The sequence below is a fragment of the Mustelus asterias genome, chromosome 12 (genome assembly GCF_964213995.1).
Source record: "Mustelus asterias chromosome 12, sMusAst1.hap1.1, whole genome shotgun sequence".
Lineage (NCBI taxonomy): Eukaryota > Metazoa > Chordata > Chondrichthyes > Carcharhiniformes > Triakidae > Mustelus > Mustelus asterias.
Window position 1 is genome coordinate 93,772,589 of NC_135812.1, and position 144,179 is coordinate 93,916,767.

The 144,179-nt window shown below is 43.0% G+C and overlaps 1 protein-coding gene, 1 long non-coding RNA gene and 1 pseudogene across 2 annotated transcripts; 2 read left to right on the forward strand and 1 right to left on the reverse strand.

The window, feature by feature from the left end:
• Positions 1–48,631: 48,631 nt before the first annotated feature.
• Positions 48,632–53,212, reverse strand: sox9a (SRY-box transcription factor 9a). Its single transcript, XM_078225649.1, has 3 exons — positions 52,619–53,212; positions 51,281–51,534; positions 48,632–51,051 (listed from the first exon to the last, which is right to left on the reverse strand). Exons 1-3 carry the CDS (start codon positions 53,053–53,055, stop codon positions 50,318–50,320), a joined length of 1,425 nt encoding a protein of 474 aa, XP_078081775.1. The 5' UTR covers positions 53,056–53,212; the 3' UTR covers positions 48,632–50,317.
• Positions 53,213–59,772: 6,560 nt separating this feature from the next.
• On the forward strand, positions 59,773–115,758 carry LOC144501977 (uncharacterized). Its single transcript, XR_013499231.1, has 3 exons — positions 59,773–59,847; positions 97,080–97,216; positions 115,583–115,758. It is a non-coding gene; the product is annotated as an uncharacterized LOC144501977 (long non-coding RNA).
• LOC144502099 (U2 spliceosomal RNA) lies at positions 89,789–90,014 on the forward strand (annotated as a pseudogene).
• Positions 115,759–144,179: the final 28,421 nt, after the last annotated feature.

A 144,179-nucleotide genomic window follows, 5' to 3' on the forward strand; every position in this document is an offset into this window, starting at 1 on the left:
TCAATGGGTGGGGCCTATTCCCAGTGGAGAGGCTGGGAGCATAGCACTGAGTGGGCCACTGCCCATGCACCGATCTGTCAGTGCCATGATCAGCGCATGCACTGTAGCCCCGCACTGCCGGCCTCCCGATCGCCAGCCAGCTCGATTGCTAGCCAGCCCTGTGACCCCGCATCACTGCCCCTCCAACCCCCCTCCATGCCCCGATCACTGGCCTCTCTCCCCCCCCCCCCCCCTCCCCGGGCCCACCTTGATCTCCCTCCCCGCCTGCCCCGGCAGTCCAGATTTTCCCCTCCCCCCACTGCCCCCGGAGACTTCAGTCCCAGGCCCACCTATGATATTGAAATTATATTAAAAACAGCATCTCAATAATTTATTTAGCTCCATGCCGATTTCTGGCGCTGAGCTGATGACGCCGGAAACCCGGCGGTGGAAAATCGCGGAAGCCATGGCGCCCAGCGGGAAGCTCACAACGTGGCCTCTGCTTCAGTCTCCTGGCCCGGAGCTCTGCTAGAATCGCCCACCCCCCACATCTTGGAAATAATTTAGAGAAAATTTCACGATTGGAATAACTGCAAGTGGCTTTGTGCAGTTGTTCCAACTTCCTGTTCCAACCAAATGAAGCCTTGTTTACTGATTGAAGCATTGCTCAATTAAGAAGAAACTTGTGACCAAATTTCTTATTTAATAAACTAAAGCCGAGTTCCAAAGCAGTCACACTAGTCCCCTAGTCCTGCAGAGTATGAGTGCTAATTGGAAGTGTGCAGATTCAAGCTCACAGTTTTGAGTTGAACATCAATTGCAATTGTCAAATAAATTGCTCAAACATAATTCATAGGCATTAAAATACATTTTATATGTTGGTAATGCATCAAAAATTTGTTATTGGGTCGAGTATAAATGAGGCTTGCCATGTTTTGCTGCAAGATGCTTTGCTACAGTGCATTCAATCAGCTACTGAGTGTGAATCTTTTCCCAAATCTCACTAATCAGCATAGAAGTATTTCTGCTATTCTTTCCATGGATAAGTTTTAAATCAAAATGATTTTAGTATCTTGTTTTTATCATCATGGTTTCATTTTGTAAGGGCATTTATTGCATGCAGCAATGTGTTTACTGTTTTGTCCAAATGATTGTTTTATTCAGTTGAGCTGAAGACCACAGAACAGGTGAGTCCATTCAGCCCCTTCAGCAGTTGTGCCATCTTAGTATTTCATGACCAAACAATACCTCAACTCCCTTTACCTGCTTTTTATCTCATTTCTCCCGATATCTTAACCAAACAAAAGCCAGCAAATCCCAATTTTGAAAATTTCAGTTGACTATGAACTCACAGCCAGGAGGGCAAGTTCCAGATTTCAACCATTCTTTCTTTGTTCTTTATTTAATCGTGGGACATGGGCATCACTGGCTATGGCCAGCATTTATTGCCCATCCCTAGTTGCCCTTGTTCAGAGGGCAGTTGAAAGTCAACCACATTGCTGTGGCTCTAGAGTGAAAGGTAGGCCAGACTGGGTAAGGACGGCAGATTTCCTTCCCTAAAGGACATTAGTGAACCGATGGGTTTTTCCGACAATCGACAAGGGTTTCATGGTCATCATCAATTCTTAATTACAGATATTTTTTATTGAATTTAAATTCCACCATCTGCTGTGGCGGGATTCAAACCTGGGTCCCCAGAACATTAGCTGAGTTTCTGGATTAATAGTTTCGCGATAATACCACTAGGCCATCACCTTCCGTGTGTGGAAAAAATGTTTTCTGATTTCAATTATAACTTGTCTAGCTTATATTTTAAGGTTATTTGTCCTGATTCTGAATTTCATAACCTCAGCAAAGAGTTGCTCTTTATCCACCCTATTGAATTCCTTTATCATCTTGAATATTCATTCAGTAAACACAAGCTTTCCATTTGCATTTTCAAGCATTTATCACGCAGATGCAGGCATGCAGATGCAGGAAGCAAAATCTAGTGATAGGAAACTATTTGGGTCCAAAGAACTAAAGTTAAAGCTGTTTCATGTAACTGTAGAACGGATTCTTTTGTTCACTTGGAGGAGAAACAATGGGGAGTGCTGGGGTCTTTTTCATCATGTTTTGACACTGAGATGCACAAGTGAAGCATCGGAAAAGCAGCCAGCATAATCAGGGACCCCATGCGCCCCGGGCATACTCTCTTCCACCTTCTTCTGTCAGGAAAAAGATACAAAAGTCTGAGGTCACGTACTAACCAACTCAAGAACAGCTCCTTCCTTGCTGCTGTCAGACTTTTGAATAGACCTACCTCGCACTAAGTTGATCTTTCTCTACACCCTAGCTATGACTGTAACATTACATTCTGCACTCTGTCCTTTCCTTCTCTATGAACAGTATGCTTTGTCTGTATAGCGTGCAAGAAGCAATACTTTTCACTGTATACTAATACATGTGACAATAATAAATCAAATCAAATCAATACATTTGGCATGATGAATGATATTCCTGATGTGCATTTAAACAGGGTTTTTGCAGAAAAATCAATATAGGTATAAAAGATATAATTTTAGTTGCTGTTTGTTCTTCAGATGAACTCGCCGTTGCTATAGGATATGTCTTTTGCTGCTGCCACTGAGTTTCATTCCATATTGTAGTTATATCATGAATCCAGAAATCTCACTAAATTTTATGCTTGTTAGGTTAATAGTGCTGTGTGATAAAAGTGAATGAAAATATATTATTTCATGGTTATGAAAGGTTGTTGACTGGTATGATGACTTAGATCTTCCAGTGTCTGATGGTTGTACCCCAAGGTACATTGGAAGATGCACTGGAGAACCACATGGAGGTCTCAAAGGACTGAATGAGAATCACCTGGGAAGTTTCAACTTCTGTTGGACTATTGCCCTACATCTGCACCCCTCTGAAACTCTGAGTTAGGGTCGTAGACGCTAGATGGTTCTGATTCACTTAGTCAAATAGTTACGTAGGAAAGGTTACAAGGATAAAAACATTTCTAACTCCTGGGTAACTACACTCTTGATCCCTGACAATCCACTGCACCACCAAACAAACCCCGTCCCCTATCCCTCAATCAATCGCCAAACAATTCTCTTCTACCTCCCAATCCCCAACTACTCCCCACTACCCAACTAGCACCCAGTCCCCAACAGCTCCCCAATTAACCCCCTGACTACCTCCCACCCTCAATGACCACCTTGTATACCCTTCCAACCACCCACCCAACTACCACCCCAAGCCCCCCAACTCCCCACCCCCCTGACCCTCTACACCAACCCAGCCTATCCATTTGCCCACTCATTTTGCATACTTCCTTTCTCCCTGAAGTTTCTCAAAGTGACTTTGGGATACCTAACATGCCACAACACAGCAGCAAGTGCTGTAAAAAGGTGGGGTGGGGTGGGGCCATGGCTAGGCTTCCTCTGATCCTCCTGCCCTATGAAGGAAGGACTTGCAAACTGGTACACTCCACCTTTCTCAGGAGACCGGTTTGGAAGTCAAGAAACATGAAGCTTCAATGCCAATAAATAGGAGTGGGGTTTAGTAATCCAACGGTGGTTGCCACTCCTTGGAAGATTTTGCTCAATAATTCTTAGCAAAAGGAAATGTTCTGTCCCATTGCCACAAATGTTTTGTTTTAATTTGATTTATTATTGTCACATGTATTAGTATGCAATGAAAAGTACTTTTCTCTTGCACTATACAGACAAAGCATACTGTACATAGGGGAGGAAAGGGAAGGATGCAGAATGTAGTGTTACAGTCATAGCTAGGGTGTAGCGAAAGACTAACTTAACATAAGGTAGGTCCATTCAAGAGTCTGATGGCAGCAGGGAAGAAGGTGCTTTAGAGTTGATTGTCATGTTCTGAACAAAAAAGCCCTTTGATTTTTGAATTATTTCGACTTACTTGTATTGAGAAATCATTGGGAAATCAATGTTTCAGCTCAGTATAAGGTGAAACCAAATGTTTAATTTTCCCTCTTGCACTCCCAATGCAGCTGATATCGCACAAAGCCTGAGAAGGATTACTCAGAAACCTTCCAGCAATTTCTAATACAGGAAAGTAATTTGTCACACACAGGTGAACAAAAAAAAGCTTCTAAGTTTGCAGTCAAAGAAAGATAAAGGATTTATTGTTACAAAGAATTATGCTAATAACTATGCTGTATACAAAACTGAGGCTCTTGGCAAATACTAAAATCAAGCTGACAGAACCCCCAAGTTAATTTGCAAGTTCAAATACTTTGGGATGTGTTAGAAGGCAAATGCAACCATGTCATCTTAGAAACTGAATGAGAGTTACGACAGCAGGTTACAACTAATGATTAAGAAAGGGGATTGGCACAATATGGTTGGTTAATTCTAAAATCTGTTGTTATGATTCTTTCAGTATTTAACATCAGTCCAGCCCCAGTTAACGCTTTCAATCCATTTCTTCCAGTAACCCAGCTAGTTATATGATTTCTTGCTTCCGCAATGGTAATAGCTGGACTTGTGTCTATGTTTGCCGAAGCGCTGGTGCCAAGATTGTGTTGTTGGCATTATGATGTCGATGTGAACATTAGACTCGTATTCATCAACTGAAATGAGACCATAGAAGTAGACATTTCAAGTGCTGAAGGGGTAATGTGTATGTGACTAGGTGTAGGACATCACAACATCGTGGTATGCATTAAACATGAATCCTATCACAACAGCATGCTGTTGTTAGAGTTTAAAAAAAAGATCATGTTTGCATCACCAAGCACATAACCGATAAATACAAAAGTGTAAATTTTTGACTTTGGAGTTTCAGCATATCTTCAAAGGTTCTTGCCATGACCTTGCCAAGCCAATCTATGCCCCTACCTATGCCCTTATGGTCCCTCATACCCTCCAGGCCAAGCAATGCACCTCCAGCTCCAAATTGCCCTTCACACCCTCCATGTTAGGCCATGCTATTTCTATGCCCATTCGCCAACTATACACTCTGTAGAGAACAATGAACCTTATAACAAAAAAGGATTAGTTTAAAAAAGGCTTGAAAAAAATCATTCATTCACAACTTTCCACTTTCTTAAAAAGAAACTCCTTTCACTACAGAACAGTAAGTATCAATCATCCAGTCCCCTTAAAGAATCAACAGAAGAAGCTACACACACTTGAATCCCCATTATCTTGTATGAATAACCATTGTGAAATTGACAGAATAGATCAGAGAACAGGAGTTGTCAATCAAGCAATGTTTACTCTGGGACGCAGATGTTTCAACATTCTGATGGATGCCTGGGCTCTCAGCTATGAATGCATAATGAGGTCGCTCAGACTGTAGTAGGTTTTGTGATCAAATTATCCTCCTCAGCAGATGTTTCTTTCTGTGTTGCGTCCTGACAATGCTTAAAGTTAAAGGTAAAAAAATGAGACTCCACCCCAATGTTTCTTGAGCGTTAAATGCACCCCCACCCCCAGCTTCCTCACTGATTGGGGGGGGGGGGGCGGAGGAGGGATTTCCCAGATGGCCTTCCCATCACCCTCCCTAACTTGTCTGCAATTTTATGATGAGTTAGGCAAGTCCTATGCCAGATGACCATCCCCTTAAGTTGAGAACCTTACATGGGCAATTAATAGCCACTTAAGGGCCATTTTCCATCTGACCTCACTTTTGAGGTGGGCTGATGGAGTTCTGGAATAGTGGGGAACCCAAAAGGTAGCCCTGCTCAGGCCTTGGGAGCCTCCTTAAACAGCCTCCTTTACACATCAGTCACTCCCACCCCACAAGTTGTATCCCCAAGGATGTTCTGTTCTCCCCCACTGCTCTCTCCATCAATACAAGCCCCACCTGGGTCTCAGCTGCCTTTCCTGGCATAAGACCACCAACCTAGACTCCAGGACATAGCGTCTGGAGACTGCTTGTAGTTCCAGTTCTGGCCATCACACTACTGGCACTGCTGGGACTACGGAACTGCCTGCCAATCAAACTGGCTGGCGTCTTTCTGAAGTGGTACTTCCTCCCAAGTGAAGGGTGGAAGTCATGTGTCCAGCCAATTGGCAGCCAATATTGATGGGAATGCATTCCTTGCTAACTCTTCAGGTGGGCAGGGTGGGAAAACCCCATCATCAGAAAACCCCTGCTTCTGGTTTGTTAACCTCACTCTGATATGGCTTTTGTGGGAGTTCCTTCAGTCTTCCATTATAGCTTGACATGGTGGCACAATAGTTTGCATTGCTGCCTCACAGCACCAGGGACCTAGGTTGATTCTGTCCTTCGGTGACTATCTGTGTGGAGTTTGCACGTTCTCCCTGTGTCTGCGTGGGTTTCCTCCGGGTGCTCCTGTTTCCTCCCACAATCCAAAGATATGCAGGTTAGATGGATTGGCCATGTTAAATTACCCCTTAGTGTTCCAAGATGTGTAGGTTAGCTGAATTGGCCATTAAAATTGTCCCTACGTGTTCCAAGATGTGTAGGTTAGGGGGATTAGCGGGGTAAATGCATGGGGTAATGGGGATGGGGCAGGGAGTGGCCTTGGCTAAGTTGCCCTTTCGGAAAGTCGGTGCAGATCCGATGGGCCGAATGGCCTCCTTATGCACTGTAGGGATTCTATGATCTCTGATGGAATGCTATGGAAAATATCAGGGACCTTACAATATTCCTGCATGCCTTCTAAGGGTCTTTTCACGCCCATCAGAGCGAATATCATCAGGGGGCCATATCCAAGGATAGGGACTTCCTATGCCAAGAGGAACTTCCCTCTGATTGCGAGGGGCTGGAAAACTGAATGAGACGATGGGTGAAAATTCACCATCGTAGTCTGAGGAAAAAGACCCCAAATCCGTTTCCAGAAATGAACCACTTAAACATATGCTTTTTACCACCAGAAGGACCTACCCTGCATTAAGTTGATCTTTCTCTACATCCTAGCTATGACTGTAACACTACATCCTGCATTCTCTCATTTCCTTCTCTATGAACGGTATGCTTTGTCTGTATAGCGCACAAGAAACAATACTTTTCACTGTATACTACATGTGACAATAATAAATCCAAAAACAAAATTGCCCCTTGGTATCAGGGGGATTAGTAGGGTAAATATGTGGGGTTACGGGGATAGGGCCTGGATGGGATTGTTGTCGGTGCAGGTTCGATGGGCCAAAAGGCCTCCTTCTGCACTGTAGGGATTCTATGATTCTAAGTTGTTACTGCATTGTACACACTTTATCATTAACGTACCCATGTTTGCGAGTTCAGTTTGTGCGGGAAAGAGAACCGACTTGTAGCCTTTTTTGGGTTTGTCTTTCTTGGCATTGTGCCGTGACGTCAGTTGGTTAGAACGGCCAAGACTTTGCAGTGGATTCTTTCTTTATAGTTTCTTCAACATTGTTCCCGTGCAGCAAAACGTATACCTGCTATCTTTGACAGAAAATCCCAGTTTGAAATGCCTTCCTTTGTGACAGAGTCGTGAAACACTTTGCAGTTGTTTGCTTTTTATCTCGCAGACTCCAGTACACCCAGCAGCTGTACACTTCCTTTACTGTGATTCCAGCCAGCTGCATATTTTCTACTTAATATCTGAATCTATGATGCCATTGCACAGCCAGCAGCTCTCAAACAGCTGCAGGTTGCTGAATCATTAGCCACTTTTGAGGGCTTCCTGCCAAAGAATGAGCAACGCATTGTAAAAGGAAAGACTCAGTCCTGTCTGAGAAGCTGTTCAGCATTTTTGGACAGTAGCTGGTGCACATTTAATGGGATTAGGGTGTAAGGTCTCCATCTTAGCTGCTTGCTAGAGGAAGGGGTGTATGGCAAAAGCTTAGAAGCTTGGCTCCTATTCACATAGAAGTTAAGCCAAGATTTCAATCATTTTAAACCATCTCTTTTTAATGTTTTCAATGTGTTACAAACTTAGGTCATTACTTTTATTGTGTATAGCTTTTTTTTAACAAAGGTGTCTAAATCTTAACCAATATGAGATGTATTTTTCCGAAGAGTATTGAAGCTAAGTAGGGAAGAATACTCACATATATTTTCTAACTGTTCTTTCTGACTAAATAATACAGTTGTAATAGATATTATATCTAATATTGTCCTTGGAAGTCATTCAATAAGCATGTTGAAGAGACATGTTTTATATGGTTTCTATATTGATGACGTTTTTGTATTCACTCAGGGATGTGACCATTGCTGGCAGGGTGTCATTTATTACCCATCCCTAGTTGTCATTGGGAAGGTGGTGGCGAGCTGCCTCCTTGAACAGCTGTGGACCATGTGGTGTGGCTACACCCATGATGATTTCTGCTGTAGTGACACTGATACTGTGACTTGCTAGGCCTTTGCAGAGGGAAGCAAAAAGTCAACCAAATCACTGTGGATTTAGAGTCAGATAAAGGAAGGATGCCAGATTTCTTCTCATGAAAGACATGAGTGAACCAGATGGGTTTCATCCAACAATCAGGTAGTTTCATGATCATGGAGCGGCATGGTGGCACAGCGGGTAGCACTGCTGCCTCACAGCGCCAGGGACCCGGGTTCCATTCCAGCCTTGGAGTTTGCATGTTCTCCCCGTGTCTGCGTGGGTTTCCTCCGTGTGCTCCGGTTTCCTCCCACAGTCCAAAGATATGCAGGTTAGGTTCCTTGACCATGATAAATTGCCCTTTAGTGTCGGGGGACTAGCTAGGGTAAATACATGGGGTTACGGGGATAGGCCCTGGGTGAGATTGTTATCAGTGCAGGTTAAGTAAGGATAGGCAACAACACCTCACCCACGATGATCCTCAATACCGGTGCCCCACAAGACTGTGTTCTCAGTCCCCTACTATACTGTATAGTTTATACACCTATGACTATGTGGCCAAATTCCCCTCCAACACGATTTTCAAACTTGATTTGATTTGATTTGATTTGATTTATTATTGTCACATGTATTTACATTTTGTTATTGTTATATTTACATATTGTTTCTTGCCTGCTATACAGACAAAACATACCGTTCATAGAAAACGAGACAGAGTACAGGAATGAGATAGAGAATCTGGTGAACTGGTGCGGCAACAATAATCTCTCCCTCAATGTCAACAAAATGAAGAAGATTGTCATCGACTTCAGGAAGCGCAAAGGAGAACATGCCCCTGTCTACATCAACGGGGACGAAGTAGAAAGAGTTGAGAGCTTCAAGTTTTTAGGTGTCCAGATCACCAATAACCTGTCCTGGTCCCCCCATGCCGACACTATTGTTAAGAAAGTCCACCAGCGCCTCTACTTTCTCAGAAGACGCAGGAAATTTGGCACGTCAGCTACGATTCTCACCAACTTTTACAGGTACACCATAGAAAGCATTCTTTCTGGTTGTATCACAGCTTGGTATGGCTCCTGCTCTGCCCAAGACCGCAAGAAGCTACAATCCATCACACAAACCAGCCTCCCCATCCCCCACTGACTTGGACAGCGCTGGGCTCCCCATCCCCCACTGACCGGATAGCGCTGGGCTTCCAATCCCCCACTGACCAGGACAGCGCTGGGCTCCCAATCCCCCACTGACCAGGACAGCGCTGGGCTCCCAATCCCCCACTGACCAGGACAGCGCTGGGCTCCCAATCCCCCACTGACCAGGACAGCGCTGGGCTCCCAATCCCCCACTGACCGGATAGCGCTGGGCTCCCAATCCCCCACTGACCAGGACAGCGCTGGGCTCCCAATCCCCCACTGACCAGGACAGCGCTGGGCTCCCAATCCCCCACTGACCAGGACAGCGCTGGGCTCCCAATCCCCCACTGACCGGATAGCGCTGGGCTCCCAATCCCCCCCTGACCAGGACAGCGCTGGGCTCCCAATCCCCCACTGACCGGATAGCGCTGGGCTCCCAATCCCCCACTGACCAGGACAGCGCTGGGCTCCCAATCCCCACTGACCGGATAGCGCTGGGCTCCCAATCCCCACTGACCAGGATAGCGCTGGGCTCCCAATCCCCACTGACCAGGACAGCGCTGGCCTCCTGCCCACCCCATCCCCCATCTCTTCACACACAGAGCACTGTGCTACCATACACACACTCCCTTCCTGCGAGCTTTCCCTCTTCTTGTCTGAGAGCCTTGAGCATTGCACTCCCTGGACACAGTACCTTGTTATATGAGATCCAATCAGCACACTGGAGGTGGCTCACCCTCTATTGAAACCAGGTTGCCTGTACATTATTCACAATGAAATTTAACCAACGGGCCCATGACTGCCCCAAGCTGACTGGACTGGATTCCCTTAACAAGCCAGAGCTGTATAGAAGTTGCAATGATGGGTACACAGGCAGCCACCCCAGGAAGATGGCCCTAAAGAAATGTGGTCCCAGATTTTCTGAGAGTGAGCAGTCTTGCCTGCTGGACGAGGTGGAGGAGAGGTGCCAGCTGCTGTACCCCATTCAGGGCCATCGCTCAAGGGATCAGGCAACAACTGCATTAGAGAGGCAGTGGCAGCTGCTGTGAATGCCAGGACTCTGACCCACTTGGTCCGGAGACCAGTACCACAAGAAAATTAACCACCTTCTTTGGGCAGCAAGACTGAGTGTGTATCCCATTCTGAAACTGTACATGTGCTGTGCTTACAATGTCAAACCATCCCCAGACACCTTAAGGGCAGCCACCAGCCGCCCTCCTTGCAGTACTGCCTCCAACACCTGTGGCACCCCACACTGCCCCCCCCCCCTCCTTCTCCCCCTCCTCCAGCTGATCTCCCCGCTGCTGCACGGTGTTGTGCAGGATGCAGCACGCAACTATAATACGTGAGGCCTGCGCAGGGTCACACTGGAGGGCACCCCCAAAGTGGTACAGGCAATGAAATGGCTTCTTCAGCAGGCCTATGCAATGCTCCACTACAGACCGGGTGACAGCGTGGCCTCATTGTAGTGGACCTCCACACTGGCATCGTCAGCCATGACCTCAGCAGATAGTCCTTGTCCTGCACCAGCCATCCCGGCAGCCGAGGCTGGTCTTTGAAGAGACCAGGGATGTCCGACCACCTCAGCACAGAGCTGTCATGGACACTCCCTGGATGGCGTGCACAGACCTGCATGATGGTCATCAGATGGTCACATACGATTTGAACATTCAGTGAGTGGAACCTGTTCCTGTTAATGAATGGTTGCCCCTCACCTCGCAGGGACCGCAGGGCGATGTGCGTCTCATCCACTGTCCCCTGCACATGGGCCATCCCTGTAATGGTGGTGAAGCCTGCAGCCTGGGCCTCCTGCTGAGCCTGTCCAACATCAGAATGGATGGAATGGCCTGCCAGGGTGTACAAGGCATCTGTCACCTGATGAACACATCTGTGGATTGAGGCTGCATGAAAGCAGAATTAACAACCAAAACAGATTAAACTCTTGAACTTCGATCCAGTCAGAACAGCATGCAGGGTGAGATGTGCAGAACGGAAGATCAAGTCCAGACTCTAAAAGCAAAGAAGGAAAATTCTAAGAAGCAGAATGAAGGTCTAACAAATGAATTGAAAAAGTCCAAGGAGCAATCAGTGACCAGAGGAGAAAGATTCCAAAAGGAACTGAATGCCTCTGTAATGTTGTTAAACTTACATAAGACATCCACAGCTAACTCTGAAACAAAGATAACTGAATTTACCAAAGTCATTGCAAAGCTGAATGAAAAGACTCATAAGCTCGAAAAACAATTGGAAAATGAGAGGATAATCAAAGATTTAAAGTTTATTTATTAGTCACAAGTAAGGCTTACATTAACACTGCAATGAAATTACTGTGAAATTCCCCTAGTCACCACACTCCAGCACCTGCTTGGGTCAATGCACTAACAAGCACGTCTAAAGAGAGTGCACAGAGGGTTTACCAGCCTGATTCCTGAGGTGGCAGGACTGACGTATTAGGACAGATTGAATTGGTTAGGATTGTATTCGCTGGAGCTCAGAAAAATGAGAGAGGATCTCATAGAAACCTATAAAATTCTAACAGGATTAGACAGGGTAGAATGTTCCTGATGGTGGGGGTGTCCAGAGAAAACCGGAGCACCCAGGGGAAACCCACACAGCACGGGGAGAATGTACGAACTCCACACAGACAGTGACCCAAACCTGGAATCGAACCCGGGTCCCTGGCGCTGTGAGGGAGCAGTGCTAATCACTGTGCCACCATGCTGCCAAGTGGGAATGAAGTTCCAGTTTTAAAACATCAGTTTCAACATGTATCGCACTAAGCCGCTTGAAGGAAGAAAAATTAAACACACTGCATAGACAAGCTGAGAGTTTGTTCTCCCTATAAAGAAAGCTCTAGAGAGAGTGCACAGAAGGTTTACCAGACTGATTCCTGAGGTGGCAGGACTGACGTATTAGGACAGATTGAATTGGTTAGGATTGTATTCGCTGGAGCTCAGAAAAATGAGAGGGGATCTCATAGGAATCTATAAAATTCTAACAGGACTAGACAGGGTAGAATGTTCCTGATGGTGGGGGTGTCCAGAACAAGAGGTCACAGTCTGATGAAACAGGGTAGACAGTGATTAGGAGAAGTTTCTTCACCCAGAGAGTGGTCAGCATGTTGAATTCACCACAGAGAGTAGTGGAGGCCAAAACATTGCATGTTTGAAGAAGCAGTTGGATATAGCCCTTGAGGCAAAGGATACGGGGGGAAGGGGGCATAAAGCTATTGAGTTGGATGGTGAACCATGATCATAATGAATGGTAGAGAAAACTCAAAGGGCTGATTGACCTCTTCCAGCTCCTTTTTACTAAGTTTTTATGTTTCTAAACCAATAATTATCCATAACTAAAAATGGGCAATCAATAAAGAGTGATTCAATACCAAGGAACAAAAAAAGAAGCTGTAAAGACACCCAGATCCAATTCAACAAAGTTTACCTGCAGCAACTGAGCCTACCACTGCTTCAATTGTAATGAGAACCAGATATGGAAGGGCTATAAAACCTCCAGACTGCCTGAAGCTCTGAGCTCAGAGACTTGTGGGTAGTTGTGATGGTAATAATGATGCAAATACATGGGGTAAACTGGGATAACTTGGAAATACTTTGGAAAAAGACTTGGGAGGATGTGTAGTATAAGGGTCAGGCACATAAAGGGTTAATGTTAGGCTAAGTACAGTACCGCCCACACAGTGATGTAACAGAACACACGACACACATCTCAAAATCAGTGTTGTGTTGGACAATTCCCAGCTTAGACCTTTACTGTACTTACGTATGTTGTTTTGAGTGGTTAATAGATACTGTTGAACTACCTAAGAACATTAATCCTTAATAAGATCTTCTGAAATACATCCAACTACTTAATACACTGACCAAGCCAAACTCATTCATTTTTGGGGTTACAATTGCCTCCATTCATTCTACACTTTTTCCGAACAATATGTCAGAATAAGTCCAAAGATAAGAACATAAGAACATAAGAAATAGGAGCAGGAGTAGGCCATCTAGCCCCTCGAGCCTGCCCCGCCATTCAATAAGATCATGGCTGATCTGATAGTGGTTTAGTTCCACTCACCCGCCCGCTCCCCACAACCCTTAATTCCCTTATTGATCAGAAATCTATCTACCTGTGACTTAAACATATTTAACGAGGTAGCCTCCACTGCTTCAATGGGCAGAGAATTCCAGAGATTCACTACCCTCTGAGAGAAGAAGTTCCTCCTCAACTCTGTTCTAAACTGACTCCCCCTTATTTTGAGGCTGTGTCCTCTAGTTCTTGTTTCCTTTCTAAGTGGAAAGAATCTCTCTGCCTCTACCCTGTCTAGCCCCTTCATTATCTTATATGTCTCTATAAGATCTCCCCTCAGCCTTCGAAACTCCAACGAGTACAGGCCCAATCTACTCAATCTCTCCTCATAAGCTAACCCCCTCATCTCCGGTATCAACCTGGTGAACCTTCTCTGTACTCCCTCCAAGGCCAATATATCCTTCCACAAATAAGGGGACCAAAATTGCACACAGTACTCTAGTTGCGGCCTCACCAGTACCTTGTACAATTGCAGCAAGACCTCTCTGCTTTTATACTCCATCCCCTTCGCGATAAAGGCCAACATTCCATTTGCCTTCTTGATCACCTGCTGCACCTGCAAACTGAGTTTTTGTGATTCATGCACAAGGACCCCCAGGTCCCTCTGCACAGTAGCATGTTGTAATTTTTCACCATTTAAATAATAGTCCATTTTACTATTATTCCTTCCAAAGTGGATAACCTCACACTTATCAACGTTATACTCCATCTGCCAGACCCTCGCCCACTCACTTAGCCTATCCAAATCTCTCTGTAGACTTTCCGCATCCTCCACGCAATTCACTTTCCCACTCATCTTTGTGTCATCTGCAAACTTTGTTACCCTACACTCGGTCCCCTCCTCCAGATCGTCTATGTATATGGTAAACTGTTGAGGCCCCAGCACCGATTCCTGCGGCACGCCACTTGTCCCCAACTGCCAACCAGAAAAGCACCCATTTATTCCAACTCTCTGCTTCCTGTTAGATAGCCAATCCTCAATCCACGCTAACACTTTACCCCCAACTCTGTGTACCTTAATCTTAAGACCATAAGACCATAAGACATAGGAGCGGAAGTAAGGCCATTCGGCCCATCGAGTCCACTCCACCATTCAATCATGGTTGATTTCAACTCCATTTACCCGCTCTCTCCCCATAGCCCTTCTGCAGCAAACTTTTGTGAGGCACCTTATTGAACGCCTTCTGGAAATCTAAAAACACCACATCCACCGGTTCCCCTCTGTCAACTGCACTCGTCACATCTTCATAAAAATCCAGTAAATTCGTCAAACACGACTTTCCCTTCATGATTCCATGCTGCGTCTGCTTGATCGAACCATTTTTTTCCAGGTGTCCTGCTATTTCTTCTTTAATGATGGATTCTAGCAATTTCCCAACTCCGGACGTTAAGCTAACCGGCGAGTAGTTACCCGCCTTTTGTCTACCTCCTTTTTTAAACAGTGGCGTCATATTAGCTGTTTTCCAATCAGCCGGCACTTCCCCAGAGGCCAGCGAATTTTGTGTGCGTTAGGTTGATTGCCCATGCTAAATTGGCCCTTAGTATCAGGGGGAATGAGAAGGATAAATACTTGGGGTTACGGGGATAGGGCCTGGGTGGGATTGTTGTCAGTGCAGACTCGATGGGCCGATGGCTTCCTTCTTCACTGCAGGGATTCTATGATTCTATAGATTTTTAAAAGTTGCAAGACATTTTTGTATGTTATGTAGTCGAAAATTTGCTCATATTTAGAAAGCTCCAAAGACCTTTCAAAATTGCTAGTTGCTGATATAAAATGAAAACACCTCGGCTCCTATTACTGTTGCAAACATGTCACCATAGACTGAGAAATTACGTATGGCATGAGCCTGGATTTTGTGGTGGTACTGACGGTGAAATTGCCAGTGTTGGACATCATTAATCTATTGAAACTGACAGCAATTTCAGGAGTCCGCACAAGCACAAAATCATGTGGAACACCAGACATTGCTGTCAGTGATTCAATGTCCCTTCAGAGGGTGTGCTACTGAGGTATCACCATCTGAACCCGCTCCTCTCACACACACATACATATGTATGCGCACACACACAGACATACACACAAAACACTACGATCAATAGGAAACCATTGAATTGACAAGAAATTCCTCTTTTACTCTGTTTGTCTCACTGTGAAAGCCTTTGAAAAGTTTGCAGTTTGTTGAATAAGGTGTGACTGGGGCCGAAGTTTTATGGCCGTTCCTGCCGGCGGGATATTCTGGTCCCACCATGGATTTCCTGGTGGCAAAGGATGCCAACAATGGGAAAACCCATTGACAGCGGCGGGATGGAATATCCTGTGGCCATCAATGGTGGGCCACCTCTGCCACTGCGAAATCCCACCCAGTGTTTTTAATGGCATCCTAACTTCATAATTACTCCTAATTACCCTCCTGTGAATCTAATTTTGTATTAATAGAGTGACAAATTTCTCCATTTTGAAAAAATATTCCACTTATTTTAAAATATTTTAAAGTTTGCTTGTTTTTATTTTACTTTATATCTTAATCAAATCATAATTCATTTATTTTGCTTTCTGAAATTTTAAATTGAAAGTAAAGGTAATCAGTGTATTTAACTTCCAGGTTTGCTATCTTCAGCGTGATTGCTTGCTTGTCCTGCTTGCTGTTGAGGGAGATTCCCTTGGTTCTATATTTAAACTGCTGTTGGGAAAGGGGACATTTACATGAACTGAGATTGCTTGGTCTTTGTGGGCAACTTTCTTCGAGGTCAGTAGCCAGCACGGTCACTTTTGCTGACCACAAAACCTGAGCCATTAACAGTCATAATATCAAAACCCATCTTGAGAGTATTTGTGGAATCCACAAAGGAATTGTTGCATTATGAACAGTGAAGGAATTAAGGGCTATGGTGAGTGGGCGGGTAATTGGAGCTGAGTCCACAAAAAGATCAGCCATGACCTTATTGAATGGCGGAACAGGCTCGAGGGGCCAGATGGCCTATTCCTGCTCTTACTTCTTATGTTCTTATGTTCTTATTATTGGTATAGAACTGAAACAATATTCTCCAAGGATTTGTATAGTATTATCACATTCCTCTGGAGAAATCTATTATTCATTTATTTGAATAGCAGGGAAAGATAGTATCTAGTGTGATAAACAACAACTGTTTTATATATTTCCAACGCAGACAGAACAAGTCAATGATACAAGTAAATGTTGTCAAGTTTTTTAAAGGTGTTTGCACCTAATAAGGACATTGTTGAAAGGGATTGCTCAGAATCGCTATCTTTGGGTTGACATTAAGTAATCTGGTGCAGGTCAAATTTGAGTTGTTGGTTTATTTATTGAATGTTGGTCATTTGTGGGCAGGTGGTCTTCAAGCCAGAGTCCAGTGTATGATGGCACTGACATGTATGATTGGATAATCTGAGTCGAACACAATTATTCAGTGCTTTGCAGTCTGTTTCATGAATAACAACTAAGTCAAATGAAACCCTTAACGGAGGACTCTCATTAATGTGATTGAATGCCAGTTGATCTGTTGTTCAGACTAATTTATTGAACATTTATTGGGGAGGCACGGGGGCACAGTGGTTAGCACTGATGCCTCACAACTCCATGGACCCGGGGTCAATTCTGGCCTTGGATGACTGTGTGAAGTTTGCACATTCTCCCCATGTCTGCGTGGGTTTCCTCCAGGTGCTCCAGTTTCCTCCCACAGTCCAAAGACGTGCAGGTTAGGTAGATTGGCAATACTAAATTGTCCCTTAGTGTCCTAAAATGTGTAGGTTAGGTGGATTAGCCAAGGTGAGTGTGTGGGGTTACAGGGATAGGGTGGGGGAGAGGGCCTGAGTAAGATGCTCTGTCAGGGAGTTGGTGTAGACTTGTTTGGCCGAATGCCCTCTTCTGCACTATAGTTCTATAGTTCTATGATTCTATGAGTGTGAAAGCCGCCAAGTTTAAAGTGTTGTCTAAGATTTCTTCATAGATATTCCTATGTGTCCATCAGACTCTTTACTTCCTAACATTGGAGAAATAATCCTCATGCTTTAAGACAGTATCAATGGCCATGGACTTCCAGTAGATTGTCCGTGAATATGCTTGGCAAAGTACTGCAATGGTTTGCTATTGCCTTCTGCATTATGGCTGACAAGTAGACAACTTAAATATTATTGCACTTTCTGTAATGACCATTTTGAAATGTGTGGAATGTTCCTTTGATTGTATTGAAGCATCTCAGAGTGCAACATGATCTGTGTAGAAAACGTAAATATTATTGCACTTTCTGTGATGGCATTTTGAAATGTTTCTTTCAGATATTTTATGAATAAGGTATATTTTTTTCAAAAAAAGGAATGGCTGACCAGCTAACTCCCACTCTTATCACCACCCGCCATCAGGCACACTGGGAGGATTTACGGGCTGATTGTCAACCTATTTGGCTGCATTATGAATACAGCTTCTTCATCAAGTACTGGAGTGGGATGTGGGCCTAGGGCTTCTGGGCTACAGGTAGGGACACTATTACTGTGCCACATGACCCCCTTCGAGAAAAGTTATGAGTGAGGTTTATGATTAAATCCTGCGAAACAGAATGCGACCCCATTTGAGCTGCACTTAATTTTCAGGGAAAATATATTAACATAGATTAAACTATAGACCATTGGTTTACAATGATAGAATAAGTACTTTTTAACTTCAGGAATTTTTACCAAAGTTTCAGGAGTCTGTAGGTTTTATTTTTAAACTAAAATGAACGAGGCAAGAATTTGTGCTGATGTAGATTCCACTTGCTCCATCTCTGTTGGATGCAACCAACCAAAGGTAAAACTTCTTGTTAGATAAAACTGTACAAAATTACTCTTCATGCCATGAAGGTAATCAGCATATTTAGTCCAACCTTACAACTTACACAATTCAAGTTTGACCCTACCACATTTCATAGAAGATACATCCAAGGTGCCAGCAGTATAAACACTCTCATATTCTATGCAATACTTCACTATCTGGATGCAACTTTCTCATCATAACCTTTAACCTCGTTTCAAACTGATATATATCCAGTTCTCCTGACATTATTAGTCATAGCATTCATTACTTTTGATGATTAGATTAATTAGATTAGACAATTTTTAAAATCTTGCTGTAGGGTTGTCCTGATTCAATCTCATCCAAGTCAGTCTCAATCAGTAGGTTATTTCTTGATATTTGATTACTTTTCTGCATGTGTCCTTAGTTCTTTGATTACAGTACAAATTAAATAACCTGTTGACATCAACATGATCTATAGACCTCGTCATTTTGAAGGCTGTCATTGCATCTCACCACAGCTCTTTCTTTTCATGAAAACAAACTTGAGTTTCATTCATGATTTCCTGAATTAGTGCCCTCAGATCTATTGATGTTGCTATCTTTGATTTGATTTGATTTATTATTGTCACATGTATTGGGATACAGTGAAAAGTATTGTTTCTTGCGCACTATACAGACAAAACATACCATTTTGAGTGTACATGGGGAGAAGGAAAGGAAAGAATGCAAAATATAATGTTGCAGTTACGGATAGGGTGCAGAGAAAGATCAGCTTAATATATGGTAGGTCCATTCAAATGGGAGAAGCTGTTCTTGAGTCTTCATTCTTCATTCCCTAATAATTTTGACCTAATTGAGAGGCATATTCTGACATCATGGAATATTCATTTCACACCTTCAAAAAAAACCCCACCTAGTATTGGAAAAATGTCAAGAAATAACCTATTGATTGAGACTGACTTGGATGAGATTGAATCAGGACAAGCTAGTTTACATAGATCTTCTAGAGTACTTTCCACACTGCTTGTGAGCCCTGAGTATATGGCTGTCTGCAAATCAAGTGCATGTTCCCAAGCTTTAGCACTTGTCGGCCTTGGCTCATTCATAGCACTTTCTAAGTTGGAAGGTATTAGGTTGAAGCGGCTGTGATTTGAATGTGCCATCTAGGCTGACACGTCAGTGCACTACTGAGGCAGTGATACGGTGGCACAGCAGTTAGCACTGCTGCCTCACAATGCCAAGGACCTTGGTTCGATTCCCGGCTTGGTGACTGTGTGGACTTTACACGTTCTCCCCGTGTCTAGATGGGTTTCCTCCGGGTGCTCCGGTTTCCTCCCACAGTCCAACGATGTGCGGGTTAAATTGCCCCTTAGTGTCCCGGGATGCATAGGTTAGAGGGTTTAGCATGGTAAATATGTGGAGTTATGGGAATAGGGTCTGGGTGAGATTGTTGTCTGTGCAGACTCAGTGGATTGAATGGCCTCCTTCTGCACTGTCGGGTTTCTATTCGAGGTCCCAGCTTTCAGCTGAGATGTTAAATCAAGCTCTTGCCTGCCTACTGAGGTGGATATAAAACATCCCATGGTACTATTTCTCCCTTTAGCTCAAAGTGACTCATTTAATTATCTTATAAATTATATTTTAGGACCAAATTTTTGTTTTTACTTTGTTACTGATGTGCCCATGTTACTCCTGTTCAAGGATAATTCAAATTGTTTCAATGTAAAAATTGACTGAATTATCAGAAGTTGATTGTATAAAATCTAATATGATTTCTGTAATTAGTATTTAAAGTTTTCAGTTTGCAGTTAACTATTGAATGGTATCTTTAGTTTATTCTAATAATTTGCATTAATGTTTATTTATTGCCGTAAACTTCAAAATGCTATTATTTAGACATGTTCATTTTATAAATTAGATCAAAATTTTTGTTTTAGAATTAGGTAGCTAGCTTTGAATCTATCACAAAATGATGGACAAATTATGACAATAGATCTGCCCCAGTGTCTTGGTCGATAAATGCTCCTCGCAGTGTGGAACTGAAACGTGTAGTCCAGGAAAGTCCTATGACCTGATCCCTAGTCTGTGCTCAGGTTATTACTTCCCATTCCAGGAAGTGTGACAAACGGCCTTCAGCTAATGAAAGGAAATATTAGCACCAGTGTCCCATTCCTGTTTCCCATCCAATGATTCCTGCCATAAAATATGTTGTACGTGTGTGTGTGTGTTTTATGGGTGTGTCAGATGAGGAAAGGATTAAGATTGGCAGCGATATAGCTTGCTAGTAGTGACTCACTCAAGAAATTGACATGTGGGAGAACTCCTGCCTGTGGAACTGAACCACTGAGTGATTCAGATACTGAGGGAGAGGATAGGAAGAAATTGGAAGGGAAAAAATAGACCATAAAATATATCATTTCTTAAAGTTGTGTTATTGTTTATGAATCTGTGGTCCTGCATAGGGGACTAGGAGATGAACCCTTAAAATTCCTCATTACACTATTTTAGCAACCATGTTAACACATTTAAAGTAAGTGGATTAACGGGGTGGATTTTACCGGGGGGTGGCTTGGGTATTGATTACTCACATTACTGCAATCAGTCCCCATGAAGAAATGAAGATGTCTCTTCAGGTTAGGTCCGGGGACTTTGGGCAGGTAAGGCTGTAAGGTGCAGGTGGAGGGGGGTGGTTGGATGAGAGAAGCTGGGGGTGAGACAAAGGGGGAGTACTATTTTGGGATGTGGGTGGCCCCGATGGGCGCAGGGACTCACAAATGAGGTACCCGCCTTCCTGCCTGACAGAAGCTCATGCTATCAAAGCTGCCGAGCTTCTTGTCACCACAAAGTCTCTACCTCACAGAGGCAGCAGAGGCAGAATGAGGCCCTTGCATGACAGCTAATTGTCTACTTAAGGGCCACAATAAGCGCAAGGGTGCCTGACACCTTATTGCACCTGCCTATAACATGAGGGACAGGCCAGGGGCAGGTGGAAGACAGCAAGATGGCTACCGATTTTGTTCTACATGCCCTTTTGACTTCAAACACGTCAGCAAAGATCCAGAAAGTTCAGCCCAATATCTTGCTAAAGATGCAGAGAGGGGAATTTTAGGTAAATATGGTGTGTATTTTCTCACTAGCGTTCTGTAATGTTATATCAGTGTTTCAATACTTGTTTCATGTGCTGACTTAGATGTAGGTTTTCATCGTTTACCTTGGAAGATCTGGTTTTGCACTAACATCAGAGACTGACGTTAAACACGTTAACAAAAGTAATTATTCCAAACTGAAACATATCTTCTTTAGAATGAGTCTACATTGGTCTATTTTATTTTTGATTCAGAGATCTATACTTAGCAACACTCTGTTCCACCCTCAGTCCCCTCACCCACTCACTCTGTATCCACTTTACAAACAGAACTCACAAGCCATATGATAACATTTGGAAGCCATCAGAAGCTCATAAATCTGTCAAAACATCACTTGACCAGCCTCTTGCAAAAAACATAAACCTCTTCAGAATCTTATCAGTCTATCAAGATAGCAAACATTATATGAATCGACACGTAAGAAACCATGGGCAGCATTTTCAGATGGTGAAGCTTCTTGCTGTGCCACCTGAAGAGTCGACGGGGAACACATGCCTGGCAGTGCTGCCTACCCTGCAGTCAGTTCATGCAGGTGAAAGTCCCACCTCAGAACGCTGCTGGCCATCTGATTGACCAGCAGTTCTGTAGTCCCGACAGCACTATCGAGAGTGCTGGCCACTGCTGGGACTAGAGGCAGACCCACCAGTCCAAGTGCTGGAGCACATAAGCCCAGGTAGTTGCATGGCAGGAACGTGAGAGACATGGGAGCAGGGGGTGTGGGTGAGGGGGAGGGGGGGGCGAGACGGGGGGGGGGGGGAGTGTGTGAGAGGTAGGGGAGAGGTGTTGGGGTTGTGATGGCAAGAAAAGGCTGGGAGGGAGCACTTTGGGGGGTAGGGTGGGAATGGTGCCAGGAAATGACCAACTATTGGCCATTTAAAGGTCTCAGTTGAGGAAATGGAAGGTGGGCCACCCTACGCCTCTCCTGTTCCCCATAAAATTATTGGTTTGGGGCTGGGTATGAAGGTAACAGGAAGGTCACCCATAGAATATTACAAGGCTCCACCTGCCTGTAAACCTGCTGGTGGGTGGTGGTAGTATTCTGCCCCATAATTCTCTTCAGAATCTCATAAACCTGTCAAGCTAAACAAACATCACTTGAATCGGTATTGAAAGAACATAAGCCTCTTCAAGATGTCATTCAGGATCTCATAAATCTGCCAAAGTGTTCAATTACACTTTCCTCAGGTGCAACTATAAAAACAAGCAATGAACTTCAGAATGCATTAGTGCTTTTGAAGGAAGCCAAAGGTTTCTGAATCTGTCAGTGCTCACAAAGAGCTAAACAGATGACTGAGCTGATCTACTAAAAATGAATGAAAACAATGGGGAGTGATTAAACAACTAGCTCTGGATTTCACAATTGGACTAGCCTTTCAATATCATACAGTATAGAATAACAATTTATCCAATGTATTAGACATTGTTATGCATCTGAAGACTTTCCATTTTTACAAGTTTCACATGACAGCTACATTAGTTAATGGTCACTTTCATTTTCCAATCACAGCACTGTTCAGTAGCAGCAGTGTGCACTATCTACAAGATGCACTGTAGAAATTCACCAAAGATCTTTAGATAGCACCTCCCAAACCCACAACCACTTCCATCTAGAAGGACAAGAGCAGCAGGTACATGGGAACACCACCACCTGCAAGTTCCCCTCCAAGCCACTCACCATCCTGACTTGGAAATATATCGCCATTCCTTCGCAATCACTGGGTCAAAATCCTGGAATTCCCTCCCTAACGGCATTATGGGTCAACCCACAGCAGGTGGACTGCAGCGATTCAAGAAGGCAGCTCACCACCACCTTCTCAAGGGTAACTAGGGATGGGTAATAAATGTTGGCCAGCCGGCGACAGCCATGTCCCACGAATGAATAAACTCTTTAGTAAACATAGATACAACTCAGGCGACAGCATTTTGTGATGAACTGTAAAGGAGGCAGCCCCTCTTCTATTCACCTTTTGTACTCTTCCTGCTTCCAAACCTTGGTTCACACCTCCACTCTGTGGAAGTAATTTAGGAGAACTTCCAAATTATAGCCGTCTCCATGAAAATTCCAGAAGTCCTAAACACCCAATTCTACAATGGTTGTCAGCCTTCAAGTTAGAGCATGCTGGGTTCATGAGCCACTCCCATTGCCACACCATGGAAAATGGCCAGAGACGGAAACAGAGGCAGGGACTTTCCTTTTCACTTCTTGATGTCCATTTTTTTTTCCTGATCCCGCCTCCATCTAGGGATCAACAAAATCACAGCCCAGGTATCCATAGTGGAGGAAGATTTCTGATGACTTAGCAGGGTTACAAGTGTGTTCTTTAAAAACGCATTCACAATTTCAGCCGAGTTTGAAATCGGTGGAAATCCTGCTGCAGCATAGTGAAACAACAGGAATGAGCCATCATGACTTACGTGTTGTATCATCATGTTGGTATGGTGCAGGTGACTCTAGGGCAGAAACTTTAAACTTTCAGCAATGTCTCTACGTGACTGGAAATAAAATCAACTCTGATGAGGAAATAGATAATGCCAATTGGTGAACCATGCCATCAGTGAGATCATTTTGGAGTCAACCCAAAACTGTAACTGGAGGGAGAAATGAATATTGTGCTTGGGTTAGTATTGACAATAACATCAAAGTTGTTTGAAAGGATGAAGATGTGCTGAGTGGTTTTGAGTACTGGCATGCTGTGTCACAAAATGTAAAGCGGCACATTCTCTCTTACACTCCCCCATGCTGAATTGCCAGTCTTAACCATGTCGGTGGAGTGAGGCAAGGAGTGGAGTCCAAATGGAGAGTGAGCACTCTCCTGTTTTGTGTTCAGGGAGCATTGAGATGGGTCACCTCCCTATCCACCGAACCATGTAGTGCAAAGCTCTAAGCAAGAAGAAGAAATGCCTTGAAAGGGAGACTTAATTTTTTTTAAATGTAATTGGCAGAAGCATGAAGATGTGTACTGGAAGGGAAGTGTTCAATCTGGAACATAAACGTGGGTTCATGGCCAAAGCCTTGGAATTCAGAAGCCTGGTAATTAGTTAATTGATAGATAAATAAAGGTGAAGTGAATATTTTTGCTTTCAATATTCCCTATCTACATGACTCTTTTAAAAGCGGCATTATTCCATTTTGTTGGTCGATCTTGGTAATAGTTTAAACTTGTCAAGCATTCAATTGCTGTAACAAACATCCAGAATTGTACTCTTGTGGCCTAACATTTCTGATGCTGATTCACTATGCAATTAGATCAGGAAGTAATCAAAAAAAGTTCCACAGATTGCATCATAGGCCCTATCCATTTGCTGAAAATCACCATACATGCATTAATATTAAACTTTGTCTCTTAATTGAACTTCAGACATTCCACATTGTCTGAATTCATGGTGGCACAGCGGTTAGCACTTCTGCCTCAGTGCCAGGGACCCGTATTCAATTCCCGTTTGGGACACTCTCTGTGTGGAGTATGCACGTTCTCCTTGTGTCTGCATGGGTTTCCTCCTGGTGCTCCGGTTTCTTCCCACAGTCCGAAGTCATGCTGGTTAGGTGCATTGGCCATGCTAAATTCTCCCTCAGTGTGCCTGGAGTGTGGCAACTAGAGGATTTTCACAGAAGCTTCATTGCAGTGTTTATAAAAGCCTACATGTAACACTAATAGATAAACTTTAAACTTAAAAAATGTTATTGTTCTATCATGGGATGTGAGTATCGCTGGCAAGGCCATCATTTATTGCCCTTGAGAAGATGATGGTGACCCACCTACTTGAAGCGCTGCAGTCTATGTGATGTAGGTATATCCATAGTGCTGATAGAAAGGAAGTACCAGGATTTTGGTCCAGCAACATTGAAGGACGTGTGATTCAGTGCCAAGGCAGGATGATGTGCAGTTTGAAGAGGTGGTGCTCCCATGTGTCTGCTGCCCTTGTCCTTCTGTGTGATGGAGGTTATGGGGTTCAAAGGTGCTGTTGAAGGCTCCTTCATGAGTTGCTGCAGTGAATCTTGTAAGTAGTGCACACACTCCTGCCACTGTGCATTGTTGGTGAAGGGAGTGAATGTTTAAGTTGGTGGATGGGGTGCCGATCAAGTGGGTTGCTTTGCCAAGCTTCTTCAGTATTGTTGGAGCCATGCTCATTCAGGCAAGTGGAGAATATTCCATCAAACTCCTGACTTGTGCTTTGTAAGTGGTGGACAGACTTTGGGGAGTCGGGGGTGAGTTACTCGCTTCAGAACTCCCAGCCTCTGATCTGCCCTTTTTTAGCCCCATTATTTAAAGCTACAACACCCCAGGAAAGTTCACAAAATCTTAACCAAGTGCTCAAACTAAAATTAGCATTTTTTTTTGTTTGAAGAGAGGTTGTGGCTCAATTTCTATTTCCAAATTTTGATACATTTTCAAAATAACCGCACCATCTGGTCTGATCCAGTGATTCTGGCAACCCCACAATAATAAATATGACTGCACATTTACTATTTCCAACATAAGAACATTTCTCCAGTAAAAGATAAAGAATCCTTTTAATTTGGAAATGACCGTAGGTAGAAATGGAAACAGTTATCTAGCCATCTGTCTTTGAAACGGGAGGCAGACGAGTATAAAGTAAACTTACCCACAGACAATGAGTCAGTCTGGCTACTAATGACAGAGCTTCCCAATCCCTGTAATAAAATAATCCAGCAAAATTATATTGGGAATTTATTTCAGACTTACATTTTGGAGTTTATAAAGTTCATCTTCCCTTCATTGTAATGGAGAGCAGACCCAGCACATCAGTTTTAGTTTCCCTTCCCTTGGCCACCCACCTGCACGGTTCATGCAACACATTAGGGGGCAAGAGCCTCACCTCCAGCACTCCCAGCAATGTTACTCTCACTCATTTCTTAGTATGAAGCTACTCAGACAACATTCACTCTCTTGGGTCAGCCCTGATACAATCAGATAAGCCACCAGTAAAGGATACCAGTAAAGGAACAGCACCAATGCTTACTAAAAAGGAATATTGCTCTAATATTTCTCATGCATCTCCAGAGCCAGATTCTGGTATGAGTCGGAAGTTTTTGTTTATTAGTGTCACAAGTAAACACTGCCAATGAAGTTGCTGTGAAAAACCCCTAGTCGCCACACTCTGCCGCCTGTTCAGTTACACTGGAGGAGAATTTAGCATGGCCAATGCACCTAACCAGCACATCTTCCGGACTGTGAGAGGAAAACAGACCACCCAGAGGAAACATGCACAAACACGGGGGGAATGTGCAGACTCCGCGCAGTGACCCAAGTTGGGAATTGACAGTGGGTCCTTGGCGCTATGAGGCAGCAGTGCTAACCATTGTGCCACCATGCCGCCCGGGTAGGAACAGAAAGAGCTTTCTTTTTTTAAAAAAAGGTTATCTTTGAATTATCTAGGCAAGTTATTGGTATATTAAAACCTTCTTATTAACATCTCTGTGCTGTAGCTAATTCCAAATATATTTTATTAATGAGTACAGCTGTTTCAATTTTGATCAGCATACATTGATAGATTCATAGATCTTGAGGGGGTAGAACGATGCAATGTCATGCAGCTATCTGAGTAGAACAGTGTAAAGAGTTAACAGGCTTGTCATAACCAACAGAAGGTTGCAATCAAAAGTCTTGATGGCAAAGATTCAGGTCAATGCAAAGGGCAGCTCCAGCCTTGTTGCTGTGCCCTCTTGTCTCATCAGTTAGTCCTTGAACCATGCAATGCAAACACGTAAAATCCCAATCAGGAATGTGAAGTGACCTAATCCGGTCTCTGAATGCAGTGTTGATTAATATTTCCCGTGTGCAAGCAGATTCCGAGTTTTCATTTGAGCTGGTCACTGTTCAAAACACAGGAGGAGGGAAGGCCAGTGAGGCAAGAATCGAATCTAGGGTTAATGTTTAATCAGAGTTTCCGTGAAAAGCCACCTCATCCAAACCTGTGACAAATTTCCTCAACCCATCCAAAAATCCTTAACTGAATAAACTGGTGAAAAGAAAAACGGAAACTTGAATATCCTTCTTATCCGTCTTTTCTAAAACAGAAAACATGTCAATCATTTAATTATCGACACAAGTGAATTCAGTGTAAGAAAAGACATAAGGTTGTGTGTCATCTAGGGTAGCATTTTCTGGAAGTTAGAAGGTTAAGAAGTAATTTGATCAAAATATTTGAGATATTAAGGGGAACAGCTGTGGTGGACAGGGATAAATCATTTCCATTTGGGATTCTAGGATTAGGGGAAGTGGTTAAAAAATTAGAGCCAGGGTGATGAACATTTGGAACTTGCCATTGCAAAAAGACAATTGATGCTAGGTCAACTGTTAACTTTAAATCTGAGATTGATATATTTTTGTTCGCTGAAGTTATTAATGCAGATGTGGTAAAGTTAGTTGTATGTAATTAAAACGCAGATGAGCCACAATCCCATTGAAAGACAAAACCGATTTGAAGCACTAAATTTCCTAAGCCCTTTTCCTAAGTTCCTACAAGTTGCCCATAATTGAAATAACAGTTTGTCACAGGAGAGTTAGGTGTAAAAGACTTATTTAATTGATTAACCTGGTGTTTGACCAGCCTATTGTTGTACCAGTATCTTTTTATTTTTACGTTTCAGCAAGGGACTAGCGTCAATACCGACGAAAAAGAATATCACTCGAGTGTTTCTCATGTCTCAATTCTGTGAAAACATATAATTTTACTCAAACAAAAAAAAGACCTTGCGTTCATACAGCACTTTTTACGATCGTTGGAAATCTCAAAGCGCTTTGCAGCCAATGAAGTACTTTTGGAAGTGTTGTCACCTTTGTAATGTTGTAAGCGCGGCATTCACAGAAATCTCCCATGCGATAGCTTTTTTTGTGATGTTGACTGAGGGATACATATTGGCCAGGGCGCCGGGGATAATGTCTTCAAAATGGTGCCCTGGGATCTTCTGCATCCACCCAAGCAAGCAGATGGGGGCCTCAGTTTAACATCTTGTCTGAAAGGCAAACAAGTTAAATTTTGAATGAGTGAACAGAACTCCTCATTTCATCCCAAATTAAATTGTTACAGTGTGTCTCCCTGAACACTCATGGCAAGGTCAAAAACTTGGCTGAGTTCCATTTTCCTCAAAAACAAAAAAAAAGAAAATGTGGACTGAAAGAAATTCATATTTGGTACGGTCTGGAGTTGAAATGTAAACCTTAGTGATTCAAGACTTGGACATATCCTTAATACCCATCCATGTTTTATGGTCTCAGGAATGTAATAACTTTTCAGTTGACATTGCAAGAAATCTGTGCCCCTCACTGAGCAAGAGACAGCATGGGCGAGTTATACTGCTCTTTTACACAGGTTAAACAGCATTGAAATACACTGTGCCAGTGCAATAAGGTTTTGGTTTCCAGTGCTTACTAAACTGTTGAATAGAAGGTGTTGCACAGAGGCAAGACACTTCTGCATATGAAGAAATGAGAGAAAATCCAAGGATAAGTCAACGTTTATCAATCTCACTTGCACCCTTGCAGCTGGCTATGGAGCAGTTTTGCGAGTCGCCAACAGTCAGAACCTTGCGAGTCGCCAACAGTCATAGATAGACAATTATCACAGGCAAGTGCCTTTACTGATGATGTGACTGAAATTTCAGACTATGAAGCCAATTCTCTCAAAAAAATTCTCAGTGTCAAATTCGCGTAAAAACTGGAGTAACAGGCCCCGCCCCATTAGGGCCCCCCTCCCCCCCACCTTTGGCACTGCCCTATGCTAAGTGGGTAGTGCCAAAGTGTCCCCTGGGCATTGGCACTTTGCCCCTTCAGCAGTGCCAGGGGGCCCAACCTGGCACTGCCAAAGTGGCAATGCCCAGGCGCACCCTCCTGGCGCCGGACCCTCTGAGGGAGCCTCGATGGCTCCCCCTTCACTCCAACAGGGTTGGGCCGCCAGCTGCCTGAAAGTGGGGAGCTATACTAAACCCCGCTGGAGTGAACCACACCTAGCGGGGGAAGGGAGATGCTAGCGGGCCCGGAGATTTCTGTCCTGGGCCTGCTAATGAGATTTAAATTGTGTGCAAATTGGAATTTGCATGAATTATTCAGCTCTGCCCCAATTTCTGGCGCAGTGCCTGAAATCCAACTGCCAGAGAATCGCGGAGGCCGTGGCGCATAGCGGGGAGCCCGCAAAACTGCTCTGCTTGAGTCTCCAGGCCTATTGCACCCCTTATGTTCCTGTGAATGAAAAGATTTCTTAAGCATGATCAAAGGTGGGATATTTCATTTGATCTGTGCATGTTTTTCAGGGAAATCTTAAACTTCACTTCACATTAACAGTTGTACTACCATTTTCAGTTGTGACTTTTATGCTCTTTTGTATTGACAGTGAAAGTTGCAGCCTAAAGCCATGAAGAAATTGCTTTCTTTTTGGTTTTGTCCATTTTCTTCCACTTACTCTTTGAGTTGCGGGGACAGGTGCTGGGGTTTGGTATTCTCAGCCCTCCCAATACCTTAACCCAAGTGGCCATTCAGTAAACAATCTGCCAATGGTTTGCCTTGCAGCCAACTCAACATCCGTACCCATTCATTCTGCAGCATGGATGACTGCAGAATGAGTGAGCTAGTTTTACTCACTTTAACACAAGGGCAGCAGAAGCACCTTTACCATCCAAGCGGGGATGTAATTAATTCAATGCAGTGAGCAAATGTGCAGTTTTTCTAATCCACATGAGATGGTTCATTTTGCCATTGAACTTGGCTATAACAATACTCGTCTGCATCTATATTGGTTACTTTACCAACACAATGACTTAATAGTGCTATCTGATGTAAGAATAATAATTATGAAATTTGCTTTTACTTAATTTATTTCACTCTACTATGCTCATAAGGCAAATGGTTTTCATTGTTCTCTCAGTAGAAGCTGATTTACACTTAAAAGTTTATTTATTGGTCACAAGTAGGCTTACATTAACACTGCAATGAAGATACTGTGAAAATCCCCCAGTCGTTACACTCCAGCACCAGTTCGGGTACACTGAGGGAGAATTTAGCATGGCCAATCCATTTAGCCAGCACGTCTTTCAGATTGTAGGAGGAAACTGGAGCACCCAGAGGAAACCCACGCAAACACGGGGAAAACGTGCAAACTCCACACAGACAGTGACCCAAGCCGGGAATCGAACCGAGGTCCCTGGCGCTGTGAGGTACCAATGCTGACCACTGTGCCACTGTGCCGCCCTATTACTTACTAATATTGAACTGTTTACATGACATCATCACCAGATGTTGATATAAATATATGTACCTTGGAAATTAAATGTCTCACATAATTGACCTTTCCACTTTTGTTTTCAATCATGTTCACCTTTTTATTGACAAATGTTTTGAAATGCTGGTTTTCCTGCATCCTCCACAAATTTGGCATTTGCCTGGTATACATTGCTGGTAAAAATCCCTATCATGGAGCTGCTGAGATCGCTCACATACTTGAGAAGAATGCCCTACAGACATTTACTAACACAATGCCCCCTTTAGGATTCTCCAGAAATAGTTAACATCTCACAAATGCCACTAACATTTCCTTTGTGCAAAGGTTGGATTTACAAAATGTAATTAAATGTTGTTCGACTATCAGTGCATTATTACGTTTCTAGTACAGAACTTAAATAATGATTAATCTCTTGGTCAGTATATACCTTAACAGGAGAACCATCACTCTATAACATTTATCTGAAAATAATCCCATAGGGCTCATGAAGTTCACATCGGAAGACTGACTAACTGAGGTAGATCCACTCTGGTGAAGCTCCTCTTAGAACAAGTTCAGCACTAAAACCTTTACTGGTGAAATGGAGTGTATAAGACACTTCCAAATAGAATGATTGCATTCCGAAGCACGGGAGGTGGCTTTTCAGCCCACTGCCATCTGAATGAGCGAATCACTTCATCCCAATTCCCAACTGGAGCTCTTGTTGTGGAGTGGATGATGTGCCTACCTCTGAACCAGAAGCTCCAGGTTCCAGTCCTACCCCAGGATTTGATGACTTTTGTGGTTTGGCAAGAAGGTTGGTTGTCTACCTGTAAATCTTTCAGATTTGTCTAAGGTAGATAGTAAGAGTGTGAGAGTCTCCTGGTCAGCTAGAGCTATATGGTAGCTGCAGTACAACAGCCTCCCCATGTTCAAAGACTCCAAAGATGTGCGAGTTAGGTTGATAGACCATGCTAAATTGACCCTAGCATTTGGGGGATTAGCAAGGTAAATATGTGGGGATACAGGAACAGGGCCTAGGTGGGATTGTGGTCAGTACAGACTCAATGGGCCAAATGCCCTCCTTCTGCACTGTAGGGATTCTATGATTCAATGGTTCTGTGTGCAAGCTCCTGCCACAGTCCTTGCTTCCCCTTGCGTTGGAAGGAATCCAATTCTCTCATAACTTTTGTTGAATATTTCATTCTCTTCCTTTTTAAAAATTTTAACAAATTCTGCTTCAACTGCTGTTTTTCTTGGGATCTTTTGTGTCCTAACAATGCTTTACAAAAGGATAAACATTTTCCTAACCTCGCCCTTCAAATCTTTTGGCACTGGTCTTCAATTTATATTCTCTCATTCTACACGCAATAGCTAGTGAAAATAATCTGTACGTAATGGCCGGAATTTTACCACCCCACCCGTCACAGGAATGGGCAAGGGGTGGACAGTGGGAAGGTCCATTGACCTCAGGCGGGATTTTACGGTTTTGAGACGAGCAAGACCGTAAAATCCCGGACAACAAGTTCACTGGCACAGACTGGAAAGTGCTTAGAGCTGGGGGTCCGGACGGGGAGGAATTTGTAAAATGTGTACTGGAAGGTTCTTTGGAACAGTATGTAGATAGCCCGACTAGAGAGGGGGCTATACTGGACCTAGTTCTGGGAAATGAGCCCGGTCAGGTCGTCAAAGTTTCGGTAGGGGAACATGTGGCAAATAGTGACCACAACTCTGTTAACTTTAGGATAGTAATGGACAAGGATGAGTGCTGTCCTACGGGCAGGGTGCTAAATTGGGGGAAGGCTGACTATAGCCGGATTAGGCAGGAATTGGTGGATGTTGATTGGGAGAGGATGTTCGAGGGTAAGTCCGCGTCTGGCATGTGGGAGTCTTTTAAGGAACTATTGATAAGGCTGCAGGATAGGCATGTGCCTGTAAAAAGGAAAGATAGGAAAGGTAGGATTCGAGAGCCGTGGATAACCAGGGAAATTGAGGATCTGATTAAAATGAAAAGGGAGGCGTACGTTAAGTCCAGGCAACTGAAAACAGATGGAGCTCTGGAGGAATACAGAGAGAGTAGGAAAGATCTCAAACGGGGAGTTAGAAGGGCAAAAAGAGGTCACGAGATGTTCTTGGCAGGCAGGATTAAGGAGAATCCTAAGGCATTCTATTCATACGTTAGGAACAAAAGAGTTGTCAGGGAGAAAATCGGACCTCTCAGGGACAAAGGAGGGGAATTATGCTTAGAACCCAAGGGAATAGGGGAGATCCTAAATGAATACTTTGCATCGGTATTCACGAAGGAGAGGGGCGTGTTAACCGGGAGTGTCTCGGAGGGAGGTGTTGACCCGTTAGAGAAAATCTCCATTACAAGAGAGGAAGTGTTAGGTTTTTTAGGGAACATTAAAACTGACAAAGCCCCAGGGCCTGATGGCATCTATCCTCGACTGCTCAGGGAGACGAGAGGTGAAATTGCTGGGCCTCTGACGGAAATCTTTGTCGCTTCTTTGGACACGGGTGAGGTCCCTGAGGATTGGAGGATAGCGAATGTGGTCCCGTTGTTTAAGAAGGGTAGCAGGGATAACCCAGGAAATTATAGGCCGGTGAGCTTGACGTCCGTGGTAGGGAAGTTGTTGGAGAGGATTCTTAGAGACAGGATGTATGTGCATTTAGAACGAAACAATCTCATTAGTGACAGACAGCATGGTTTTGTAAGAGGGAGGTCATGCCTTACAAATTTGGTGGAGTTTTTTGAGGAAGTGACAAAAACGGTTGATGAAGGAAGGGCCGTGGATGTCGTCTATATGGATTTCAGTAAGGCATTTGACAAAGTCCCACATGGCAGGTTGGTTAAGAAGGTTAAGGCTCATGGGATACAAGGAGAAGTGGCTAGATGGGTGGAGAACTGGCTTGGCCATAGGAGACAGAGGGTAGTGGTCGAAGGGTCTTTTTCCGGCTGGAGGTCTGTGACCAGTGGTGTTCCGCAGGGCTCTGTACTGGGATCTCTGCTATTTGTGATATATATAAATGATTTGGAAGAAGGTGTAACTGGTGTAATCAGCAAGTTTGCGGATGACACGAAGATGGCTGGAATTGCGGATAGCGAAGAGCATTGTCGGGCAATACAGCAGGATATAGATAGGCTGGAAAATTGGGCGGAGAGGTGGCAGATGGAGTTTAATCCGGATAAATGCGAAGTGATGCATTTTGGAAGAAATAATGTAGGGAGGAGTTATACAATAAATGGCAGAGTCATCAGGAGTATAGAAACACAGAGGGACCTAGGTGTGCAAGTCCACAAATCCTTGAAGGTGGCAACACAGGTGGAGAAGGTGGTGAAGAAGGCATATGGTATGCTTGCCTTTATAGGATGGGGTATAGAGTATAAAAGCTGGAGTCTGATGATGCAGCTGTATAGAACGCTGGTTAGGCCACATTTGGAGTACTGCGTCCAGTTCTGGTCGCCGCACTACCAGAAGGACGTGGAGGCATTGGAGAGAGTGCAGAGAAGGTTTACCAGGATGTTGCCTGGTAAGGAGGGTCTTAGCTATGAGGAGAGATTGGGTAGACTGGGGTTGTTCTCCTTGGAAAGACGGAGAATGAGGGGAGATCTAATAGAGGTATACAAGATTATGAAGGGTATAGATAGGGTGAACAGTGGGAAGCTTTTTCCCAGGTCGGAGGTGACGATCACGAGGGGTCACGGGCTCAAGCTGAGAGGGGCGAAGTATAACTCAGACATCAGAGGGACGTTTTTTACACAGAGGGTGGTGGGGGCCTGGAATGCGCTGCCAAGTAGGGTGGTGGAGGCAGGCACGCTGACATCGTTTAAGACTTACCTGGATAGTCACATGAGCAGCCTGGGAATGGAGGGATACAAACGATTGGTCTAGTTGGACCAAGGAGCGGCACAGGCTTGGAGGGCCGAAGGGCCTGTTTCCTGTGCTGTACTGTTCTTTGTTCTTTGTTCTTTGAATGGACAGTGTACGTAATAGGTATTGACTCAGAGATTATGACATGGAGAACATCTTAGTTACAACTTCGATGGACAAAACCCATCAAGGTTTAATAGAATAAATGGGGGGGATTTCTCTGCCCCTGCCCGTGGCTGGGATTCTCCTGTCCTGCTGCAGTGGATGGAGATTTGGCTGAACGCCAAATTCCTCCTTCTCACTGGCAGCGATGGCAGGGTGTACAACATAGGAGAATTCCGGCCAAGACGTTCAGGGGAAACTTACCTTGCAAAGGAACTTCGGAGATTTGGGCATTTCTGTAATAATAAAGTAACGTTTGAAAATCCACCAATTGCTTCAGATCCACTTGCTGTCTCAGGTGTGTTCCCATGTGAAAAGAGAAGCACATTTAACCTCAGTATTCCTTCAGCCAATGTTTTCCTTCCATAGTAACAGTGAGAGCAACAAAGGCCTCCATCATCTGAAGATGCCACATAACAAGGTCAATTAGAACTGACACATTGCACAAACCATGTAGTTAACATATTTGTTCTGGTCTAGGATCCATTGTCTCTGCATCAGTCCACCGCGCTGTATTTGGTTTACATAGCTGCAGCATTTTAAAAGCATTATCAATGATTGCTAGGTCACCCTAGATACGGTGGGCCATGATTTTGTTTTAAAATGACTGAACACAAGCAAAAGAATAAAAGCATACCACATTTAACCAATGTGTACCTGATTAGTGTAATTTAACTATGTTTATGAAATGGATGCACCCGCAATCATTGCCTGCCTACATGCCGTGAATGACTTCTAATCACTGCATTTTACTTTTTAATTGAATGTTCCTTGTCCATCTATATATTTTACCTAGATTACATACTTGACCATAATTATAAGCAATTGTACAATACCCCATCCTGGCTTATGGTCTTGACTGATTGTTTGTAATTCACTCTGCAGCTTTAAGCAACTTACTGTGGAAATCAAACATGTTAAAAAGGCCCATACCAGCCTGAATGTCATTAATGTAATTAGTAGCTCGATTGCTTTCGGAGAAAGCTGCCAATTTTCACCCCTCTTCTTCCAGTTCAGTTAAGGGCTTATGGAGTTTGGGGTAATACATTAGCGTGAATGGAGATTTGGTTAACAGACGGGAAGCAGAGAATAAGGAGAAACAGGGTATTTTCAAATCAGTGGCCTGTAACTACCAGGGTTTTGCAAGGATCAATGATGGGATTTCAACTATTTATCATCTATGTTAATAATATAGATGAGGGAACCAAGAGTAATGCATCCACGTTTTCTGGTAATAGCATGTTGAATGGGAGAGTAAGCTATGGGGAGGATGGAAAGAGGCTGGAAAAGGGATGCAGACAAGTTAACTGAATGTGAAATGTGAGGTTATTCATTCTGATAGGAACAGTAGAAGCTAAGAAGGAAAGTAGAAGAGTAGAAAATAAGAACAAATTTTTAAATGGTGAGGAATGCTAGGGTTTTGAGAGATTTGGATACTCTCATATAAGAAACACAAAAAGTTAGCATGCAGCTACTTCAAGCGATACAGATTGGGATGTTGGCTTTTTTGCAAGGGGGTTAGAGTACACGAATAAGGAAGTCTTGTTCCAATTATACAGGGCTTTGGCGAGACTACACTTGGAACATTGGGCACAGTTTGACCTGAGGAAGAATACACTTGGCTTGGGGGTTGAGCAGCAAAGGCTGAGAGAGTTGTCCTCCAGTGAGAAGTTGAGTAGATTGGGCTTGTTCTGTCTGGAGTTTAGAAGAATGTGAGGAGACCTCACTGAAACATAACAGATTCTGACTGGTAAAGTAAAGTAAAAGTAAAGTTTATTTATTAATCACAAGTAAGGCTTACATTAGCACAGCAATGTGGTTACTGTGAAATTCCCCTAGTCGCCACACTCCGACGCCTGTTAGGGGCAATGGATGGATATAGAGAGGTTGGGGGCGATTCTCCCATCCCAATACACGAAAACATTAGCGCAGCGGGCTGGGAGATTCCAAAGGCACCCGATGCACAGGATCCGTGCTCGGCGTCCAGGCCCGCTAGCGCCGCCCAGCGCCGGGTTTCTGGTGGCGTCAACTCTGCACCGGAAATCGGCGGGGCAGTGCATAAATCATGGTAATTAATATTACCATATATTTTTAATCCTATTAGCAGTCCTGGACTGAAGTCGGACCATGGGAGATTGAACGGCTGGCATTGCGGAGGTCACGGGGCTGGCCAGCAATCGAGCTGGCCAGCGATCGGGGGAGGCTGTCAGTGTGGGGTCACAGTGCATGCGCTGATCTCGGCACTGACACAGTAGTGCATGCGCAATGGCCCATTCGGTGCGCTAATTTCAGCCTCTCCAGCGGGGATAGACCCCGCCCCCCAGTTTTTAATGATATTCACACTGGTGGCCTCTGCAGTGCTCAGAGTGTGGGAGATTCTCCTCTGAACTTCCACTGAAAAAACCAGTGTGAATTACTCCAGTTGTCACGCAAGTTCGACACTTAGCATTTGTTGGGGAGAATTCCGGCCGTTGTTTCCCATCTTGCCCATGCCATCTCCCTGCAAGAGTAACTTAGATAGTGCCACTCCCCTTCTGCTTCCACACATCCCTGCAATTATTTTCTCTTCAGCTCCTATCCAGTTCCCTTTGGAAAGTTGTGACTGAATCTGCCTCTGCTGCATTCTCTGTCAGTGCATTCCTCACCACTCGCTGTTTCGGGATGCAATGTGTTGTTTCTGTGCTTAACTCTCTCTCCACTCGCATTGTCTGCACCTGTGAAGACTTGATTACCTGTTAAGACTCGCACTTCAACCATTTTCTTGTAATTGAGTCTGTGTCTATATATGCACCGTTTGTGAGCCCAACTCTCCACTCACCTGGCAGCGCTCTGAAAGCTCGTGCTACCAAATAAACCTGTTGGAATTTAACCTGGTGTTGTTACTTCTTATCTATTATAAAAGATCCTCAGCATTATTTTGGGGAAGAACTGGGGTCGGGGCCGGGGGGAGGGTGGTGGTTGGTATCCCCTGAATCTGGATGGTTTCTATCCTACAATCAACATCACAAAAACAGATTATCTGATCATTATCACCATTGTTGTCTGCCAGAGCTTGCTGTGCACAAATTGGCTGCTGCATTTCCTGTATTTTAACAGTGACTACATTCAACAGTTCTTAACTATCTGTGAAGCACTGTGGTCATTTAATATGTCATAGGTGTGCTATATAAATGCAAGCCTTTATCTGTGTAAGTGTTCAAGTGTATTCTTTAGCGCCTAACTTCTGGGCACCTCTTTTGATGGTATGTAATAAAGCAGGGACGGAAATCCATGTTGTATCAACTTTGGGATGTTGGCCGGGAATTTCCACTCCCGTTCTGTTCCGGAGTAAATGACGATGGGAGCAGAAAATCTCGCGAGAGGCCCAAATCCTGATTTAGGTGGGTGTGGAGTCTCATTGCGGCTTTTAAAAATGGCAGCCTGATCTTTAAAAACTAAAATGCTGCCAGGCCTGCCTCAATCAGAGCCTACCGTGCCAACCTGATGTTGTGGAATCCACCTCTTGGCTGTTTTACTTCAATCCCCCAGGCAATATGGGGGGAGAAGTCTGTTGTTGGGACCTGCGGCATCAACATCGCTTTGCCCGCCCGCTGCCACACTCTTCATAAAAAGCGGAAAATTCTGCCTGTCATATTTGAAGACTGATTGGCACCAATCAGTTGTAAATGCGCCTAGTTTGGGGGCGTTTAAGAGATCCGTAGATAGGTTCATGGACGAAAAGAAATTGGTTTAGGTTGGAGGGTCACAGTTTTTTTTTTAACTGGTCGGTGCAACATCGTGGGCCGAAGGGCCTGTTCTGCGCTGTAATGTTCTATGTTCTATGTTCTATGGTGTCGCTCAGATATTGGCTGGAAATTTTACCGTCCCGCCCACCACAGGAATCAGGCGAGGGATGGGCATGAAAAGGTATGTTGACCTCTGGTGGGATTTTATGGTCTCGGGACGAGCGGGGCTGTAAAAACCCGCCCATTGTGTTTTAACTTCATCCACACCCTCACTTGGGAAATTCTACTGAAATTTCATTCACTTTACTGAACGTTAATTATTTGATGCAAGGAAGGTTTAAAGTAAAGTTTATTTATTAGTCACAAGTAGGCTTCCATTAACAGTGCAATGAAGTTACTGTGAAAATCTCCTAGTCGCCACTCTTCAGCACCTGTTCGGGTACACTGAGGAAAAATTTAGCATGGCCAATGCACCTAACCCACACGTCTTTTGGACTGTGGGAGGAAACCGGGGCACCCGGAGGAAACCCACGCAGACATGGGGAGAACGTGCAGACTCCACACAGAATCGAACTCGGGTCCCTGGCGTTGTGAGGTAGCAGTGCTAATCACTGTGCCACCATGCCACCCCTAACTATTTATGCATTGCATGTTGCAATATGTGAGGATTTAATTTGTTAATTTAACAAGTCAGGATTGCTGTAGAACTTGACCCAAGCCACTTCAGGCAGCATCTGAACAAAAGGTTTCTTCCTGGAATGAGCTCAATGATCAATTGCTAATATGCTGCTCTGTTATTTGGCGGGCAATACTTTATTTCTAATATTTTTATGTTAATAAACCACTTACTGGCAGGCCTGCAAGGATAGTCTCTGCCAGAGAGCTATGATTGGCTCTTTGCGTTTCTTCATTTGGTAAATGAAGCCTAAATTACAGTAATCTAATTACCTGCTGGTAATGAAATACAAGTGGAATGACAGAGTGACTTCCAGCATGATCTTTTATCACCAATAAATTCCTTCTTGGCTTTCTATGCTCTATGATTCGGGGGTGCTGTAGTTAATTACGGGACAATGACCGTGGTGTGGCGATTGCGGGCCTGTGGGTACTATGGTACTTCTATCGATCGCCACATCATGACTTCTATCGATCAACGTTCCCACAAACTGAAATCAATGTGCAGAGCAGGGCTGTGTAGCCCTGATTACAATTATTCAGACAAATAACTTAATAATGTTGATTTTCCCCCTTTTCATCATTTGACTTTAGATAGAAATCTTAAGAATATGATCTGAAGTCTCTTTTCTTTTAGTAGGTGCCTTGAGGCTGAAATACTGCACTTTCCTGTACACCACCTATTATTAATGCATACACATTTATGAAGCAAGATTACAATCTGGGAAAGGAGTCTCTATTTGTCTAAGTTTTACAGCACAGGGCAATTCCAGACCTCATAGTGGCTGTGGGCATTAAGTAATGGAAATCAGAAATCCTTTTTAAGATCAAAAGAAGTTGTTTAATATGGGTTACTTGTCATTTATCTTACCTTAACATTCCTCTGTGTTTTGGACTGCGTCCAACTAACCCTTAGCATGTTTATCTTCCTCCTTGACTTTCAATTAACAAACTTTCCATGACTTACAGTTGACCGAATTATTTTCTACATGCATCGTGAAGCAAAATTGAAGATGGAGTTTATTATTTTTAGTCAGCGTGCCGTATATATTTAAACATGCTAATATTTTTGTTGTGTTGTGTCAGTACTAAACTGGGGATTAAGGAGTTAATACCTTCTGTCTAATTAACCTTCAGAATCCTTTTAGTGCCTCTGTTTCACATTGTAGATAAGGTGCATTTAAAAGTGAATTCCTTTTCATGGGACAATATTCTTTGCAATAGAGATTTATAGGTTGTGCTGTGAATGCCTGATTACCTGTTGTTTAACTGTTTGTCAACTCCAGTGCAGTACTGAGTAAGTGGCCCATTGTTGGAATTGATGTTCTGCAATGAAATAATAAACCAAGGCTTTTCACACGTATTATATGATCCACAATTTCAAAGGGAGTTAACCCATTGGCAAGGACAAAATTGTTCTGCTAAACAATGCCACAAAAAATAAAATAATTGAATATTCCTATCTATTCCTTTTGCTGCTGTGGGATCTTGTCAAGAGTAACATGAATATAGCTGATTTCCACAAAGCAAAGATACTTGGGCTGGAATTTTACCGGCACGCCCACCCAAGGCTTGTAAGATCGCCCCCGCGGCCAACGGAGAATGCCGTTCTCCGAGCCTTGCCCGTCCCGATTTCAGGGCGGGTGTGCCAGTAAAATCAGGGCCTTGCAATTTGAAGTTGTTCATTGCACGAGAGGTACTTTGGAATGCATTTGAGGCCTAATTGTCCTTAGGTATTTACAGAGTTGGCGAGATGGCTTTTGACTTGCATGGGCATGGAAACACAAACACTACCATGGGCACATCTGCTGCGCCCACCTGCCCCACATTGCAGAACATCTGAAAGATTACCCAAGTTTTTCTGACCCCAAACATTCTGTCCCCCCCTCCGCCTGCCCCCCCATCCCTTCGTGTAAGTAGGCAGATTTTCGTATTTCAATAAATACAACCTACGCCTTTTTATCCTTAGAGATCCTGCTGCCTCAGTGGGGTCCACTTATGCCCAAACCTCCTACAGTATGCTGAGCCCTGAATGAGTCAGTAAAGTAGGAACTCTCATCGAAAAGTTACAGCACAGAAGGAAGCCATTTGGCCCATCTTGTCCATGCCAGCCCAAGGACACCCAGGTGCCCTTTCTAATTCCACCTTCCTGCACCCGGCATAGCCCTGTAGATTACAGCACTTTTGGTGCAGTTGCAGATACTTTTTAAAAGAGTTTATAGAATCATAGCATCATAGAATCTCCACAGTGCAGGAAGAGGCCCATCGAGCCTGCACTGACAACAATCCCACCCAGGCCCTATCCCCATGATGTATTTACCCTGTTAATCCCCCTGAAACCAAGGGGCAATTTAGCAAGGCCAATCCACATAACCTGCACATCTTTGGACAGTGGGAGGAAACCCTTGCAGACATGGGGAGAATGTGCAAACTCCACACAGACAGTCACTTGAGGCCAGTTTAGGCTCTCTGCATCCACCATTAACTCAGGCAGCGAATTCCAGACACCCGCCACCCTTTGGATATGGAGTCGTGCGTCGGAATTCTACCGCCTCGCCTGCCACGAGAGGCGGACAATGGAAATGTCCGTTGACCTCAGGCGGGAATTTCCGGTCCCACTCGAGCGAAGCCGTAAAATCCCACCCATGGTCTCTGGCTCTGCAGCCAGCGAGACTTTCCTTGAAATGCACATCCAGGGATTCTATCACTGACAAGGTATGTTGGAAAATCCCAACTATTGCTGAAGACAAGCTAGCACTTGTGAATTTTCTGCACCATGATAAAGTACAATGTGAATTCAAGTTTGCTTTTTGACAAGTAATTTAACTTCCCAAGAAACAACAAATTTATTTGTTCCTCAGTGAATTGAGAAGTCATAACTTAATGGCCTGAGTGTGAGCTAAACCTGAGATGATACAGATTGGAGGAAGAGATGACTTGCGAATAGCTGGAGTATTTCTAGGTCAGATTACTATAGACTTCAGCTTGGCTCTCCCTTACAGAAATGGTGAATGAGCTCATGACATGATGGAAATTGGTTCAGGACACCAGCGATCTACCTTGACACATGTGGCAATAAAAGTAAGACAGTTTTGGTAGTCTAGTCTAGTCTTTACCCAGTCCTGAACCAGGTATTAGGCCTTTTAATAATACTTGCCTAATGCCCTCATGAGATTTACAGTCCAACATTGGCTTACCCGAGGCTATCGAATGCCTGCCAAACAAGACAGTAAGTAAGTTGCCTGAATGTGAAGATGGGAGGAGCAATAATTTGTGGACTCCTAGTCCTCCTAATCTCTTTCGTGAACAGAAAATGGATCTGCCCCATAGCCCAGTGGTCGATGGATCACCACCATCATCTTACATTATATTCTATTCCAGAAATCCATTGGTGAAGGGTAGAAATGGGCACACTTTATATTTATTCACAGAGTTACACAATGCAAGCATGTGCCCCCTAACCCCAACAACCACTCTGTTAGCCTGTATCTATCTATAGAGGCTCAAGTGAATCCCCAGTTAATGTCGATCATCTCCATATAATTAAACACAATAGTATGCAATTAACATTTATTATGCTGAAAACCTCATTTCCAGCACTGAATGCCAGCAAGATGTATTGGGCAAAATGTTTTTAAAAACATATTTGGTGTGATGTGATTAGTCTCATTTTATCTTTTCAATAAGTAATTTTTTGCTAAATGGCCATTCTTCATTCTTGTTCCTGGTAGTTCCTTATTGAAAGTGTATCTATCCATTCTCCTTGCAATTGTTTCCATGTACCTTAACAGACCAGTTGCTACTTTATACATGATATTTGTGTATAATTATCATTGTGCTGAATTGACAGGAATTGTGACAGAAACCACCAAACATAACAAAATGTAACATCTTTCTGAATTCTACAATTAGCATGAGATAGTGTGATGTTATATGATGGGGAAGGTGAGTCTTAATGAATGAAAGTACTTTTAATTTTGGTGTTCATGTGATTAAGGGTGGCACGATGGCACAATGGTTGGCACTGCTGCCTCACAGCGCCAGTAAACGGGTTCGATTCCCGGCTTGGGTCACTGTCTGTGTGGAGTTTGTACATTCTCCCGCGTCTGCGTGGATTTCCTAGTTGTGTTCCAGTTTCCTCCCACATTCCAAAGATGTGTGGGTTAGGTTGATTCGCGGGGTAAATGTGTGAGGTCGTAGGGATAGGGTCTGGGAGATGGTTGTTGGCGCAGACTCGATGGGCTGAATGGCTTCCTTCTGCAATGTAGGGATTCTATGATTCTATGATCACTTTTAAAACTATTGAAATTCACAAGATAGGCTTCAGTTGCAAATGGAATCCCTTGCAAATCTTTCTCACGTACTCTTTTGGGGCTTCATTTAGGCAGCTTGTTATTTTACAGATTCTGATATAAATTTGATGTGATTGCATCAAAAGTAATTGCAAAACCGAGAGAGTGTGGAAGGGAGGGCTTCCGAGTCCGGACATTGTGAGCCAGGCCCTTTTTTCTGTACAAGTCTGCTGGTTACATGATTTATTCTCTTGAAAAAAAAATCTCTCAAACATTCTAAAACAAAATACCTGTCAATATCAAACCTGCAGCTCACTATAGCTCAGCATAATTTATTCAGTCCTATCTTTTGACTCTTTGTTCTGTTTGCTGATTTTTGCCACAGGCTTCCAATGTAACCTTGGCTCGTACATACGATTTGTTCTCTTGTGATCAGATGTATCTTGTTCCAGGCTCTATAATTAATTAATTTGTACCTGTCTATAACATTTATGTTATTTTCAGTGTGTATATGTCAGCATGCATTCTGAAACAATGATATTTCAAAATAAAATCTTGATCGGTCTCACATTTGGCCACCACCTGTTTTCGCAGAACAAAAAATTCATAGTTTTTTTGTACAATGAACATTGAGGGAAAATTATACATTTAATGTTTTGTTGGACTAAATAGAAATGGCATGGTACATAGAAAGAAAAACACAAAGTATATTGTGAGGAACATGTAAAACAAGTCATTGTCTTAAAGAATTGTGCAAATAAGCCCTCAGCTCCAAGTGCAGAAAGGCTGTATTAAATAGATCAGTTTTCATCTAAATTTGCACCTTTATTTTTTCCTGATTGGTGAAATATTGCCTCAAGAAGTTCTTTCGAAGGGATAGTGGTCATCTTGCAAAACTCTATTGATTCTGGAATGGTTCCTAAAGATTGAAAGGTAGAAAATTTAACCCCATTACTTAAGAAAGTAGGGAGAGAGAAAACAGAAAACTACAGACCTGTGAGCCTGGCATCAGTAGTAAAGTTTACTAGTGTCACAAGTAGGCTTACTGCAATGACGTTACAGTGAAAATCCCTTAGTCCCCGCACTCTGGCACCTGCTTGGGTACACTGAGGAAGAATTTAGCACGGCCAATACACCTAACCAGCGTCTTTTGGACTGTGGGAGGAATCCCACGCAGACACAGGGAGAACGTGCTGACTCTGCACAGGCAGTGATCCAAGCCGGGAATCAAACCCGGGCCCCTGGCGCTATGAGGCAGCAGTGCTAACCACTGTGTCAGTGTGCTGCCCATGTAGGAAAAAACCTGGAATGTATTATAAAGGATGTGATAACTGGATATTTAGAAAAGAACCGTAGGATTGGGCACAGGCAATATGAATTTATGAAGGGAAATCATGTTTGACAAACATGTCAGATGTAACGAGCAGAATAAATAAGGGGAACCAGTGAATGTGATGCATTTGGATTTTCAGAATGCTTTTGATAACGTTCTAAGCAAAATTAGAGCACATGGGATCAGGGGTAATGTACTGGCATGGATTGAGAATTGGCTAATGGACAGAAAATAAAGAGTAGGAATAGACAGGTCATTCTCAGGTTGGCAGGCTGTGACAAACTGGGTACTGCAAGGATCAGTGCTTGGGCCACAGCTATCCACAATCTATAACAATGATTTGGATCTGGGAGTCAAATGTAGTATTTCCAAGTTTGCTGCTGACACAAATCTACTGATTTCAAGAAGAAATGAGATATAGGTCTTGGGGCTAAAGGGATTTGTTTTGATTTGATTTATTATTGTCACATGTATTAGTATACACCGAAAAGTATTGTTTCCTGTGCTATACAGACAAAGCATACCGTTCATAGAGAAGGAAAGGAGAGGGAGCAGAATATAGTTTTACAGTCATAGCTACGGTGTAGAGAAAGATCAACTTAATATAAGGTAGGTCGATTCAAAAGCCTGATGGCAGCAGGGAAGAAGCTGTTCTTGAGTCGGTTGGTACGTGACCTCAGACTTTTGTATCTTTTTTCCAATGGAAGAAGGTGGAAGAGAGTATGCCCGAGGTGCGTGGGGTCCTTGGTTATGCTGGTTGCTTTTCTGAGACATTGGAAGTGTAGACAGAATCAATGGATGGGAGGCTGGTTTGTGTGATGCACTGGGCTTCATTCATAACCCTTTGCAGTTTCTTGTAGTCTTGGGCAGAGCAGAGCCATATGAAGCTGTGAAACAATGGTACATCTGTATCAGAGAGTCATAGTGGACATGCCAAATTTCCTTAGCTCAAGGAATATGGGGAGAAGGCAAGATCAGGATATTGAATTTGATGATCAGCCATGATCAAAATGAATGGCAGGATAGACTTGAAGGGTCGAATGGTCTACTCCTGCTTCTATTTTCTATGTTTCTAAACTACATAGCCAACCAAGTTACTGATCTAGTAGAAAAGCAAAATACGGTGGATGCTGGAAATTTGAAATAGAAAACAGAAAACATTGGAAATAGCCAGCGGATCTGGCAGCATCTGTGGAGAGAGAAAGAGACTTAACACGGTTCAGGTCAATTTACTGGAAAAAGTTAGAAATATCATTGGCTTTAGGCAAATGGAAAGGGGGAGAGTTGAAGAAGAACAAAAGGAAAGGTTTATTTGAGGATGGAAGACAGGGGAGATTAAATTGGAAAAGAGTCGATGGTGAAGGGCCAAAGGGTTTGCTGATGAGACAAATAAAGAAATAAAAGATACATATAGAGGAAATGTGAATGGCAGAATGATAAATAGCAGTTGTCCAAAAGCAGAAACAAGGGGAAAAAAAAGTAAAAACCATAACCTGTAAGGACAAGACAAAACATTGGGGACAGAAATTACAGATTTGAATTATTGAACACATTGTTGATTGAAGAAATGTGAAGGATGAGATGCTGTTCCTTAATAATACATTTGAGCTTCATTGGAAAACCCCAGTAGAGCGAGGACATAAAAAGCAGAGTGGGAGCAAGGTAGAGAATTAAAAGAACAATCAACTGGAAGCTCAGGGTCATACTCACGGGCTGAACCGAGGTGTTCCACAAAGCCATCACCCATTCTGCATTTGGCCTCCTCAACATAGAACGGTCTGCAATGTGATCAGTGAATACAAGTAAAGATATGTATAGAGGTGGTGCAAATGGCTTAGCACGATAGAAAATTGAAAGATGCGCTCACAAGACATTGTTTCACCTGGGAGGAGTGTTTGGGACCTCAGAGAGTGAGGGGGTAAAAGGGAAGCTGTTCCATCTCCTGAACTTGCATGAAAAAGTGTGTAAAACAGGGTGGGGGATAATAGAGTTGTGCAGCAGGGCGTTGCTGAAGGAACAGTCCCCTGGGCATGTTTGGTGGTAGTGTCCTGTTGGAGGTGGTCGAAACAATGGAGGACAATCTATTGAATATGAAAGCTGGTGGGGTGGAAGATGAGGTCAAGAGAAACCCTACAAGCAGGAGGGGAAGGGGTGAGGACACAACCATAGGAAATGGAATGATATAGTCGAGTATCCTGTCAATCATTGTGGGATTCTTGGTTGAGGAAAAACTTAGTTACTGACTTGTTCACTCCACTTTATGAACCAATATACCACCAAATTGGTTAGAATGCTACCAGCAAAGTGAAAGGAAAGGAAAAATGGAAAGTGAAGTAAAGCTATTCAGCACTTTGAATTCTAATAACTTAATTTGATGGAGTGCCAAATTCATAAGTTGAATATGCTTTTTAACGCAGAGATGAGACTTTTTTCTGAGGGCCGCGAGTCTTTGCAACTCTCTTTCTCAAAAGGCAGAGTCTTTAAATATTTTTAAGGCAAAGGCTGATAGATTTGTGATAAGCAAGGGAGTGAAAAGTTATTACGGGTAGGCAGAAATGTGAAGTTAAGGTTACAATTAGATCAGTTGTGACTTTATTAAATGGTGAAGCAGGCTCGAGGGGCCGAGTGGCCTACTCCTGCTTCTAGTTTGTATGCTTTGAATTACCTAGAAAGGTGAATAGCGGGTTATTAAAAGCAAATGTGTAATCGTGTAGAATGAAATGAAAATGTGTCTTTTTTAAAGTTTATTTATTAGTCACAAGTAGGCTTACATTACCACTGCAATGAAGTTACTGCTCCTCCAGTGGTCTCTGCTTATGTTTCTTCTTATCACTGGGAAAATAAGAGAATACACTGTATAATGGATTCTTCCATAGATGTTGGCAGTCCCACTCTCTGTACTTCCAATACTAAGTTCTCTTCCGTAAAGTGGTCTGACATTTTTCTCCTTGCTCCCCTCCAGCAAGAAGGAATGCTGCAATGCCCACAACTTGCTCCATCTAGCAGCCCAACTGAGAATTGGCAAAACTCGCTAAGGGATGGAATACCAAAACTGAATGCTAAATAGGGGCACAATTCAAACTCTTGGCATTGAACATGCTGATGCTGCAACTAACAGGCCACATAGTATATTTTTGTTGAACAATACAGGAATATTTAGTATTCCATATACAACACATTGTAAGTTAACACCACTTCACAAGCATTCTGCTTCAACCCCAGCATTAATTAGTTTCACTGAGGTGGATAATGCAAATAATTTTGATGCATTTTCAAAATGATTTCCTTGAACCATCGTCTATTCTAATTGTTTTAAAACGCAGCAACGTGTGAAACCTAAAAATTAAAGTTGTTGTAGTCTCGCTTTTTTTTGTTTTTGCTGACAATTGTGGGACTAAGGGTGAGCCACCAGATTTTGCATAACAACAGACCACCCAAAGAGATATATGGGGCCAAGTACTGTCACATGAGGCTGCCTAGCATATTAATGAGCACATTTACTGGGAAAAAAAACTGCCGTCCGAAACCGCCAGTGAATAGATTATGCAGTGTGCATGATTTTGTTTTAAGTTTCAGATAGTTTAATGGTTTATCCCATTGTGTTTAAGGGAATGGTCAAATTAGATAGGCATCATCCAGATCAAAGCTGTGTCCTACTGGAAGGAAATTTTTTCATCTGTGTTTGTGCAGATGTTGGTGAACATTGCTGAACAAAAGCATTTTGTTGTTACAGATTCTTATGAACATCAAAAGGAAAGGATAACGGAATCATGTGGGGAAAACAAGAACAATGTTTATAACTTGAATGTCAGAGGGAAAGGAATAGTCCCAAGTATGTATTGCATTAACATATAAAGCTTGCTTAGTTTGTTGAATTCGTTTGAGAATGTAGCTTCTTTGTATATTGAGGAGACCATAAACGATGTATATTTCAATATGTTTCTTATTTATTGCAAACAATAATATACAAAAGGTAAGTTTTTTTTAAGACACTTTCCAAACTCACCTAAAGGCAAAATATCTGATTTGATAGTTTTAAGTTACAGAAATACTTTAATGTCCAACTTTTATACAGAAATAAGAGTTTCAGCCATATTACAGAGTAATTGAATTCTGTACTACTGAATCCCTATTACATTTTTTTCCAATAAAACTGTTAACAAATATATATTTTTGAATGCCTGTTGTCTTTTTTAAAAAGCAATCTGTACAACCATGCCACAGCTTAATGAAAATAGAGAGAAAACTTTTAAAGGGTTTTTTATAAATGTCAGGTAAAAAAAGTTACAAAAAGTTTTTCATTTCCCTAGTTAGCAAAAAGTAGTAGCTGAAGCAATTAGCAAATGCTGTAAACTACATTTGCAATCTGCATATTCATGTGAAAATGATCTTCCAGTCTTTACACGTTTCTGATTAGATTAATAAAGTTGAGTTTATTTTAACATCCACACAACTGTACAGAAAAGAACTAAGTACAAGATGTAAAAAAAAATTACTTTAATAAGAAACTTTACAAGATAAATAATGTTTACAGTTTTTAAACCATGTTCTGGGAGTTGATCATTGGCGTTCTCTCCCTCTGAGCACTAAACCAGCAATGGACACCCAAAGACAAGGGTACCAGCTCCTGTTTTACTTGCATAAGAAATAACTATTGATCGTAATGCTGTCTGGTGAAACAGTTTGCAGTACCAATGAGGATTTGACAGGATTTAGACTTTGAAAGCTCTGGAAGTTGTTTTGCTGCATGCCTGTGCCTCACAATCGCTATACTCAGAGGGTTAAACACACTTCCTGTTTTCTTTAATGCGCAAGTCCTCATGCATGAAGCTGGAAGGCAGCTTGTAGATTCACTACCTTGAATGATAAGGTTTTCCGCGTAGGAATGCTCGGGAACTCAGTCCACCTCAAATATCTATTCCATTTCATAAGACAACATATGGCACCTTGTGTTGGGAAACCTGGTGAAACTATCAATACCTCTGCAGTTAGCATAAAACGGGTACAAACATTCACCTCTCCCATCCTTTTACTACATTCTGGCATTAGTCTGCTTTTTTTTCTTTTTGACAAGATTTGCAGGTTCATATTATTCAAAAAGGACACTGTAAATAGAGTGAAAAAAGATACTATTTCATATAAAAATAGGTTTATGGCAATAGCAAATGCAAACTGTTAAGTATTCTACCAAAAGTGGTTTGGCATTTGATCTTTCAAAATAAGAGCTTTTATTCTCTAAAATATGTATAAATCCCCACACTGCAAATGGCAATGACTCATACACAGTACATACTAAATTCAAAAAAATTAAAGAGAATTCTCCTCACAGAGGATTTCATACTACGAAATAATAAGTCCAAACACAGGAAATGACCAAACCAGCTGACTTGACTGCTCAGACTTTGTTCATTCAATGACTTGCTTTAACTTTCAATCATGGAATGTTTGAACATTAAAAAAAAAAATCAGTCACCAGTACTGAATGGAAACAGCAAAGCACTTTGTGGTAGGACACTTTGGCCGTTTCTCACAGCAGTTCACCTTATAGTGCAGAGAGCACCTCTCTGTGGTTCTCGTCAACCTCCTTTGCGTAAATCAAGTCTAGACCAAGTGGGTCATTAAGGTCTGGTCAGCTGTGTGTAGACTGGCTGCTCCCAGTGCTGTGGACTGTGGGTTTGGGGGATGGAAGGCACTCCTGTGGTGTCAGCAATGGGTGTGTACATGGGGCGCTGGGCTGGACTCATGTAGGCGAAGGTGGAGTACAGGCCAGTGCCCTGTCCCGCAGCGTGGCTGTAATAGGAATTGGTACTCTGGTGGTCTGAATATTCGTACTGGGTGCGAGGGATGGACGGGTACGATGAGCTGTAGTGTTGCATGTTGAAGGAGCCATAGTTGATTTGCTGGGGCGAGTGCTGCTGCTCATTGTAGTGGCTGGGGCTCAGCTGCTCCGTCTTGATGTGTGTCCTCTGCTGCTGTCCCTGCTCACTGGCGAGGCTGGTCATTGAGTGTTGCTTGGACAACCAAGGATGGGCGGCCTGGGTGACCGAGGTGCTGCAAATCCCATAGCTGCCGGTGTAGGTGGTCTGAGCGCTCTGTCCGTGGCCGGTGTGGGTGACCGGAACTCCTGGGTGCCCATTGGGTGGAAGGTACTGGTCAAACTCGTTGACGTCGAAAGTCTCCATGTTGGACATGACTTCGCTGCTGAGTTCGCCAATGTCCACATTGCTGAAATCAATGTGAGGCTGTCTCCCACCTTCCTGCAGGGGGCGACCCTCACGCTTCAGGTCAGGTTTACCAGGCTGAACTTCTGTTTTGGGAGTGGTGGGAGGTGTTGGTGGTCCTTGAGATTGTCCTAAATGCCACACAGAGAGGGAGGGGGAGAGAGAGAGAGAGAGAAAAGTAGAAATCACTTGGTTATTCTGACACGCAGCAGTCTAGAGGTGCAACAAAGCACAATTTCCAACCCCTATTTGTAGCTTTTACCAACAACACCAAAAAAGTTGCCCACTCTTTTTTATTCCCCTGTTTTATTTTGCTCTGGTCGCCTCGTCCCCACCCACTGCTCCTTTCTGCCCATTTACCTGAATGCTCTCCCGGGGAGTGTACATCGCTCATGCTGGAGGCGGAGTGTGGGGAGTCGGCCTGCAGAGCTTTGAAGAGGGCGTTGGGGGTGATGTGAGTCTGCTCGCCCCCCTCCTCGCTCTCGCCCTGTCCGTTCTTCACCGACTTTCTCCGCCGGGGCTGGTACTTGTAGTCGGGGTGGTCTTTCTTGTGCTGTACCCTCAGGCGCTCGGCTTCCTCCACGAAAGGGCGCTTCTCACCCTCGTTCAGCAGTCTGAAATGAACCCAAGAAAGCGACAAAAAAAAATTAACAACTATTCCATCTCTCCTTTCTCCTCCGCCATCTGAAGTCATTCATCAATCAGATGCTAACTTCAACACTGCATGGCCGGTGAGGAAATCAATCAAGGTCGAAATGACCCATCACTGAATTGCCAACTTGCTCCACAATTCAGAAGCAGTTGGGTGCAGCACACATTCAGAGCCCTGGCTTTCTGCCCCCCGGGGACAGAGTCAGCCAAAAGGCGGTGTGTTGGGAGATATGCTCCATGAACTAAGAGAATTCCACCACCCTCCCCTCTCACCCTAAGTGCCAGAGGCAACTTAAGCTGGGACAAACTCTGGACATATCCCCTAATCCCTCCTCTCTCACACACACACCCCAAAACCTTAAAAAAAACCCACAAGCCTAGCTCCTTCCTGAGGTCCAGGCACCAACTCTCACCGCCCCATGAGCTCCCATCCCTTGCACAGATTCGGCGCAGTCCAGATGTGGAGCTGAAGCACCATCTACAGTCAAAGTTGCACTTCCAGGATATCAATCAATCCGTCGCCAGGGTTAAAACGTTGCAGCCGACCCTTACGCACCGAAATGAGACTTTCACTCAAATACATTCATTCCCACGCGTGTTTATTTTCACCAATGAGCAAAATAGGAAATAATTCTAAATGTACACAGGGCAGTGAGAGCGGGCAAAAAAAGTCTCAATTTGGCTGGGGGGAGGGAACCTGTCTGCAACAAATCTGCTTTACTGTATGGAATAAATATTCACCATTCAAATCCTATCGCTTTGAATTAGTCCATGCATAATATTTAAGATTATTCATTAGTGTCCAAGTAGGCTTACATTAAGAGCAGGTTGGGGTGAAATGCAGTGTGCAGGGGGAAAAATGCTTTACTGTATGGAATAAGGATTCACCATTAAGTTCCTATCCTGACTTTGCGGATAGGATTTTGCATGTGTCTTATTTAAGAGCAGGTTGGGGTGAAACGCAGAGGGAAAGGAATGAGCGTGCCTACACTGTACAGTAATCCCCGCGAACCCTCCTCCTGGGGCTTGTGAAGAGAGGCAGCTTACCTCCAGAGTTTGCCGAGGGTTTTGCTCAGCTCAGCGTTGTGCAGATGTGGGTACTGGTCGGCCAGTTTCCTCCTCGCCGCTTGAGCCCACACCATGAAGGCGTTCATGGGTCTTTTGACATGAGGCTTGTTCTTGGAAGAGCCGTTGACACGGACCGGCATGGGCACCAGGGTCCAGTCATATCCCTTCAGCACCTGGGTCACCGCCTCCCGGATACATGCCGGGAACTTGTCGTCCTCCTCCTTCTTGGAGTCCAGGCTCTGGGCGCACGGGTCGTCCTGGCCGTTCTCGCCGGGCTTGGTGTTCTCGGCGTCCGAGCCGGCCCCGGATCCGCACGGGGAATCGGAGGATTCCTCGGACATGGTCGGGCTGGGCACGCCGGAGAGCGTCTTCTCGTGTTCCTCTGTCATTTTCAGGTAGGGACTGAGTAGATTCATGCAAAAGGAATGGACGGACTGCGACTTAGGGAGATATATATATATATATATTTCAGAAGAGATTATAGTTGGAAGAGAACTCTAGCTGTTTGCGGAGAAAACTTCCCAAGCCGCTCGCAGTTGTAACCCAAGTAAGTCTGTTACTGCAACTTGGTCTGTCTGGCTGAGTATATTTGACTTGCTAAATAGAGAGAGCGCAAACTTGCATGCACCAATCGCCATAAACCGTCTGGTGGTTTCCATCTGTGCAATTGGTAGAAAGTTTAAGGGGCGGGTTAAGGGTGGAGTTTCCCCCTCCTGTCCACACCTCCCCAGAAAAAAATCTCAGCTGGGAAACCGATGATTGATCAAATCTGAGCTCCAATTTTTTTTGCTCTCTCTCTCCTTTAACGTGATGTAATTAGATAAAGAGATAGGTCCCGGCAGTTTCAGCAACAGTCGTTTGTCCCTTGCTTACATGTTGTGTGTCTTGCACATGTCGCTCGCTGCTTCGTTTTTGGAAGCCGCGGATTTTGTAAACAGGAAATAGTTTGGAGGCAAATTGTTCTCCCAGCCTGGAGGGAGGCTGCAGTTATTGCAATCCATTTTCAGCAAGTGTTTTCCAACACTCCCCCCCCCCCCCCGGCTGAATTTCCTTCCCGGCCAGCAAGCAGTCTAAAAGAAGGCTTGGCGATTATAGAACTCGCCTTGACCACGATTGCCCCAAGGTGCCCAACTGCATTCGCCCAGCGAAAGAAAAAGGCCATTTCTTTTTTTTGGCTCAAATTCCTCCAGTCAGTATAAATCAGGTGATGTCCATGCTTCTTGTTTGTCACAGGCAGTCCGAACGATTCGCTCGAAAGGTGTCATTTGTGCGCGGTAGTGAGTTGACCAGAGCTGTAGGTGCACTGTATTTATACGGCGCTCCACTGTGACTGAGCAGTAAGCGAGATCCCCCTGTGAAGGAGGACAGGGTCAACAAGACTCAAATCGCCATATTGCTAGCTAATAAAACTCTGCTGCTGATTTTTCAGTCCGGAGAAGTCCAACCTCAACAAGGATGGCTGAAATGGCATTAAGAATTTAATTAGATCTAAGCCAAGACATTTTGAAATACACTATTAAGCAGATTAAAATTGCAGCCGCACAGCAGTTATGGCTACAAAAAGGCACTAGATGGAAACTTTATGTCAGGTTGCTGTTATATAACGTATCACAGTATGTATGCAATGATGGCACTTTTTTTGGGGGAGGACATGTCTCCTTCGCATGGTCACTTGATACCAAGGGAATGTTTCGATCGGGATGTGGGGTTCATCACCATGTAGGTATGTCAGAGCTGAAGACGTTTGGTGGCATGTGGGGGAATTTGTTAGAAGTGCCCTAACTCCAACCCTCCCCAATCCCTCGTACATTTTCTGAATCCTGTTAAAATGTCTGATCCACACGACTGTGTTACAGAAGCGCTCCATGAAACCGCCTTAAGTGTGCACCCTCAAGCTCGCTACTTTTGTTACTTAAAGCAACAAAAAAGATGTGATTTATAAATGTATCAGGCCCTGAAATTGAGTTTTCTTAAGTGAGAGGTAGATTGTGCTTGGCAGAAATCTGGGAAGTTCTGCTGGTGAGATGATAGGCACAGATTTGTCTCGTGATGAATCCCAAATACCTTTTTTTGCGGGGGGGGGGGGGGGGATGGATTTAGGGGAATCCTTCCGTAGGGATTTAATGAAAAATAATCGAAGCTTTCTTTGCGACCGGTGGCGCCGTGAGTTGGTGTTGGATTCTGCCGCTTTTGCTCCGTGTATGATTTTAGTATCAGTCCTGTAAATTGTAAATAGCAGTAAGTGCGTTCAAGAATATTCCAAATCAATAAACCTTCTCCTTGCAATAATATCATTGCAAATATATCCCGCCCTTGATCAAACATGCGGAGGTGTGTTTTGACCGAAATAAGTAGTTGTTGCAGACACCGAAAAAATAAATCTCGATTAACACTTCTGCTGGAACTCCATTGTTTGAGATTTTAATTGCAGTTTTTTTCACGATTAGTCCCTTGAATGAGAGCGGTTAGTATTCAAGACACGTTAATAATGACTTTCATGGGCTGTTTAGAGATTGTGATTGAAAGCTTTCTCAGCAACAGCCCCCCCTCCCCCTTTGTTCGTGATAAAAAATAGTTTAACATGTTAAATTATGCAAGAAATATTTATATATCGGAATGTTTATATTTCGGGAGCTTTCCCCAGGATTTTATTTTTTTAAAATCATCGAAACCCTAACTTTTTTTCGCATCGCTGTAATTTTCGATTTAAATCCACTTTTGGGGAGGTGTGCAAGGGCAGTGAGGGGACTTCAGTGTCCCCCCTTCCCCCGATCGGTGGCATCAACATTTGCAAATGAAACCTCCCCCCAAAATTCATTCTTCCAAGGCGATGGAGTTGATTAATTTTGCCTTCCGATAGCATCAGTTTTTGCAAAGCCAAGGAAGTTGGACAGGTTGTCCCTTCGTAATCGTTTTGCAATTTTGAACAGCGAGCGAAATACACAATAATCAAAACTTGTCGTGACTCATTTTTGTGGTTAATGCCGACCAAGGATAAGTCTCGCCAGCACGAGTTGGTGGCGGTGGCGAGTGCGTTCCCCTTCGATATGCGGCCCATGCAAAATCGCCTTCAATTATCTGATTAATGAGTGCTGTTTATCTTTGGTGGAGATAACGGCTTGTAAACAAACTCGTGCATCTAGGAGGAACTTTGGAGGCGGGGTGGTGGTGGTAGTGGCTGGGGGGGGTGGCGGTGGATGGGTAGATGCTAATACTTTATTGCAACCAGAGGTGGCGCCACCTTCCCAAAACAACCTCACCAACTTTCTCAAAGCTTTCTCAACTCATCCTTGTTAAAAGTGTGAGGGAAGCAGAGAGTGTGACCATGTCAACCACACTGACCGATACAGCATTCACAACACGAGGGCTCAAGGACCTCAAGACTTATCTCACTGGTTTGCTGGGCTGTATTTTTTTCTGTTTAATAGTGCACCTTTTTTGGATTTTCTTTTAGCAGGAATAAATGTCCATTTCCCCCTCGAAACAGCCCCCCAAATTAGTGAAATTTCCAAGAAAGGATTCGAATTTTATTTTATCTCCATTTAGTTTGGGGGGATATAATTAAATAAATTCAGAAGGAAAAGGGGTAGTGAAAGTTGCATTTTCTCCAGCATGGGACGAATGATGAAATTATATTCCGAGTATTTAGAGTTTACCAAGTGTAAACCAGCAACATGTAGCCGCTCTGTATCCCCACACGTCGCGCCTGTTAATTTCCACTTTAATTTCTTAGCACTGTTTTCCCGATGTTATTTGCCACCCCCCATTCGTATTTTGTTGCAGTTCGTTAAATCTCAAAGCTCACATCCAGCTACCCGAAATATCTGTTCAAAGGAAGAGTTATTTTAGCGCCGAGCAAAGCTATCTGGGGATGTGACAAACAGACCGAATTCTGGTTTCACGGTCGCAGATTTCAAATATAAACATTGCCAGCGTACAAAGCACATCCTTTGCCCTGTAGCACTCGCGACTAAATAGTTTAAAGATAACATTCAATAAAGTTACCACACAAACGATGTTCTTGATGGATGCAGGCTGCTTAACCAAAAAAAAAGCAATTGTGGTCCTTGCATTTTCAAATCCTGGCAGAAGTCAGTTCTACGTTTTGTTACATGCAAGTCTGGTGAAATACAACTGGCGTCTGACTGAGCAATCTTGCATGTATTGGAGTGAACTTGCTTTTTTTTCCAGATCATGTATAAAATCGCCATGGATAATGTTTTGGAGTTAATTTAAAAAAATGTTAGATGACACGGGCTAAAGATCACAGCGATTCTTATCTAAAATTAAACTGACCACAAAAGTCTGACTCGCTAACATTTTTGTCCTTGCAATTGCAATGCTGTTTTTTACAATGTTACTGCCAAACAGGATTTCTCTCTTTTTAAAATCCTATCTATTTCTACAAATGCGGATTCGGGGCATATTTTCAAAACAACCTATCTCCTATTTAATTTTTTTTCCTGCAAATATATCTCGTTTCTGCTGGAGTTTTGTGATCTATGTACACAGCACGTGTTCTTGAGTTAAGATCAAAACGGCCCCTACCAGCCTCAAACCTGAGGTGGGTGCTCCTTTTCGAACGAGATCCTTGTCTATTTTGCAGAATTGCCATCAATCAAACGGTGTTTTTTATTGTATGGCTGGATGGGAACAGAAATCCAGTAAATTCCCTGGCTGGTTGCACTGTATAAAAAGTGAGCTGGACATTCCTCAGTGCAACCCTGCAAGGACAGTTAAGTGAATGACAGGCCGGTAAAATAAATCGAAAGATCACCGCTGAACATGCTATTTTAAGAAATATGCCTGCAGGTAAACGGATACTTAGTATTTCCCAGGCATTCCATCATTATTTAACACAAACGAAATAAATGCATTTAGTGGCAAATTGACAGGCACTAGACAGCAAATAACATTAACACTAACTTTGCACAAAAGACGACGCTGTTGCAGGTATGATTCTGTCCCTCATTTGATACCTGAGATTAAGATTCACATAATTATTTAGCTTTCTAAAAACGAGCGTGCAACATTATAACATTTACAATATAGCTCGAATTTTACAGGGCAGGTAATTCGGGGTTAGAGAAAATACGATTAAAGAGTTTACATAGAACAAATGTATAATTATTACACAATGTATATATATATATATGATTAAAGAATTTACAACAATGGAATAGATTGAAAAGCAATGGGAGGAATATTGTGGCAGGCAACATGTATACAGATATTGCAATCTTTGGAAATCATTTTCACCCCCCCCCCCCCATTTAATAACTGTCAGGCCAATTTCTGACCCCCACCCCCCCCAACCCCCGGGGATAATTCAGGTTTGTGAAATGTGGATGCAGCAAACAATGTCAAGGGACCCTGCGTGGATAGCATCGTAGGTCTGTCTACAAATGGGGTCACTGTCAAAAAGTAGACATGATCAGTGCCGTTAGCTGAGAGGAAGCGCGATGCATTAAAAACAGAATTACTCCAGGTTGAGTTTTCTGTTCACTGCGAGAGAGGCCGAGCCCCTAGTTGCGCATGCCAGAGTCGTTTTTAACTAGTGACTGGGCATCTTTGCAGCAGACTGTTTGTCTTTTAAAAATCGTCCGGAGATTTGTGTATGTTCTGAGTCAGACACAACACAAACATTAGACATGTGCTTCGATGCAACATACAGAGCCGTCGACTGTGCAACATTTACGTCGTGGGCGGGGGTGAGGGGGGGATCTTCCCACTTCGATTCGGTACACTTTGATTTAATGTGAAGGGTTTTCTTAAGGTAGTCAACTACGATTTTTTTTTACAAAGTATTGTTCACCCACTCCAGTTAATTCCAATTTACTGTAGTTTAGCACACACAGCACAACTTTAGCCCGGGTTTATCCTCATGGCAATCGGTGCTGTCCCGTTCAGCTCATTTTCAAAGCCACCTTCTTCCTCAGCCCATGTTGTGTTCTCATTGCGTTGTCATCGGGTGTAAGGTTGTATTTGGAAGATTTTTTTGTTGATGCACAGTTCCCACATGGTACATTTTCCCTTTTATAGGGCGTCTACATCATCCAAGCTTTTAGAACGTCCATTTTAAATATAACAAATTGTGTAATTAGTAACGGGACAAGGTTAAATGCTCGCATTTTATTTAATTTGGCTGCACTTTGAATTCTTAACAGGATAAAACTTAGTCCAGGCATTTCAAGGCTGTGGCTCTACTTAATGTCGCTGATTTGTGTTCCATGAAATGCATTTTAAGCGAGTTCTGGAGTTCTTTTGACATTGTGCCTTTGAAATATTGTCTGAGAAACATCTGCTTCACTTGTTAGGATGTAGTTTTTTTTAAGATTGTGCACAGAGCCACCTTAAACGGCGTGGCGGTATCACCTTGTCGTCTCAGAAAGTTGTCCAGTCACTGTTAACACTCTTACAATGGCCGCATTGTTATTAGGTAGGTTTCAATCAGTGATATCGTATTAAACTGGGAGAGAACCAAACAGAAACGAGGTTTCAGCTTAACATTCAGTCCAAAGGTCACAGAATGAGAGAGAGAGAGAACTATGGAAATTAAGATATTAATAAAATCGTTGTTTCGGAAAGCAACTCATATTAAACCGATACTTAACCCACTTATTCACACCAAGCAAGATACTGAAATAACATGGGTTTAAAAAAGGTATTTATTGGGTTATTTTGGGGTTTACCTGCAACCTAAATTTGAACTGCAAGTGCTGAATGGAATTGCACTAAAGACCTATGTGTCTGCCTTACCTGCTTTTTAACGGTATGTTTGAGGATGCAATATTAACCAAGACCACCCCACAGAGGTAAATAAGTGCAGCATTTGCTATTTCGTATTAGGGTAACACCCCACGCCGTGGAAACATACACATGAAGGAAATGGGCAGGGGAAAATAAAACTGTGTTTTGTACTTTATTGTTGTTGTATTTACTTAGCGTCTCTATTCCGACGCTATCATCAGTAGAATAATGCCAAAGGGCGACATTTATTGCTCAGGAAGAATAGATTGTCGTTGCAGTCGCTGGCGCTCCACGCCGCATGAGTTTTATTTTCGAGTCCTGTCTACTACGAATGTAAAGCCCCGATCCCCTCGAAATAGCGATGGGATTTGCTCTCAGCGTCCCCTGTTTGTAACAGCGTTGACTGACCGCGGTCACAACAAGTGCCAGGACACTACAAGACTTCACAGAGACACTGGGTAAACTAGATACGAGTCTCCCGCCCGCAAACGCAAACCGTGTTAATCAGATGACATTTCGTGGCATAATTAAAGCAGGGGAGACGACAAGAATACGAGTTCCGATTTAGAACATGTAAATACGGTTCGCCCATTTCAAAACACCGCGTTTTATTCTGCTTTATAAGGGGGGTATTAAAAAAATCCCCGCGGGCTAACCCCCAAATCTGTTATGTAGCCTAGTTATTTATTTAGTTTTCTGAAGTTGTGGAAATATAACTCCTGAGTGTAATACGGGCAGCGCGTGTGGCTGCAGCTACCTGGGCTAAATGAGGGCTTCTAAATTGTAATCGTTTTCAGATGTGGCTGGGCAAATTCATTTCAAAGCACGCGTCCTGTGTTTTGTAAGGGGGGGGGGGGGGGGGAGAGAAATTTTGTCTTCTGCTGCTTGTAACACTGTTTATTTACGTTATGTCAGCGCGCCTGCCGAAATGAACCTGAAACTCTATATGCCAACACCAGCCTAAAACGAAACAGGGACTTTTCAAAATGCATACAAACCATTTTCGTTATTATTTCGGTGCCCCTGAGCCGCAAGTTTATTTACATTTGTTGCTGTTTATTCATAATCTCCATTTGTTGCAGCATGAATGAGCGTTTAATTGAAACACCTCCCCCTTCTCCCTGATCAATTGTGGGTCCTCTTGGCTTATTCCGTTAAATAAAATCTCCGAAACACGTGGGTGGAGGCGACTTTATATAGCGATTTCAATACTACATGTATTAATGTTTAATCTTTAATGTTTCTCTCATTCCGTGTATTTGGGCCAACCTTTTTGAGCTCAACTTTCCCCCCACACTGGATGAATATTTACTCTTTACAATCTCATTCTTCGCTTTCTCATCACTTTATCGCCAACTATACCATAGTTGGATAATGAAGTTCAACGCTCATCCTCAAAGACAATCGAAGTCACTACAAGGGAAGCAAAGGGCACCTCAGGACAAGTGTACTCTCCAATGATTAAATAAGTTACCATTCTTTAAAAAAAATTACGTCTGTCGTTTGACTATTTTACTTATCCTGAACGCAGGAAGGGCCATCGAAAGCAAGTTAGAAACTTGCGAGCGGACGGGCAAATCAGAAAAGTCAGAGGCGACGCATTCATCACAGCACAGTTTGGAAATTTCGGATCTCCTAGCATCTGTTGCCCGCCCTGTCTCTCAAATGCTGATGCCTGTATGGGGGCAGACAGTGGCAATGTCTCCCACTCAATATTGCACAGAAGAGACCGAGACAATTGGTCGCAACATCTCTGCTTCTCAATTTATCAGCCCTCAGTTTAAAAGTCTAAACCCTGCCAACAAGGGAGCCGAGAAATAATCAATTTGAACGGCCAGGGAAGAACGCACTCGATACAACTTGTCAGCTGTTTCAGGACGCAATCGCGTGGATTGCAATTGAATAAATGATCAGCTCAGAGTTTCGAAATGGACCAGAAACTCCCGCCAAAACAAAGAAACTGACCAGGAAGTGAAATTGACTGGTCTTCAATTGGTAATGACAAGAGTGGGATCCATGTAAAAAGAGATTAGGATTTATAAACGTAGTGATTTGTGATATCTTGTATCGTTGCCAGGACATCATGATTCAATCCCAAATCTCACTTTGTTTACTTGACAATTTATTTTGGGAGGTGTAAGAAAGATATTTAATGAGGTTGGTGAGGCCACCCCCACGTGTCAGTTGGGTGGCAAGGTGGGAATCTCTGTGGGAATCACAGGTAAGATAGGAAGACAAGCGACAAAAAGGGTTAGAAGGAAACCATTCATGCTTCCTTCTTAATCATGCACTTTTTTCGAGACTTCAACTGTTTGCAATGTTGATACACACTCATGGCATCAGCTTTTGAGCACCATTCTTGGATTGACAATCAGCTAAGGATACTTTTGGAAAGACATGAGGCCAAGGGGTAAATGTTGAAGAGGCAGCAGAGTGATATGCGTTACTGTTTAGGCATAACATCTGTACTATTTGATTTCAAACTAAAATAAAGTCTTCAAACAACACAAGGTTGCAATGGGGCATGCAATCTGTGCCATCCTTGCTGTTTGCAAATGTGATTTCCATGGGTTTTTTCAACACCCATAGCTCTAGAATTGGTCAGCAATGCTTCTCTGTAATTTACACTTGCTTGATGTTGCGGATTAGAAACCTGAGTGATGGTCAAAATGGGTGGGATCTGATTTGATGCCCATTTTATCTGATGAGCAATTCCACATTTTGGCAATGGAATTAAGGATCTGGTACTGCATGGATTTGTCAGCTGATCTGTTCCTGCCCATTCTGCCCCATGGTCCACAATCAATCTCTCCCCTCCTAACTTTTGTAGCCATGGTTTGGAGATGCCGGCGTTGGACTGGGGAGGGCACAGTAAGAAATCTCACAAGAAGTCTCACAACACCAGGTTAAAGTTCAACAGGTTTATTTGGAATCACAAGCTTTCGGAGTGCTGCTCCTTCATCAGGTGAGCAGGCTCCACTCATCTGAAGAAGGAGCAGTGCTCTGAAAGCTCGTGATTCCAAATAAACCTTTTGGACTTTAACCTGGTGTTGTGAGACTTCTTACTGTAACTTTTGTAGACTATTTGTTCTAACAAATGAAAGCTCCAAAAATCTCATGTCAATTTTAGTATTTTCCACGATTCTATGACCAATTCCCAATAGTAACTGTTAGGATTAGAAATATTATTTTTGAAACTGGGTGGTTAATGTCACCACCTTGTTCCCTCTGGGACATAAGTGGCTTGATATGTGGAAAATGGAAATGTAACTATTATAGCAGGTGCACTTTACTGTTGAACCAACGGCACATGATTGGGGCTTGTGGAACCCATGTTAAAATAATCGAACCCATGCTTGGCCAAATCTGGGAGTGATTAGTGGGAACTAGAAAAAAAATCCTCTAGTGACAAACTGCTAACCTTTTATGAACACAACATTCACCCAAAATATGAGAAATAACTGAACAGATTTTTGTTGTCTTCATCACCGGAGCAACAAGTTGGTGAAGTGGATTGTAAATATTTTCTGGATCCTGCCTAATCAGAGTAAGGAGTCTCACAACACCAGGTTAAAGTCCAACAAGTTTATTTGGTAGCACAAGCCACAAACTTTCAGAGCGCTGCTCCTTCATCAGGTGAGTGGGAGTTCTGTTCACAAACAGGGCATATAAAGACACAAACTCAGTCCAACGCCGGCATCTCCACATTCTGCCTAATCAACAGATTGAACATTCGGCTGCGAACATGAAAATCCACCTCAATATTTAATCCTCGCAACCCCATCATCACTTTTAATAAATGATACCTCATAACCTTTTTTTATTCAACATGAATATTTTGAATTTTGAAAATAAAACCATGCAGTCAGTTAAAATATGGGCTGAATTTTGTAAATTGAAGGTAAGTATCCCGTGCCAAGCTTTGATTGCAAATGTGAGAAAATTAAAGTTGCAATTCTACCGCACATGTTGATTATTTTGGAAAGACAGTGGCAAACATTGTGGTAGCATTTTTAATCATACACAAGCTCGAAGGCATCTGAAGAAAGAAAAATGGAAACAAAACTCTTGTGGAAAGTAGCATTCCACTTGGAAGTCACATTAAGAAAGCGCTGTTGCTTAAGTATTGCATGTGTTACTTGAAGCAGAGTGAATTTTGTTCCATTTCGTTTGCCAATCTTGTCAGACAATTTGTTCTGAATTGCAGTCATAATCTCTTGTGGCTAGTATATGAGATGGTCTGGAAGTCCAGTTTTACTTATGGCTTAGCATCTCACAGTTGAACTTTAGATAATGAGAGTCTGAAAGCAAAAATATTAAAATGTCAGTCTCCGACTGTCAAAACAGACTTTTCTTCTGTATAGTTGGTTGGGTCTCATAACTCATTTAAATGCAAGTGGCGACTTCAGTATTACAAACTTTATTTGAACTGTACGTTGAAGTGCTGAGCACACAGGGGATAACATTTGAATCCTTCAAAGATGAGAGGATTGAATTTCTGCAGTTGATATCCTAATTAAGAAGAGGGAGTTAGCTCATTGGCCATGCCTCAAGTGCTGTGAAATAGAGATGCTTCAAAGGTACTGGCTAAACACTATGGATTTCAATGTGCTAATGTCTGACAATCCATGATATCCAAATCTGCTTTTATCGGATCTAGAATGGATAAAGCGCATAAAGAGGCCAATTGGCCCATCAGTTCCATACTGGCTATCTGTGAGAGCAATTTAGCCAATCCTGTTCCCACTCCATCCTTGCCCTGTAACGCTGTAAATGTTTAGATTCAAGTGCCTATAATCACTCCCTTTTGTAAGTCATAATTGAATCTGCTTTCACCACCCTCTTAGGCAACGAATTCCAGACCCTAACTCCATGCTGCATAAAAAGAATAATGTTTCCTCATGTCATCTTTGCTTCTTTTGCCAATCACCTTAGATCTGTGTCTTCTGGTTTTGGGCCCATCCACCAAAGGGAACAGTTTCTCCCTTTCTACTCTGACCCAATCCCTCATGATTTTGAACACATCTATCAAAACTCCTCTCAAACTTCTTTGAAGGGAAGAGCCTCATCTTCTCCAAGATAGGCACAGAATGGAGCATGATACTGCAGTTGAGGCTGCTAAACCAGTGCTTCTATAAATGTTCATCATAACCTTCTTGCATTGGTACTCTGGATATTGCTATTCTCCGACCTCGCTTGCAGCTGGGATTCTCCTGTCCTGCTGCAGTGAAAGTGATTTGGCTGAGCGCCAAATTCCCCGTCATTGCTGGCAGTGGCAGCGGCAGAGGGGCATGAACGAATAATTTCGGTATTTGTCGCTAAAGCTGAGGATGCCATGTGCTTTTTTCTCAAACGACCCTGCTACTTCAATGATTTATGCACATGTACCTAGACATGTCTCTCTTCCTTCACCCCCTTTAGAATTGTACACCTTTGTTTTGATTGCCTTTCCTTTGTCTTCCTATCAGTATCCTACCTACTGTGTATCACTTCATAATTCTCTGCATTAAATTTTATCTGCCACATATCCAGGCCCTCTTGAAGTCTATTAGTCCTCCACCTCCTCCAGGTACCTTGCCCTAAGAGGTCGTTGGCGACCATCGACCTCCATTAGCATTGCCCTGCTGTAGCTTGCCACTGCCTTCTGCAGTATGGCTGACCAGGAAACTTTTCTGTTTTTACTGCTTGCCATCAGTCATATTAGAAGGATTTACAGGCTGTTTGGCCACATTTTGAATGCACCTTCTTTGGCTATCAAGCCCTGATGTGGGACTTGAACCCAGAGCTTCTTGCTAAGAGGTAAGGATACTACCACCGCGCCACAAGACTTCTTGTTGCAGTCTATTACTATCTTCCCCTAATGGAATATTTCAAATTTATGTGCAAATATGTGATTTTTGGAATTAATCCACATTATACATTGTTGTTAGACTGGGGCAGGGATTATAGAGTCATAGAATCTTACAGTGCAAAAGGAGGCCATCCAGCCTATCAAGTCTGCACTGACCACAATCCCACCCAGGCCCTATTAGGGCAGCACGGTAGCACAGTGGTTAGCACTGCTGCTTCACAGCTCCAGGGTCCCGGGTTCGATTCCCGGCTCGGGTCACTGTCTGTGTGGAGTTTGCACATTCTCCTCGTGTCTGCGTGGGTTTCCTCCGGGTGCTCCGGTTTCCTCCCACAGTCCAAAGATGTACGGGTTAGGTTGATTGGCCAGGTTAAAAAATTGCCCCTTAGAGTCCTGGGATGTGTAGGTTAGAGGGATTAGCGGGTAAAATATGTGGGGGTAGGGCCTGGGTGGGATTGTGGTCGGTGCAGACTCGATGGGCCGAATGGCCTCCTTCTGCACTGTAGGGTTTCTATGATTCTATCCCTATAACCCCATGCATTTACCCTAGCTAGTCCCCCTCATGCTAAAGGGCAATTTAGCATGGCCAATCCACCTAACCCACACACCTTTGGACTGTGGGAGGAAACCGGAACACCCAGAGGAAACTCACGCAGACATGGGAAGAATGTGCAATCTTTGCACAGACAGTGACCCAAGCCAGGAATCGAACCCAGGTCCCTGGAGTTGTGAGGCAGCAGTGCTAACCACTGTGTCACCATGCCTCATTATATAGAAGGTATTGTGGATATCACTTAGTCCATGTGATCTGCTGGGCTGGTTTGAATTACTTGAGGAGATCAAAAAGGAATTTTCCAAAATTATCTGTTCACGTCCCACTGTCAGCAAGAACGGAGAATTTGGCACTCAGCCAAATCTCTGTTTACTGCAACAGGACAGGAGAATCCCAGCTGCGAGCGAGGTCAGAGAATCCTGTCCAGAGTACCAATGCAAGAAAGTTATGATGAACATTTTTTTTCGTTTCTCATTCCTGTTCTTCTTTCTCTTTCAGCCTTTGCCTTTCTCAGGGACATAGCATTAGGGATAAGGAAATAGTCATGATGCTGCAGCTCATGATGTGATGGAGAAGTTTTTTTTGACATTCCCGTTAATTTTATATAATTATATGTAGGTTTATTTTGAATTAACACTTCATTACTATGTCATTTCATTACTTTTCATCACATATGATAGAATTTCATTGATATATTTTTGTGTGACTTGGGTTGAATCCATGTCACAAGCACTATGAAATATGAGCCAAATGATTTCCAAGGTTGATATGTAAATCATCCTTAACTGTTTAGATACTTGCAAATATAAGCAATTTAATTCCGAATATTTGACATTAGCTTCAAAAAACCATTCTTGAATTTTAACCAGCATACATCCCGGTTGTGCAACTCTTTATGTTTCTGTGAAATGAGGAAGTAGCAGTCATGGCTATATGAGTTCAGTGAGACTGTCTAAACCGAGCATTAACATTACCACTGTAGTGTAACAATGTTCCAAATCAGATCCACCTTAAAAATAACTTGAGGCTCCTGTGCATGTAAAATTGGTGTGCAAATTGATCCTAATACAGCATTTTATTGCGAACACCATTACATTATACAATTTAATTTACACTGTAAACTAAGTTTAAATTGAATATTATTTGGGCGGCATTGTGGCACAGTGGTTAGCACTGCTGCCTTCATAGCGCCAGGGATCCGGGTTCAATTCCTGCCTTGGGTAATTGTCTGTGTGGAGTTTGCACGTTCTCCCCATGTCTGCGTGGGTTTCCTCCGAGTGCTCTGGCTTCCTCCCACAGTCCAAAAATGTGCAGGTTAGGTGGATTGGCCTTGCAAAAGTACCCCTTAGTGTCTCAAGATGTGCAGGTTACATATATTGGCCATGTTAAAGTATCCTTTAGTGTCCCAAGAGGTGCAGGTTACATATATTGGCCATGTTAAAGAATCCTTTAGTGTCCCAAGAGGTGCAGGTTACATATATTGGCCATGTTAAAGTACCCCTTAGTGTCCCAAGATGTGTAGGTTAGGTCGATTGGACATGCTAAAATTACCCCTCAGTATCCCAAGATCTGTAGGTTAGGTCGATTGGACATGCTAAAATTACCCCTTAGTGTCCCAAGATATGTAGGTTAGATGGAATTAGTCATGATAAATGTGTGGGATTACAGGGATAGGGCGGGGAAGAGGGTCTGGGTAGGATGCTCTGTTGGCGAGTCAGTTTGGGCTCAATGGGTCAAATGGCCTCTTCTGCACTGGATTCAATGATTCTATGATTATTTGATTGTAGCAGCTATCACATGGTTTGGAAGTGTTGTACTGGTCAGTACTGTTATGTAGCAACAAAAAATGCAACATCTTCTTACAGCAGTGTTTAGTCTTGCTGCATGGTGTTTTGACTTGGAAGCAGAAAAGGCAAGCACAAATGCTGAAAAGGTGAAGCGAATAGAAAGTACTAGAAACACACAGCTGGTCACTCAATTAAAAGCAAAAACCTGATTAAATGACCACCTGCACCTTTCCAGTATTTTCTTTTTCATTTAAGTTTGGAAACTGTAGTTGTACCTCTGAGGACCTGAAAAAATAGTCAATGTCTGATGGTTGCAAATTACACCACCTGTGAACTCTGTGGCAGTTTTCACTGCTGCTTGCTGCAGACATGGGGAGGGTTGAGGTGGTCGGGGAGTGGGGGAGGGGGGGGGGAGACCTATCACAAGGCCAAAGAAAAAAGCCTCCAATTAAATCCAGAAATAAACTTTTACTTTTAACATAACAAAAATAATCTAATTCTGATTCTAAAAAAAAATACTAGACTGCAAACTAGACCCCAGGCAATTGAGGAATGGGCAGTCCTTAAAGTGTCGGAAGTCTGCAATTGATGGAGCTCCATATTTTCATGCTTTTTTAAAAACAAAACCTACACTCAGATACAATCCACCATTTCCCCAACCCCCCAAACCTGCCAGGAAAGTTTGTAATTTTCACACTTGTGGACCTGCTCTACATATAACTCACTCTCAGCTAAGTACTTACAAATTATAAGGCCAATTTTACTTGTATGATAAACACAGAATCATCTCTATTTTCATGTGAAGCTTTTTTGCACTAATTGGTGATTCAAAGAAATCGCCTACAAGATTGACTGAAAGCCAAGAAGTTCTGAGATTTGTATCTAGCCCCAGGTTGAAATTTCTGTTCAATCATTAATAGTTTTCCAAGAAATATAGAGAGATCCTAGTTTGCCATTTATTTCAACTGTCAGCACGTGCAGGTTTCCTGGAATCATCATCAAGTGAGAAAAAGTTAAAGGAGCTACCAAATTGATGGGCAGGAAAAGACCAGCCCGATAACGATTACTTCAAAACAATCATTGGTGTGCGAGCTAAGAGGTTAATTAAATTCTGATTCAAGATTAAGAGCTATAATTTACCTTGGTTGATGAGGAGAGTGAGACAAAGTGATGGCCATTTTACCTTATGGCAACATTGGTCTATGTCGCAAACTAAATTTTGATTGAACAAAAACAGAAAATGCTGGGAAATCTCAGCAGGTCTGACAGCATCTGTGGAGAGAGAATAGAGCCAACGTTTCGAGTCAGGATGACCCTTCATCAGAGCAACAGATGCTGTCAGACCTGCTGAAATTTTCCAGCATTTTCTGTTTTCTGTTTCAGGTTCCAGCATTCACAGTATTTTGCCTTTGTCTAAATTTTGATTAAGATAGCTGTCCTTTGGCAAATTAATTTTGGGAGGACTTATATGAGTTCCTGCCTTCTAATTACATAACATTTATAGATCACTGTAGAAGCATAGTATAAGACCAAGATTACTATTAATGCCCACTATGCTGCTTCCATTGTACCATAAGGATTGATACCTATCCAGTTCTCCTTTGTTTATGTGCTCCCTAACTTTACCTGGAAGCTCAAAGTCAACTTCCATTTGCTAATGACACCCAGCTTTAAGTCTACCACTCATCGATTAACCCCATTGCCACACTCTTTAACTAGTTGACTAGCACTATGGCCTAGATAAGCAAAAGTTTCCTCCTGTTAATTGTTGGAAAAGTCAAAGCAATGTCTTTGGCTCCCAATTGCAATACATATCTATAGCATTAAATTCATTAATTTTTCTGCTGTCACTTAATCCAGAGATGCAGAGCTTTGTTTAAAGCTAAGCTAAGCTTTCTTCCCATATTTGAGCCACTACGATGATTGAGTTCTATCAACTCCAGAACTTCTCCACCTTCATGCTTACCTATTTCCAACCACTTCACCCAATCACATTGAGACTTGACGTCTTTGACTACAGCCTTCCATTTCGCTTCACGGTACTTTTCCCCTTATTAATTTTCTCTTCCATTATCTTCCTTGCTCTGGTTTTAGAAACATGGAAAATAGAAGTAGGAGTAGGCCATTCGGTCCTTTGAGCCTGCTCTCCATTGATTTTGATTATAGCTGATCATATTATGAATTCAATATCCTGATTCACCCTTGTCTTCATATCCCTTGATCCCTTTAGCACCAAGAGCCATATCTATTTCTTCTTGAAATCAGATAACGCTTTGGCCTCAGTTATTTTCTGTGGTAGTGAATTCCACACATTCATTACCCTCTGGATGAAGAAGTTTCTCCTCACCTCAGTTCTAAAAGGTTTACCCCTTATCCTCAAACTATGGCCCCTAGTTCTGGACTCCCCCACTAATGGGAACATTTTTTCTGAATCTACTCTGTCTAACACTGTTAGAATTTTATAAGTTTCTATACGATCCCCTCTCACTCATCTAAACTCCAGTGAATATAATCCTAACCAATTTAGTCTCTCCTCATATGACAGATCTGCCATCCCAGGAATCAGCCTGGTAAACCTTCGCTGCACTCCCCCTAAAGCAAGGACATTCTCAGATAACAATACCAAAAGTGCGCACAGTATTCCAGGTGTGCCCTCACCAACGCTGTATACAATTGCAGTGAAACATCCCTATGCTCAAATCCTCTTGATATGAAAGCCAACATACCATTTGCCTTCTTTACTGCCTGCTGTACCTGCGTGCTTACTTTCAGGGACTGATGAATGAGAATGCCAAAATCTCATTGAGTATTCAGATGAGTATGCTGAGTATGATGAATTCAGTGTTCTTGGAAATAATTCTGCTTGATGTGAAAATTTTGAATAGTGTTCTCAGCAATTTAATTTGCCTCTGCTCTTAAGTATTTACTTTTTGCTACTCCTGCAGCTATTTAAAGTTGAAGCAATAGGAACAGTTTCCACCTAGCATTCTAGTGGCTATACTTCATTCTGAAATAGTGGGTTTGAAACTTTACCATTACTTTTACTTCATCACCTAGGGTGGCATAGAAACACAGAAACATAGAAGATACGAGCAGAGGAGGCCATTTGGCCCTTCGAGCCTGCTCTCCCATTCATCATGATCATGGCTGATTGTCCAACTCAATAGCCTAATCCTGCTTCCTCACCATAACCTTTGATCCATTCGCCCAAGTGCTAGATCCAGCTGCCTCTTGAATACATTCAATGTTTTGGCATCAACTACTTCCTGTGGAAATGAATTCCACAGGCTCACCACTCTGTGAATGAAGAAATGTCTCCTCATCTCCATCCTGAATGGTCTACTCCGAATCCTCAGACTGTGACCCCTGGTTCTGGACACTCCTACCATGAGGAACATCCTCCCTGCATCTACCCTGTCTAACCCTGGCATGGTGGTACAGTGGTTAGCAATGCTGCCTCACAGCAAACTTCAAAACAATCATTGGTGTGCGAGCTAAGAGGTTAATTAAATTCTGATTCAAGATTAAGAGCTATAATTTACCTTGGTTGATGAGGAGAGTGAGACAAAGTGATGGCCATTTTACCTTATGGCAACATTGGTCTATGTCGCAAACTAAATTTTGATTGAACAAAAACAGAAAATGCTGGGAAATCTCAGCAGGTCTGACAGCATCTGTGGAGAGAGAATAGAGCCAACGTTTCGAGTCAGGATGACCCTTCATCAGAGCAACAGATGCTGTCAGACCTGCTGAGATTTTCCAGCATTTTCTGTTTTCTGTTTCAGGTTCCAGCATTGGTGCGGATTTTGCACGTTCTCTCTGTGTCTGCGTGAGTTTGCTCCAGTTTCCTCCCACAGTCCAAAAGATGTGCTGGTTAGCTGCATTGGCCATGCTAAGTTCCTCCTCAGTGTACCCGAACAGGCGCTGGAGTGTGGCGATTGGGGGATTTTCATAGTAACTTCATTGCAGTGTTAATGTAAGCCTACTTGTGACACTAATAAAAAACCTTTTCCTTTAACTGTGACCAACTAGACCATTTTCAAAACTTAACCCAAGCATCTTGAGATTGACTTTTTTGATCAATTAATAGATGTAACATCAACCTTCATGTTACCCAATAAGTGCATGTTGACAGCTTTTGACCTCCCAGCTTGTGTACAGAGAAGTTAACTATTTAGTGTATTGTTCTAATCTTCCTCCCTATTACAGCAGCTGCAACTTTCCATCTCTTGTAACTTCTTGTTTGCCTTAGCCAACATTTCCACAGTTGGATTGCATGTGACTGGTGCTCTGGTTAGTTTGAGGGCTGGGAATTGGTGTTTGCTGAATTGTTTTCCCTGAGTTACGAGAACTGATTTGGGAATGGAAGGACCCTGAGTTCAAATTGAATGGGAAGTATTTCTCACAGTGAGAGAACAATGAGGAAAAAAAATTTTGCGGGTGCTGGTGGCAGGGAGGAAATTAAGAAACCTAATTAGCATCTTAATATGATTCTCTTTCTTTAGAAGTAAAGTAAAACACTTCTTGAGTTGGCAACTTAAAATGTTCCCAGTGGGGCATGAGCTCCAAGATACCGATGTGTATGTCTATACTTCCATGGCACAATCGCTGAAAATATTTATTTAAAATATATTGTTTGTCATCTCCAGTAGATACGCTGGTCATGAGTTTATATCTCAGTTGCAGCTGACAGTTCAGTGCGTCGAGCAGCATTGCAAGAGTTTGCTATTTGATGGGTAGGTAGATAGGTAGATAATGGAAGGGATAATAATGTGGCAGTCTAATACTTATTTTGCAAAAGGATACTTTCTGTATGTGTACTGTGGAGCAGAAGCGATTGGTTCGCTATTATATTGCAGAACTCCTTTCAAAATTAGCTCTGCACTTGTGTGGCTTTTCCCCTTAATGCCAACAAACCATCCTGAACAATTACATGCTTGTGAAGTGCGTTGGGATGCCTTAAGGACAATATAAGATACCATATAAATGCAAATTCTGCTTTATTGCATTGCAAGTCAGTTTTGTGAAAAAGGGAATAACAAGTGAAAAATATAACTGTTTGAGTCTGTTCAACTTAAACCTTCTTGATTCTCTTTCCACAATAATGTGGTAGATTTGCTGGTGCATTGCTTCTCCAACTGGTGCTGCATGTGGATTCAAACGCAATTGGTTTGTAACACTCTCCAGACCTCCTCCATAATGAGAGAATTTGATGCTGTTAAGTAGGAGCGAATTAACTGTACCGTGATTGTGACATTGGGGTTAAGTTCAGGAGTAGGGATATATATTCTCTGTGTAGCCTTTGTCTTCAGTGCTATGATTGGTTACAATGGGATATATGGCATAGAAACAAGCCATTTGGTCCAATCATCCCATGCTGGCGTCTATATTCTACTCAAACCTCTTCCCATGTTTTCTCATCTAAATCTACCATTATAACCCTCAATTCACCTTCTCCCTCAAATGCATGCCTAGCTTTCCCTTAAATGCATCTATACTCTTCACTTCAACCCCTCCTTGTGGCAGCGAGTTCTTCATTCTCACCAATCTGGATAAATATTTCTTCTGAATTCCTTACTGGATTTCTTGGTGACTATTTTATATCGATGGCTTCTAGTCATGCAGCTCTCGGCAAAAGGAAACAATCATTCTGTGTCCACTCTATCAAAACCGTTCATACTTTTAAAGACCTCTATTAGATCAGCCCGCAACCTTTTTTCGATAGTAAAGAGACCAAGCCTGTCAATCCTTTTCTGGTGTGAATAGTCTCACTTTTCTGGTAACATCCTTGTAAAGAATGAAAAATATAGGAATGCGGAGTTGAAACCACAACTAGATCAGCCACGATCTTATCGAATGGCGGAGCATGCTCGAAGGGCCAAATGACCTACTCCTGCTCCTAGCTGCACTGTTCCTCTGTTCCTAATCTTCCAAGCACCCTTTCCAGTGCTTCTGAATTGTTTTCACAATGACCAGAACTGCAAGCAGTATACTAAGTATGGTCCAAATAGTGTTCAGTACAGAGTTAGATCAACTTCCCTACTTTTACAACTCTATGCCTGTGGAAATAAAGCCCGGTGCTTGTTTTCCAATGACCCTGCTCAGTTGTGACACAACTTTGTGATTGGCGTATTTGTATTCCGAGATCACTTTTTCCTTCTACCCCACCTAGACCTGCAATTTCCAAGTAATAAATGACCTCCCTATTCTTCCTACCCAAATATGCTACCTCTCAATGATCAGCGATGAACACCATTTGCCAATTGTTTGCTGAGAAAGCTAAGGCAGTGATTGATCAATATTGAAGATTTCAAACATTTGGATTATACAAAATGTTGCCTTTCATGGATGTAAATGGGAGCTAAACTACAGATTAATTCAGTTCCCATTTGTTGCTATGAATGGGTATCGGTTGCAAATGTTTGAATACTGGGAGGTTGCCGTTTCAGGTCGTCACTATTATGGCCCAGGAAATCTACTCCTGGAAAGGTAATAGAAATAGAATAGTAATAGCAATTAGCTTTGTGCTGTCTGGAAAGAGGATTCTTTTTATGTTGAATCTTGATCCCATCTGTATTTTTCATGTGTTTTCTTTTTGATGAGAGCTTCAAACTTAAGGATATTAGACTGAGATGCCAGATTAACTTTTCATGTGTCCCCAGAGGACTCTTCAATTTCTAAATTTATGAACAGGACAAGGAAAATAAGGCCATCCGTAAAATCTATATCTCTGACTTGGGACTTTAGTCTGTTTCTGCATGAACAAATCTTCCTTTCCTTTGAAACTATAATATCATCAGTTTCGTGCAGCTCACTTTAAAGAAGCACTTTAACTTTGTACTAACTTGGCTGAGTGTGTTTAGCTTTGCAAAGGACAGTTTCTTCTGATTTACTTCAGTGTATGGGTTTTTTTAATATAAGGACTACAACAGCCAAGGAAGACTTAGTATTCATCTCAGCATTAATTTTGGAAAAAGTTAATAGATGTGGGCCAGGATTCTCTGGTCCCGTACGCACGGCCCACTGCTGTCAGCGAGAATGGAGAACTTGGCCCTCAGCCAAATCGCCATTCACTGCAGCGGGACCAGAGAATCCCAGCCAGCTACGGAAAAGGTCGAAGAATCCTGGCTGTCGACTTAATGGGGCAGACTGAAAACACATGTTGCTTTTCCCAGAGACATGAGCCCAGAGTATTCTCAATGGCAAATTCCCAAGGGGAAAATGGGCAGAGCATGAGGAAATAGACTGGCGCTGATAGTGACAAGTATATTATGTATACTAAGTATATTATGAAAGGTCTGACACTGGGAAGTTCCAAAGAACAAAGGGAACTTGGCTTGTTTTTCCATAGATCTCTGAAGGCAGAAAGGCAAGTTAATAGGGTGGTGAAAAGGGCAATGGCGCACTCGCCTTTATCAATCGGGACATAGGTTACTGAAGCAGAGAGATGGAGTTGTATAGAACAGAACAGAGTTGAGGGGGAACTTCTTCTCTCAGAGGGTAGTGAATCTCTGGAATTCTCTGCCCATTGAAGTGGTGGAGGCTTCCTCGTTGAATATGTTTAAATCATGGGTAGATAGTTTTCTGATCGATAAGGGAATTAGGGGATATGAGGAGCAGGCGGGTAAGTGGAACTGATTCGCTTCAGATCAGCCATGATCTTGTTGAATGGCGGGGCAGGCTCGAAGGGCCAGATGGCCTACTCCTGCTCCTATTTCTTATGTTCTTATAGAACATTGGTGAGGCCACAGCTGGGGTACTATGTGCAGTTCTGGTCACCACATTATAGGAAGGACGTGAACGCACCAGAGGAGGTGCAGAGGAGACTCACCAGGATGTTGTCTGGGATGGAACATTTAAGTTATAAAGAGAAGTTGGATAGGCTTGGGTTGTTTTCTCTGGAGCAGAGAAGACTGAAGGGTGATCTGATTGAGGTGTTCAAGATTATGAGGGCATGGACAGGGTGGATAGGGAACAGCTGTTCCCCTTAATTGAAGGGTTGTTTACAAGGGGACACAAGTTAACAGTGAAGAGTGGGAGGTTTAGGGGGATTTGAGGAAAAACCTTTTTACTCAGAGGGTGGTGACGGTCTGGAATGCGCTGCCTGGGAGGGTGGTGGAGGCGGGATGCCTCACATCCTTTAAAAAGTACCTGGATGAGTACTTGGCACACCATAACATTCAAGGCTATGAACCAAGTGCTGGCAAGTGGGATTTGGTGGGCAGGTCAGGGCCTTTCATTCATTGGTGCAGACTCAATGGGCTGAAGGGCCTCTTCTGCACTGTAGGATTCTGTAATTCTGTGACAATAATAATGGCATTCAGATATGAGACATTGGGAACTTGTCACTTGGGGGATGGAATTAATACCCTTAGAAGGGTCAGAACATCAAAAATGGTTCTGGCTGCAGAACAGAACTCCTGGCTTATTTGAAGGACATCAGTACAGTCAGGTGGATGACACAAAACATCCAGGTTGAGAGTCCAAACTGTGAAAATATTTCTTCAAGAAGCCTACCAGTGGAAGGAGGCTTTGTCAGGGACAGATGAAATCAGGCCCTCAAAGGGATTAACATAGCCACAGTGGACAGGGCAATAACAACCAAACGTGGCCACAATATATGAATTGCAACTCAATGGTGGAAAAAGTTTAATGACCTAATTGAAGTCTACCCAAGATAAGAAGGACTCAGCCGTAACTTTCAACAATACATTGTATGAAGCATACATTTCACCTATATTGCTCTTCCCTTTTTATTCTGTTAAAGTACCACCAATACTGAGGAAGATGTTCACTGTCCTTTATGCTCTCTGTACACCTGGAATTGACCCTTGATTCAAAGCCTTACAAAAGGCCACTCTACTAAAAGCATCAGATAATTTCTCCCTGCATGGTCAACACTCCCTTTGATTAATTATACTTCAATGCAGCACTGAGGGGATGCTGCATTGTTGGAGGCGCTGTCTTTCAGATGAGATGACAAACTGTTACCCTCTCAACTATACATAGAAGATGCCATGGCACTTGCAATAAAGAGCAGAAAAGTTAACGCTGGTGTCCTGGCTAAAAGCAAAATCCCCAATCACCATCATATGTTCATTGGTGTTTGTGGGAGCTTGCTGGGGACAAAATGGCTGCTTCTTTCCAACATTGCAACAGTCACTGCACTTCAAAAATACTTCATTGGTCTGAAAGTTCTTTGAGATGTTAGGTGGTTGTGCAATAGTGCTGTATAAGTGCATGTCTTTTCTTCTTTTCTCTTCATTAATTCAAGTTGTTAATTTCAAAATGCATATTGAATTCAGAAAATGTAAATCGGTTATAAGATACCAGCTTTCTGAAATTTTGGTTGTCTTTTTGAAATATCTGCTTTCATCCACGCATTTAAATCATGAACAGAAAATGTCTTTTAGTAGCTGGTAGCATCCAGTTCCACTTCTGCAAGTGGCTACATTCCTGGTTGTATGCTAAAGTCATTCTTTTATGGGCATTAGACCGTTTTAAAAACACTGCAATGTATTTTTGGTGGTACTGAGTATTTTTTTAAAAACGCTTTGTTATGATTGCAAACACTTTCTGGCACTATTTTTGTAGACGACTCAGAAAAGGTCCTGTTTCTTTCAAAATTCCTTCACAAAAATTCACAATTTGGTTTCCTGAAAGTGTGACTTTCTCGTAAGGTTGGCTAAGTTCCTTGCCTAAATGCCAAGAGAAGTCCAAGTCAGCTTGGATATAACAAATGGGAAATGATTTATTTTTGGTTTTAATGGCAGCAGTGTAGGATGATGAATGATATCACTCATTGACAATGACACCCAATTTAGTGGAAAACCTGCCTTTTACCTAACTCCTCCCTGTGAGCGCCTGTCTCTCCTTCTTCTATCTTTGCACCAAACACAATGGGCGATTCTTTAAACTCATTCAAAACCAATCTACAAGCACAGAATTAAAATTGGGGTCCATGTGTTAATAGTATCAAGGTTAAGTATACACAGGCGAAGGGTATTGATTGAGTAAGAATCTTAAGCACATATAAAGAAAGACTGCTGGGACACCAGGTGTTGGTTGGGAAGGGGGCAGACATTTGTACTGTTGCATTCTGTAAATAAATCCTGTATTACATGAATGATTGGCATCTGGTTTCCTGCTTCACCGTCTGGTTTAAGAATCAATCAACACCATATGTAAGGAACATATGGGAGGCATGGTGGCGTGGTTGTTAGCGCTACTGCCTCAGCTCGAGGGACCGGGGTTCAATTCTGGCCTCAGGTGCCCGTCTGTGTGGAGTTTGCACGTTCTCCCCATGTCTGCCATGTCTGGGTTTTCGCCGGGTGCTCTGGTTTCCTCCCACAGTCCAAAGACATGCAGGTTAGGTGAATTGGCCACGCTAAATTGCCCCTTAGTTTGTCTGTGTGTGTGTGAGTGTGTGTCCTCTGATGGATTGGCATCCCATCCTGGCTGCATCCTGCCTAACGCCCAGTGTCTGTCAGGGTAGGCTCCTACTCTCCGTGACCCTGAATTGGAGCAAGCAGTTAAGCGCTAAGTGAAGTGTAAGGGACATACATTCTTCATGTCAAGGGCAAAAACAATCCAGGTAGTTGCCTTAATTATTATCAACCACCCCCATGCTCTTCTAAACCTTATAACCTTGTCCTGATGTCAGATCACATTTCAACATTTTGCAAATGACATAAAATTTGGAAGTATTGTGAGGAGGATAGTGATAGACTTCAAGAGAATATGGACATGTTGTTGGAGGGTTGGGCATATGACCAATTAAATTAAATCCAGAGAAGTGTGAAGATAAGAAGAATGTCATGAGGCAATATGAAATAAAGGGTACAATTTTCAAGGGGATGCAGGAACAGAGACACTTGGGGGGGGGGGGGGGTGGTAGATGTGCACAAATAGCTGATGGTGGCAGGGCAGGCCGAAAAAATGGTTGTAAAGGCAAACAGAATTCCCTGCTTTATATTTAGTGGCTTAGAATACAACATGAAGAAAGTGATGATAAGTCTCAGTAAAATACTGCTTAGGCCACAAATGGAGCATAGTGTCCAATTCTTTCAGATGGATGTGAAAGTTTTAGAGAAGGTGCAGAAAATATTTATGAGAACGGTTCCAGGGCTGGATGAGCGACATCTGTTATGTGGCTAGATTGGAGAAGCTGGGGTTGTTCTCTTCAGAAAAGAGAAGGTTGAGAGGAGATTTGAAAGAAGGATTTAAAATCATGAGGGGCTTAGAGAGAGTAGATAGAGAGAAACTGTTTCCATTGGCAGAAGTGTGGAGAACCAGAAAGTACATGATAAAGGTGAATGGCAAAAGAATGAATGGCACCATGAGGAAAACTTTGTCTATGCAGCAAGTGCTTAGGTATTGATGCACACTGCCTGAGCGTATTGTGGAAGCAGATACAAATGAGGCATTCAAAAGTGAATTGGATAAGGAGCTGAAGAGAGGAAATTTAGAGGTTTACGGGGAAAGGGTGGAGCAATGGGACTAGCTGAACTGCTTTAAAAGAGAGCTGGCATACACGCAATGAATCAAATGGCTTCCTTCTGTAGCCACACAATTTCCCTAGTCTTCTCCTTGCCCTTCACCAGCTTATACTCTCCACGAGACAGTCCTCGGCCCAAGGCACTTTGGTGACATCATCAGACTTCATTTCAAACATCTCTGCTCCTCCCTTTTCAAGATCTCCTGCATTGACCAATCCTCTAAAAGCATGACTCTGTTGTCTTCTTCCATTCCTTCCTGATTTCTAGCCTTTCCTCCATAAAGGTGTGGATTGCACTGTTGGTGCTATGTGTCCACCTCTCCTATTATTTGTTCCCTTCAAATAGCTTCTCACCTTGTTCACAGCACTAAAACCATATGTTAAAGTCATCAGTGACATCTCTTGCGACGGTGACCATTGTGTCCTATTTCCCCTTGCTCTCTGTGTCCTTTCACCAGCACACAAAACACAGGGCTCATGCTGCTGCACTCAGTAAAACAGAGCTTGACCACCAGAAACTTCAAAGTAGGTTTTTGGCGCACTTATCTGAATTTCAAGAATGGACGGATGGCCTCCGATCTGTAATCTAGTCTTCCACTCCCACAGCCAATCTTTCTCCACACTAGTCTCCCATTGTATCCTAATTTTCCATTCTGGAACCTGCAATCTTCTCACTCATTGCCTCCTATTCCAACACCCTGATTTATCTCCTGTGGCCTCCGCTCCTGAACTCTGATTCCCTCCCCCGCCCCCCGCCCCCCCCCCCCCCCCCCCCCAACCGATCCTCATGTCCGATCCAGCCCCACCAATCCCTGGAACTCTCAATCCTCATTCTCATGATTCTCAGATCCAACACTGCTTCCTGCACCAGACCTCCAGCCCTGATCCGTGGACCTGATCCCTGCCCCATGAGGTGGTGCTGGCAGTAGCTTCTCTTATAGACCTTTTCTCTTGTGGGTTTGTTTTGCCTCATGGCTCTACAATGATGAAGCCCAATATTGGCAGTATCTTGGGCCTCATCAGGGCCTGTGCCCCCTGCACTCAAATCTCTCACCCGACTACTCCTACTTCTGGTCTCCCAGGTTCTGCCCTTCATAAAATGCAACTCATCCAAAGCTTAATTGCCTGTCTTCTGTCCTGCAATGACTCCCATTTCCACTATACTTCTGTGCTTTCCGAGACCCACCTGGCTCTCTTTTCATTACGTACCAGTTTCAAAAGCCTCATTAATAAATTATCACCCTTACCTCCTTCTGCATTCCTCCTCCTTTCTGTTACAAAATACTCGGCCACTTTCACCTTGTGTTATAGGGCATTGCAAAACTCAGTTGAACTTCTGTATTTTGCTTTTCACCTACTTCGAAGCAAAGTCTTGAACTTTCTTGTCCTAAATTCCTAACATGCTTGCAAGATCCTGTGCTAATATTATTTTATAAGCTCCTGCATGCATTAGCACCGTTAAGAATGAAACTTTAAGCAGGTTAACAATTTGAATTTTAACACTCTTGAAGTACCAACTATAGCTGCCGGTTTTATGGCGCAGGATGTCCAAAAAGGATTTGCCATGATTTTTCTCTCTTCTTCACCTGTATTTTCTTTGATTATTTTTCCTTCTCTTTTGACCTTCTTTATTGTGATGAATTCTCTTCCAGGAGATCAGAGCACAGTCTGTGAATGCTGATGGAGAAGTGATCCTTGAAGCTGAACAGATTTGTCGGTTTGTTTTCCTACCCCTGAAAGATCACTGAATTTGAAGCTATTCAACTCTCAATTATTTTGTGGGAATTTAAATGCTAAGTGCATCACTCCAAGACAAATGATATGAAATTATAGATTATTTGTGAAATAGGGGCGGCACAGTGGCACAGTGGTTAGCACTGCTGCCTCACAGCGCCAAGGACCCAATTCCGGCCTTGGGTCACTGTATGTATGGAGTTTGCACGTTCTCCCCGTGTCTGCGTGGGTTTCCTCTGGGTGCTCCGGTTTCCTCCCACACTCTAAAGATATGCGGGTTAGGTTGGTTGGCCATGCTAAATTGACCCTAGTGTCAGGGGATTAGCAGGGTAAATATGTGGGGTTATGGGGATAGGGTCTGGGTGGGATTGTGGTGCAGACACGATGGGCTGAATGGCCTCCTTCTGCACTGTAGGATTCTATGAAAAGTTTATTTTATTTAGTAGTCACAAATAAGGCTTACATTAACACTGTAATGAAATTACTATGAAATTCCCCTAGTCGCCAGAGTCCAGCGCCTGTTCGGGTCAATGCACCTAACCAGTACATCTTTCAGAATGTGAGAGGAAACTGGAACACCTGGAGGAAACCCACGCAGACACTGAGAGAACATGCAAACTCCACACAGACAGTGACCCAAGCCGGGAATCGAACAGGGGTCCTTGGCGCTGTGAAGCAGCAGTGCGAACCCACTGTGAAATGCATTATTTCTGTCATCTGGCTATTTGATTTATTCTAACAGTAAAGGAGAAATGACGCTTGATGGTACTGTAATGTTTCTTTTTCTGAAAGTGAATTTGTAATTCTGTTGCTGCATACTTAAACCTGGGTAGGTCCATTTATTGCATGTTGAGTAATCTATAAGAATCCAGTACGGTTTCATTACCGAGCATGGATACCTGATACCCATGATTCATGCTTTACCTACAATTATACCTTTCACCTGTAATCAAATGGTAGTCAAACCTGATGGACTAGAAATTGGACAGCCCAATACCAGCTCCCGAGGGTCATGATTCATGACCTCTCCACACCCACATCTACCCATCTCCTGTGAATGACTGTAGTGTTGATGTGAGCAGCTCTCACTTGGCTTTCTACTTTTGAATGCTTGCGTGCAGTTTCTGCACTTTGCGGGGCAGCCAGGCAGTGTTGTTTGCAAACCATTTTGCACAGCCAACCTGTACCTCTTAAATACAGGCTCCATCTGAAAGAGAATTGGCACTTAACAATATTGCTGCAATGTAAATTATTACAAAGTGAATGCCAGAACAGACTAAGACTGGAACTCTCCCGATTCTTTTCATAGAATGCTACAGTGCAGAAGGAGGCCATTCAGCCCATTGTGTCTGCACCAACCACAATCCCACCCAGACCTTGTCCCCATAACCCCACATATTTACCCTGCTAATCCCCTGACACTAGGGTCAACTTAACATGGCCAATCAACCTAACCCGCACATCTTTGGAGTCTGGGAGGAAACTGGAATTATTGCGGCGGGGGGGAGGCAGACCATGCAAAGGTTCGATGATCCCGGGCGGGATTTTCCGGTTTTCGTATGAGCGTGGCTGGAAAATCCCACCCAAAGGGTTCCGTGGTGAAAGATGCGGCACTGGAGGTATCAGTCATAGCAGCTGATAAAGAGAAGAAATGCTATGGATTCCACAGGGAACATTCTCGGACCTCCAACCTTTGGGTGGAGAGGTCATCTACTCCTTTGCCCCACCCTTAGTGAGAATGTGGCAGCACTGTCCAGCAAATCAAGGGACTCACTCAAGAACCACCTAGAATACTCTGAAGTGCTTCCAAACACTTCGCCATAGAAAAAGTTCCGAAACATTTGGTTAGATTTTTTGGATTCCCCATGGTGTGTTTTCTGGCAGTGAAGGCAGTTTGTCATTGGCCGCAAGTTGGATTTTCTGGTCCCGCCGATGTCTATGGCATTTTGTGTGGCTTGCCCGTCCCGCTGTCGGGGTATCCACCACAGGGGGCCACCTTCAGTGGGGCAGGAAAACTGCAGCAACAGGAAGTGCCAGAAAATCCTGCTCATTACCTTACCTGTAAGATGGGTGCCTTGTCCACTAAATGCAAATATCACCTTAGCAGAGGGTAGAATGTGAATTCAATAAATAAAAATCTGAAATTAAATAAAAGTTCTAATGGTGACCATTAAACCATTGTCAATTATTGTCAAAAATATCTGGTTCACTAATGTCTTTTAGGGAAGGAAATTTGCTGTCCTTAACTGGTCTGGCCTACATGTGACTCCAGAGCCACATCAATGTGGTTGACTCTTAATTGCCCTCTGAAATGGCCTAGAAAGCAACTCAGTTAAGTCAATGAAAAGTAATGAAACCAGACAGACCACCGGCATCAACCTAGGCACTGGACACAAGAATGATAAATGGAGACACATGGGAACACCATGACTGGAAGTTCCACTCAAAGTCTCTCATCATCTTGACTTGGAAATATATCATCATTCCTTCATTGTCACTGAGTCAACCTCCTGGAATTCCCTCCTTCATTGCACTGTGGGTGTACCTACATCACCGGCACTGCAACAGTTCAGGAAGGCAGCTCAGCAGCACTTTCTCGAGGGCAATTAGGGGTGGGCATTAAATGCTGGCCTAGCCAGCGACAGCCTTATCCCATAAATGAATTGAAAAAAATACATTCATGCTGGGCCTATCTTGTAGTTTCACACTTGTTATACGCAAAGTTATATGCCTGCACATTTGTCAACCAAACCAGGGATCTTGGCATCACATCAGTCGGGTCTGTGTGACATCAGGGTGGTTTCCATTGAAGGTCATTTGGTATATGCAGGAAATGCCCCTGTGTGTACCCTTCCCATCCAGTAACACTGTGCGGGCTGCTCAAGAACGTACAAGTAGCAGTAAGTGAGGCAACTTCACATCAAATGTTCTTCAACAGAAATGTTCTGCTCTGGACTTTCTCAATATTCTTATTTTCTGAATAAAGTCTCAAGTGCCATGACTGTACTCTGAATGTTTTTCTTTTCTCTTCTGGGTAAAATGTGCATACGTTGAACTTTCTCTTAAATTTTGAATTGACATTAAGTGGGATTTTCTGGCCCTTCCCATTGGCGGGATCTTCTTGGCCCACCAAAGACAACCCCTCCCGTCCCCGTCCCCCCCATGGCAGGTTATATGGCAGAGGGAAGGGCAAGTTACACAGAATGTCCACTGCATGAGTGGTCCTCAGAGACAGTCCTCTCTCAATCTTCCCCATGCCTCTGCCTCCACCTATAGGGTATTCCTTTTTCAGCAGATCTCATGAATCTCTCATTCATGATCCTTGATGAAACTTCTTCACAGCCTTTCCCTGCACCAAGGATTTGAAGTAAAAATCAAAGCGGCATGGTGACACAGTGGTTAGCATTGCTGCCTCACAGTGACCCAGGTTCAATTCCGGCCTTGGCTCACCGTCTGTGCAGAGTCTGCATGTTCTCCCCGTGTCTGCATGGGTTTCCCCTGGATGTCCGCGTTTCCTCCGACAGTCCAAAGATGTGCGGGTTAGGTTGAATAGCCAGGCTAAATTGCCCCTTAGTGTGAGGGAGATTAGTAGGGTACATAAGTTGGTTACAGGGATAGGGCCTGGGTGGGATTGTGTTTGGTGCAGACTCGAAGGGCCAAATGGCCTCCTTCTGCACTGTAGGGATTCTATGGTTCTATGAGAATACCATGGACATCGGTGGGACTGAAAGATCTTGCCAGCGGTTCTGAAAAACATGCCGAGGAGGCGGACGTTTGTGGGCGGAAAATCCCGCTCATTACTCTTGACAACACGGGCCTGAAAGTAGTTGGCCAGAAACAAAACACAACAAACTCTTCTCAATGCTTCTCAAGTATCTTTAACAGCTTTCTATCTTTGAACATCTGCAGCATTCCAAAAGAACATTGATATTGGAATGAACTATCTTACACTGCTGAAATTGTCCATAGCAAACCTAGTGGGACTTCCACAAAGATGAAGATTTAAGGGGGAATTGGAGGTTTGTCACTTTCGAACTAAAAGCTTCTGTAATCTTATTTTGCAAAGCTAAGCTTAGCTCACTTTGGCTTTGAAAAAAACCCAATATTTTTCATTATCTGAAAACATTTCTAAACCGTGCAAATTATAAATCTTGAGAGTTTGGCCTATCTCCCATCAAAATGAGCAGAAACAGAACATTTTGTAATGAATTTAGTTGGTTTCTGACTGGTAGCTTGAGAATGTAATTATTACAGTCCCCATTTCTAAAGTGGATATTTACAGGACTGCATTCTGTGGCGAGCTGTTGGAATAGTTTAGATTTTAACAGTTTTCAGCTTATGTGCGCGGTTGGTCTACAATCAGTTCTCAGTGGAGTTTTCTAAGTTTGGAAGAAGGCAAAAAACTATTGTTATTTTTTTACTGATGGATCTTTTGCAAGCTCGTTGTAAAATGTCATATGCTGTGGTGGTGGGGAAGTTTAAAGCCAGGATAACTGCAGCCTTGTAGCTTTGGAGATGATCACTCGGTGTCGATTGTCGTTTAGACTTAATTCGTTAGCTGCCAGATGAAGCATTTTATTTTGGAAGAGAGTCGAGGAGAAGAAAGCTAGCAGGTTTAATTCTAATTTGCACCAATTCAACTCCTGTTGGTCCGTTAGAGAATAGCATTGGAAATATGGCAGAAAAATGTGTGGTATGCAATCTTGCTCTACACATTAAAGCAAGAGTTTGTGCACAGATGCGATACAATAGTGTCTGAGGGAAAAAATTTGGAGTTAAAAAAAGATTGTATGTTCTACCTAAGGCTCAAAACAAATTATTGGAATAGATCAGTACAAAACGTAACTATTGTAATATAACATTGTCACATAATCCTCATTTCTACCATTACAAAGTTAGCCAAGCCACTGTTACGAGAATTTTTTTTTAACAAATGAAAAACATCCTAATCAGTCACTCAACAACGCAACTTTTGCCGGACTGGATTAGATTAGGATTTGGACACCAAAAGGAAAATTTTAATGGCAGTTATTTTTGTGGTTTGAGATATATTCTGCGAGCATGTATATTTTTATAATTCTCTTTTAACAATATTCATTAGCAATAGGAATTTTCAGTTAACCATCATGTCTTCTAGATAAGCCACAAATCCAGCACTTCGAGAAACAGCCAAGGATTAAAACAGTGGAAGTTAGACTATTGGTAACTTATAGAGTTTGGGCAGTATTTTATAAAGTTGTTGCAGAGAAAGAAAATAGCCCTATGAAAAGATATTGTAGGTGGACCAATGGGAGCATCATTGGGAAGTTGTTCGCACTCATTTTATTTCTTTTGAATTGTTTCTGCCAAAGCCAATTTAGAGTTGATTGTGTTTTTTTGCACTCAACAACGAAAAAATGTCTCCCATGATGGTCAAGTCACAGAATTTTGAGGAAGACACCGGCTGGTGCTGGTGTTTACTTGCTGGACCTGCAAGTTGGCGGAGGTCTTGGGAAACTTCTCAGCTTGAGTTCAAGCCCCTTTGTAAAATTTCAGAGCAAACAGTGTGAGCAAACTGCTAAATCATGTCCACGGTGCCACCATTCCACTCAGAAATGTTTGGCCTGAGGCACCTTTTCGGTACACACACAAATATCTTAAATTAGCCCCAAACGCTGAACGGGCTGAAATAAATAGTCTGGAATAATGTCGGATAGCGTGGGTTGCTGAAAGTGGAAGCCTGAGGGTTTATTTAGTGAACTGGTTTTATTTGGCTCAGCATTACACTTCAGCAGAACTTTGCATCATTTCTGGTTTATTTTAAGGCCATCGTCTTCACAGACAGCAGATAGTTACATAATTGTATCAATCATTTTACGGTAATAAAATACAATAATGGCAAAATAATATCAAACATAAAATAAATTTTAAAAATTAGTATGTGTCATTTCTTTTACCATTCCCTTATTGTAATTAACAACTAAAGAGGAAATGCTGGAAAATCTCAGCAGGTCTGGCAGCATCTGTAAGGAGAGAAAAGAGCTGACGTTTCGAGTCCAGATGACCCTTTGTCAAAGCTAAAAGGCATAGAAAGTGGGAGATAATTATACTGCGGGGTGAGGGAATGAAAACTAAGTCATAGCCATAAAAACAAGGGGAAAGGCTGCTAATGGCAGTCCATCGAGAGAATAGAAGGTGTGAATGGCCAAGTGGCAGAGAAGCTGAAATCAGAGGGTAAACTGTGACAGGTGAAGATTGCGGGGGTGGGGGGAGGAATGGGTAGGAGAGAGATAAAATTGAGAAAAAGGGGGAAAGGCGGAGCAAAGGGGGAAAAAATGTTAGGAAAGTGGGGATAAAATAGGGGAAAGAGTGGTGGGGGGGAAGAAGAATAAAGATTCCAGCATCCGCAGTAATTTGCTTTTATCTTATGTACTTAACAACTAATTGGTTAGTAACTACTGGAGGATGGAAACATATTCTTCATTTTAGAAGATGAGTTATCCCATGAAAAAAGTCATCACATACAGATAATTTATGTTATCTTTGAAATTAATCCAAGTTGTCAAAACCTTGAGTTTCGAAAGGACAAAAAATATTGGAAGCTAAACGCATTTAGAGTATTGAAAACAAGACTGGTCCTCTGATAAGATTTAATGATAATCTTAGGTTGCTATCAAAGTACCACTTGTGTCCATACAGTGGTTTAGAATTCGATGCTGGTGAAAGACTAATAATAAATCTCAGGAGATAGGTTGGTGGACTGATTACTGAGCAACATAAAACAGCAAGAGTGAGACCACCTCTCCTGTTTGTATTTGCATCCCTTGGGCTTCACACTGGATGTAGTATAGTTTCATTCCTGTTAGAAGCCACATTTTAAATATGCCCGTGCAGTCTAACAGACTCTGAGCTTCACAATGTTTTGGCTGTCCTTAATGCCATGAGAAAAGTGCTCTTTCTGTCTCTATTGTGACAATATTAAAGATTAGTTTTTGGGGAGTGGATCATTGCACTTGCAAGCATTATACTCAGCACTCCTTTTTAGAAACATAGAAAATAGGTGCAGGAGTAGGCCATTCGGCCCATCGAGCCTGCACCACCATTCAATATGATCATGGCTGATCATGCACTTTCAGTATCCCATTCCCGCTATCTCCCCATACCCCCTGATCCGTTTAGCCACAAGGGCCACGTCCAGCTCCCTCTTGAACATATTTGACCAACTGGCCCCAACAGCATTCTGTGGTAGAGAATTCCACAGGTTCACAACTTTCTGAGTGAAGTTCTCCCTCATCTTAGTCCTGAATAGTTTACCTCTTATTCTTAGACTGTGACCCCTAGTTCTGGACTTCCCCAACATTGGGAACATTCTTCCTGCATCTAGCCTGTCCAGTCCCATCAGGATTTTATATGTTTCTATGAGATCCCCTCTCATTCTTCTAAATTCCAGTGAGTACAAGCCCAGTTGAGCCAGTCTCTCTTCATATGTCATTCCAAGAATCATTCTGGTGAACCTTCGCTGGACTTCCTCAATAGCAAGAATGGCCTTCTTTAGACTAGGAGACCAAAACTGCACACACTACCCAAGGTGTGGCCTCATCAAGGCCCTGTATGACTGCAGCAAGACATCTTTACTCCTATACTCAAATCCCCTTGCTATGAAGGCCAGCATGCCATTAGCTTTCCTCACCGCCTGCTGTACCTGCATGCCAACCTTCAGCGACTGTTCCACCATGACACCTAGGTCACGTTGCACTTCCCCTTTTCCTAAACTGCCACCATTCAGATAATAAACTTCCTTCCTGTTTTTGCCACCAAAAGCTCACATTTATCCACGTTATATTGTATTTACCAATTATCTTCTCACTCAGCCAGCCTGTTGAAGTCACCCTGCAGCCTCTTGGCATCCTCCTCACAGCACAGACTGCCACCCAGCTTCGTGTCATCTGCAAATTTGGAAATATTGCATTCAATTCCTTCGTCCAAATCATTAATGTATATTGTGAATAGCTGGGGTCCCAGCACTGGACCCTGCAGTAATCCATTAGTCACTGCCTGCCACTCTGAAAAGGACCATTTATTCCCACTCTTTGCTTCCTGTATGCCAACCAGTTCTCTATCCACATCAATACATTACTCCCAGAACCACGAGCTTTAATTTTGCTCACTAGTCTCTTGTCTTGGACCTTGTCAAAAGCCTTTTGAAAGTCCAGATACGCAACATCCACTGGTTCACCATTGTGCACTCTACTAGTCACAGCCTTAGAAAATTCCAGAAGATCTGTTAAGCACAATTTCTCTTTAGTGAATCCATGCTGACTTGGACCAATCCTGTCACTGCTTTCCAAATGCTCACTTATTGCACCCTTAATAATTGACTCCAGTATTTTCCTCACCTCCGATATCAGGCTAACCGGTCTATAATTCCCTATTTCTTTCTCTCCCTCCTTTTTGAAAAGGCGGGATTACATTAGCTACCCTCCAATCCAATGGAACTCTTCCAGATTCTATAGAATTCTGGAAAATGATCACCAATGCATCCATTATTTCAAGGGCCACTTCCTTGAGTACTCTGGGATGCAGAGCATCAGGCTTTTGGGATTTATTCAGCTTTAATCCCAGCCATTTCCCCAATACAATTTCCTGACTAATAAGGATTTCTTTTAGTTCCTCATTCATGCTAGACCCTCTGTCTCTGTATTTCTGGAAGGTTATTTGTCTCCTCCTTAGTGAAGACAGATCCAAAGTATTTGTTCAGCTGGTCTGCCATCTCTTTGTTGCCCATTATGAATTCATCTCATTTACTCATCTAAGTTGAATCTTGCAGATCACATTATAATTTGAGTCCATGTGTTATTCTACATAGATACTAGTCTTTGACTTGTATCTGTAGTGCAATAGCAGCCTGACTTTGATGTTTAAAAAGATTCTCTGGTCAGGTCTGGTCTTCGCTATGGAAAGTTGTGACATATCATTTTCTGCTTAGAGATTTCAACCAGCCATCGCTTCTCTGCCTTTTGGCTAAAATCAAGCATAGGATCAAGCATGAGATCAGGTGCAATGCCTGTTCTTGTCAGCCTGAATCTTGCAGGTCTCTTTTGTGGGGACCATGAATGGGATTCAATTTGAATTGATTTTTGGAGCAAGCAAGGTGGTGGATTAGGGACTTGTCCCATCCATTCTGCACATTGGCTTTGTAACTCTGCGAAAGGAATAAAATAAATTTTTAAAAAAAATGTGTTTGTGGGCAAGAGACTGTTGTGCCCCTTGTGAAATGTGTCTTTGCATAGAAAGTCTGGAGAGAGATGCAGCAGTCTTTGTTGAGTTTCATCCCAAGCAGCTCTGCAATGCAGGACTCTGCACTCTATAGTCTGTACCTCGGGATACACGCCGTGACTAGCATCAACTGCAGTTGGAGTTTCATCAACTCTGAATGATGCTCTTTGGTCTGCCCAAAACCTATTGCTCTTCCAGTGCAGTGAGCTGTCCTTGACCGGGTGTTGGAGACTGGAAAAGCCCAAAATCCAATATGTGCTGAGGGATTACACTTAGGTTGGAGCAGCTGTCACAGAGACGCCACCGAGGGGCTGAACGTGGTATAAAATCCGTGGGCTGTGTGACTCAGATTGAATATATACAATAGATATTACACAATTGTACTGACGCACTGCAGAGTGGAACATGTGCCGGGGTTTTCCAGCCCCCCCATAGCAGAACCCACTCTGGGAGATGGTGGCAGGTCAGCCAAAAGGCCATTAACTTTCGGTGGGACTGGAAGATCATGGAGGCGGGGCTGGAAAATCCTGGCATGTGTTGCATTCTGATGTAATTTGAATAATTATATTCACTTGTAAATGTACTTTCTGTGATGACCATTTTGAAATGTGAAGCACCTCAGAGCGATCTATGTAGAAAACCAGAATACCATTGCCCTTTCTGCGGTGGCCACTTTGAAAGGTTTTGTATTGTTCCTTCAGATATTTTATGAAAAAAAGTATACTTTTCTTAGAATCTTAGAATTCAGGTAAATGAACTTTTGCGAAAGGAAAGTCTTTAAAAGGTGGAATGTAATTCGCTCTTGGATTGGTATCGTAGTTTTCTATCGAAACTGGCAAATCAGCTGATTTTCATCTTTGACCAAGATTACAAAATGCTGAGAGGTCTAATTATCCCTTACTGCAGTCACTTACTGACACAATGATGAGATAATTTTCTCTCTTTGAAACACTGCCAAGGCTGTCATTATACTTGAGTACATTGTTCAGGCACCAACCAGGATTACGCAGGCCATAATCTCTCATAATGCCACATCTGACAGCCTCCTCGTATCTGTCATCATCCGCTACCTTTCCACCTTCCAGATTAATTTTCTCCGGTGTTTGAAAGACCTGGAAAAGAATGAAATATCTTCCATAATTGAAATGAAACTGTTTACTAAAAACTATGCTCAACGAGTGCAAAAGTTAAATTGAGATACCCTCAATCTTATCTGTCACTTGTTAAAACCATCTACCATTGTTAAACATAACCACAATATTTAAGAATAACTATCAAGATGCTCTGGTAATGTGAAATGTGAGCACATTATGTACCTGTACCTGAAGATCAATCTACAATCTTACAAAAAAAATTTAAGATCACTGTTGACTTGCAGTATTCTGGAGCACAATTTTCCAATGATTCCTCGCAAAGTAAGCTTTCAGTCTCAGCTGGGTGGGCTGGGGGAAAGCATTGAGTGAAGTCAGGAAAGGCCTTTCACAGAGGGAAAAATCAGAGAATAAGTCAACACACTTGACATATCATGCAGCAGGCGTTCCAAGAGCATTATACATGATGTGCTAGGCCAATATTGCATCCGTTCACATTCGTGCTTCAGCAGAATGTAAAGCTTGAAGGAAATAACTTGCACTGGGGGAAGAAGAGTTGAACATTTATAAATTAGAAGCTTATGGACTGCTGTTAATGGACATGGATGGAAACCGTCAGACTTGTCACCCTATGGGTGTAGTGTTGAAAGATTATTGAATACAGGGAAAAGTTACATTTTTGACAACAGGATTGACTCTTTCGCAGAGTCTCGAAAACTATTCTCTCTTTACCATTTCATATAAGTAGGGTGAGTTTGCTTTCCCCTGTAAAGGTGTAATTGAGAAGACTTATAAAAATAAACCAATATATATTTTGAAGTTAATTATTTCATGAAATGATAAACAGTAAAATTCCAAAGCAGTTAATTGTCCATCAGTTGTGGTCTATCTTCTGCAGGAGTCTCATACATCATCTATCATCTGTTACATTGTTACTCTTTGTGAAAATACAGAATTATTTAGGTTTGCATTGGCAATTTATAGATGGGACCACATTTACTAGCAATATGTTTAAGCCATTCAAACCTTAAGAGATATAGTTATGGAGAAAGATATAATTCAAAATGTAACTTTCACCTTTATTTTATAAATAATTCTCCCCTTCTGGTGCACACACACACACACATGCTGATGAAAAGCAGATTTGCAGAGCTATAAGCAACTCAAGAGTTTAAGGTCAATGGATCGTTTTGGTAAAAGGGATGGCACAGTGGTTAGCACTGCTGCCTCACAGCACCAGGAACCTGGATTCGATCCCAGCCTTGGGTAACTCTCTGTACAGAGTTTGCACATTCTCCCTGTGTCTGTGTAGGTTTCCTCCGGGTGCTCCGGTTTCCTTCCGCAGTCTGAAAGATGTGTTGTTAGGTGCATTGGCCATGCTAAATTCTCCCTCAGTGTACCCGAACAGGCACTGGAATGTAGCGACTAGGGGATTTTCACAGTAACTTCATTGCAGTGCTAATGTAAGCCTACTTTTGACATGAATAAATAAAAAAGAAACAGACAAAAAATTGATGCTGGGCGTATAAGCCATGCCATTTTGACAGTGTGATTCTAACATGCAGTTTAGGGCCTATTTGCTGATTGCCAAATTTGAACTTGCCTGCAGGTGTTAAAACAGACAGGTGTAGTTTTACCACACATGCACTAATCAGAGGCAATTTTCTCGGAGCAATGTATGTGGCCTCCATGTACCTGCTTTCACTGAAGGTGATTTGCATAGATTGGCAGGCTTCAGGATGGCTGGGAGACCAACAGAGAGGGTACACAGGAGTTCAGAGGAGGAGGGATCCCCTCCGAGGGAAGGAGTCCACCTTGTCCTCCCTTTCTTTTGTCCAGCAGCAGTTGGTGCTGCTCTGTCTGGCCTAGTGCCCTCATCCCATTCCACTTGAAGGCCGGGGCACCTAATATGGTGGCCAAGAGCAAGCATTCCCTTTCTCCTGGTGACTCATGTGTGCTCAATAAGGGAGTGTAGCATAGTACTTACTCTATTTTTTTGGTGAAGTCCTCAGAGAATTTCCATCTTAAATGTTGATGGAGTGCTGAAGTCTGGACAAATGCTCCTAGAACGTCTCCCAATGTGTTTCAAAAGTCCTTTTCAATCTCCCAGGGCTAAGAGTAAAAGATGATGAACCTTTAAGCAGTGCTTGAACCCTCCAGCAACGACTGACTTGTTTACTCCCGGTTGCTGTGGGAGAATGCATTATTCACCAATATGGCATGCTGCCTAGTCAATGAGTCCTAGAATCTATTTTAAATGCCAGTCAGTCTCATCATGATCCTCCAGGCGGCTATTCTTAATGTCAATTCCTTTTATTCCATAACCTAGATAATGCCTTGTGCTAAATAGGAGAGGAGATAATAGTGGTATTATCACTAGACTATTAATTCAGAAACTCAGCTAATCTTCTGGGGACCTGGGTTCAAATCCTGCCATGGGTGGAATTTGAATTCAATAAAAAAAAATCTGGGATGAAGAATCTACTGAAGACCATGAAACCATTGTCGATTGTCGGAAAAACCCATCTGGTTCACTCATGTCCTTTAGGGAAGGAAATCTGCCCTCCTTACTCGGTCTGGCCTACATGTGACTCCAGAGCCACAGCAATGTGGTTGACTCTCAACTGCCCTCTGAAATGGGCCAAGCAAGCCCCTCAGTTGTATCAGCAATTCAAGAAGGCGGCTCACCACTACCTTCTCAAGGGGCAACTTGGGATGGGCAATAAATGCTGGCCAGCCAACGATGTCCATGTCCCACGAATGAATAAAAAAAATAAGGCTAACCACATTTCAGTTTGAGACCTAATTTTGGGCTTAGCCCTTCAAGGAGTCATTGGAAATTGCCCCCAGTGTGTCAAATATCTGTAATTTACGCATTTGGGGCTTTTCATAAATATTGGCTGAATTAAACAGTCATCTGTATCATTTTTCTGGATATCTGTGCATTTTGTCTGTAATGTAGTTCCTTTATTTTTTGATGCTGGCTTATAAATAGTACTACCTATATTTTACATCTGTATGGGTAAATATAAGGGTGTTATGTAAGTCCTGTTGCCACTCTTTGGTCCCACATTTAATCATGTAAGCACTAAAGACATGAGTTAATTACTCAAAAGGTGGCACCTTCCACTGGAAAGAAGATTAAGAATAAACTTCAGGAGGCAGGAAATGAAAGGTGCTGTCATTTTGTTTCCATAGTAGCGCAGGGTGGGACTGGTAGAGAAAACAATGTAATGCAATTTATGCAGATTATTTGAACCTGATTTTAAAAAAATATTTTAAGTTTTTTACTCCATCCTTAAAGTTACAAAGTCAATGCTCAGAATGGACCAAGCGGACCCAAATCCATTCTCTGCTTGCTTCAAAAAACAATTTCAAATTGAATCCAATTCAAAGCCCCCATAAGAGAGACAAACAAGTTCCAAGCTGACAAGATAAAGCATTGCATCCCACCTTGGGCTTGATCTGACACTTGATCTCTGTGTAAAGGTGCAAGTTAAGTGCTGCATTTTTATGATCAGACGCTATTCATGGAATTTCCTTCACAATATTTTTTCCCCTTTTAACGTGGACTCGTCAAATCGCTTGCATGTTCAGCTGCTCTCACCAGCAAACTCCAAACATGCTCTGAGATTAATCCATTGGCATCGAATTAAAACTGAACAATTGCGACAGATTCCAGAGGTCTGGAGAATATGCAAATACATTGCGAGGATCCAGCTATTTCCTGAAATAGAGTAAGTCAGCTGATTGATTTGTCTCCTCGTCATGATCAGAGGCTTTGATCTTTCTTCCTCTGATGCTCCATGTATCCAAATGAGTCAAACTTTTAAATGTTTGGCAAGGTGGAAAAATAATGCTGGTAGCCAGTCTGCGCATGATTTGTTTAACCTCCCCACGGTGTGTCGATGCCAGTGTTGGACTGGGGTGGACAAGAGAGGTCACACAACACCAGGTTATAGTCCAACAGGTTTATTTGAAATCACAAGACTTTACCTGATGAAGGAGCAGCGCTCTGAAAGCTTATGATTTCAAATAAACCTGGACTATAACTTGGTGTAGTGTTAAAAATGGAAGTGATGTGGATTTTTGATGCGGGGAGTGGGGGGAGGTGGCGAAATTGGGTGGGGTGAAATTGGAAGATTTTGGGGGGTTGAAATTGAAGGGCTGAGGGGTGAAATTGGAGAGCTGGGGGTAAAGTTGACGGGCTTTGGGGGAGTGAAATTGGAGGGTTTGGGGGTGAAATTGGCGGATGTGGGGGGGGGGTGAAACTGGCAGGCATGGGGGGGTGAAATTGGAGGGTTTGGGGGTGAAATTGAAGGGTGTTGGGGGTGAAATTGGAAGGCTTTGGTCCTCATCCTTCGTTTCAAGTGTCGTGGTAGTTCTTGCAACAACAACAATTAAATAGGCTTCATAAGAATTGAAGACTGAATTGTGTTCAATGGACAGTGACCTACTCATTTTAGAAATTCATCTCAGCTGGGCAGAACAGGCGGTGTCAGATCAGGTGCCAATGATGTCCAAGTCCTGATATTCACTTCCATTACAGTAAATGTCCACTAGCACCTGTTTTGTGTCCAGACCTGCGATGAATTTCTGTCCTATCTGCCTCTTCCTCCCAGGAAGCAAATTTTACACCCTTTTCAATTTTTCTTTTAAAACGAAAGAAATATTATGAAATCCTACCAGCCTTAGAATAATCAGCTGTATGAATGCTTTCTATGTTAGATTTTGAAAGGCTTCCTTTTGATTTTCAGACAATTGCTGTAGAGCTGTGTGACAGTGGAAGAAAATGCTCCTTTAAAAAGAGGGGGGAAACAGCCCTGTTGACTGCCATCTTTTCCTTGGAGACAGTAAAAAATGACTTGGAAAAAAATTTAATTTTAGAAAGACTTGAGACATTTGTGCAGATGTTGAGTTATGTGCGCCAGAGATTTACAACTTGTGTGCAGCAACAGAGAAGGACTCTTAACTTTAACTGCTGCTGCACCTTGATTCGTGGGACTGTACGTAGAAAGCAATCTAGCACACTTACAGTTCAGCATGATGAATAAGGTGATAGAATGAATCTTTGAAACCTTGATATATGTAGTTAGAAAATGAAACTATGTGGTTAAAGGCATGTAGATTGGATGCAGGTTGCAACATGCTCGCTACTGGTACACTAAAAAGGCTACAGATTCCTTAAGGTAGCAATACTACTTTTCACTAATGTTTGTCTTAACCAAGGAGAGCTGTGTAACGGTAAGTATTATCTATCTTAAATGTTACAGTTGGTTTCAGAGTTGTTTCACAGAATTAGGTGGGGCAGTCTTTTTAAACGTATAAAACTAACTTTAAAATTGTTTACTGGAAGATTATTTATGTGCCATTTCGGTGGAAAGCTATTTAAACAGTTCTAAATGAATGCAAATTGACACTTCAATGACAAAAATGAATGGACAGCAACAAACCGAAGTTAATTTCCCTGGAAATCAATTTTTAACCTTGTTTAAATAAGCTAGTTTATTTTAGAGATATTGTAAGAGTCTGTGTTCTGTTTCATATTGCCTACATAAATTTGTTAACCTTTAAACATTGAAAAAATTGGTTCGAAATGCAAAATAACCTGTGCTTTCCTCCAGGAGTGCTAATTTCAGTCATAACTTTCAATGATAATTATAGATGAGGAAGCCCATTTAGTCGATCTTAATTTAGCCATCAAGAGAAAGCCAACATCCCCTCCTGTTCTGCTTCATGTTAAGTAAAACAAAAAACCCACCTGAGCTCCCTCTCTTTCCCTGACAAACTGGCTGTGGCTGAACCAGTGCGTTGCAAGTTCCTCTGACGAAGAGTCATCCTGACTCGAAATGTTGGCTCTGCTCTCTTCCCACAGGTGTTGTCAGACCGGCTAAAATTTTCCAGCATTTTCTGTTTTTGTTTCAGATCCCAGCATCCGCAGTATTTTGCCTTTATCGTTGCATTTGATCCCGAGATGAGATTCCGGCCACATATCCGCTCCATCACCAAGACCACCTGGTTTTCCACCTCAGCATCAGCACCTAGAGCTTTGCCAATGACAAGTGAGTCGATAGCTTTGCCAAGCTTCTCCACTGTGGGTTCGATATTCAGCCTTGCCATGACAGGCAGGCTTTCTATGATGTCTAGAGCTTCCTTAGTAACTGTGCCCTCCCTAGGGTACAATTCCAGATCATGTTCCACCCATCTCTCCAACTGCTTGCTGCAGTCAGTGATGACCTCCCTGGCCTTGGTTTTCATTGGAGCCATTTTCTTTGCTGATGGACCTGTTGCCTTTTTGATTCCTTCATTCATTCCTTGTGTCGAAGAGCATCTGGATATTGTGATAAGGTTATAACTTGATGCACCACCTGACTTTGCATTAGTCTGAATTTAATAGAATGTGTTATCGCAACCACGAATATACTTTGCCCAGGTAATTTTTGTGGTTTTGAGTTACCTCCTCAGTATCAAGTATTCACACTACTTTGGTATTGTCTTCAATTCTGGCTAGTTTGCCTTAAGTTTGGAATGCAAAATGTTACTGTAAATTACCATAGGAGGACCCAGCAGTGGTCAGTACTTCCGCACCTTCCATAAGATCATAAGATACTGGAGCAGAATTAGGCCATTCGGCTCATTGAGTCTGCTCCACCTGTCAATCATGGCTGATATGATTCTCAGCCCCATTCTCCTGCCTTCTACCCATACCCTTGATCCCCTTATTAATCAAGAACCTATCTATCTCTGTCTTAAAGACACTCAATGACCTGGTCTCCGCAGCCCTTTGTGGCAATGAGTTCCACAGATTCACCATCCTCTGGCTGAAGAAGTTCTTCCTCATCTCAGTTTTAAAGGGGCGACTCTTCACTCTGAGGTTGTGCCCTCAAGTTCTAGTCTTTCCCACTAGTGGAAACATCCTCTCATCGTCACTCTATCTAGGCCCCTCAATATTCTGTAAGTTTCAATTAGATCCCCCCCATCATTCTAAACTCTAAACCCAGACTCCTCAACCGCTCCTCATATGACAAACCCTTCATTCTTGGGATCATTCTTAAGAACCTCCTCTGGAACCGCTCCAAGGCCAGCACATCCTTCCTTAGGTATGGGGCCCAAAACTACTCACAATATTCCAAATGGGGTCTGACCAGAGCCTTATACAACCTCAGCAGTACATCCCTGCTCTTGTATTCTAGCCCTCTAGAACACACCCTCAACATCATTCTTTTAATGTGTCCCTCCCTGCTTCCTATCCCAGCATTGTCTGATTTATTTTCAACTACCCCGAGAACTGAATCCTCCTCACCCACCCATCCCTCCAGCTGCTTCAAGCTTAACTAACAACCTTTTATGCAGAACCTTGTCAAATACCTTTTGCAAATTCAATCGCATAATCATTTACCACTTTCCACCTTCACTTGGAATGGTGCTCCCCTCAAAGTAGAAGTTAATGGCCTTGGACAGGCAAGACCTTGGCTGCTATTTACGAGATTATTACCTTATTTGTACACCTTAAGTTCACTTCTGTTAATCAATTCCATGATATTACCCTGAAAGTGCAAGAAAACAAATAACACTAAAAATAGGAAAAAGGTTTGAAAATTTATTAAGTTCTTGTTTGTCTTTCCAATTTGGATTATGTATAAAGCTCCCTTTCTTTGAGATATGCACTCCTCATGGTCGTGTACCTCTTTTATACCTTTCAGAATGGTTACGTGTAACTATGCAGCATGTTTAACTCGACAATCCGTTCCTCATTGTCGCCCCACTCATTGGTTAGGCAGCATTTTTTAGTGAATAAACTGGTTAGCTAGTAATTTGGTTAAAAAAAGAGTAATGCTCTCTTTATCATTTGCTTTTTGAATAATAGTCAGTTTTGCGTTCGGTGGGCACTGAAGCTGGAACCATTTGGTGATCAGGCAGTTTCCTGGTTCCTCATGAATGATTGAAACAGGCCAGCAATGTGTAAGCTATCTCAATCTTCCTTTCAAAACACCTATTTTCAAGCAGAAGGGGGAACTGGAGAGCAATACCTAATCAAGCAATACTTAATCAATTAGGGCGGCACGGTGGCACAGTGGTTAGCACTGCTGCCTCATAGTGCCAGGGGTCCGGGTTCAATTCCAGCCTTGGATGACTGTCTGTGTGGAGTCTGCATGTTCTCCTTGTGTCTGCGTGGATTTCCTCTGAGTGCTCTGGTTTCCTCCCACAGTAAGAAGTCTCACAACACCAGGTTAAAGTCCAACAGTTTTATTTGGTAGCAAAAGTGGCTTTTGCTACCAAATAAACCTGTTGGACTTTAACCTGGTGTTGTGAGACTTCTTACTGTGTTTACCCCAGTCCAACACCGGCATCTCCATATCAATTCCTCCCACAGTCCAGAGATGTGCAGGTTAGGTGGATTGGCCATGCTAAATTGCCCCTTAGTGTTCCTGGATGTGTGGGTTAGGGGGGATAGGGCCTGGGTGGGATGCTCTGTTGAAGGGTCAGTGCAGACTTGATGGGCTGAATGGCCTCCTTCTGCACTGTAATGATTCTAAGTGTCCATTTTAGCTATCTAGTCAGAGAAGTTGACATGTTTTGGACATAGCTAACATTTCTAAAACATTTCAAAATTAATTTAAACTGTCTTATTGAACTGAACTGCAAAACTATTACAAATTAATTGCATGCTATGAACTTCTTTGATGTAAATAAAGCCCATAATCCAAACTTTTAGAATTATAAATGTGAGTTTTCGTTCTGGAAAATGTAAGGAATACTGACTGAGGTTAGTGTTTTTCATTTTGTTGACAAATCCTTGTTAGTTTTAGAGTATTTTAATCTGTTAAGGTATTTTACAAAATGTAAGAGTGTTACACATTTGATGTACTTGCTGCAAATTTAAAACTGATTTGTTTGAGTGCAGGTATATCTCGGACTAAGTATTTCAAACCAAATTGAGAATTCTGACAAAGTTCAGCACAGGTGGCTTGGTGCAGAAAACCGATAGCACAAGTTCGGATTTGACAGCAAGAGAGAAGCTGTGGTGTTTGATGAAGTGTCTCTTCCCTATGGGAACCCTGATATCTGTTTGATTTTCATCCTTAAATGTCCTGTGAAGAATGAACGGAATCCTCAATAGTCCACAGTCGAGTGATAAATGGCATAGCAGTTGATTAGTGAGACCAAGTTTTACACCTGTATGCAAGTTTTCCTTGCGTCAGTTATCCTTCTTTCAAGGCGGTAGATATTTGACATTCCTGCTTCTAATTACCGATGTTCTACATTTTAATCAAGATATTTGTACGCGTGGTATTTTCAAGAATTACTTGTTCTCCACATTGGACTTGCAAAATGTTATATTTTCCAACTCTCTTCATTCCCTTCCTTAATATATTGGCCTGCCCTGAGGCACAAGTGCAGAGTTAGTGCAGCATGGTGGCACAGTGGTTAGCACTGCTGCCTCACAGCAACACGGTCCTGTGTTCGATTCCTGAGCTTGGGCCATTGTCTGTGTGGAGTCTGCGTGTGTTTCCTCTGGGTGCTCCGGTTTCCTCCCACAGTCCACAAGACGTGCTGGTTAGGTGCATTGGCCACGCTAAATTCTCCCTCGGTGTACCCGAATGGGTGCTGGAATGTGGTGACTAGGGGATTTTCACGGTAACTTCATTGCAGTGTCAATGTAAGCCTACTTGTGACACTAATAAATAAACTTTAATACTGCCTACCCTCTGGTTACCTCACCCAAATAGTCATTATTTATTTCTATGTGAGTTTAGGTAGTGGATGCCTGATAAACTATTTGACTAAGAATTTCATTATACTAATCTAAATGCTGACCTTCCCTGAGATCCCCACACACATGCACCTTCCAGTAGCAGCAGTCAAGTAGCAGTTAGGAATGCATGCTTTTTTCCCTTCTTTTTCCACTTATTAGCCAAGGCAAATTGAGGATAATTGTAGCCCCTCAATTCCTACTGCAGCTGTGTTTGTGGCAGATTACTGATCAAAACTAAGACCTTTTTAATCTGCATTCACATTGTATGTTGTGCTTATCCAAACAAATCATCGGCAGCTTTGCCTGTCTTGCTACATGCCACATTTATTGGAAGCACAAATTAACCGATTAATCTCTTAAGTATATTTGAGTTCTGTTACTGATGAGAGCAATGCAGCCTCATTCAGAGCATGGGTTTCATCTGCGTATAATTGGAAAAGAAAAGAAATACTCTTATTTCATATGATGTCAAACCGTATTTTGTATTCTGATTCTAGTGACTTGGGTATAGGCAGCTCTGACTTTGAGTAAACATCACTGTTGTTTTGATTTGATTTGATTTATTATTGTCACATGTATTAGTATACAGTGAAAAGTATTGTTTCTTGCACGGTATACAAAGTATACCGTTCAGAGAGAATGAAATGAAAGAGTGCAGAATTGTCAGAGAATACAGCAAGATATAGATAGGCTGGAACATTGGGCAGAGAAATGGCAGATGGAATTTAATCCAGATAAATGCGAAGTGATGCATTTCGGTAGATCTAATGTAAGGGGGAGCTATACAATAACTGGCAGAACCATCAGGAGTATAGACACACAGAGGGACCTGGGTGTACAAGTCCACAGATCCTTAAAGGTGGCAGCACAGGTGGAGAGGGTGGTCAAGACGGCATATGGCATGCTTGCCTTTATTGGACGGGGCATAGAATATAAAAGTTGGCATATGATGTTGCAGCTGTATAGAACGATGGTTAGGCCACATTTGGAATACTGCGTCCAGATCTGGTCGCCACACTACCAGAAGGACGTGGAGGCTTTGGAGAGAGTACAGAGAAGGTTTACCAGGATGTTGCCTGGTATGGAGGGTCTTAGCTATGAGGAGAGATTGGGTAAACTGGGGTTGTTCTCCCTGGAAAGACGGAGGATGAGGGGCGACCTAATAGAGGTGTATAAAATTATGAAGGGCGTAGATAGAGTGAACAGTGGGAAGCTTTTTCCCAGGTCGGAGGTGATGAACACAAGGGGTCACGGGTTCAAGGTGAGGGGGGCAAGGTTCAACACAGATGTCAGGGGGACGTATTTTACACAGAGGGTGGTGGGGGCCTGGAATGCACTGCCAAGCAAGGTGATTGAGGCGGACACGCTGGGATCGTTTAAGACTTATCTAGATAACCACATGAACAGACTGGGAATAGAGGGATACAAAAGAATGGTCTAGTGGGCACATGAGCGGCACAGGCTTGGAGGGCCGAAGGGCCTGTTCCTGTGCTGTATTGTTCTTTGTAGTGTTACAGTCATAGCTAGGGTATAGAGAAAGATCAACATAATGCGAGGTAAGTCCATTCAAAAGTCTGATGGCAGCAGGGAAGAAGCTGTTCTTGAGTCGGTTGATGCGTGACCTCAGACTGCGCGGATGCTGAAGATACTACCCTAGGTATCTATTTCTGTTCCGTACCCATTGTCACCATAGTGGACAGATCATTCCCCATTCACTTATTTTCTCTTGTGAATAATCGGTTAACTCTGGTGGTACTTGGCATGATTGTTACAAGGATCTGGGGATTAATATAAGCATAACTTTATTTTGGAGCAAAATCACAAAGATGTGCCCTTTTCTAACTGTTAAGTATCTGCATGAGCTGCCTTGTTATTGCTGTAGAGTTTTGGCTGCCAGCTAGAGTGGATGTATTTTCTTTTGATTAAAGTGTAAAACTGGAGTGCTGAGTACTTCACTCATATGAGATGCTAAGAAGCAAAAATACCCTGCAAGACAGATGCGTGATGGCTTGCCCACTGGTGTTTTTACCTCCCCGCCCCCATAATATTCTTTGATATTTGTCATACAAAATCTATGTTATGTCTGGCTAGTGTGTTTTTTTTAATGATTTCTGAATTTAGAAATAAAGTTATGAACTTAATGAGTTTTCTCCAGCACATTGACTGAACTGCTGACCTGGCTTTACCAAATCACAAGGCGTGGAGTGCCCCCGGACAGAGCAAAATGGGACTTTCAGACGAATCGCAGGCTGATTCCATCTGACAGGAAATATCTTTTATGGTATCATATGTGTTAAATGTGCATTTGTACCTGTCATTGCTTCAACTAATGGACAAAATGAGGTGACAATCAAATAACTTTATTGTCTGTACTATTATAGTAATTTTACTGCATATTTAAAACATAAACTGGGGAACAGAGCAGAATATAATCTCCTTAACTAGATGTTGTGGCACAACAATCGTCCTAAAATAACTTTAGAATATAACATCAGGCTACTTTTAAGTTTTAACTGTTTAAATAATAGTAAGCATCAAAACGTTGCATGGATTATCTTTTCTGACTTTGTTTTCATCTTTGCTACACAATTGTTTTGAAGATTATGTCGTTGATTGAATCATGACCTACATATGTTCAGCCAATGACATCATACAGTGGAATATTTAAATGAAAAGAGAGATGTGACATATCTGACGTGATAACGTTTTAAACGATTTGTTTATTTAAGTCCCACGAGCTGTCAGAATTTTAGTGGGCTATTATTAGGTTGGGATTTCCCTGTATCAATAATTAGTGGGTGAATTTGTATTGACCCTCTGGCTTACCATAAATACATCATCAGGTTGCACAGTTTTAAACCTTCCCTCCCTTGGTAAATAGTATAAAAGATGTTTGACTTGTTTCAGATGGTTAAGTGGTACATGCAAACCATGAAAATTATATTTGTTTAAAGGAACTATAGCATATTTAGTTGTTGATAGAATTGTAAATGCCATCCTACTGCTACCGATCAGAAAATTGCCAACATAGATGACTTCATTGTACAATATTTCAGGTCCTCATCATTAATTCAGCACTCCTGTGGTTGGGGTGAAGGAACTACAATTAGGTGCCCCTGGCACTATTGCACGATGTGGTGTGGGACAAGCACAAGGATCAGTATGTGTCTGTATCTAACATGGGTGGAGGCATTTGAGAGGCAGTAGATTGACAATCCACTATACAAACCAATTTCAAAATCTTCCAGTGAAAACATCAGCCTGTATGAGCTGGAACAATCTGTTAACATATTAAGTCTTTTTTTTAAAGCAAACTGTTTCTTTAAGCTTAATGTCACAGCTGAGAATTAATAAATGAATTCATCTGTACTGTGTCATATCCAAATCCAGTGCCACTAAATATTTTTTACATGAATGCATTAATCAGTATCAAGAACTGAATTTTACAATTTTCAAAGCAATGGGCCTGATGTCATTTCACAATAAGGATGCAAGTAGCTCACATTTCTCCCATCTTTGAGAATAGTTAAAATTAATCTGATTGAGGTGTTCAAATAGTTCTGAATTGTGACCTTTACTCCGAATATATGTCACAACATTTCACAATTTTTGAATTGTAACGATTGATTGCAACAAATTGATGTCTGTGAAAATTTTGGTTGTTGAAAAATTAGGTAAAATATTGGCCATTGTCTTTAGAATATATCCAAAACAAAAACTCAGTGGCAATGAAATTATATTTATTGCTTGTTTAAAAGGTTTAGGATATTCATAGAATCCCTACAGTGCAGAAAGAGAATGTGCAACCTCCACACAGACAGCCACCCAAGGCCGGAATTGAACCCGGGTCCATGGTGCTGTGAGGCGGCAGTGCTAACCATTGAGCCACAGTGCTGCCCATCTCCCAAATATTCTTCATAATTAGTAGTAGGATTTTTTTCAAAGTGCAAACAAGAAACAAAATTGCATTCATTTAATTGGCTGAACTACTTCAGAGCTGACTGAGTATTTTTTTAATATAATCATTTCAAATGTACTTATTCTAATGTAAGCAAATACAACAGCTAATTTTCACACACAAAATCCTATCAACTAAATGACCAGATGATCTGTTTTGTGTGTATATAAGGATGTGCTATCCAGACCTAGGAGAACTCTTCAACTCATCTTCAAAAAGTGCCTTGGGATATTTCTACCCAAGAGGACAGATAGGGTCCCTGTTTCATGTTTCCTCTGATGGATCTCCAGCCGTGCAGCACCTCCTCAGTAGGGCACTGAAATCTTGGGAGGGGGCTTGTGATGTGTGACCTGGAAGCGACATTGCTGCTATCACTGAACCAAGCTGACTCTTATGTTGCACCTGTTGTTTGCTTTTGACACATTGGAGTCAGAAAGGGTTATGTTCCTACTTTAGGGCATTAAGAATGGCTCTCAGGGTGTGATTAGAAAGGGCTAGGCCACATTTGTTGTCATAACCCGATTGTCCTGAGAAAATGGTGAAGCACCTGAACTTTTAAACTGATGATGATCCTACATTGGCACTTGGTCGTTTGTTGTCAGTACTGGCAACGTCTTCAACACAATAGATTGAGAGCACAAAGCAGATGGTGTCCTTTGTGAAGAACAGGTTAGATTTCGGTGAGCATATTGCTGTGAACATATTTTTATTCTCAGGGACATCATATATCAGAGTCCGGAGTATCAGAAGACACTCCTTTTCAACTGCATCCATTTCACAAAGGCTTTCAGTAGCATCCGTCTGGTACATTGCAAGACAGTGCGGCATCCCGGAGTGGTATATGAACATCTTTAGTGCCAACTCCAGCTGTACCATCAATACAACATGGGCAACATTCGACTCCCCAATATAATCACACGAGTACGACAAAGCTACATACTCTGCCCCATTTCTTTTCCACTTGATTACTGATTTCATTATGAGGAAGGCCATGGAATCCCATGGCAACTCCACCAGTTGAAAGACCTGGATTTTGCAGACAACATGACCCGGAAGAATGGAAAAGCAGCATATTATTTAAATGGAGAGATATTGCAGAAGTACAGAAGGATCTGGGTGACCAGGTACATGAATCAGGAAAAGCTACTATACGGGCACAACAAGTCATTCGGAAAGCAAATGGAATTATGTCATTTATTGCAAGTTCAGAGAGATTCACTCGACTGATACCTGGGATGGGTGTTATCTAACGAAGGGCCAGAGGTCCTTTTCTGCACTGTATGACTCAATGAAAGGTTGGACAGGTTGGGCTTGTATCCATTGGAGTTTAGAAAACTGAGAGGTGATCTTATTGAACCAGGTAGACTGGAATTTTCCAACTGTTCTTGCTGGCGGGATCTTCTGGTCCTGCTGACAGCAAACCCCCAGCACGGGTTTCCTGGCTGCATAGAATGGGAAACCCCATTGACAGTGGCTGGATCGGAAGATCCCTCTGCTGGCCAATAGTGGGCCACCTCCGCTGTGACGGTACTATGCCTTTAAGAAAGAATGTTTCTTTGCAAGTTTTTCAAGCAGTTCCTTTGCAAGGTTTTATAGTTTCCACAATGTCTGTAGCCGGTGTCCTTTAATTGCTGCTGAAGCAATATAATGGACCTCATGTTTATTTTTAATCTGGGCTAATGCAGTGTCCTGGGGTTATTAATGATCCCTTGGGATTGCTGACTGGGGATGATTGACAAGTCAGGTGTTGCCTGGGGGACAGGTTTTTCCACAGAAAAGTCCAAGCTTTGGTTTCATTTTGCTCAGAAGCTGTTGGGATGGGAGACAGAAAGCAGACTTTCTTGTTTCCCTCTCCCTGAAGGTGGAAATTCTGCTGTCTGTGAGTTGCTAGCCGGAAGCTGGTAGAGGCAGACACTGTCTCTGTCTCTTTCTCTCTCTCACTGGAGGCATGCTGAAAGTTCCAGGACTGGGAAGCCTCAGAGTTTTAATCCAACATTTCAAAGGACTAATTCACATAAGGCGCTAAAAAGCTGTAAAATCCAGCATCTCGTGAGCATATTGTTTTTTGTGCCAACTTTAGGATGGGGTGTATATTTATAGGATGGTTGTTTGACTTGGAACATCATAGTTAACGTTTAAGTTTATTTATTTGTGTCACAAGTAAGCTTACACTGCAATGAAGTTACTGTGAAAATCCCCTAGTTGCCACAGTCCGGCACCTGTTCAGGATACACTGAGGGACAATTTAGCTTGGCCAATGCACCTAACCAGCACGTTTTTCAGACTGTGGGAGGAAACCGGAGCACCCAGATGAAACCCACGCAGACACGGGGAGAACGTGCGGACTCTGCATAGACAGTGACCCAAGACCAGGAATTGAACCCGGGTTGCTGGTGCTGTGAGGTAGCAGTGCTAACCACTGTCCCACTGTGATACTCCTAGTTAGTTAGCTGTTAAGATACTATATCATGGCTGATTCTTGTAAGTGGTAAAAGTTATGTTAATTGTTTCATTATTTGCTAACTGTGTTCTTAAATAAACGTTGTTTGATAAAAACTTCTTAGTGGGTCACTTGAATCATACTTGGAGTGAAACACCTTGCGTGGGATTCTCTGGCTGCGCTCTCCCTAAATCCGGAGAATCCCACCCCAGGTCAATAGACCTTTGTGTGGTCTGTCCCCTGCCCGCTACGATTCCCATGGCGGGCGGGACAGGTGAATTTCCACTCTTCCCTTATGCTTGCCCGTGTCAAAATCAAATGTAAAATCTTAGGGTCCAGGCTAACTTCATAAAACACCTTGGAGGTTCTGGCTTGGGTCGTAACACTACTGCTGCGAAACACAAGACGGGGGGGTGCATGGAAAGTCCTGCCCAAAGGATCTTTAAGGGACTTGGCAAGGTTGTTGCTGAAAGGATGTTTCCCCTTGTGGGAGAAACTAGAACTGGGTTTAAAAATAAAGGGTCTCCCATTTAAGACAGAAATCAGAAGAATTTCTTTCCCTGAGGATCGTCAACCTTTGCAACTCTTGCCCAGAGAATGGTGGATGCAAAATCAATAAATGGTTTTAAGGCAGAAGTAGACAAGTCTTGACTAGCAAGGCAATCAAAAGTTATAGTGGGCAGCAAGAATGTGGAATTGAGGTTAGAATCAGATTAGCCATGATCTTATTGGATGGTGGAACAGCCTCAAAGGGCCAATTGCTGAATGTTCTACTTCTGCTTCTAATTTGTATGTTTATATACTGGCTGAAGAATTGCACATGCTCCAGGACTTGATCACTGATCTTGAGAGAAGGGGCATCGAGGTTGCTCTATGCATCAAGGAAGACTAATACAGTGGCAACGAGACAGTAACACAGTCCCCCTGGTTATCATCAGGCAACAGAACAGAGAGGACATTGACAACTTCCCCTCCCCAGTAGACACATCTCCACGGATGGTGATGTAGAGATCGACATCCACAAGAAAATCAGCGAAGTAGCATTGGTCTTCCAGTGGCTTCATGACCATCTGATGTCTCAAAATGCTTTACAGCCAATGAAGTGTGTACTATATCTGTTTTCTTTAAGCTTCTGGTGATTAGCAATCTCTAAGATGTTGACGATGACGGTATTTGATTTTATTTATTCACATGTACTGGGATACAGTGAAAAGTATTGTTTCTTGGGCGCTTTGCAGACAAAACATACCGTTCATAGAGTACATAGGGGAGAAGGACAGGAGAGGGTGCAGAATATAGTGTTGCAGTCACAAATAGGTGTAGAGAAAGGTCAGCTTAATATTTGGTAGGTCCATTCAAAAGTCTGATGGCAGCAGGGAAGAAGCTGTTCTTGAGTCGGTTGGTATGTGATACTTCTGTAACTTTTCCTGACACAAGAAGGTGGAAGAGAGTAGGTCCAGGATGCTTGGGATCCTTGATTACGCTGGTTGCTTTTCCAAAGCAGTGGGAAGTGTAGACGGAGTCAATGGATGGGAGGCTGGTTTGTGTGATGGATTGGATTACGTTCAGAACCTTTTGTAGTTTCTTGCGCTCTTGGTCAGAGCAGGAACCATACCAAGCTGTGATACATCCGGAAAGGATGCTTTCTATGGTAAAAATTGACGAGAGCCGTAGCGGACATGCCGAATTTCCTTAGCCTCTTGAGGGAGTAGAGAAAGTAAGATGGCCACACAGAGAAGGCTGGATTGTCTTTTGTTCAAGATGGTCCTAATTTATATGATGCCAATGTCACTTGCCACTTGTGAACCAAAAGTTGGATATCATCCAGGTGTTGCTGTGGATTAGCATGGACTGCATCAAAGAAGTCATAAATGGGATCAAACACACAGATTGTCAGTGAAAAGCCGCACTCTTGTCCTTTTCATAAAAGCAGACCGCTGATGAAACGGCTGAAGATGGTGGGACTTAGGATGTTTCCACTGAGGTACTCCTGGAGTAATGTGCTGAGGCTGTAATATTAGGTCTTTGACAACCACAATTAACTTAATTTGTGTCAGGTATGACTTTAGCCAGTAGTGTGAAGCAGGATAATTTATTGCACTAATTGTTTACCTACCCTGATCAGAGAGTTTGGGCACGGGCTGCTGTTGACATGTGTTTGGGTACGAATAATGTTTACATAATGCTTATCACAACTCTAACATCTTCATTAGCTCTGACACGGCTATGCAGCAGATTCTTAAAATGACCACCTGAGATGATATTGAAACATTTGTACTTTGTTTCTGACGTTGTTCAATAAAGCTGGTTTGGCAGTGAAGCACTGAAAATAAAGAGCAATTACTCCTTATTAGAGGAGGCTAGAGATAACATTAATCTTTCTTATCACATATTCAGCTGTTGAACTAACCTCCTGTTGCTGGCATTTTTCATGTCAATACGATAACGGGCAAAAGTTTAACTATATTCTAAATATTCTTCTGGGAACGTAGACAGCTAAACCATAACAAGAGGGGCAGAAACAGAGGTCATTTTAATATTTTTTCTTGTGACAGTGTCTTATTTTTCCTTAATTTGCCTTACCAGTAAAATAAGATGCACGTTTTCAGAGCTATTTATTCATATTTGGAGGAGGCTTCACAATTCGAGATTAAATGCCACATTTATAGTGTAGAATGTGTTCTCGATTCCAAAAACCTCACATAAATAACGGCTAGTGTTCTGACCATAAGTTTTATGTAAGTTATGTGTGACGTTTAGTGAATAGTATTCTCTGATAGAACGTACAAACCTGAACATGGCTACAGATGTATGCCACTCTGTCAGCAGTGTTAAGCAATGTGGAACAAACTTTTGAAAATAAAAACAGAATTGAAAAGGGATAGGAAGTTCTCTAGAAGGGTCGAGTGGACTCAAAAAGTTAACTGTGTTTCTCTCTCCACAGATGCTGCCAGACCTGCTGCGTTTATCCAGCATTTTCTGTTTTTATTTCAGATTCCAGCATCGGCAACATTTTGCTTTTGTACTTTTTTTGATGTGTATAGATTGGTAACTGTATTCTAATCTTGGAGTTCAGCTCATCTTACAAAACTTAAGTCACTTATTCCTTGCATTTTAAATCATCTATACTTCTTGATACGTTTTAACCCATTAATGTGGGTGAATGGCTGCAAGAGATTTACCTTTGAAAATATAAGTCTTATTTCACAAACATAGCTGTCTTGAAACAATGAAATCTTGGCTGGCAGAAGATTGACATAAAAAGACGGAAAAAAGATAATCTGATTTTCGAATCGTTTAATAACTTATTGAAGATTTGCGCCGGGATACTCCCAAAAGAATTTGTGTAAAAACTGGAGTAAATCCTGTTGGTTCTTTTCAGTGGGATTGTCAAAATGAATCTCCCACACTCTATCCACTGCAAGGTGCCTCAGAATAAATCACTCCAAAAATCAGTGCGTTATTCCCGCTGGAGAGGCCGGCAGCATAGAACGTACAACATTACAGCACAGTACAGGCCCTTCGGCCCTCGATGTTGCGCCGACCAGTGAAACCAATGACATGGCGCTGAGTGGGCCACTGCGCATACGCTGATCTGTCAGCGCCGAGAACGGCGCACATGCAGTAGGCCCGAACTGTCAGCTTCCTGATCACTGACCATCTTGATCGCTGGCTAGCACAGCAACCCCCCCCCCCCCATCACCTACCGATCACCTCCATGGCCCAATCGCTGTCCTTCCGGACATTTCTGGGCCAGCCCCGACTGCCCCCTCCGGTCTGTCTTGATCTCTCCCACCACACTGCAGTCCTATTCTCTTGTTTTTCCACCCTGACCCCTGACCCCCAACCCAACCTGGGAGTCAGCCCTTTCATTCCCTCCCCCACCGATCCTGACTGCAACGTGGCAGCAGGGCCTCCCCCAGTCCTGCCCCCTTGGCAGTGTCCGGTGGGCAGTGCCAGGGTGCCCTTTGGGCTGTGCCAGGGGGCCAGGCTGGCACTGCCAAGCTGGCAATGCTCAGGGGGCACCTCTCCCTTACCCCTGACTGCCTGAGGGGCCTCCATGGCCTCCCTTCACTCCAGCGGGGTCGAGCCACCGGCACCCCATTAGTGAGGAGCTGTTGTAAACCCCACTGGAGTGAACCACTCCTGGTGGGTAAGGGGGGGAGAGGCTCATGAGCCTGGAGACTTTAGTCCTGGGTCGGCTAATGAGATTGAAATGAGAATTTAAATATGGAGATCAGCTCCACGCCAATTTCTGGCATGGAGCTGACGATGCTGGAAATCTGGCGCCGGAGACGCACGGAGACCGTGGCACCCAGTGGGGAACCCACTAAACGGCCTCCGCTTATGTCTCCCAGCCTGCTACGCTGCTCTAGCAGCAGTGTAACAAACCTTTCTAGAGATGTCCCCATGGTTTCAGAATAGTTTAACTATATTGATTGGAGTTTAGAAGGCTGAGGGGAAATCTTATAGAGACATATAAGATAATGAAGGGGCTAGACAGGGTAGAGGCAGAGAGATTCTTTCCACTTAGAAAGGAAACAAGAACTAGAGGACACAGCCTCAAAATAAGGGGGAGTCAGTTTAGAACAGAGTTGAGGAGGAACTTCTCTCGGAGGGTAGTGAATCTCTGGAATTCTCTGCCCATTGAAGCAGTGGAGGCCACCTCGTTAAATATGTTTAAGTCACAGGTAGATAGATTTCTGATCAATAAGGGAATTAAGGGTTATGGGGAGCGGGCGGGTAAGTGGAACTAAACCACTATCAGATCAGCCATGATCTTATTGAATAGTGGGGCAGGCTCGAGGGGCTAGATGGCCTACTCCTGCTCCTGTTTCTTATGTCCTTATGATTTCTAGTGGGCTGTTGTAAAATAAATGTATCAATTTGTGAAGCATTGTAGTCTGATGTAATATTGATAGTATCACAAAGGACCAAAAAGGAACATCATCCCCATGGTATCCATTTAAACTAGGTATATACAAAATGATATTAAGACTGGAACCTCATTTCAAAGTTCAAATGAGAATTATAAGCTGCTTTAGCTCTGTAGTCATGGTTTGTGATGTTATCTGTGCCCATCAATGAGCCCACTGTCTTGTAATTATTCATGGGTATCAATCATTCTCTGTACATTGAGTTATCTGTTAACCGTTGATTGCTGCCCGTAGGATATTGCCCTGGCTTAAGAAGATCCAAATCTTGGCTCTGCTGTCAGGAGAAGGTATAGAAGACATTTTCACTTTACTAGCGGAATGAAATGGAAGGGAAGAAGGTCAAGTTGCTCAGCAAGTCATTCCGAAGCATCTCTTTGCAACTTGTTAAGAGAATCTGAAATACTGTATGATGTAAAAACAGGAGTTGGGGAGATTATAATGACTCTTCGGATGGAATTCCCCCTTTTTGAGACTAACCCTGGAAACTTCCGTCCTCGTTGGCAGCTGTGATTCTCTGGTGCCAGTTTTATTTGGAAGGCTGAATTCTCCATTCTCTCATGCAGTGGGGTGGTCATGGATGAGATCCCCAAAGGGCAGAATTCTCCCAACCCACCCCTGGTGGGCGGGCGCGGAAAATCAGGTGAGAGCCAAAAGGTACGAAACCCGCCGACATAAATTTAGGATGCATTTCTCCCAGTGGTGGGTTAATGGTGAGTCAGTCCTCCCACTGGAAGGTGGCATGAACACCATTTACATTCATTTACATCTCATGATTGGTCACTAAAACAGCTGCCTGCTGGTATCCTATCGGGCTTTTCAAACTTGCGTCACGCCAGCGGGAAATTACATCGGTGTCAAACCCGATTGCTAAAGAGGGCCGTGCGCAAGGTGTTCTTCACTGGCCAAGAGGGTTTGAGTGTAACAAACCTTTCTGCCTTTGTGCTATGCTGCTCCTGATACAGTGTTCACCACTCTGCCGGGGCAGACCAGTTCCTGCCTTCGGGGCGGCACAGTGGCAAAGTGGTTAGCACTGCTGCCTGACAGTGCCAGGGACCTGGATTCAATTTCCGGCTTGGGTCACTGTCTATATGGAGTTTGCACGTTCTCCCCGTGTCTGCGTGGATTTCCTCCGGGTGCTCCGGTTTCCTCCCACAGTCCAAAGATGTGCGGGTTGGTGGGTTGGCCATGCTAAATTGCCCCTTCGTGTCAGGGAGACTAGCTAGGGTAAATGCATGGAGTTATGGGGATAGAGCCTGGGTGGGATTGTGGTCGGTGCGGACTCGATGGGCCTCCTTCTGCACTGTAGGATTCTATAATTCTATGATTCCATGATCTTCCCATGCCAAACTGGTCTTCATGGACAGCACTCCATTGCTGGACCCATGGACCCTCCTGTGTCACCCTCCATCTCAGTTGAGTACTGAACCTGGGGTTGGGGTCTCCTTCCCCGCTAGTGCTATAGACCAGTGTCTATCTGGACAGCACTGTGCTGTGGGATACGTAGCCACCGCAACAAAGATTTAAAGTTTGCCAGAGGTGGAGTGCGAGGTGTGGGGGTGAGGTGGTGGCCGTATGAAGATAAGGGGGGCAATGTGGAAGGAGAGCTATGCAAGGATAGGAGAGGGGGGCTCAGGGCAAGGGTTCACAATGGCAGGCAGTGGGGCAAAGAGATGGCTGAGGAAGATGAACAATGAAAGATAGAGGGAAGGTGAAGGTTGGATGCTGGACCCCAATATGTCTGCGCAAAGAGCTCACAAACAAGGGGGTCAAAGGGATACCACATTGTTTACTGGAAGGGAAGGGATGAAGACTCCAGAGGCAGATGGTAGCCGTCCCAAGTGAGGTATGGGCGCTCTACAGGTGATGGGGTTGGGGGAATGGTAGTTGAATTGAGGAACAGACTCCCTCTTGAGGCTGCTAGCCTTTTCCCTCTGGGTTGCTGATATCCTGCACAGCCTAGTAAAGACAGGTGGGTTGGAGAGAGTGATATGAGTGTTCTGGACTGGTATTTAAATATGGTGCCAGGATCTTCGAACCCACCCGCTAACTCAGGATCGGTGGCTGAATCAGCTGCCAGTTGCCAGGTGGGTGGTACGGGAACTCACCTGTACATAATTAATGAGGTTCCAAGCACAAAATCTGGCGTGGGGTCCTGCCATTCTGATTGGTGGGACAGGCACTGCCAGAGCCACCTGCCACCATATTTATTCTCAAAATGGGAGAGTTCTGTTCTTCATCTTCATTCTGACCCAGTTAGGCACCATTAATATTTGAAAAGAAATCTGAAGACCTAGTTTTATTCAAGAGAACTCTGCCACAGGATTTCCTTTCTCTTAACAAAACCAACTTTATTTTTATAAAAGACTTAAATAAAACAAGCACTATTAACATATGCATTCAGGTTTACTTTCTACTTTCCCTCAAAATTCTCCAATAAGCCCCATCAATCTTAAAGTTATCTACTTCCACAGGGAGCACTCATGAGTATGCTACAGTCCTCTGGAGAATTTTCCTAGCTCCAGCTATTCTCAGAGGTAAAACCTCCATTAATCCCCTCTTGACTGTAGGGGTATCAGTCCCTTGTTCTGGTTCCTTTTCCAATACTTTTAAGCAAATCGGCTGGACACTTTGCCGATTAGGCACAGTGAGGCCCACTAGCTTCAAATGGGGAAATCTTCTAGCGTCTGTTCTCACAACATTCAAAACTGAGATTTAAACATCACCTGCCTTCCACACAGCCAATGATGAAGTTAGTACTTTACTCTGTTTACAGTGCAGATCTGACCAACTGTCATTTATTGTGGTTAACTTTTCTCAGTGAGCTGTACACCCTACGAGGTCCAATCTGCACCTAAAAAATCCCTCCTGGCAAACACCCAAATAAATTGAAATCATAGCATCTTCCTAAGCACCACTCATCTTCATGATGACTAAATGTGGGCTATCCTCAAACCAACCTTTAAGCTAATTATCCTTCATTTAAAAATGCTTCAGTTAAATAAGCCTACCTGTGATATAACTCTGTTTCTTCTATCCAGACTATATGAAACAAACATGGGTAACCTTCTGAAGTGCCAACAAAACGCACACACCCAGACTGAATTAAAAAAAAATCTTGAGTATTAAAACAATGCCTTAGTGCCATTTGACCCAGTCATCAGGATATTACAATACATATTCAAGTATCCTGTAATGATTCTGTACATAAATCAGTAATTTTTTACATTACATGTTTTGTAATAGCTCTGAACAGTAGTCACAAAGAAAGTTCTCTAGCTTTCCACACGCAGTGTACCATTTGTATTGGTTTTACCGTGGCTTTGTTTTCTATTGCAGTGAACATTTCAGCACCAGAGAAGTACAGTGGGACCACTTTTCTTCATTTACCATCCGCTGTTACTGTCCGCTAATGCTCCAAGCCTTTCATTCAAGTGAGAGTCACAAGAGCTGTCTACTCCATCAGTGTTTCACTTTGTCTGCAACAGATAATATGACATTTCATGGAATGATGCACGGTACGTTTTTCCCGCACGGCTTGCTCATCAGGAAGATTCTTTATTTAGTTCTTCTCCCTCATGCCATAAAGGACAGGCCAATAATTTCCTGCCACCTATCTTTCAGAATTGCTGAGGGCGGCACAGTGGCACAGTGGTTAGCACTACTGCCTCACAGTGCCAGGGACCTGGGTTCGATTCCTGGCTTGGGTCAGTGTTGGTGCAGAGTCTGCACATTCTCCCCATGTCTGCGTGAGTTTCCTCCAGGTGCTCTGGTTTCCTTTCACAGTCTGAAGCACATGCTGGTTTGGTCCATTGGCCATGGTAAATTCTCCCTCAGTGTATCCGAACAGGCACCAGAGTGTGGCGACTGGGCGATTTTCACAGTAACTTCATTGCAGAGTTAATGTAAGCCTACTTGTGATTAATAAATAATAAACTTCCAGGAGAATTTCAAGAATATTGCATCGATTCACTTACCATCTGTGAAGTATTTTGTTTCACCTCACCCCCATCAGAGATAAATTGCTTTGGCTCTAATTGACACATCTGTCATTGCCTGACTAAGATTTGGAAATCATAAGGAATAAAATGTGAAGCTGCATCGTTCCATTATGTGGCACAGCACACTGTGTCAAACCATTGATCCATTGGGAAGCTTTATGTTGTTCTTGGAATTTATCAGGAGGAGCTCCATAGGCTAAATGCTCCTGTGAATGTGTTACTGAGTCATGGAGACCAAATTCAGATCATCAATTTACTTACTACAGGAGGGTAAAATATATATTTGAGCTTTATTGAGATTAAATTTAAACTAACATAAATCCTTGATTCAGTAATAATGTGTTCATATTTTATTTATGGAGTTTATTTAATCTGGAACAAGTTGAGTATGAGCTTTATCCACTCCTCTACAAACCATCCAAATACAGTTCCCTTTTATGCATTCCAATCTTTCATAAACTTTTGCAAAAAATCCCTCAGTGATCATCTTGAGTTTATGGCTCATTACAGTTGATTCACCAAGTAATGGGAAACAATTGAAATTAACTGGAACTATTTACCCTCTCAAAATCAACACAGTTTTGCAATCTTCTACATTCCTCCTAAAAGTTTTTCACACCCTCTAATTTGATATTCTCTGCAATCTCTGATATATTTCTCTTATGTGTCCAAATCTTTTATATAAAAGGCAAATAAAAGAGGTCTCAGGGGGCACATCACTACTTAGAAATTAATTGCATTTATCCAGAACCTCTGCATTTTGTTGCCTAGCTATCCTGCATATGTCTACATCTGCTTAAATACCACACCTTTTCATTTTTATAATGTCCTATATTTGACACCTCGCTGAGTGCCTTATGAGAATCCAAACAACAGCCGCTGAATCACAGTTATCAATACAATCTGTAACTTCCTCAACTTTACAAACAGTAGTAGTAGCAACCATTCTTGGGTCATTATTGTAGGCCTGAATACATCCTCCATTTTCTAAGCATTACTCTCATGGGCTTAGATTTCTCAACTTATATTAAAAAAACAAAGATTTCTCAGTCTGCCTGTGCTGAATTTTTGCCACCAACTTCTCAATAATTTGAAGGTAGCTGCTTGATGTTTTCAGGCATCTGGTCACCAAAAAAAAGGATTTGTCAGAGAAATGTTTAATAATAGGCAGAATCTTTACAGACATGCACCAAGACAGAAAATTGAATCTTTCTGAAGCAGTGTGACTGAATCAAAATATTAAAATATATTTTCTTGGGGTGCTCCAGCAATTTAGATCAGGCTGGGCTGTGACAGCGGGAACTTTTCTTTGACTTCTTTGTTTTCCTCTGATGCTGTTGATAACAAGGCAATCAGAAATGGGCCTTCCATGCGTCCGGCTGAATATGGGCTTTGTGTGATCAGGCTGCCACTGAATCTCATGAAGGCGGATAAGAACAGGTTTTTGGAATGCATTAGAACAGAGTCAAATTGTTTCGGCCAGACAAGAATATTTTATGTAAATTGTTTCACTGGAGAGATTTGAGGTAGTGTGATGCTTTTATGTGAAAAAGCAAGGGGTTTTTTATTGGGGGGGGGGGGAAACGGCCTGCAAGAAAGGTGACATTTGAGAGAACAATTGCTATGTTGTTTGCCTGCTTTGCTGTTATGAATGGAGCCAAAGAGAAGGTGTCCTTGGACTTCTGTTAATAGTGTACATCTTCATCTGCCTTCAGGATTAGCTTCATATAGGGAGATGTAGGCAATTTTGCAAAGCAGTGCAGGCACATCTTGTGGCTTTCTGGCATTCACCTGCTTGTACGGACAGGTTTCACAGCCGGTGTAGATACCTGTTGCACCGAAATGGCTTCCAATCTGATTAATGCAGTGCATCACCAGGATGGAAATGCAGCCTCATTGCTTTATGCTCACCTACTTCAGTGCAAGTACAAGAACAATGTACTTTTTAACAGCTACGTTGACTTGAAGGTTTCCTCAGTCTCCACTGTGTCCGTAGCAATCTCCATTAGGAATATTATACCTTCGCTCTGGGTGGTGATCTGCTGATTGATCCACGTAGTACAGCAATGGTAAGAGGAAATGATGTTGCTTGTTAGGAAAAAAGGACATTTGCACTCCAATGGAACTGCACATTCTGGGAAAGGAAAAACATTTTATACTCTATAGTATGCGTAATGCTGAACATAGTTAACTTTTTACAAAGCAAATATCCTGTTTTTGCCCCAAAAGGTTTTTTTTCAGGAAGATATACTCAACAGGCCATTGAAATGTCAGCGTTTAAAAATATTTTTTTGCGATAGTACCATCAGCTGGAAGAGATGAGTGTGGCAGAGTGATATGTTTTGTGAATGATATGTGTAAATTTTAAGGTGACCAGTTACTTAGCTCTATAACCTTGGCATCTGATGTTACAGTGTTGATTCATTTGCATTCCTATGGTATACTGCATTGTGTAATTGGAAGCTGGTTTGTTCAGGATCAGAACGTTGTAAGAATGGGGACCAGGAATCCCTGCTGCTGTGCACCAATATTCTACAACTTATGAGGTCACTAACTGATTGTGACCCCTCGCTGTGTTGTCCGGTTCTGAAGAAACTTATTTACAAGTCAGAATTTTGAAAGAAACCTTTCACCTCGTTTTCTCTTTTCAGAGTTACAATTTTTTTTTGAAAGAAGAAAAAATCCTCTCCGACTGAAAATATTTATAACCAAAATTTACCTCCTTTTAAAATTTATGTTATCTCACATTCTTTTTTAACCTTGTTTTCCCTTTGGTCAGTCCTGCCTGTAAATCAGTTGAAGCACATTGAGTCGACTGTACATAACTTTTGAATTTATGATTACCAGTTACTTCAGCCATAAACCTGTAATAATGTTTGCTTATATATTTTTATTAACTTTCAGCAAATTGTTCAGGATTTAATGGGAGAAATTGCAAATTTAAATAGTAACTTGCTCATTTTCAAAGCTCAAATGTTTACATTTAATTTTAAGGATTTCTGAAAATGTGATTGAAACGACATACAATATATGGGCAATAAAGCTTTGACTGTTAATTGTTTAGCATTGATTGTAAGGAGATCGTCTGAAGATAAATGGTCTCTTTGAATTGCAGGATTGACAACAGCCATTTATGTGAATAAAGCACATATAATATATGAATGTGGAATAAGCACTTTCTGTGCTTTATCCTAGCTGGCTTCTTCAAGTTTGCATTCGACAAAAGAGTTAAAATTGTTCTCTCCATAATTTTACGATAATGTCTTAAATATTTGATTTTGAGAAATGACTAGGTCGTGTTAATGAGTAATTAAGTTGTTTGGCATGTTGCAGTTGCAAAGGGAAAAAAAGTATTTGGCACTAGAATGTGTGTTGTAAATTGGATTATTATTTTAAAAATGTGATGCTTCACACAAAATACTGAATAGCGTGACAGAAGTCAGTGCGAGCATGTATAAACATGTAGACAATATAGGATGCCATTTATACAGGACTTATTATACCATCTGACTGAGAGATGTCAGCTGTTCAAAGGTTTACTATGTCAATAGCAATCAATATGGTTTACTCTGTTGTTGAATATAATTTTTTCTGCGATAGTGGCAATACAATTGATCATTTATGTACACAAAAGTTGACATTGAGCCACGCGTAAGCTATACAGTAGTAAATATGAATCATCATATTTTATTTTCTCTGTGAAAGGACAAGCTTTAAGGATTCCATACGAGACTACCAAATTTTTGAAAGGAGATTAGATAAACCACGTAATCTCTAAAACTGAGTCATACTGCTTACGAAGGCTGATGAACAACTGTGTCCTTTTGAAACGGACCATAGTATTTGAAGGTGGGGGGCGGGGGGGGGTCTTGAAACTATGTGCAAAGCTGTGGAAAATTTGATATCCCTGTAATTTATTTATGTCATATATATATATCTTCTGAAAGGTTGTTAAATTTTAGGAGAATAAATTGTGGAGCAAGAATGAAGAACAAGAAAAACCACAAAAAATACGGAAAGAAATATAAAATAAAGTATGTTTGTTTTTATAGTGATAAAAGATGACATTTTTTTCCCCTTTAAATTATTGAACTTAGCTTTTTGAAATCCGGCTGAACATTCTGTGTTGACATGTTCAATGCGAACCCTCTTTTGGACCCCTCAAAGATTATGAAGATATATGGTATAATTCCCAAATGATATAATTGGCTTCATGTAGGTCAGCATTGTTTGTTGAGAATGAGATTGCATGAGATGTATTTTTAATGTATCAGATACTTTAACTGAAATGATACACTGTTTTTGCATAATGATTGCCAGATTATCTCTGGATTTATTTTTCGAAATAACGTGTTTGATCACAAAATTAGTCGGATTTTCCAGGGACGGCACAGTGGTTAGCACTGCTGCCTCACAGCGCCAGGGACCTGGGTTTGATTCCTGGCTTGGGTCACTGTCTGTGTGGAGTTTGCATGTTTTCCTCGTGTTTGCGTGGGTTTCCTCTGGGTTCTCCGGTTTCCTCCCACAGTCTAAAAGACGTGCTGGTTAGGTGCATTGACCCAAACAGGCGCCGGAGTGTGATGACTAGGGGAATTTCACAGTAACTTCAATGCAATGTGAATGTAAGCCTTACTTGTGATTAATAAATAAACTTTGCTTTTAATCTTTGCAAGTGAATGCTAAAATTAGACTGGCAGTCTACCCCAGGACTTTCCTTCTCTACATTGGGGTTCTAGGCACCAGATAATCACCTTGGTTCCTGTTCCCAATCACATTTGACCCCAAGAGATCAGGATTAGATTTATTTGCGATTCCTCCTATAGTCAAATATATGTCAGTGCTCCCTATCTGGGCCCACATATGAACATTTGCTTGTCACTTGGGCAAGTAGGAGTTGATGCCTTTAAATTTTATTCCTACTTCTTAGAATCCCACTTTCAAAATTCCTGGTAAGTTTTGACTTATCAAATGTACATATATGTTCAAAGAAACAGTTAACAAATTTAATTGAATCATATTGGTAAAGCCTCTGCTAGAATCGCTGAGGATTTAAAAAATATATTATTCAATTCTAGGAAAAAGTAAAAATCCTACAGGATTTGCATTGTATGGCTCACAGTATCGTATGTGATTCTGCTGGACTTTTGGAAAAATTCCAATAGGATTTTGAAAAGAAACTTTTGGTAATGAGCGCCACAGAAGGATAAAATGTTCAGTCCCCACACAATTTCATTCTGTGGCAGGCCGGAGAGTTATTGCTGAGTCACAATGAAACCTACAAAAAAACTGTCAATCCCCATTGCTGAGACTTCAAAGTCACAGTAATTATATACACACACAGTTGAAATTACCCTGAGCAACTGAATGTAAAATTGCAACAGCTACTTTGCCTTTTGTTGGCAGGGTAACATCCAACTCTGTGACTTCAGTCGACTAATCGAAAGGTGGCATCTTATAAAATTTGCACTCTTATACATGATGAGCATAGCACATAAAGTGCACTGTCAAAAAGCAACAAGTTTGATTTTTATACTGTCATCAATTGTTTATTATGCCCATGCATTCTACATGCCAGTTTATTTGGTCAACTCTGTATTTACTCGAAGTGTGTTTTTTGCCATTAAGCTATCTATCCTGTTCAATCCAGAGTGAAAAGAATTTTGATTATCTGCCATGGAATGTTTGAGATCATCATGTTCGTCACATTGTCCTTCCTCAGATTTTCAGCTTTCTTCATTTGCCATCGAGAAGGTGTCGATCATAAACATTGGAGGAGATGAGGTCACAGTTACAGTTGGAAAGCTGCATTTGTAACTGATAGTGAACATTTAAAGTTTTAACTTTATTTATTAGTGTCACGAGTAGGCTTACATTAACACTGCAGTGAAGATACTATGAAAATCCCCTAGTCCGTCACACTCCGGCGCCTGTTCGGATAACACTGAGGGAGAATTTAGCATGGCCAATGCACCTGACCAGCACGTCTTTTGGACTGTGGGAGGAAACTGGAGCACCCAGAGGAAACCCATGCAGATAGGGGGAGAATGTGCAGACTCCGCACAGACAGTGACCCAAGCTGGGAATCGAACCTAGGTCCCTGGGGCTGTGAGGCAGCAGTGATAACCACCATGAACATGTTGCGATTCTCTTAAACAAACTTCACAGAATCATTTTTGTTCCTTTTTTGACATTTATGGATTCTCCCACCCCCCCCTCCTTGTCATGCTTAAGAACCTCCAAGTCAACCTGTTGATAAATCATTGGAAGTGGACTTTCCATTGCTGGATATGGAGCGTGCACATTTTCCTTGTTAATATGCATTCCTAGGTTCTCTTTCCAGTAGCTGTGGCCACAAACCTCTGATTCTCTGAACATAATAGTCGTCAGGCTTCAACATAGCCTGAGAATCTATATAGGGCAGCTCACTATTTACCAGCCACTTTGCTCTTCTAAATGGCCCAATTCAGTACCATATATTAGGTTCACTCATTGCCAAAACCCAACCGTTGGTGTCAGATTGCTTTGGCAAGGAGACATGATTAGAGTGAAGCAGCTTCTTGCACAGGGAGGTGAGTCACAAGTCCATATAGGCTGAGTTCACTTTTCTTGACACTGTTTAATATTTATACTGAAAAGTAAGATGCAGGAATAAAAGAAACATGATGGGCATTATAAGTTTGATGTATTTAATACAGCAAGAGTGGGATTAAAAATATTGACTGCTGTATAACCTTTACGCTGCTTCAGCCATACTTTTAGAATTCGCATGAAACCATGAAAATGCATGATTTCATGTCACAGAGCATTGGTGTACCTCACAGCTCATTGGGCTCCATGTTAAGTATGTGACATGATTTTGTCAGAGCCAGCCAAACAATTATTAAAAGGAAAAAAAAATTATCAGCCTGTTACATTGTGTATAATTTCCAGTTGTGCATTGTGAATAATTAATTGTCTGGAAATAAAATTGCAGTTTGGCAGCATGGAACTGTATTCAAATCATACTGAATTTCTAAAACAATTACTTTCTGTTAAAGTACGCATGAATTATCCTGTACCTGCTCGTTATTCTTTTTTGTCTCTGCTGTTTATGGAGTACCTTTTCTCAGATGTTGAAATCCTTCATCCAGTGTTCCTGAACAGAAACTTATTGCCATGAAATGTGTTTTAATTTAACTTTGGGCCCGTTGACTTTGACATTTCCCTGATACGATGTGGTCGTGCTGGATAAAGAACAGGGCAAATGAGGTGCTAGAGTGGGGTCGTTCATTGACATAGCGGTGCACTGCAGAATGGAGTAGCAGGATGCACGTTTGAGCTGCTGGTTTCCCCACACAGTGAGTTCTGGATCGTGGCCAAGTAATCAAGTCGGGGGGGTCAGGCTCTTTCCCAGAGGCAAAGCGAAATCAGAGAATGAAAATGGACCGTTCTTACACATTTCCAAGTCTTCAGCTCACAGCAATACGGGGTCTGGGAGCAGGTCTCCTGTCAGTTGGGTAATTGTGAACTGTGGAGGGACCTAAAACGGGGGTGGGGTGAAGAGAAAGATAACTGGTTAATGCACTGTACTTTCTGCAAACCGGAATTTTTAAAAAATGGGTCATGATTGTGTACTTGTCTCCTTTCTAAAAAGGGTTGGTACATATTTATGTAATTTTATGCCACTATGATTTATAAAATGATTGAAAATAAAGGTGCAACTTGAGATGTGACAGTTTTATAGACAATTATAGGTGAATGGTGACGGGGCATTATACAGAATAAAGGCTTTTGTGCAGTTTGTCCGTTACTCGGTGAATGCTTCAAATTAACGCTTAAGATGGAGAACTTTTTAAACTTTGCGGGGAGAAAGAAAATCTGTTCCCCAAGGAGCAGGGCTGACTGGAATCAGCTGTGCGCGTCTACTTTTCCAGTTAATTCTAATTGAAATGTGGTGTCTTGAATGCAGTGGGGATTATATGATAATTAATTGTGGCAAACTGAATAAAGAACAGAGTATGGATTTTGCACACTGCTTAATGTAGTGTTTCTCACTGGTTTTTAATGCAGGGGAGATGTGGCGTTGCAAAATTTAAAGAAAGATTCACATTCCACAAATGAAATGTGACTGGATAACTTAAGCCTCTTATGCTCACCTACACTAATAGAATATAATACCGCAGTGAAATGGACTTTAAACATAGCGTCATCGCATCCCCTGAAGGAACATTTCTTGCCTTCTGTTTTTCCCCTCGATTGGTTTATCAGTATTACTATGTTAGTCTAAACGATATTGTGGTTGCTATTTAAAGCAAAATTATTTGAATCCCAAGGGTTTAATTTCCTCTAAATTTACATAAATTTGCTTTAAAAATAAACTGGTTTCTGGTAACATTAAACAATCACTCAAAGGAGATTTACACAGACTCAAATCTTTTCTTGTAGCTGATTTGTGGGAAACTGCTATAGGTTTAGTGTGGTGGCCAAATACTTTTAAGGAACATTGTAGAGGGATAACGAAGCTCCATTCTCTGTCGCTTGCATACTCTTAATAAAGACGGAATACTATTTGGATCAAAAAATAAACGCATTCTGTAACTCAGCAACAACCTTTTAATTGTATACACTATATTAAGATCCCTTGTAACTCTTTTAAAGAATGGGCTTTGTACTGTGTGCTGCCATTTTTCTTCATTTCCCATTCTTTGATATAGCTTGTGCTTCTTAAGTCATTGCCACTGTGTAATATGAATAATTGGGGGTGTTATCACAACTAGAATACAGTTTGGAAAATATACAGATATTAACTGTACTCAGTGACCAAAATAGTCTCTAAATTTATTTTCATGGTAAAATTTGATTTATTATTGTCACATGCATTGGGATACAGTGAAAAGTATTGTTTCTTGTGAGCGATACAGACAAAGTATACCACTCATAGAGTACATAGGGGAGAGGGAAAGGAGAGAGTGCAGGGAAGAAGCTGTTCTTGAGTCGGTTGGGAAGTGATCTCAGACTTTGTATCTTTTTCCTGGCAGAAGAGGTGGAAGACAGTGGCTAGCGAGTGAGCTGGCCAGTAATTGGGAGGACATCAGTGCGGGGCGACTGCACATGCGCTGATCTCGGTGCTGACAGATCAGCGCATGCCTCTCCAGTGATGATGGGCCCTGCTTCCTAGTTTTCAATTATATTCACACTGGTGGCCTCTGCAGTGCACAGAGTGTGGGAGGTTCTTCTCTGAACCCCCACTGAAAAAAAGCATGAAATACTCCAGTTTTCAACCAAGTACGACTCTTAAGAGTTTTTTTGAGAGAATTCTGGCCAGTATGTCCGGGATACTTGACTATAATTGATGTCCTTGATTATGCTGGCTGCTTTTCCAAGGCAGTGTAGACAGAGTCAATGGATGGGAGGCTGGTTTTTGTGATGGACTGGGCTACGTTCACAACCCTTTGTAGTTTGTTGAAGTATCTGAGGTATAATGTATGCACATGGTATGTAACTTGTTCATATGTTACTTTCCATATAATAATATGGATAATTCCCAGGTCACTTGCTGATCAGCGAACATTGAGCTATTTTTAGATGTGCTCCAAGGCCCTAAACTTTGTAGGGGAATGACATTGAGTTTTGTGACATATTCTGATCAGAAAATTGAATAGTTTAAAATACAACAAATTTGTTTGTATCATCCTGCCAAATTGTCCCATTATTTGTTTAATTCATAGTCAATATATTATTTGTATTGCATTATTTGCTCCATGCCTGTTTTACATTTTATCTAATTTCATGGTATTTACTTCACTGAAAAATAGCTTGCTGTGGAGGAAAAAACTTATTTGCAGTTTGGATAGCAGAGCAGTCCCATAGCTGGATTCTTTGTGCAATGTACATTAAACTAAATTGCCTGTTTTAACGGTCTATATTGTAGATTACGTTAAGGGTTCAGGATGTTGAGTTTTGGTTTCAGTTTAAGGTGGATTGGAGGTTGTTTACAAGTTTAGAATGCCTCAAAATTGCCCCAGTTGAGAGGCTTTTGGAAGCAAGAAAGCCCTGAGGTTGCTATGGAGAAAATTGCTTTGCTCTAAAAGGAAAACTTGTTTTTTTTTAAGGAAAATGTAAGACAAACTGACCTGAATGCTGCAGACTTTCAGTCTGTTGTGTGTAACCAGAGAACTCAGTTCTGTATGTTTAAAGACAAAAAGAAGGAGTTTAGAGAATTGGGTAGCACGCAATAGCTCTATAAAGCAAAGTCCAGCTTATGGAATAGACATCAAGGGAGTGTCTACGTGTGTCTGGTGGGTTCATAAATTCATAGAATCATAGAATCCCTACAGCACAGAAGAAGGCCATTCGGCACACCAAATCTGCACCAACTCTACGAAATCCCACCCAGGTCCTATCCCTGTAATCCCACATATTCACCCTGCTAATCCCCATAACGTATACATCTTTGGACGCCAAGGGGCTATTTACCATGGCCGATCTACCTAACCTACATCTTTGGGTTGTGGTGTGTGACCATCAGCGATGCTTATTCTTGGACCAGGAAGTTGTATTGGTAGGAATATACCATAGACCTGAGCTGTGACCTGTACAAACTGTCCCAGAGATAAAGGAACTGCCTCCCAGATTGTTCAAAAGCTTATCAGAGTGAAAGCCAGAGTAAAAAGGTTAAGCTGGGCTAAGTCGATTGGATTGAGTTTAAGGTAGGTGTTCATAAGTGTTTCAAATCATTATCTTAATCACTCAGTGTACCTGTTTAGTCATTATTGCTTGTGTTTGATTTGTTCAAATCTGTATAGTAAGATTCTTCTAGTGATTAAATTTAATTGCGGGGTCATGCTGCTTATTTCCTTACACTTAGGAATTCTACACTTTACATTCATTTAAATGATCATATTTTATCAAGCCTGATCCTAACAAATATCAGCCTTGTCCAGTATTCTCATAGCTGGGATCATAACATTATTTGTTGACGTGGAGGAGACGTGAAATGGAGGAGTTTGATGGGGTGTTAGCAGAAGCAGAGCAGTCACTGACACAGCATACCCATGTTTTGCAAGTTCTATCTTTGGGTTCTGCCCTTATAGTTAATTTGAATTGTTTTTACATTTCTTTTTACCATTTCTTCAGAAAGGTATTTTGTACAGATGTTTATCTGTAAATCCGGGTAAAATTCGGGTAAGCGTTCTCCAAGGCGGCCTTCACGACACACGACAGCGCAGAGTCGCTGAGCAGAGACTGATGGCCAGGTTCTGCACACATGAGGACGGCCTCAACCGGGATCTTGGGTTCATGTCACACTGTCTGTGGCCCCCTCGACTTGCCTGGGCTTGCAGAGTCTCACTACCTGTCCTGTCTGGAGACAGTACACATCTCTTTAACTTGTGCTTAACGCTCTCTCCACTCACATTGTCTGTACCTTTAAGACTTGATTACCTGTAAAGACTCGCATTCCAACCATTATCTTGTAAATTGAGTTTGTGTCTTTATAGAACATAGAACATAGAACATAGAAAGCCACAGCACAAACAGGCCCTTCGGCCCACAAGTTGCGCTGATCATATCCCTACCTCTAGGCCTATCTATAGCCCTCAATCCCATTAAATCCCATGTACTCATCCAGAAGTCTCTTAAAAGACCCCAACGAGTTTGCCTCCACCACCACCGACGTCAGCCGATTCCACTCACCCACCACCCTCTGAGCGAAAAACTTACCCCTGACATCTCCTCTGTACCTATCCCCCAGCACCTTAAACCTGTGTCCTCTCGTAGCAACCATTTCAGCCCTTGGAAATAGCCTCTGAGAGTCTACCCTATCCAGACCTCTCAACATCTTGTAAACCTCTATCAGGTCACCTCTCATCCTTCGTCTCTCCAGGGAGAAGAGACCAAGCTCCCTCAACCTATCCTCATAAGGCATGCCCCCCAATCCAGGCAACATCCTTGTAAATCTCCTCTGCACCCTTTCAATGGCTTCAACATCTTTCCTGTAATGAGGTGACCAGAACTGCGCGCAGTACTCCAAGTGGGGTCTAACCAGGGTCCTATAAAGCTGCAGCATTATCTCCCGACTCCTAAACTCAATCCCTCGATTAATGAAGGCTAGTACGCCGTACGCCTTCTTGACCGCATCCTCCACCTGCGAGGCCGATTTAAGAGTCCTATGGACCCGGACCCCAAGGTCCTTCTGATCCTCTACACTGCTAAGAATGGTACCCTTCATATTATACTGCTGCTTCATCCCATTGGATCTGCCAAAATGGATCACTACATACTTATCCGGGTTGAAGTCCATCTGCCACTTCTCCGCCCAGTCTTGCATTCTATCTATGTCTCGCTGCAACTTCTGACATCCCTCCAAACTATCCACAACACCACCTACCTTGGTGTCGTCAGCAAACTTACCAACCCATCCCTCCACTTCCTCATCCAGGTCATTTATGAAAATGACAAACAGCAAGGGTCCCAGAACAGATCCCTGGGGCACTCCACTGGTCACTGACCTCCATGCAGAGAAAGACCCCTCCACAGCCACTCTCTGCCTTCTGCAGGCAAGCCAGTTCTGGATCCACAAGGCAACAGCCCCTTGGATCCCATGCCCTCTCACTTTCTCAAGAAGTCTTGCATGGGGGACCTTATCGAACGCCTTGCTGAAGTCCATATAGACCACATCCACCGCTCTTCCTTCGTCAATGTGTTTGGTCACATTTTCAAAGAACTCAACCAGGCTCGTAAGGCACGACCTGCCCTTGACAAAGCCGTGCTGACTACTTTTGATCATACTAAACTTCTCTAGATGATCATAAATCCTGTCTCTCAGGATCCTCTCCATCAACTTACCAACCACTGAGGTTAGACTCACCGGTCGGTAATTTCCCGGGCTGTCCCTGTTCCCTTTCTTGAATATAGGGACCACATCTGCAATCCTCCAATCCTCCGGAACCTCTCCCGTCTCCATCGACGATGCAAAGATCATCGCCAAAGGCTCCGCAATCTCCTCCCTCGCCTCCCACAGTAACCTGGGGTACATCCCATCCGGTCCCGGCGACTTACCAACCTTGATGCCATTCAATAGTTCCAACACATCCTCTTTCTTTATGTCCACATGCTCGATCCTTTCTGTCCACCGCAAACCAGCAGTACAACCACCCAGATCCCTTTCCACCGTGAATACCGAGGTAAAGTATTCATTAAGCACCTCCGCCATTTCTAACGGTTCCGCACAAACTTTTCCCCCTTCACCTTTTAAGGGTCCTATGCCTTCACATCTCATCCTTTTACTCTTGACATATTTGTAGAAAGCCTTGGGATTCTCCTTAATCTTACCTTTATATGCCCTGTTTGTGAACAAAACTCCCACTTACCTGACGAAGGGGCAGCGCTCCAAAAGCTAGTGGCTTTTGCTACCAAATAAACCTGTTGGACTTTAACCTGGTGTTGTGAGACTTCTTACTGTATCTGTAAAACAACAGATCTGGAAAAAAAGCAGTTAAAAACATCTGTCAACTTTTGGTGCCTTTGTAACAACATGGGCCAGTTTTTCCGACCTCCCAGCCGCATGTTTCCCGCTGGCGGGAGGTGGTGCGTTGTTTACCAGCGGTGGGCTTCTCTGGTCTCGCCGCTGTCACTGGGAAACCCCATTGACGTCAACCTGCGGGTCAGGGTGTGCTGCCGGCGGGACCAGAGAATTCTGCCAGCGTGAATTCCGGCCCAAATCTTTCATTCAAGATGGTGCCGGAGGAGGCGACCTCTTGTGAGCTGTCCCCAGCATACCCTCTAATTCTATTTTTGATTCTCATTCTATGCTTTTAAAACTGTACTCTAACTCTTTTAAACTCACCCTAGCTATGACTGTAACACCAAATTCTGCACCCTCTCCTTTCTTTCTCCCCTATGTACTCTATGAATGGTATGTTTTGTCTCTATTGCACACAAGAGACAATACTTTTAACTGCATCCCACTACATGTGACAATAATAAATCAAATCAAAAATGAAATCAGCAATGAGAAACGTGTTTTGAATCGACACTTGGATATTGGGATCATTTCCATTGGAGCAAAAAATATGAAGAACCGACTTTGAGGTTTTTGAAATGACAAATAGGTTTGAATAAATAGGAAGTAACTATTTCCTCTGATTGGGGATTAATGTCAAAGCGTTTTCAATTTAAAAGGAGAGAAGTTGGAGATTTTTTTTATGTAGAGAGGTTTCAGCACTTTACAGTCGGGGATGGTTAAGGCAAAGACAATTTGGTTGTTTGCTGGAAAGCAGGAAATCATTTGAAGCAGGGAAAGATACAGGGCTAAAGAGCGGTCTCGTGGGATTAGTTTAGCGAGTTGGCACAGATGCAGTGGCTCCTTCTGTGCTGTGAAATTTGATGGTTGAATATTTTAAGGGGCATGAGTCTTTCCCCTGAGGATTTGGAGGTGATTCTGTGGATATTTTTTCGATGTTTTGGCTCAATGTGTTGGAGACCCAGATAATTCTGCCTTTGTGTTTGACCCTGTCTGGCTTGGAGGGATGCTATGCTTTAGGTTTTGGCAGGGAGTTGGCATCAAATTAGGAGCCAGCTGTTTTTGCTTCTACATGAGCACTGCTGTTGAAAGCTGAATCTTCGTGGTGACCACCGATATCCACTTTCAGCGACCTCTGCATTGCTCTGAGGCCTCTGAATTCCCCCTTAACATACAGTAGTAAATTGAACCATTCAATTTCATAGCACAAAATGAGCTACTGTAATTGTGCCAGCTTGCCAAACCAGTCCTGCTATTGCTCTTTCCTGTTGTCTTCTATCTGTCCTCTTCTTTCAAACAGTGGGCAAACAGTGGGGCACAGTGGCGCAGTGGTTAGCGCTGCTGCCTCACAGTGCCAGGGACCCGGGTTCGATTCCCGGCTTGGGTCACTGTCTGCGTGGAGTTTGCACGTTCTCCCGTGTCTGTGTGCTGGTGCTCCGGTTTCCTCCCACAGTCTAAAGACGTGCGGGTTCAGTGGATTGGCCATGCTAAATTGCTCCCTAGTGTCAGAGGGACTAGCTAGGGTAAGTGCACAGGGTTATGGGGATAGGGCCTGGGTGGGATTGTGGACGATGCAGACTCGAACGACCAAATGGCCTCCTTCTGCACTGAATGATTCTATGAAACGTTTACCAAATTTGCATTGAAAAAATGTTCTTAGAAACCACATCACAACCACCTTAGTGATGTGGTCCCTAAGCCTTCAACAACATAAATGACTACATTCATGAGGTCTTGCAAAATACATGCGTCAGCTTGAAGACCTCTCTACAGATGCTATTTATACTCTGTGCTACTCAGGGTCTCCACCATGGTCTATAAGGAGGCAAGTGAGCTGTTTGCTTGTTCGTGCTCACCAAATGAATTTGGTTTAATCACTGAGAGTGATAATGGGGGGAGGTAATTTGAGAGACAGAGTGTATAATGAAGTACAAAAGATAAGTTGCCATTTTAATAAGGGAGCCGTGCCATGTTTTAATGATGTGGTTTTAAGGCTCCTTTTTGCCCCAGTGAGGAAATCGCTCCTTGAGCTGGAGTTTGTGGAGCCTAGTAGAGCGGACAAGATGACAGGCAGGTTCGGAGAATCACACGGAACCCGGGCAGCGGGAAAAGGGCTGACGTGTCAGTGGTGGAAAGGTAAGGATTCCGAAAACTCACCTTTTATAGTCGGGAAACTCTTCTTTATGCATAATTGGTCACTTGCATCTAATTAAAATCTTTTTCACTGGGATTTAATGCCGCCTCTCTTGATTGGCATGAGCCTCTCTAACCTCAATACAAGCTCACTGAAAGGGGGCAACTTAAAATGTGGCTCACCTGACTCACTGTGAGAGCCCTTTGACTTGCAGGAGAGTGCGTGGATTGTTTTTGGAGAAGTTGCCTCCATGTTGTCTGAGGGGCAGAGTCTGAGGCAGGAGGTGCATCAGCCAAAAGTATAGGATCCAAAATTAATGGGACAGTACAAAGCTGAGGGGCAAATGTGTCACTCATTGAAGTGGCATCAATATCAGAGTCCCGAAGGGGAGGACACTTCAGAGAGAGCTGTTAAAAAGGAGAGGCCTTGGCACTATGGGAATCATTTATCCTGTACCCCTCCATCCTCAAGCGCTGGCGGGGACCACTGTGTTGCACAGCCACTGATGCATACTGACCTGCAGCTGTAACACATGGCTGTTTGTGAGCTTCCTGAGGTCATAGCCACCCCCACTATGTGATCTGGCAGCAAGCCCGTGTCACCTACATTCATGAGCTTACCACCACATAATTGGGGTTCAGGCGGCTGCATCCTTCCAGTTGCAGTTTTCCAGCTACCTCCAGATCCACTGGCGGAGGCAAAGGTGGTAGGACTAAACTCAGCTCAAGTGTACTTTATGTTTTAAACAGCAGAACTCCTGGGTGCAGCAAACTTGTGTGAGTGCCATCGTGAGACTTCTTGCTGAGAGCAGCCAGCTGCTGATTACAGGGTTTGGCATATTTGAACCGAGAGGAAGAAGGACAGGAAGGGTAGGATTAGAGAACCGTGGATAACCAGGGAAATTGAGGGACTGGTCAAAAGGAAAAGAGAGGCGTATGTTAGGTCCAAGCAGCTAAAAACGGAGGGAGCTCTGGAGGAGTACAATGAAAGTAGGAAAATACTCAAACGGGGAATTAGAAGAGCAAAAAGGGGTCACGAAATGTTCTTGGCAGACAGGATTAAGGAGAATCCCAAGGCATTTTATTCATACGTTAGGAACAAAAGGGTTGTTAGGGAAAAAATCGGACCTCTCAGGGACAAAAGTGGGGACTTATGCTTGGAGCCCAAAGAGGTAGGGGAGATCCTAAATGAATACTTTGCTTCGGTATTCACAAAGGAGAGGGATGTGTTGACTGGGAGTGTCTCGGAGGGGAGTGTTGAACCGTTGGAGAAAATCTCCATTACAAAGGAGGAAGTGTTAGGTTTGTTAGAGAATATAAAGACTGACAAATCCCCAGGGCCTGATGGAATCTATCCAAGGCTGCTCAGGGAGATGAGAGGTGAAATCGTTGGGCCTCTGACGCAAATCTTTGTCTCGTCACTGGACACAGGTGAGGTCCCAGAGGATTGGAGGATAGCCAATGTGGTCCCGTTATTTAAGAAGGGTAGGAAGGATAACCCGGGTAATTATAGGCCGGTGAGCTTGACGTCCGTGGTGGGGAAGTTGTTGGAGAAGATTCTTAAAGATAGGATGTATGCGCATTTAGAAAGGAATAAACTCATTAACGATAGTCAACATGGTTTTGTGAGAGGGAGGTCATGCCTCACTAACCTGGTGGTGTTTTTTGAAGAAGTGACCAAAATGGTTGACGAAGGAAGGGCCGTGGATGTTGTCTATATGGACTTTAGTAAAGCGTTTGACAAAGTCCCTCATGGTAGGCTAGTGAAAAAGGTTGGATCCCATGGGATAAAGGGGGAGGTGGCTAGATGGGTGGAGAACTGGCTTGGTCATAGAAGACAGAGGGTGGTAGTGGAAGGGTCTTTTTCCGGCTGGAGGCCTGTGACTAGTGGTGTACCGCAGGGCTCTGTATTGGGACCTCTGCTGTTTGTGATTTATATAAATGATCTGGAAGAAGGAGTAACTGGGGTGATCAGTAAGTTTGCGGACGACACAAAACTGGCAGGACTTGCAGATAGTGAGGAACATTGTCAGAGGCTACAGAAGGATATCGATAGGCTGGAAATTTGGGCAAGGAAATGGCAGATGGAGTTCAATCCTGATAAATGCGAAGTGATGCATTTTGGTGGGAATAATGTAGGGAGGAGCTACACGATAAATGGAAGAACCATAAAGGGTGTAGAGACGCAGAGGGACCTGGGTGTGCAAGTCCACAGATCTTTGAAGGTGACGTCACAGGTGGGGAAGGTGGTGAAGAAGGCATATGGCATGCTTGCCTTTATAGGACGGGGCATAGAGTATAAAAGTTGGGGTCTGATGTTGCAGATGTATAGAACGTTGGTTCGGCCGCATTTGGAATACTGCGTCCAGTTCTGGTCGCCACACTACCAGAAGGACGTGGAGGCTTTGGAGAGAGTACAGCGGAGGTTTACCAGGATGTTGCCTGGTATGGAGGGGCTTGGTTATGAGGAGAGATTGGGGAAACTGGGGTTGTTCTCCTTGGAAAGACGGAGGATGAGGGGAGACTTAATAGAGGTGTATAAAATTATGAAAGGCATAGATAGGGTGAACGGTGGGAAGCTTTTCCCCGGGTCGGTGGTGACGTTCACGAGGGGTCATAGGTTCAAGGTGAAGGGGGGGAGGTTTAACTCAGATATCAGAAGGACATATTTCACACAGAGGGTCGTGGGGGCCTGGAATGTGTTGCCGGGCAAGGTGGTGGAGGCGGACACACTGGGAACGTTTAAGACTTATCTAGACAGCTATATGAACGGAGTGGGAATGGAGGGATACAAAAGAGTGGTCTAGTTTGGACCAGGGAGCGGCGCGGGCTAATTGTTCCTGGTTTCTCGTTTCAAGGCTTCATTCTATGATCATCTTGCTGGTGCCAGTACAGAGCGAGACTGCGGATAGTTGGGAACCTGTCTCGGGGGCAGGGAATTCATATGGTGTTCGTGGAAGTGGAAATGACTAGGGTTGGGAAGCATTTTCCGATCAGGGCCATTGTGATCTCCTGGACTCGTTTCGATCGCCTCAGGGGGTCGGAGAGGAATTTCCCAGATTTTTTTTCCCCATATTGGCCCTGGGGTTTTTCACTCTGGGTTTTCGCCTCTCCCTGGAGATCACATGGTCTGGAATGGGGGGGTGGGGGTGAGTTAATAGGTTGTAATGAACAAAGCATCGTAGCTGTGAGGGACAGCTCGGTGGATAGGATATTGGTATGTAGATAGGCTGGAAAATTGGGCGGGGATCCTGGATTCAGGATTCAATCCTGGACCGGGGAGCGGCGCGGGCTTGGAGGGCCGAGGGGCCTGTTCCTGTGCTGTATTGTTCTTTGTTCTTTGTTCTTTGACATGAATTAAAACCGCACAGCCCTGGCACTTACCACCGATCTCAAAGATTTACAAGAATGTTGCCAGGGCTGGAAAATAGCAGTATGAGGAATGATTAGGCAGGCTAAGTTTCAAGTTTATTTATTAGTGTCACAAGTAGGCTTACATTAACACCACAATGAACTTACTGTGAAAATCCCTTAGTCGTCACAATCCGGCGCCTGTTCAAGTACACTGAGGGAGAATTTAGCATAGCCAATGCACATAATCAGCACATCTTTCACACTGTGGGAGGAAACCCACGCAGACATGGGGAGAACATGCAGACTCCTCACAGACAGTGACCCAAGCTGGGAATCAGATCTGGGTACCCGGCGCTGTGAGGCAGCAGTGCTAACCACTGTGCCACCGTGCCGCGAGGGGTGATTTAATTGAGATGTACAAAATTATGCGGGGTCAGATAGAGTAAGTAGACTGGTTTCTCCTATTGGAGAGGTCAATTACCAGGGGGCACAGATTTAAGGTGATTGGTAGAAGAATTAGAGGGGATATGAGAAAAAAATGTTTCCACTCAGAGGCTGATAGAGGTAGAAATTTGCCACCCAGATTTGTTGTTCAGGCAGGGACCCTCAACTCATTTAAAAGGTACTTGGATCTACACCTGAAGTGCTCTAATCTGCAAGGCTACAGACTGGATGCTGGATGGGGGATTAGAATTGGCAGCAATTTTTTTCAGCCAGTGGGCTAAATGCCCTCTTTTTGAACCATAATCTTTCTATGGTTCTAAAGATCTTGCGATCTCTGTGGCATGAATTGCTCCTTTCCAGGTTCGAATCTGGCACCAAGGTGAAGGGATCTCCAGGTATATGGCAACAGTGATGTATTCAAACAGAGTGAGTAGCCAATCACATTGCAATATTCTCAAAGAGAGCAAAGTAGGAAGTTTAAACAACTGAATGTTTTTTTAATTATAGCTTGCAGAGATCAAAGTAAATCATTGGGGCATACAGATGAGATTAAGATGGAAGTTGAAATATTAAAAATAAAAAAAGTATGTGGAATGTCTTTATCACAACAGAGAAATTTGACATTCTACAAATATAAAATAAGCAGCTTTAAACTAGCTTTATGAACTATGAACCTTTAAACTAGTTACTTCTTTAAGTATTGAGATATTTCAACTGCCCACCCAATGGCAAAGTGTAGAATCATTAATGGCAACTTTTGGATTTCCGGGATTAGTTGTGCATGTGTGGAATCCAGGAGTTGCTGTCAGTTTCAGAGGAGGAATGTCAGTGAACACGAACAGTTTCACCATCAGTGCCACCTCAAAACCTTTGTCACAATGTCTGGCATGTAACATGTGCTGCATTTTCCAGTGCTCTGCAGGCGCTGTTTACTATTTTTTGCAACACATTTGCATGTAATTTAAGATTGATGATCAAAATTGTACAAACACGCATGCTTCTTACCTCCGGAAAGAAAGATTTGCACTTATATAGCGTTTCTTCCAACCTGCAGGACACTGTTGCAGTATTTGGGCAATGATTTGATAGTGTTCATTGTTGGTTTATCACAAAGAATGAGAGTTGACTTGCTCTCTGTGCCTCTGTTAAAATAACATATATGGAGAATGATTTCCATTAAATAACTGAATATATTATACTGTGTATTTTATAAAGCAAAATATTTCCATAGGCTTATACTTTGCTTTCTTGAATGTAAAGTATCTTGGCAAAGGGGTATGTAAATTGTTTGACTGCTGTTTACTGTATTATAGAATCATAAAATCCCTACAGAGCAAAAGGAGGCCATTGGACACATTGCGCCTCCACCGACAACAATCCCACCCAGACTCTATAGCCGTAATCCCTCATATCTACCCTGCTAGTCCCCCAGACACTAAAGGTCAATTTAGCATGGCTATTCCACTTAACCTGCACATCTTTGGACTGTGGAAAGAAACTGGAGGAAACTCACGCAGACACGGGGAGAACGTGCAAACTCCACACAGTCAGTGACCTGAGGCCAGAATTGAACCCGGGTCCCTGGTGCTGTGAGGCAGCAGTGCTGACCACTGTGCCACCATGCCACCCAAAGAGTTGAAGCACCCAATATATAACTGAGGACAGTAAATGGACAGTAAAGGACACTGGGGCGCATGGTGGCACAGTGGTTAGCATTGCTGCCTCACAGCACTAGGGAGCTGGGTTCCATTCCTGGCTTGGGTCACTGTGTGGAGTCTGCACGTTCTCCCCCTGTCTGCATGGGTTTCCTCCGGGTACTCCAGTTTCCTCCCACAATCTAAAAAACATGTTGGTTAGGTGCAAAGGCCATGCTAAATTCTTCCTTGGTGTACCCAAACAGACGTCGGGAATGTGGCGACTAGGGGATTTTCACAGTAACTTCATTGCAGTGTTAATGTAAGCCTACTTGTGACACTAAATAAAATAAGTTTAAATGTTTAGCCTCTCTTACCTGGATTTTCTAGTTTTATGATGTTGTGACCTATGCTACTAGTTCTTGTTTGCGCTTCTGTGTACATAGGTTACAGCATTGCAAAAGTCTTTCTATCTACCAACATACATTAACTCATGCTTACTCTCTTTGGCATTTATCCTGAGAACACCTCATTCCAACTTTAAACTGTTGATGGATTGGTCCCACTGCAACACAATGTTTATCATGTTTATTATAAGCAAGTTATCACTGATTATCTGCTGTCTTCCTCCATTCCTTGAGATGTTATGCAATCCATTATTAGATTGGCCCAGATTGTATTACTTATATTGGTGAGGTGGCTGTTTAACTTGCTGAGCAACATTCTTGCATGCACTTCGGATGATACACTCATGCAGTAGTTTTCTAACACCCTACTGCGCTGAACTTTATTGAAGTGTACAAGTTTGTCTAAATATACTACAGGGAAAGCAAATAATTTATCTACCATTTAATACATCACCTGTGCGTTTCGGAGTTTCACCTTGCTGATGTACTTGAGATGATTTTGCTTATTATTAATAGCTATCTTTAGCGAAATATCGATCGGCTTTTTTAAGGGTATCACTGCATATACAGAAATGTTGCAATATGGAGCACTTTCCAGTTAATGATGTATTCTGCTGGCACCAACAAACCTTGATAGGGTGTAGAGTCTGGATTTTCATGCATGTCTGGATGACTCGGAGGAGCTTTAAAAATGGTAAGAAGAACCCCACTCCATTCCCACACTTTCCAAATGTCAACAGTGCAGCTGGTTCAGGTCTTAATCCCTCACCCTGCACTCCAAACCTGGCTGGCTACATTGCAGGGATAGGCATGTCCCCATCATAGAAAGATAGAAACTAGAAGCAGAAGTAGGCCATTCAGCCCTTCGAGCCTGCTCCGCCATTCATCTTGATCATGGCCGACCATCGAATTCAATATTCTGATTCCCCCCTTCCTTCCATATCCCTTGATCCCTATAGCCCTAAGAGCTATATCTAATTTCTTCTTGAAATCAGACAACATCTTGGCCTCAACTACATTCTGTGGGAGTGAATTCCACACATTCGTCACTCTTTGGGTGAAGAAGTTTCTCCTTACCTCAGTTCTAAAAGGTTTACCCCTTATCCTCAAGCTATGGCCCCCCAGTTCTGGACTCCCCCACCATTGGGAACATTCTTTCTGAATCTACCTATCTAACCCTGCTAGAATTTTAAAAGTTTCTATGAGATCCCCTCACACTCTTCTAAACTCCAGTGAATATAATCCTAACTGACTTAGTCTCTCCTCATATGACAGACCTGCCATCCCAGGAATCAGCCTTCGCTGCACTCCCTCTGGAGCAAGGACATCCTTCCTCAGATAAGAACACCAAAACTGCATACAATACTCCACAATTCTTATGGAGTTGAGTCAGCTTTTCAAAGAGTCATGGTTCAGCGTGCCTTCGAGTTGTCAGGAGCGATAGTCTCATTCACCCACTATACACTGAGTAGAAACAGTGAACCTTATAATGTCACGAGGTCATTTGACTGAACACCAAATTCTCTGTACTCGCTGACAGCCGTGGCGGGGTGTGAACAGACAGAAAATTCCGGCCCAGGACTCACTGACACAAGTGGTGTGCAACAGTTGTGGTATAAAGAGCAGGAACCAGCAAAGTGAAGTTGCCATGGAAATTTTGTCAAAAAATGAACAGATACAAAAATGTGAATAATTGGTTCATTCAACTAGTTTTTCGGCAGTCTATATTGAAGTGTGAATAGCAGGGACAATAATTTTATAATTGGAATCTTTTCTGAGTTTGAGATGAAACAGGACACACAAAGACACATTGCAAATGATTAAAGTTTATTTATTAGTGTCACAAGTAGGCTTACATTAGCACTGCAATGAAGTAACTGTGAAAATCCCCTAGTTGCCACATGCCGGCGCCTGTTCGGATACTCTGAGGGAGAATTTAGCACAGCCAATTCACCTAATCCAGACAGTGGGAGGAAACCAGAGCACCCGGAGGAAACCCGTGCAGAGACAGGGAGAATGTGAGGACTCCGCGCAGACAGTGACCCAAACCCGGGTCCCTGGGGCTGTGAGGCAGCAGTGCTAACCACTGTGCCACCGTGCTGCTCCACGGTACCTCACAATTCTTTTCTGAATCTATCTCCAGCTACTGCACTACTTAGAATGTACTGGATTAAAACTCTTTTTGATATCTCGATATTGATTTTTTTTTTGCAGAGGCGTTGTGAACAAGTAACTTGTCTGACAGTAGTCACTGGACATCACAAGAGTGATATAATCACTGAGCAATGATGTCATATTATTAGGAACTTAATATTTAATCTTCTAAGAAATGACATGAAATCATATGGAAAGGTTTGCATTCCAATGCCATTTGCATTGAGACCTTTTTCTGGTTTGGAATTTATTAAAACCGGATGGTACATGCTACTTAACCAGATGCTATTATCCTTTTAATTACATTCAAGCTCGGAGGGATTGCTTTGATTTGATAACTGACTGGTGACATTCTACTTTCACTCTTCTATGATGAAGTCTCACACAACTTTGGTCATTTTAAGTGAGGCTTCTGATGATGCCAAGACCTGTTCCCTCTAAACCGGAAATCATGGGCTCAATATTACCAAAAAATGGCAGAGTGTTGTTTCTAGTGAGAAAACCGGCATGTTTCTCTCCAGATCTTAGAACAAGCTGCCAAAAAAATTCAAGGGGGCATGTTTCACGTTGTTTCACAGGGGGGTAGAGTCTCAACATGCCAGCAGAACCCAGTTGTATAGAGATCGGGGTGCCATCTTTAAAGGGGGCCCCAATCAGAACATTGGTAAACCCCTCCCCATTCCCCCAGTCCACTATGGAGGTCTCAGGGCCGCCCTCCCCACCCCCAATCTGAATCGGCACTTCTGTACCCTGCACCCCAAACATCGGCTCCTTCTCTTCCATCCACCCCCCCCCCCCCGCCCCGACAGTCTGTGCCGGCACCCATCTCCATCCCACACCCCCTCCAATGGCCATCACCAACCCCAGATCCTCCATTGGCTCCAGGTCACTATCAGATCTAAGTGAAACCCCCCTCCTCCACGATGCTCCTATTGTGGCCCACCCCTTGGCACAGGTTGGAGCTGTCAGGTTGGCACTGCCAGCTTTGCACGGTCATAGTGCCAACCTGTGCCAGGGGGCAGTGCTAGGGACACTGCCAGGCCATGTCCCTCTCCCCTAGGGCTATGCTTACCTTTATGCCCCCCGGGGAGACCCCTACGACAGGTGCACACCTAGCTGAACCTGTTGTGAACCATGCCAATGTGACGACATGTCAGCGCGGTGTCAGTATAAGGCAGGGGGGGTTAGTATCTGACGGGTTAATGATATTTAAATACATTGAAATCCATGTAAAGCAGGTTCCTGCCCATTCCAGACAGGGACCTGATGACATTGCTGGCAAGGAAGATCCAAAATCATGTTCTTACTGGCGAGAAGTGCGACTTCTGGATCTCAAGCCACCGCCAGCATTCGCAAGAATGGTGAACGCGAGCTCAAGATCACCCCCATTGAGTTACAATTTTCCATTTAGAGCTCAAAATATTGAGTTTACTAATTGAGTTGTGCTAATTGAAGAATACTATTGACAATCAACAGAGGTGAGAAGTGTGGCAGTTTTGATGGGGAGCAGTAGTTGGGTTAGGCTTGATGTGGAGATGCCAGTGTTGGAGTGGGGTGGGCATAGTAAGACGTCTCACAACACAGGTTAAAGTCCAACAGGTTTATTTGGAGTCATGAGCTTTTGGAGCGCTGCTCCTTCATCAGGTGAGTGAGAAAGGAGCCTGATGAAGGAGCAGCACTCCGAAAGCTGAGGGATCTGGGTGTACAGGTACACAGGTCACTGAAAGTGGCAATGCACGTGGAGAAGGTAGTCAAGAAGGCATACGGCATGCTTGCCTTCATCGGCTGGGGTATTGAGTTTAAAAATTGGCAAGTCATGTTGCAGCTTCATAGAACCTTAGTTAGGCCGCACTTGGAGTATAGGGCCTGATTTTACCATTTTCATTCGAAGTGCTGAATCTGAGCGTAATTCAGACCTGACTTAGAAATCTGCTTTCATGCCCCCCATACGTACTTAGCCTGAAAAAAAAAATCGTGGGTCCCATTCGTGCTGTGGGGCTTAGTGCGCCCGAAACGATCGGAGCTCTGAACTGAGCATGTGCAGTTAGAAAAAAATTTGAAAAAGTGCACCCGTGTCAGATCGCTCCTGGGCCAGAGAAAGCGGAGAAAGCGGCCCGGGAGTGAAAAGCGGGAGCAATGGCCCCCACAGACATCACTGTCCCCCTTATCCACCCAAACCCCCGCTACCCAGACTGATCGTGATTCCCTGCCCCATTCCCCCCCACCAATCGCCTGCAGAGTGGCAGTGGACCCCCCTTCCCCCCCTGCCCCCCCTTCCCTCCCCCACCAGAAATCCATCTGCCCCCCCCCTCTACCAGTGAGCGATCGGGCCTCTTCCCCCCCACCCCCCCCGCCCCACTAGAGATACTCTCACCCGCCTCCCACCCCCCAGAGAACGATCTGCCCTCACTTCCCCCCCAACCCCCCTGCAGAGGAACATCTGACCCACCTCCTTCTCCCTCCCCACCAGACAATGATCAGCCCCCCCACCCCACCCACCACCAGACAACGATCGCACCCCCCCCCCCACCACCAGACAACGATCGGGCCTCCCTCCGCTCCCCCCCCCTCCCCACCAGAGATACATCTGACTCGCCTTCTCCCCCCCCCCCCCCCCCCACAACCAGGCAACGATCTGGCCTCACTCCCTACCCTCCCCTCCAAGCAGAGAATGCTCTGACCAGCCTCCCTCCTCCCCCCCACCACTAATCTAAGTCAGAGAGCCGTTGGAAGCACTGAACTCACTCTTCAGCAGCTGGAGTGCCCAATTCAGACTTTTATTCAGCATAGAGTCATAGAGTCATAGAGGTTTACAGCATGGAAACAGGTCCTTCGGCCCAACTTGTCCATTTAAAAAAAAAACCCTAAGCTAATCCCAATTGCCCGCATTTGGCCCATATCCCTCTATACCCATCGTACCCATGTAACTATCTAAATGCTTTTTAAAAGATAAAATTGTACCTGCCTCTACTACTACCTCTGGCAGCTTGTTCCAGACACTCACCACCCTCTGTGTAAAAAAATTGCCCCTCTGGACACTTTTGTATCTCTCCCCTCTCACCCTAAACCTATGCCCTCTAATTTTAGACTCCCCTACCTTTGGGAAAAGATATTGAGTTTCTACCTTGTCTATGCCCCTCATTATTTTATAGACCTCTATAAGGTCACCCCTCAGCTTCCTACGCTCCAGAGAAAAAAGTCTCAGTCTATTCAGCCTCTCCTTATAACTCAATCCATCAAGTTCCGGTAGCATCCTCGTAAATCTTTTCTGCACTCTTTCTTTCTAGTTTAATAATATCCTTTCTATAATAGGGTGACCAGATTTGCACACAGTATTCCAAGTGTGGCTTTACCGATGTCTTGTACAACTTCAACAAGACGTCCCAACTCCTGTATTCAATGTTCTGACTGATGAAACCAAGCATGCCGAATGCCTTCTTCACCACTCTGTCCACCTGTGACTCCACTTTCAAGGAGCTATGAACATGTACCCCTCGATCCCTTTGTTCTGTAACTCTCCCCAACGCCCTACCATTAACTGAGTAAGTCCTGCCCTGGTTCAATCTACCAAAATGCATCACCTCGCATTTGTCTGAATTAAACTCCATCTGCCATTCGTCAGCCCACTGGCAGGTTCATTTCGGTGCGATTTTGGATCGGCGAACGCGGTGGTAAAGGGGGAAATGCTGATAAAGTTGGGCAGGCAGTTCATTAATTCAATTGAAATACATGCAAATACATTTAAATCACCGTTGTGCCCGTTTCGGGCGCGAAGTGGATCGCGGCCATTCCCAGGTTTCGGTAAAGTGGCCATCTGCGTGGACGTGGGCGTGGATCACGTTAATGGCCTCACACCCGACTTTACCATGTTTTCGCTTTGGAGAGGCTTTGGAGAGGGTACAGAAAAGATTTACCAGGATGTTGCCTGGTATGGAGGGCATTAGCTATAAGGAAAAGCATTTAGATAGTTAAATGGGAACGATGGGTATAGAGAGATATGGGCCAAATGCGGGCAATTGGGATTAGTTTAGGGGTTTTAAAAAAAAGGGCAGCACGGACAAGTTGGGCCGAAGGGCCTGTTTCCATGCTGTAAACTTCTATGACTCAATGACTCTATGAAAAGTTGGAGAAACGTGATTTGTTCTCATTGGAGCGACGGAGGTTGAGGGGCAGCCTGATAGAAGTCTACAAGATTATGAGAGTCATGGACAGAGTGGATAGCCAGAAGCTTTTTCCCAGGGTGGAAGATTCAATTACTAGGAGGCACAGGTTTAAGGTGCGAGGGGCAAGGTTTAAAGGAGATGTACA

Coding starts and splice junctions, on each gene's coding strand:
- sox9a (XM_078225649.1), bottom strand. CDS start 53,055: ATGAATCTACTCAGTCCCTACCTGAAAATGACAGAGGAACACGAGAAG. Junction 51,535..52,618: donor ACCCTCGGCAAACTCTGGAG/GTAAGCTGCCTC, acceptor GGTTCATTTCAG/ACTGCTGAACGAGGGTGAGA. Junction 51,052..51,280: donor CTCCCCGGGAGAGCATTCAG/GTAAATGGGCAG, acceptor TGTGGCATTTAG/GACAATCTCAAGGACCACCA.